Here is a 144,179-nt window from a genome sequence, read left to right as displayed (position 1 = left end):
TACAAGGAGATGCACTTGGGTAGATATGTCCTTTCTGGATTAATTCTTGTATCTACCTTTTTATCTCTTCATTTTCTACAACTGATCTCCTATATATTGGCTCATTAGGCAATGGGGTTCCTGGTACCAAATCAATAGAGTGTCTAACTTGGCAATGTGACGGTGCCCCTATTGGTAACTTAAACACATTATGATATTTTGTTAACATTTGATCCATTGATCTTTGTTGTTTTGCTATGATGGATGCCATGGAATGGGAATTACACACATTTTTCTTTTGTTCCTCTGGATGGATCATTAATAATACAAATGTACCAGTTTGGGCTATTAACCTTCTACATTGTTTTGCACTAATGAAAGATGCAGAGTGTGCAGGACTTACCTTTGGAATCTGGTACTTTTGTCCACCTAATTTGATTGTCACGCTTCGTGGTCTTGACTCATACACTCCACGACGTTGATACATGTATGGCTGCCCCAACAGAATATCACACACATCAAGAGCAGCTACATCACATATCACATCATGTTTGAATGGTTTTGTGGAATATGAAAGACAACATTGCTTGTTTACTTGAACGTCTCACCCTTAGCTCACCCACTCCATAGAATATGGTTGTGGGTGTGATGTTGTCTTTAGATTCAATCTCTTTATAGTCTCAAGAGATATCAAATTCTTTTGACTACCACGATCAAAATGCAAAGCTTTTCCTCCTACCCACATTTGTGAATGAAATAATCTCTCTTCATCATCGCAAGAAAACACCTTTGCAGTGGCCACGGTGGCATATGGGTCAGCCTCAATAATTTGTTCATCCTCTTGTTTTACAAATTTTGTCATCTCACTTCTTTATGGGTTTCTATCATCGAATTCTTTATAGTTCTACAATCTTTAGTGTTATGAGAGGGACTTTTATGGACTTCACATCACATACCTGATTCTTGCCCCATTTTCTTTACCCCCCATGTCTTCTTTGCTAGTGAATTTGGAGATGGTTCCTTGGCTATTTGTTTTCTCATTGACTTATTACCATCACCTTTCCATTTGTTGTTCATTGGACTTTCCCTCCTCCCTTTTTGTTTGAACTTCTCAACTTTTGATGCATATTTGAAAACACTAGACAATATTTCTATATTCAAGAAATCCATTTCAGTCTAAATGTATCTATGAAGACCACTCTTATACTTTAGAACTCGATGATTTTTGGAGTATTTGATGCCAAGCTTTGCAAAGAGAGCATGAAAAATGTTGGTGTACTCCTAAACTGATTGGTCTTTCTTATGTAGGAGTAATTGTCATTGCAAATATTTTTGTTCATAGGTAGCTTCAGGGTAATATTCTTGTTTTATATGCTCTATAAATTCTTCCCATGTGGGTTTTCCATCAAATAACATAGAGAATTCACGTCCATCCTAATATTCTTGGGTTTCTTCTGTTGTTAAGTGTACCTCTCATACCAACTTCCCATGATTCTCAGCTTTGAGGAGGGCAAAGGTTATCTTTTCAATATTTGAGAAATTATTAACACAAAACTACCTCTCCAATTTGGACAACCAATCATCAACAGCATTTGCATCTATTTTTCCTTGAAGAGTTGGAATGTCAAAATTTACCTGCACATTGAATGAGGTTTGCCCGCCAAATTTTAAATTACTTGGACTTGCATATTACTCTCATTTTTCAAGCATCTGTGAAAATTGTTGCATCATTTCTTCACATTGTTTATTTAATGCCTCTTCTAATAGTATTTTGAAGGATTCATTCATCCCTTCCAATGATTGTTTTGCCATCTGCAGCCATGGGCATCTCAAAGGAAGATAATTTGAGAGATCTCTCATGGCCAATCCCAACCTTAAGCTAACCATGTACGATGGGACATATAGGAGCGAACAAGCTCTGGTACCATTGATCTAAATTAAGAATTTAAATTACAATACTTGGTGTAAAACCTGTTGTATTGTGACTAAATTGAAAGCAATTAAAATGCAACAGTAGATGTTTTTGCAAGCCAAAAAGTGATCCATTCATTTCGAACCGTAAAGTTTATACAAGTTTGATGGATCCCAAGGGTCACCATTATCCTTTGGATATGAAAACAAAAAGTCCACAAGCTAATTAATTACAAAATGAACTCTAACAACTATAAAAACTACAAAAATCTATATTAAAATTTATGTCTACTTGTAGAAGTCATATCTTTCTACTCGTAGCTTGAAATCACGAACCATCAGAATTTCTAGAAAGATCTTCTAGAGTTCTTCATAAATTGTCCAAAGTCATAAGCGTAGCATTGTGACTTTTTGCCTCACTGAAGCCCAAAAATGCCCCAGAGGCCTCCGAAAATGCAAAATACTAAAACATAGAATATACCAAAAAAATGGATTTTGATATTTTCCCATTTTTGCTTGTGCCAACATCTTCTGCATCTTGTTGGACTGTGTTTTGATCAATCCTTGATAATTTGATAATTTAGGATAAAAATATCATTTTTTGTAGGGATATTATGCTCCTTTTAAAAATATAAATCATATGTATTCGTACTCTTTTAAATACCTTGTGGTAATCTTAAATTCAGTTATCTTTATATCTACAATAAATAATCTTATAATTGAACACAAAACACTATTTATGATTATAAAACTATTGTATTTTTATTTAAATTATAATGTATATCTAATTTTGAAGGTGATTGAGACTTTTTTAATAATATGTGACATATTTAGTTTTTTTTTACATTTATCAAGGACAAACATATGATATGAGTTCTTTTAGCATGTGTACATTAAAATCTAAGTCTCTATATAGATAAGAATAATATTAGTTCATACAAGAACAATACTTATTTGCATAAATAGAGACCTGCCCACATTTATTAGATATTTATGCTATTATATATTTAAAGTACTTATTGTGATTGTTATAAATGTATTTATGATTTTTTATATGGTATTAATAATTTTTCATGTGTTTATGTATGAAGTTTATCTAAGGATATGTCTTGATAAATATTTTACCACTTCTTATAGATTAATTATTAACAAGATATAGCAATGATATGTTCTAATATTATGTCTTATAAACTAAAGTCGTGCACAACATCTATTGACAATAGAGATATAAGTTCATCATTTTGAAATGATGTATCTATATTTAAAATACACATGAACCATATAAATGATATCAACAATACAAGAAGACCTAAATATATTTGTTTTTTAATTTGAAATTAGATTTTATATTTTCACAAGAATATAATTTTCGTTTAACTTAAAAGTATTTCTTTGTATTATTTTTCATATAATAAATAATTTTGGAAGCTTTTAAAAAAATAGTTTAAGTATTTCTACCTTCCATTTTCACAAGAATGTTGTTTTCCTTTTACTCCAAAAATATATCATTTTGTTCTTTTTCATATAATAAATATTTTTATAATATTTCTACAAAGAATTTTTATAATTAAAAAAATTTGGCTTGGTTACTAAGATGATGAATAATATGAATGTGATAGTTGGGCAAAATTAAATTATATATATAAAGTCATCACAATATTGTTAACAATCAAGATATTGTACCATGTTGACTAATACATAATATTTAATGTCGATTGTAGATTACATTAGAGACTAGAAAGTTGCACACATGATTATGGAAAATTAGATTAGGTTGGTTTGTGTTTCTAGATATAATAGTGATTATGATTCCAACACACTTCCATCATCTCATCTATTAGTAGTCATCTATCCTTCACGTTACAAATCTAATTCATTTTTGCTAGATATTCAAATAGAGAATGAACTTTTGAAGAATGCCCTTAAGAGTATGTTTTATATGGATTGAACTTTGATACTTTATTATATCTTATTTTAAAACTTGTTAATATTTGTATGAGTGAAGATGCAATGTTCCAACATGTATAGAATAATATATACCTAGAATAAACAAATCATTTTATGCTTAATTCCTCTTACATTGAGTACATTTTTCAATTATTCACTTACAAAACTAGTTTCTTTAGGCATGAATATAACTATGATAGCTTTATCTCAAATTGGAGAATTTGGTGCATGAGAGGAAAGTCCTTGTTGTATTTGATATGAAGTGACTAAAATAAGAAAGAGGTATATTTTGAATTTAAGAGGGTAGTTTGTCATAATGTCTAAAAGACAAAATTACACTAGCAATTGTACCTAGGACATGTAAATGAATAGAATACAACATGTATAAATGAGTGGATACTAAAGTAGATGATGAAAGGGTTGTTTCAAGATTATGTTACTTTTTCTTTCTAAATGATCTAAATTGAGTACTTAATTAACAAGCTTTAACGTGTGGCTTAAGTATGTATAGAACTATTAAGCAAAATTATAGTGTGTAAATTTCTATCTAAAGTTGTCCCACACTTTATCATCTATCTTTAATAATACTCCAAGGTAAAATCACATATTTGTGTCACACTTTTGTTCAACAAAATATTTTTGAGTGGGACCACTTTGCCTTAATAGATTCAAATAGAGTACTTTGAATGGCAACCACATAGCATCTACAAGGTATATCTCATTTCAAGTGAAAACCTTTCAACCAAAATCATTAAAATTTTAACTGAATATTAAAATGGTATTTTGTTTATACATTTTTTTTTACTGAAAACCTTTTGATCAAGGGAGTTTCATTTGGAATTGTCTATATGGTATCTTAGCTCCCCAATTCCTCTTTTGAAGAAAACTCAAAAAAAAAGAAAACAAAGAAAAAAAAACCTTTTCCTCTAGATTTCTCCAACTAAGAGTCCTTTCATGAAAATATAAAGTTGATGTTAGAACTTGTATTTAAGAATAACTATATTATTTTTTGATTTTTTTAAATACACATGTTAATTGGTTGCATCGAAGGATGGACATTTCTTTAGAAAAGTATATTTATTTATATCGTAAAAATATTTAGACAAAATAACATCCATGATAACAATACAATTTAGATTAAGTTTGATTTTAAATTATTTTAAAAAAAATACGTAAAAATATTTTATTTATGACCTCAACTTTTAGTTCACCTACATGAAGGGAAAAAAATGGACAAAATTATTGGTTCTTTTCATCGTAACATCCCATGTATGCCAGTTTTTTAAAATGATGATTTATCTCATTGGTCCTCGTATTCCTTGTCATTCCCTCAATAACTTCTTCTTCCCTCAAGCTTCTCCCAATCAATCATTAGGAAAGATAGTTGTTTATCAACTTATCAAGTGGTTTCTTAGATTCCTTGGCTTTTAACTTCATAAAAAGGTGTCTTGCCTTTGCCTTAGCTCCTCATTCCATCTTGCACATAGAATTTGTCATTGAAATTTGAGAATGTTGTGCATTTTCTTCCCACCCAAGTGGTTGAGGATATATGAGAAGATTGTGTAATGGTCCTCAAGTGTGTTAAATCTACTAGATGCCACATTCCTAAAAATGAGATTGCAACATTTAATGAGGTAAATAGAAATAATGATCTAATCATTTTGAAAGTTGACAAGGGACATGATAGAGTTATCTGAGACAAGTGAGACTATGTCTCAAAATGCTCTCTCTCCTCTTTGACACTAGAAGATACAAAGTCCTTGCTTGTAACAATTTTCTAAGATTTTTAAATCAGTATTTGCCAATTCTTTCTTCAATGATGCCACCAAAAAAAAATTCCTCTAAGGAGGCAACTCCTCACATTTATGGGGTTTGTAAAATCCACATATTTGGCACCGCACTAAGTCCCATTGTGGACACTATAAGCTTTCCTACCTATGAGATATCATATTTTCTTTCCAAGATCATCTTACCCTTATTAGCAACACTGACTCTTTCATTTAAGATGCCTCGCATTTTATTTAGTTCATTAAAGACTCGTATTTACATAGCAATGACATCCTTGTGAGTTTTCATGTAGTCTCTCTTAGCACCAAGGTCCCCATTTTTTATGTTATTGAGATTGTGAAATGAAAGGCAAACATTGAGATTGTGACCTTGGTTAAATTATGTCTAAGATCTACTATTTTCCCCTTCTTGTATACACCAAAAATAGACATGATTGTCAGCTAATTATTCATCTATTAATTGTTGGTTCTTTAATCATTCAATTTATCATCTTTATTCATCTATAACCTAATTTCTTCGTTACCTAATCACCTTCCTAAAGCTAATTAAACTATTATTATTTAATTAATCAACTTTAATTAATTGATCTTTGTTGGATAATTTAATTTAATTTCCATTATCCTATCATTTGATTAATTAAATTAAATTATTTAAAATATATTTTTATCTTCTAAATTAAATTGATTCTAAAATTAATTTAATTTCATATCAGTTTCCAATTTAGTTGATTGGCTATTTGTGGGATCTTAGCTCTCTAAAAAATAATTTTTTTGCCAAAAAAGTTGACAGTCTTTTATTGTCTTTTTTTCGGTAACTTAGATATGAAGAAAAATATATACTTAATTGATTTTTATTTTTTTATAACATTTTTTTTTATCAATGATGATTATGCTTCTGGATTTGATGGCATGTGTTTTGATGATAAAAAAAAAAAAAAAAGGCAATCAAATCCAGAAGCATAATCATCATTAGTAATGGATTGTGGAAATCTGATATTATTAATTTTTTTATCCGTAAAAGGTTGAAGCCCTATATTGATATTTAAAATAAATTACATGAGGTTCTTTGTTAAAATGGACATTGGTAGGAAATAACGAAGAAGAAAACTCCAGTCTTATCTGGAACCGAAGTCCTATTATTATTACATAAATGAAAGGGGCATACCCTAGTTTATATATTTCTTAATTTGACACAAATAAGTCTATTATATTTTGTAGTTTTGATTAGCTCCCTTACTAGAGTGTATTATTATAATATACATTTTCCATCACTACATGTGAAAGATGTTTAATAGAGGTCCTTCATTTGGGCGAGTGATGATTTGAAAGTATGATGGGCAGACTCTTAGATATCCTTGTTTCCCTATAAATTCACAAGCATACAATACTCGCAAAAAAGTGGTTAGTATTAAAATATGTAATAAAATTAGTTTGTCCTCCTTCTAATAAAGTTGTTATTGAGATGTTAAGACTTAAACTGAATAGGAATTTCATGTAATAGTACTATTGGAGTGTCTAAAATGGATGTTTTAGTTAAATGTAATTGTTAAAAGTGAGAATAATCGGGTGAAGGGAACTGTAGTTTATATACATTTACCCTTATAGACAAACTTGTTATAAGGTGTTTTCTCTATGATGATTCTTCTGTGTTTAATGGAACTATTGGGATTCTTAAAACTTGCTCTAATATTATAATATGTTATCCGATTTACAGCAGGGAAGATCTGTATGGCATGAGAGAGTTCAAAATCTAGGAAGCCAGATTTTAATCTTTCTTAAACTCCAATGTTTTATAATTTGACTAGTTAATTGGAGAAAAGAGAGATGAAGAGATGAGCATGACTAAATACATAAAGGAGCATTGACAGGGGATATGTTCAAAAGGGAGAGCAGATTTTATATGAAAATTCTTATTGTTCAATTTAGAAATGTTAAATAGATTAACCTGGTTAATTAATATATAATCCAAATCCTCATAGATGTTCAGGAAAGTCAAAAGAATAAAACTTGGTCCAATGAGTGCTAAGTGTTCCATTTATTCTCATGAGAGATGGATTCATGTTGAATCACTAGTCATGAAACATGGGTCAATGAGTTTGACTCAAAATCACATAGTTAAATCCTAATAGCAATATCACAATTTGACTTGTGGAAATTATCTCCTACTTATCAATTGATGAGCTTAAGGGGCTTTCTAATGAATGGTTCATAAGGCACAACACTTGGTGAAGGTTTTGCAAATTTTGGGTTTAACCATGGAGAAAACTTCGTAGTTAAGTGTGCTCAGGCTAGAGTAGTAATAGGATGGGTGACCTCCTGGGAAGTCTCAGTGCTTCACCCCTATGAGCATCACCTAGATCCAATGAGTGCTAAGTGTTCCATTTATTCTCATGAGAGAAGGAATCATGTTGAATCACTACTCATGAAACATGGGTCAATGAGTTTGACTCAAAATCACATAGTTAAATCCTGATAGTAATATCACAAAAGAACAACGTCAATGACAAATAAACTAGCATTTGATATAATATTAACATATATAGAAGAGTACAAAATGGGACGATTAATCCCACAAACATAATCTAAGAGACCTATCTACATAGATTGCTATGAACAAATACAATTTGCAAGAGCTAAGATAGACCTAGAAAAAAAGCTATCAGATAATGATGAGACATACAAAACAATACAGGAAAGGAGAAGTAGGAGGAAGCAAGGGAAAAACCAAGCAAACAAAAACCTGGAAGGGATCGCGAGCAAAGCAACAAAGCCATGACCAACCTATCTTCTAGGAAGCTGGATCTTTAGATTTTCCATGTACCATGATAAAGTCTTTGAGTTCCTCAATGTCGAGTTGTTGGATTTCAAGAAAGACTTCTCACAACTAGATTTGTTGAAATTTGGAAGAATGAAATACAATTTGTTCAAGTTTGCAAAATCAACCCTCGGTTCTATGAAGGAATCGAAGATATGCAGATAGTTAATGAGCCATTCTTTGTTTTGATCCTCGACAATACCTCTTCACTGTATCAGAAAGTTTGCATTGGCTTTCATCTTAGGCCACTCTTTGTTGAAAAGGTTGGTCTCTGACACAGAATATGGGGCGGGTAGTAACGACTACAAAGGTGAGACTAGTAGCGGGATAGGACATATAGTCCTCTGGAAAGGAGATTTTTGAATTCCTATCTATGTTCATGACCACTTTCTCTAAACCTTCAAGCCAGGTGGGGTCGAACAAATTGATGATATCCCAATGAGGAATTAGGGCGTAAGCCAAGCAGGAGATGAAAGTTCCTAAAATGGAGCTATTAGTGCACCAGGTATAATCATAATTGAAATACCAACACCAAGAATCCTTTGAATGGCCACCCTAAACATATCAGCAATAGGATTAAGAATCCTATTCCAGTGCTATGGCTTTACTAGATCTCTAAAAGCCATAGTATGCACCTCTGATGCATGAAACAAGACAGTGGTAGACTCCATTGTAACAAACCTATGTCTGTCTAAACTAGAAATTGTTCAAGAGGATGCATGAGGTGTAAAGAATAAAACCATCTATTTTATAAGGAAAATGGAAGCCCCCCTTGATGCCTCTAAAAGATATAAAGGTTCCTATGAGATCATATGAATTTATCATTGTTTTGAGTTATGTTAATTTGGGATGGATGGATTAATGATTGCATTGAGTACAACATAATTTAATTTAAGAAAAGGATCAATCTACTAGCCTCATACAGTCAAAATGAATGAGATAAGTTATGGGAAAATAAGTTGCAGAGAGAAGATGGAAATATAGGTCTCGAGGGTGATAAAAGGGAGGGAAAAAGGAAAAGCTTGAAAGAAAAGGTATATATAGATGATCTAAATGGATGTAAGCTAAAGTTTATAATTGTCAAACAAGATAAAGATTGTGAAGTGAAAGTGTTAAATTACTTGTATCGCGTCTATTTCATTTACTTCATCATTGGCCAGTTGATCCGCTTCTTTGTTTCCTTCTCGATAGATATATTGAAGTATAATTTCTTCGAATGAATCCAATATAGCAAGTAAAGTTTCTAGTTTAGAGTTGATGCACCAATTTGGGGTTGATCTTTTCCTAAGACCATTGATAATGATTTTTGAATCGCCTTCGATGATGAGTTTTCTTATATGTCATTCTCGACAAATCTTCAATCTTATTATAAGAGCTTCTAATTCGGCAATGTTGTTAGAAGCTATCCCAATAGGTTTAGATCTCTTTACTATCCATTCCCCTATATCAACGTGGATGATGCATCCAATTCCTGCTTTGCCTAGGTTTCCTTTAGAAGCTACATCGAAATTGAGTTTATCCACCCTTCTAGAGGGGGTATCCATTTGCATTCCTTATGTGATTGAAGGTTTTTCTTGACATAAACTAAGGGGGTATTGATCAGATTTGACCAAAACAAATTCATTTTCGCATCCCAATCCGAAAAAGAGCCTTCTTCCTATTTTGTTTTCCTTGGATAATTGTTCATAACTTCTTGGATACTCTCTTCCACTTTGTTAAGGAGTGTAGGAAGATCCATTTCTATATTGTTGAAGAGTTGTATGTTTCTTTCCTTCCATATTTCTCATAGTAGGATAGAAGGGGAGATATTTCATAATTTTGAAAAAAAAAATTATATTATGGTCAGGCCAACTTTTAAGGTGGTCTTCTAAATTTTGGTGAGAGGGAGCATACTAATTCAATTTTTTGTTTAAGCCAATCCCAGCATTACCTAGAGATTTCTAACATTTTACAGTTCTAGCAAATGGAGCTTGCAATGCTACTCTCAAATCAAGAGATTTCTATCCTCGAGAAAATTTTATAATTATTTTACAAATTTGTTAAGATTTTTATAGATTTTTGGAAATTATTTCAAAAGAATTTTAATAAATCCTTTTACACCTCTCAGGGTGTTTTTTTTAAATAGTTAACATATTAAGTTATAGAGCATCTATAATGTTTTGACTTTCCATACGATTTCATCACATGAGCTTTTTCCTAATCTTCTAATTAAAACTTTTGGTGTAACAATGATTGTTCTAATGAAATTTAGCTATGAAACATTATATATTTTATTTACTACCATCTTGTTCTAATTTTCTTCAATAAATTTGGTTTATAAATTTTTTGTATATTGTTTGGAGGACTCTAATGGTTTATAGTTGGAGCTTGCAATACTACTCTTGAATCAAGAGATTTCTATCAATAAATGTGAATCTAAGAAAATAATTATGTTTTCTTTCTCGTGCACTTATGTTTGGGGCTTATGTGTTATTCTGGTTCTTGTAAATTCCTCTCTTGTTTATTATTTTATTTTTATTTTATTTTGTTATTTCTTTATTATTTTATTTCCTTACTCTCTTATTTACTAATAAATACTTTTTTAATAATAGATGTTTGTGTGTCTTTTTCATAAGAAAATAATAGGAAGAGATTAAAAGGTGAAAAAAAGTAATTAGCATTTATGAAATCACGCTTCAATAATTCAAGGGGGAGTCTCTAGTACAACTTAGTTTACCTTAAAAGTTATGTTAATTTTTTTTTATAATGTTTATCTCATTGAAAGAAATAGATATATTTATGTAATATTTTGTACGATAAAAATATGACAGTTTATGTATATGTATATGGTGTATTGCTCATCTCAATGTCTATAAAAAAGATATATTTATATAATTTTTAAAAATATGGTATTATAAAAATGATAATTTATGTAATTAAACATATGATGAATCTATGTCATGGTAAGTATACAATTTTAGAAAAGTAATTTAGGCTTCTTAAGAGTAATGGCGTGCAAGAGAAGAAATTATGTATTCTAGTCAACTTTTTTTATTATATAATAAAGATAGATAGATATATGTATTTGTTGTTATGTGGAGCCTAATTAGACTCCAGTGTTAATTTTTTCTCATTTTGTTCGACACAAATTCCTCCCAAAGTTTCCTATGGGGTTTGTTCCCCCATGTTAGGGGGCAAGGGGTAGCGCCCCTTGCAGGGTCCAGGGGTAGCACCCAAGGCAAGGCCCTCAGGTCGCGTCTGAGGTGTGCTCCCTATTGCGATACAGGGTGGGGTCGAGGGGCAATGCCCCTGAGGTGAAAAATGAACCTACTACTGTAAAAGACATCAAAAGTTAGTTTTTATTAGATGACATATTTTACACCTAATTTTGGCAAGTCTTGTATAAAATGGCTTAGGGCTAGGGATTTCATGACGTATAATGATTTAGTAGCTTCTTATGACAATATTGAGTTGCACGAGATTGTAATCAGATTGAAATCACTAGACAATAATATTGGACTTGTTGAATGTCCCAATATTTAATTAGTTTAATTAATTAAATGGTCCTAAAAATTAATTAATTAACCTAATTAAAATATTTTATTAAAAATTAGGGACATTACACTCGTAGCCCAAGGATTGGGTGAACCATGTTAAGAAATTGTCTTTTGCTCGTTTATGTGTGCTTTATTACTTTTGTGATATTGCTTATATTTGCATGTGATTGTTATTTTTGTTTCTCTAATCCTAAAAATCTTATAGAAGAATTCTAGAGGTGATGAACTTTCATGTAAGAGAGGTCTAAGGTTTGAATCACACAAGTGTCTCAAGTCATATGATAGTTGTTAATGGAAAGCCAAATCATAGGGGATGGTCATATCTATCCAAGGGGTGATTTTGTATATTTTATAAGTTTATTAAGATTTTTTCAAATTAGAGGTAAATTATTTGAAAAATAAATTCAAAAAATATTGTTAGAGCCTCTTTAGATTTATTTTTTTTTCCCTGTAACTTTATTTTGAAGAGAATTGTAAATAGTTATTAGATCTTTTTAAGGATATTAAATTATAGAACATCTATAGTATTTTGATAACTATTCATTTGATTTGGTTGCATGAGCTTTTTTGTGACTTTCTAATTTAAAATTTTGGTGTGAAAATGATTGTTCCAATAAAATTTAGGTACAAAATAATATACTTGTAAATGTTCCATATTAATGCTCTACTAATGGCATTGTGAGGTTTCTTGTAATCAAAATAAAATTGTTAGTCCTTTGTTATAGGTGAAAATCAAATCTCCTTTAAACTCATTGTTCATCTTTCCAACTCAGTTATTTGGCCATTCTTTGTTGGGACTTAAGTCTTCCTACACAAAGAACAATTATTTCATAATACGTGTTTGATGAGGAATGTTCATAGTATTGACAAATAGATCATTGTTTTAGAGTGACTATGAATATCAGGCTAGTTTCAATTTGAGAAGACTGGGGATTGGTGCCTTTTGCCCATCTTAAAGGCTTCCAAATGTAGTAGGAATATTTAGTCGATAGTGGATCTAAATTTGTTTTTAAAGATGATTGGTATCAATCAGATGAAGAGATTGAAGGAGAAAATAGCAAACTAGACATGGCAGGCATGTCAAGTGTGATAACTATTTGTGCTTTGTAAGTAACATATTTTAAAAATATTGCTTCCATGATATCTGAATCTATATTTCTAGAAAATGGAGGTGGATAGATGATTGTAGTATTACTCTCCCATAGAAATAGTAAGGATATTGCACTAAATTATATCGACATAAAAAGGAGTTAAAAGCCACAGTGAAGGAAGGGGAAGAAGGCAAAGCTTTAATTTTAATACAGAGAATTTTTAATTGATTGTATGGAGAAAGTTGAAGGATTGAGTACTCTAATTTCTGTTGACTATCTTCTTTCAAAAACATTTTGTTGTTATTATGAAGTCAATAATTTCAAACTAATATGTCATGTATGTGTTCTCTTATTTATTCGATAAGAAAATAACTTTTCAATGTTTTCTAATTAGGTGTTCTTCCTTGGTCTTATTGAATATTAGTATGTCATCAAGTTACACAATCACAAATTTTCCCAAGAATTTATTCAATACCTTATTTATAAATCTCATGAAAGTGTTAGGTGCATAAGTTGACCAAAAGGCATTGCCAACCACTCATACAAACCTTCACTAGTCTTTAAAGAAATCTTCCATTCATCCCCTTCTCTAATTCTAATATGATGATTCAAATTTTTCAAATTAATTTTGGTAAAGTATTTTTCCCCACTCAAACAATCCATAATATCATCCATCCTAGGCAAAGGAAATCTATACTTTATTGGTATTATATTTATAGCTCTGGAATCAATGCACATTCTTCACTCTTCATTCTTATTAGGTGCTAATATTGTGGGTACTGCACAAGGAATTATTGTACTTGTCTATTCAATTCTTAAATTTTTGTAGGTTAACCTATGTAGTGTTTTTTTAGGCAAAGTAGCTCTAGGTATTAAGTTTGTATAATGACTAATGACGCTCACATGAGGTACACCATTAGGTACATAATATGAAATGATGTCTTGAAATTCTGTCAACAAAGATCTAATCCTAGGTGAATGCTCAAGTTCATCATGTTTCTCTACCTTGCTTGGGATCAAAGAAAAACAAACACTTTGTTCCTTCATGTCTCAGACAAACTGACTTTCTTCAACCAAGCAGACTCTAACTATTGTACAATGATTTTCCTCAAGTTTCTCTATTAAAGGTAATAAGACTTGCTTCTTTTTATTAGCCCAAATAGTATATAGATTCAATATGCCAACATGCAAAGAGTGTCTATCATATTGTTGAGGTCTTCCCAAAAGAACATGACAACAATCCATAGGCATAATATCACACAAAACTTCATCATAGTAATTTTCAATCTTGAATTTCACAAGTCATTGTTCACTTACCAATAATTTGTGCTCATCCTTGATCCGAGCAATGTGATAAGGGTTTGGATGTTTCAACCTCGACAATTGCAATATAGAAACCAATTTTTCTAATGTCAAATTATATGAACTACCATTGTCAATTATTACCTCACAACATTTCCCTAAAACCTTACATATGGTCTTAAAAAGACCTCAAAACTGGTTCTTCGTTCAGTTTTTTATTCTGTAAAGCTCTTATGATCATCAAGTTCTCTCCATTTTCAGGTTCATTAGGTGGATCATTAACTTCTTGAATTAAGGCATGTATGTTATCGCTTCATATCTTTTTGCTAGAAAACATACATTCAAAGGCTCTATGTCATTGTTTGCACTTAAAACAAGTGTCCTTAAACCAAGATCTATCTTCCCTTTTGCCATTACCATTACTTATAGACTAACCAGACAAATTTCCTCTTGTGTAGTTACCTCATCCTCTCCTAGCATTATCCTCTAATTTACCTTTGTCATGAGATGTACTATCAAATCTATTACTTTCTTCATAAAATGGTAACCTCTACTTTTTTGAAATCTTCCTTATCTTGCTCTTTGTCTATGTTCTTGTTTCTTTGCCAATATGCTTAAGCTCTTAAGGCATACAATTATGCTTCTTCCACGCTTTCCATCTTCACAAAATTGATTTCATCTTGAATTGAAGTTCTTAGTCCATTAAGATATCTAGCAACCTTTTCAACCTCATCATCAACATGTCCCAATCTGATGTCCAACTTGTAGAATTCTTTAGAATAATCCTTTACAATCATGTGTGTCTGTCTCAAATTTTGGATTATCCTCAACAAATTAACTTGATAATCAGTAGGAAAAAAATATTTTTCAACTTACCAACCATTTTCACCTAAGTCTTGATCTTTTCTTTTCCTCTTATTTGTCTATCAATTTGCAAGTATTCCCACCAAAGAGATCTATGTCCTCTCAATTTAGTGGTTGTTATCCTCACCTTCCTATCATCAGAGGTACTTTCATAATCAAAATATTTTTCCCTTCTCAGAGACCCAATCCAACAAAGCCTCTGTATCAAGCTTTCCACAAAAACTAGAAGGATCATAAAAAGGTCTGGAATTTGGTCTAGTCAAAAATCTCAAGAGTCACTCCTTCTCTTGTTACACCTTAGGTTCAAGATTAGCTGGAACTGCTTTTTCTTCATCACTACATCATCAGGATGTACTCCTCTTCTATGGGTTGTCTCAGTAGCTTCAAGCCTTATTACAATTTGCCTCAACATGTCCATAACAGTATAATCTCTATTTCCTTTACCTCAAACCATTTTGACAATCATTCCTGGAAGAATTATAACCCTGTGCAAGTTATAGGTTAGAAACCAAGTCTGCAACCCTACAACCAATCAAATTAGGGTTCTCCATGATCCCCAAAATGCCAAAAGGAAGGAAACCTTCGCTTGATACCACCTGGTGCAAGGGATGATGGGAGAATGATTCCAAGAAGACACTCACCAACCACCCTACTAGAGTTACACACGAAAGCACAACCAAAAAGATGGAAGAACAAATAATATATTTATTCCAATGTAGATATGTTGAGATAATTCATACAATGTTTCAGGCATAATGCCTACCTAGTTGCAACCATAAACAACATAATTACAATCAATGAGCTTAGAAGCTTGTGCTCATAGATCAAAAATACATATATATTTTTTCTTACTAACTACATCCCTTCTACTCTCATCTTAGACCTCAAATATATAGCCATCAAGACCAAAAATCAACCAAACAAATACAATTGTTTCAAAACATAGGTACTTCCCCAAAGAGGAAATTAGTGACCACACAATTAAGAAACTAACTTCCACAGACACAAAGATAGGTCCACATGTGATCCAAAAAGATGTCTCCAAGGCCATAAAAAGCCTTGAAACCACAAGAACCTCACAAAAGCCAGTTACCACATGTTACTCAATAGACTAGGAAGGAACATGCCTCGAGCAAGGAAGAAAGATAACTCTTCAGCGAGATGGAATTAAGTTATGTGAAAATAGTGAAAAGATCCATGATTGAACTACATCAAGTAACCAACTATACGAAAAGAAAGAACATGAATAGAAAGGGTTTTCCTTCAAACAATAGACTAGAATAGGAAAATAGGAAATAATTTTGGTTGACATGAAATTGCCCCAGTACGTAAGATGCTCCTACATCATATAGATGAGTTTGAAGAAGAGTCATCAAGTAGGTGTTGTTACATATATCATATCTCTACAAAAATTTCATGTGACGTAATAAGCTATAGAGTGTCAAGATTTAAACCTTCATTAAAATCATCAAAACTAGTTTCCAAAAGTTTTGGGAATTAAAATATGATCATTATATGTTTGTTATGTTTCACTGACAAAAACCACAAAAAATCTTAAGAAACCTAACCATAATGATTTTGGAGAATTATACTTAATAAATCTAGGTTTTTCCAATGTTCATGTAACTATTAATGAAACCCTATTAATTTCTCATTACATGTTTTTATTTATAGATATGTGTGTGCAAAGTATCCATTAGCTATAAAAAAAAAGTCAATTGCAACTAGCTAAGTCTTGACTATCCAGAAAATATAATTTCAAAGTGACTTTGGACCCAACAATAGTACAAAATTGAACTAGTATTGGCAAAATTGGCCCGCGGACATGGGATTTTTATGGTGTAAATGAATAGGTTGCCCCTTAAGAATTTAGGCAACTCTTCATTACAAACATACTATATCTGCATTCACCCACATTTTGGTGGATTTAGATATTTCCATACCACTTCTAGGGGATGTGGTGCTCGTGTTTGGGGATAGGCCATGAACTCTAGCACTAAACTATGAGGGTATTCCCTTCTATTGTCAACATTGTTTTTCTATTGAGCATATGGTTGCATATTGCTCTCTTTTGCACCAAAAAGGTGTTGCTACTTGGTCAAAGAATGCAAATGAGGTTTATTTGACTAGTATTGCTTTTGATTTGTCCTCTAAGGATTCCTCGCAAGTTTATGTTGAGGAATGTGATGATCCTTGGATAATTCTCTCCATTTTTGTATATATCTTGTATGTTACTCCTCTATATTCGCATAAATGTTTTTGATATCTTTTATATACTTGTCATGTCTGAATGGGTGTGACTCTACAATGTCCTTATTTTAATTATTATTTACTAATATATAAATATATCATTCCAATGTATTTTTATTTATTAAATTTGTATAATTATTTTATATTATATTTATAAATATATATTATATTATAATATAATATCATGTTGATATTTGGATCGTGTTATATTATATTGATATATAATGTTTTATCATACTTAATTAATTGATATATTATAATCATTTATCATTATATTAATAGTTAATGTTAATGTTCAATTTATGGTTAATTTAATAATAATAGCTTATATTTTATTTAATTATTATTTTATCAGTTATTTAATATTTATAGATTTATATTTTAATGTTTAATATTGTATTTATTAATTAACTATTATAATAAGGTATTTAAATAGTGTATGTACTTAAAAGTATGTTTTAATTGTAAACACTAGTTTGGGCTCATGACAAGGAAGAAACTCCTATTGTAAATCTAGGTGATGCCCCTACTATTGATATGGATATTGTTGGTGTTATTGTAGGTCATGCTCCTCCTATAACTATTGGTGATACCCTTGATACTACTAGGATATCTCCATCGAATCATGATAAACATGCATCACCTTCTACTCATGCCCATGTTTAACTCCATGCTTCTAAAATCACTTTACAAATTTCTTGGCACTTTGGTTTGTGGTTGCCTTATCAAAGATTCTTTCATTGGGGATCTTAATAGTATCATCGCATGAATAGGACAACAACAGATCAAATCTCTAATAAGACTAAGCCTAACAATTCTCAAGGAATATACACAATTTAAAGTATAACTTTATAATAGGAAGGAAATCATGTCATTGACTTTGATGCTAATGAGGGTCTTAAGATTCAAATTTGGAACCATTCGAGGAAGGAATCTATCCCATCAAGTCGAAATAAAATAATTTCAAATGAAGTGGGTCAACATTCTACAAGTCCACAAATTATTATTATTATGATCCTGATGAGGTGGATTATCTTGATGGGATAGATTAACAATTCCATTATGTGTATGGCGAGGTATATTGAGAATATTATTTGGCTTAAGTGGTCATGTTATAATCAAGATGAAGATGGTACTTGCATTTATGAGGACATGGCAATTGCTTTTGTCCCAATTATATAAAATTATGACGATCCTTATAATGGGCAACCCTTACCTCTTAATTATTAATTCTATTAATGGGTTCCCCATGAGAACTATATTACCAAGTTTGTTGATTATGTATTTGGCATGTGTATTGCCAATCCATCAGATTTTCATATACAAAGACATTTAATTTCCCTAGGAAAGTAATTATTGCTCTTAATAATGATGGCAACTCTTTCCTCCCTAGTTGTATCTTTTTCTAATTATGAGATTGATATTTTTAGCCTACATTGCATCACTTTTGTCAAATGTTTTTCTAAGAATTTGGTATAGCACTGATAACATATAAGAATTTGGGATAACTCTGATACCATGTAAGAATTTGCCTAAGGCAAGAATGAAATGCCAAGATCTAGGAGCACAAGAGACAACACAAGAGAGACAAGATATGATCAAATGAGAATGGATCAATACGATGATTGGATTAAGTAATTGGATTAATCAGATAATTGGATGATTACATCATAGAGGTGTCTTGTATATAAAGGCAATCGATATGTCTAGGAGTCATACAAGAGATAAGCATAACAACTAAGCACATATCCACCAAGAGTGGATTATCCTTCATTGTGCATGGATGTATGTGCAACAATGAGAGGATAAGAATACAAAGGTGTATCTCATAAAGAGATGTATTAAACAACATGTGCTCAATTGGAGTGCAAACTATAGTGTTGTTTACATGACAAATCATATGAATATGCAAACTCCTAGGTGTCTGCATGACAACTAATATGTAAATGCATTAAACTAAGTAAACATAAGTAAAGTGTAAATAGTAAATACTTATTTACACGAACACCCCCCCTTAAGTGCAACTTAGGGAAATGTACTTAAGCTCACAAAAGCTAGATAATAATGCAAGATGGGTCACAACTACTAGGTCATTTTAAGTACCCATGTACAATATGCAAGTGCAAAAGATATGCAATGCAATCTCTCATAAAGCGAAGAAAGAGGGAAAGCCACATGGGAAAAACCCTCCCCCAAAAGAGAGAAGAAAAATAAAGCAAGATGCATGTATGAATGAAGTAATCAAGACCCCTATTATGACATACATCATGCATATATAATAGAGAATCCCTCCATGAGAAGGAAATAAGGAGAAATGAAATGGAAGTATGGAAGTGTTTGAAGACAAAATATAATCCAATGTCTACAAATTAAATTTCTCGCCTTGGGAAGAAGACATGCCAAATACAAATGTAAGAAGGCTTCCCATTGTGGACAGGAAGATGGAAGGGGAATCCATATGACGTATGTTGTCTCTGAAGTCTAAAGATGTGTCACTATGTCCTTGAATAATGAAGATGACACGAGCCAATCATGATAAAGACCAACAGTAGAAGGTGAGAAGCAAGGAACCAATGGTAACTGAACCATGTAAGAATTTGGTTCAAACTCCAAAGAAAAGTAAGTCTCCTCAAATGCCCCCACCCCCTCAATGTCTAATGTACACCCATGAAAGATTCTCTTGGATCAAAGTAGAAGCTGCACCATGAAAATTGAAAGATGTTCCTCTCTTAAGGAAGAAATGGTGCCATAGGTGTACAAAAGAATCCTCTCCAATTAGTAGGAAGAACTCTCAAAATGTAAATTGTCTCAAGAAACTGCATAGGAATCTGCAACACGTGTATGATCTACCATGCAATCTAACATCTCAAGTGAAATTTGAGATTCATGTAAAGTAATCTCCAAAGACTCAAATGTCTTCTCTGAAGTGAAAGAGACCTCCTACAAATGATGTAAGAAAGTATCCACAATCATGTCAAACTTGAAAGAAGATCAAGTGGAGAATCATGAGGCTCAGAGTGTTCCCTTGCAACAACCAAAGAAGGATCATCTTCAATAAAGAGAAGATGTATATCATCAATAGTGCCTCCCATATCCTCAATGTGGGACTCCAGAAACAAACCTGCAATGTCTATCAAGAAGTCATCCCAAGGAGTTACAATTGGAAGACAAGGAATGTCTTGTTGTAAGGAATCACTTGAATACGTGAATGCGTGAATACAAGAATCATCATAAACAACAGTAATTGTAGTGATCTCTATTGGAGAGGAAGAGGCAACTTTAGGCTTTGGATCATCAAAACGCTCTATTCTGGCAAGATCTCTAATGAACTGAAATGTGTCATCATCATAGGGAATATTATCTACATCAGAAAGTGGAATTAGACAATCTACATAAGGATCAACTGGTAATGGAGGAATACCTGAATCTCAAAAATGTTCCCAAGTAAGATTCCAAGCTAGGAGAGGGGAACCATTATTCAAGGTTGTATGGTAGGCTATATGATATCTCCAAGAAGCATGACTCTTACAAATTTTACCTCTAATATGTTGATTTTTAGAATGCCATGCTTCTTGCTTACAATTTTTTTCTGGCATAGGTATAAGACCATAAAGATGAGGTAAGATATTAAGCCACCTACAATGTGCGAGGATGCCTTTGGCACATAATGCATAATTATCCCTATTTAATTGTATGTGTTGGTGTTTTAAAACTACCAGGCTACAAGAGACTTGACACCAAGGTTCAGAAGACAAATACAATCCTAAGGGTTAGCTACCTCCTAGTTTCAACTAAAAATTCTTCAGATCTGGACCAACTTCAACAGAATCTCATAGATTCTCTACTATTTTGCCTCTGCAAAACCAAGGTGGGTCCACCTCAGGGATGAAATGGCTTGATACTTGATATTTCCTTCACACTTCACTCACTCATTGATATTCTTTCTTCATATTTATCCCTTACAGAAGATAATGGTCATAATTCTTCTTGGTTTTACAAATAACTCTCGGTTATAGCAGCTAACTATAACTCACAAAGATTCATTGAAAACAAGTGCTAACCAACAATTAAATTCTTCATACAACAAAGCAAAGATTGATTTGATTTTCATTTTATGCTTCGTGCAAACACATGATTTCTTCAATATGCAACTAAATATATAATCAATGAATTATCCATTAGTATTTAGAGTCTACCCAGCAAAATTTTGACCTAATCAATTGCCTTACAACCAATTATATCAACAATTATCCCTAGATCCCATTTTTATGACTATACTTCTTATATGATTGGAAATCCTACCAATTCATTGAAGCATTTACTAACTTCCTTGAATTAAAAGCAACAACAAATTGATATACAACCTAACCTAGTTGCATTAAATTGCATAAACCTTGCTTACACAATCCCAACATAACCAACACATAAAAATGGAGACATGATTTAGAGAAAACAGTTATGGCAGAACTTTCATTCTGTATTAATTCTCATTGAAAATCATACAATACTGATGTAAACTCAGAAATACTTCAAGACCCAACAACTTATCATTCAATGTTCACTTGTATTCTTAGATTTGCAAATGAATACATCACAAAATTGACACAAAGGCTAACTAGACCGAATGCAACAATAGTATAACACTGAAAACTACATGAAATTCGGACCTCAACTCCACATCTTGGAAATCCTTTTATAGGAAGGATTGCAACAAGCTTCAAATGGGAGGACACTTGTCAGAAACTGACAGGAAAATAAATACAAACATATTTCATAATCAGTTATATTCAAACATTCTTTGTATTTGGAACAAAATTTCTTGATGCAGTTGCAAAATTGGCAAGTGGCACTTATCAGCAAATTCCCTTTAACAAATTGTATTTGCTTTCAGCTCCTATTTCTTTTACTGCCTTTCTCTTTATGATTTTGCTTCTAACTACATCCCTGATCAATCTAATCATTGTCAACCATTGGTGGAGCCTTTATATCAGCAATGCTTTCGACAATTTTACTTCTTTCTTGGTAGTTGTTTCATTGGAACTAATTTCTATCTAATTTTCCTTACATCTTTACTACACCATAAAAATCTGATCTCTATTAAAACTTTGTTGCTTGAGTCACCAACCCATTCATCTATTCGGTGCTCGCCTACACCATGCTCTTGTTTTTGTATTTCAATATTTCCACCACCCTAGGGTCAAAACCTAGTTGACTGTCTAGTGAGATCCACGTATTATTATTATGCAATATTTTAAATTTCACTTGAACCTTTTTTAACTCTCGATTTCATGATCTCACGATCACATCATCACTACTTACACCTTAGGTTAGCTCTAACTCCATGCAATCACATGATTGAGGAGACATTTTAACCCTGATCTCGCCATCACAACTTAAAATACGTAACTCAATGTAAACCCCGCAATCACGCGAACCAAGCCATCATGTCGTTGCAGCATTAACTTCATGTAACCATTAATCCATTGCAACCCTGTGAACACCACTAAAACCATCATGACTAAGCTCTCCACCCAGTCACAACAATAAAATATTTAATGCCAGAAGACCATGCGACTATGCGATCCATTGTAATCGCTTCTTCGCACCACAAACCGCGCACTGAGCCTCAACAACTGTGAAGCCGCGAAACCAGGAAATGTAACTATTTCGCATAGTCACACCTTTACAAACTATTAGCATAAGAAATGGGACGATGTTGTGACCAAAGCAGTCGCTGTAGACACCTAAAAATCCTTTAGAAAATAAAGTATTTTTATTTTCTGAAAAATTCCCGATGACATCATCATTTATTAATTAATTAATTATTTAATTAATTAATTAATTAATTTTTATGCCATTAAATCCTTTTATCTTAATTAAAAATATTTAATTAAGGAATCCCTCCCAAAAATGTTTAAATCTTATTTAAACATTATTTCCTTATTTATTAATTATTTAATTAATAAATTGACCAAAAATCCTAAAATAAATAAAAAATTTATTTTTTGCCCAAAACTTGGCCAATTTCCTTATGACCAATAACCTCTTCCAAAATCTTCTAATCCTTCTTTAATTTCGATTAAAGGCTAATCCCATCATTTCCTACCCCTAATCCCAACTCAAAATATTTAATTAAGATTAAATATTAATCCTCATGTTTATTAAAAAAGTTTTAATAAATATCTCCTCAACCCAAACCCTTGAAATAAATAAAACTTTATTTATTTCCTAAAAATCTAATTTATCCTCATCCTAAGAAGTTCTAGACTCTTCTAGAAAGTCTTCATCCTCATCCTAGGAAATTCTAGACTATTCTAGAAAGTCTTTATCCTCCTCCAAAATCTAGACTCTTCTAGAAGATGTCTTTAAACCTAATCCTAATCCCCTCCTAACCTTGTCACATTCCCTAAACATGGGTTAAGACTTACTAACCCAAGCCAAAGTTAACAAATATCTCCTCCTTCACCCACCCTCATTAAATGCCATCCACTTGCCTATCCCTAAGCTAATCCTAAACCATACTAATCCATCCTCTAATCATTTGCACAAGCCTAAGCAAGCTTAAAACCTTCCTAATCAAGTCCAAGTCGAATTTGCTCTCATCACCCTCAAAATATCTCAACCATAAAACTTTATGAAGTCCACTAGGTCATAAATGACTCTTACAAGCCCTTTTATTGCTCTTACAAGTCATTATGAGGGTCTTTATGAAAATTTTATCTCTTGAGCCTCCTTTGTTGACTCATCCTTGCCCTTTCCTCCATCCTCTCACCATGTGACATGTGTCACTCCTTGATTGGCTATAAGGAAGCACAATCCATGTGCTCTCCTCTCATGCAATCTAAGCCCTCCATGAGCTTTTTCCCATCCTTGCATCTTAGCCCTCAATCCCTCAAGCCTCTTGCCTATAAATTGGATCCTTCCCCTTTGCAAAATAACACAATCCATGAAGTAAAGTTATAATGTTATTTTGAGAGCCAAATCCATTCTAAAGCCATCTATCCACACCAAAAATCCACAATCATCCATTGAAGCCTTTGGAAGCATATTGAGCATACATCCTATCCATTTAGATAAAGCTACTCAACAAGAGAGCTTCTTATTGAGAGAGTCCATTAATGGCTCATATTCTTAATTAAGAGCTCATCTTAGTCTATCTTGAAGTTTATGAATTTTGTTTAGTTTGTCGAAGCTTTATTTAAATTTGGTTTCTATTAGCATACTAACATTGCTCATATACATTTTGGCACGCCCGGTGGGACCCCGCATGGGTCATCTTCATTAGCTTTTTTAGTCAAAGTTTTGTATGTTATTTGCTGATTTTGGCTAATTTTTCTTGTTTTTGTGATTGGTAGGATTGTATAAATTGGTTTTGTAGGTCCACATGAGCATGAAGAAGACAAAGGAACTCATAATCTATCTCATAGTGTTTGCAGATTTTTCAAGCTTATAGGTGGACAAAGAACTTGAAATTCTTCTTCTTCTTCTTGTCTATATTCTTCTTATTCCATCTACTTCTTCTTCTTCTTCTTGTGGGAGATCTTGGCCATTTTTTTTTTAAGAAAGCAAAATCATACACACTTCTTTTTAGTGCTTAAAATGAACCCCCAAATCATACTTAAATCCATTGAAAAATTAAAAATTTGCAAAAAAGAAAAAATCTTGTAACAAGCGAAACTAAACCAATCTAATCATTTGCATCCTTGCAACATCAAGGTTTTAGATACATTCATGCAAAATTAGGAACACTTCATTTTTGAGAATTTAAAAAGAACTTCAAGTTTCCATTTCAAAAGGTTCAAAATCAACACTAAGTGCACACTAAAGTTCTTTTAAAAAAAAAATCTCATAAAAACTAAGAGTCCTAAATGGTTGCCAAAAATTGTCCTAAAAGCTTTGTTATTTGCTCCAAACAAATGTCTTATTGCAAAATCTTGAATGTTTCTTAGGATTTTCATGCATCAAAACAATCTAGGAATATCATTTTTGGGCTTAAAATATGCAAACTAGAACACAAAATCTTGAATGAAAACCAAAGTTCAAAGAGTCATTTTCACTTTTGAGTCCAAAACAATCTTGAATGATCTAAGGTTAAAACAAAGCACTTCAAAGTTCTTAAAACAACACACAAAATCTCAATCTTGAATGCTCAAAAGAAAACACTTGAATGTTTAACCACTTTTCTTTGAATGCATGTTGCTAAAATCACTCTTGAATGCCATGGATTAAAATCAAATTTTTCTTGAATGCATGGTTAAAACAACAAATCCAATCTTGAATTCTAAGGATCAATTAACTATTGCAATATCAAACACTTCATTTGGAGCTTCTAAAAATTGAACAAAACAAATCTCTTTTCCACATGCAATCTAGGTAAAGTTTGATTTTTGGACATTTAAGAAACCTTGTTAAGTTAAAATACAAATTTGCAAAAATCAATTTGAGTAGTTCCTTGGACTCACCTCTTTTCTAATCACCCATCAAATATTAACCATTGATTGCAATCTCAGCGCCATTTATGGGGATGGGTCTACTTGAAAAAGGTGTTAAATGTTCCACAATCTAACTCACTCACTTGGTCTTTGAATTTTTGCTTTAACTTTATCAAAATTCTTAAATGATCAAAACTCTAGATTAAATCGATCACACTTCAAGTTTGGGCACTAAAATTGAACAACAACTGACGTGGAGAGCCTCCGGGCGCGCGCTTGAAATCGAATCTCACACACTTTTGTTTTGGGCTTAAAACAAACTCACACTCAATCTTGAATGCCTTAAAGAAAATTAATCGATACTTGACGTGGAGGGCCTCTGGGCGCGCGAGTTTGCTTTTGTTGACCCTAACTCTTCTTATTGTTTTCATTCTTCGATCGATTTACTTTTGTTAGCGCTTCAAGTTGGAATAAACATTGTATCTTAAACATGAGTGCTTGCAAAGTCTAGATCAGAAAACTTAAGCGTCAGTTGGTAAAAGAACAAATGTGTTTTTTAGCCCAAGGTTATCCAAGTATTCTCTCCCCTTGTCGTCTTTCGAGGCCATCTTGGGTGCATAAGATTAGGATCCAAAACCTTGTTTCTTTTTAGGAGGCCTGCTTGGGGATTTCATCACCCCTTGGACGACCTCAACTCCAGCGTTCTGGCGGAGTATAAGAATCGGAAGGTGAATCGAAAGACACCTCTCTTGGGATCAAGATTTTGTCACTCGGGCTAAGCCTCAAGGAACTTTATACCCTTGAGAAGTGAAAGAGGAGAAGTGGGTTACCGCTCCTCTCGGCTGTGTGACATCTTTTTGGTCTCATCTACGGATTTGGGCCTCACGTACCTTGGGTATATCGAGGACTCCTTAGCTAAACCAACTGTCAGCCTTGTAGACAACCATCTAGGATGTTAATGTGTTTGAGGTGACTGATCGAAACATTTGTAGAACATACACACTCCTTGGCGCAAGTATCACTTTCTGAGAATCAAAAACTTCTATCTGGTTGTTTCTATCTATTGCTTGATCTTTTATTTGTTGAATGAATGTTTGCCAAACTTGGTCAATCCTAGCTTAGGGCATACTTAGTGTAGTCACTGCCTATTCCAGAAGTTGAATGAGTTGAAGCAAAACAACCAAGATCTCTCAAAGCCAAGCAAATTCAGAAATTGATGTCAGAGCAACCCAAACCCAAACAGAAGTTCCACAAAGTTAAACTCAAACCATCTCTAGCATACCAAGAACTTTCAGCCAAGAGAAAAGAAATAACACCAAGCCCACGAATTGCCAAACTCCACAAAGTAGAGGCAAAAGCTACCGACGAAGCACTTCAAGAGGCCTGGTTAGAGCGCACCATCAAATTTAGCCAACATCCAGGAGTTAATCCTGCTTATGCCTTACCAACTAGGCATGATTTCTATGATTAGACACCCTTGTTTCTCCACATCTTCTTGGATAAGCTTCACTTTAGAGTCATTTTTGTAGAAAAGCCAGCCATCTTAGGTTATCCCCTTAAGCATTATTAGCTCATCCATCTCATTTAGAATCAAACCATCTAGCCAGCAACCAAAACCTCACATCCAAGCCTTCACAATTGTTGTCACTTTTGCCAAAAGTTTGCCACTCCTAAAATCTTCCAAATCCATCAATCTCACCAAGGTTATCCCTTTGACAGAGCTTTGTCTAGGGTGATCCAGCTTTGTCACTTGTTATCCCTCATCACCTTGAGCTAAAGGTTGGGATCCACAAGTGGTCAATCTCGTGTTCTTCCTAAAGGATCATCGGTCTATCCTTAAGTTGACACAATCACCACCAAGCTTACACATAGGAAAGCAGACCTTTCGTGCTTTGGCAACATATCTTTGAAGTTAGAATCTCCAACCCAATCCTCCTTAGGTTTTGTCGTATAGCTTTGCCTTAACCTAGGAAATCATTTGCATAGAGAAGCCTTCCCCCTTTTGCATCCATCAGCATTATTGCATCTCATCCCTAAGAGCATTTTTCATGCCACCCGTCACTCGCTTAGCCAAGAAGAAAGAAACAATGGAGCCCTATCATTTGGATCGAACAGCCTCACCCCCCTTGAGCACTCAGCCATCCTTCAGCGCAGAGAAAGCTATGCCATCACGTACTGACATTGAAGCTTTCATGAACCAACCAGGAAATGCAGTATTGGTAAATGCCATTATAGACAAGAACAAAGAGACAATCATGGCTAATTTTCGAAGGGAAAATGTAGGAACCTTTGACTTTGGAAGACCCCCTCCATTATCAGATCCATCTCACCCATTGTTTGGGCAGCTACCACCACCCATAGGCTCTTATGATCCAAATTATCCTCAATATATGCCAAAAGAAGAGCCTCCAGCCAATCCATATGATCCAACAGACCCAAACATACCATCATCCACCCAAGTTGAAATCTCCATGCCGCAAGCCAACCCAGCCACCACCACTCCATCCTTGGTTCATACCTCTCCGCTCCAAACCCCCTTTACCCAAAACAGCTCACCGTTCACCCCCTTCACTATTGCTGCTGCTGCTCCCCAACCCAGCCTTCCAAATCCACCCATCTCCCAAATCAGTGCTAGCATCTTTGGCCAACCTCAGCAATATACAACAGGGATGCCACCCATGGGGCCAAGTAATCAACCTTTCATCACTCCCAGCTTGTTCACTGCAGCCCAACACACAATCCCATCATTTCCATTAGGTCTTGGGAGCTCAATATCATTAGCCACAAATCTACAAGCTACTACCCTCACTCCACAAAGCTATCAAATCCCACAAGCTACTACCAATTTTCTACCAAGCTCCCAAGTGACCCCAACCCCTGCCACCACTCTACCAAGCTTCCAAATCCAACCACAAAGCTATCAAACCCCATCAGTTCCATTCCCAAGCTTTCAACTCCCACCACCTCCACCACCAACTAATCCATTACCTCCAATTACCAACTACTTTTCAATGCCACTTCTAGGAGGTAATCCACCACCCCAGCCAACCACCAATTATTTGCAGATACCATCCCAAATGGAGGCACAACCCACATATATTGGTCAAACCCCAAAAGCCCCCCGATCCTTTCCCCAAGCCTCTCAACCATCTTATACCTTACCTCCACAAAGCAATCCATTTATCCCACAGCCAACTTATGTTCCTCAATCCCAACCTCAAATCCCATATCAACAGCAAGCCTCGCAGCATATGCAGCAATATGCGCCACCTCCCCCTCAGCAACCTGTCATCCACCATGCAGCTGCCCAAACAATGTACAATCCCTATTAGCAAATCCCTCATAGCCATCCATATTCAGTGGCCCCATCCAGTACATACCTACCTCAAGGCACTCCTACATTGGGGGCACCCCAGCCATCACCTATCAATTCAGAATGGGAGCAAATGAAGATAGCTCTGAAAGCCATCCAAGAAGGGAATGATCCGAAGACATTCAGGTTTGAGAATGTGTGTCCTTATCCATTTGACAGAGCCATTACCATGACACCATTTCCCAAACACTTTGAGGTACCCAAATTTGACAAATTCAGAGGAAAAGGAGACCCTGTCACACATATCAAAGAATTTTACATGCACTGCCAGGATGTAGCATACAATGATGTCTTCCTCTTGCGCCTTTTTCCCAAAAGCTTAGCTGGACCAGCTCTTGAATGGTTTTATAGAATCCCCTATGGTACAATTAAAAACTTTGCTGAATTATCTGAGGCATTTGTAGCCCAATATGCCCATCTTGTTGAAACAGAGCTATCAATAGTTGATCTTGTCCATACCAAGCAAAAAGGTGGAGAAAGCCTTGCCGAATACCTGCAAAGATGGCAAACCCTTACCACCCGCATATCCTGCACCTTGCCAGAACGCCATGTTGTGAAAATGTTTATTGATAATGCCCATCCTAGCTTGGCTCACCACATGACCATGAACTGTTTGCAAACCTACAAAGATATCAAAGAGAAAGGAATGATCCTTGAGCAAGGACTCATTAAAGATGGTGTGGTCAAGCTTTACAAGGAAGCCAACCAAAATCAATCACATTCCAATGACAAGTCTAGGTATTGGAACAAAAACAAGCACGTTGCAACAGATGGCGTCACTGACACCAGATATGTGAATATTGTTGGTCCTTCTCACAACCAGTCCAACCCACCATATCAACCAAAAAATCAACAAGCTATCAACTACCAACAACAGAATAACCAAAGCTATCAAAACCACACTCCAAGACCCAACTTTCAAGGGTCTAGCAATCAAGCTAATGCCATCAATGTAGCTGCAAGACAAAAGCCTAGATTCCAACCTACACCTAGAAACTATACACCCCTTGGTGAGCCATTGGATGTCATTTTTGAGAAATTAGTCAAAGAAAACCTCATCAAATTTCCTCCTACCCAGCAAATTGACCCAAGCCAATCCAAAGCTGCATGGTACAAAGATAATGAGTACTGCAAATTTCATAGGGTAAAAGGTCACACTACCCTCAGATGCATGAAACTGAAAGACTATGTGCAAGACCTCATTGATCGGAAGGAAATCATTGTTGGTGCCCAAACCTCTCCCAATGCAGGCTTACAGATCTATCAAAATGCTTTTCCTCCACACCACAACCAAAATCCTGGAAAAGCACCTATCCAAACCAACAACAACAACACCAACAACCGTCAGCCAAACCAACAGCATGGGAAGAACAATGACCACACTTCATCCTATATAGACTATGGTAGCCTTATAGGTTGTATATCCGAGAAAGAGCCTTCCGTCAATGTTATCAATATCCAAGGACCAAACAATGAGTGTGCAGTCACCACTCGAAGAGCGCGATTTAACATCGCAGGCCCACCTGTTACACCAACACCATCAGCTCCATCAAAAAGCCAGTACAATATCTTGGAACACCTTGGGAACATGCCAGCCCAAATCTCCATTTTAGACCTTCTTCGCACTAGTCCTGTGTACAAGAACATCCTTGACAGTGCTCTCATAGAATCTCGTGTCCCTTCTGATATCAATGCTACTGATTTTCGTAATCTTGTTGGACACCTCTCATCCTCATGTGCCCTATCGTTCAAATCCACCGACATACCCGTGGTCGACCCAGATCACAACCTTCTGCTTCGCATAGCCATCATGGTATCCAACTTTGTTGTAAAAAGAGTAATGATAGATAATGGATCAGCCTTGAATATTTGCACCCTAAAATTCATAAAACAAGCTGGGTATACTGAGGCAGATATCATCAGTGAGGTTATCACCATCAAAGCTTATGACAACTTGGAAAGAACCACAGAAGGAACTATTTTGCTGCCAATCAAGGTTGGGCCAGTCATCCAAGAGACACTCTGCCATGTTATTGATCTAAACCTACCATTTAACATCCTCCTCGGTCGCCCATGGATTCATGCCATGAAAGCCGTTCCATCCACTTACCATCAGTGCATCAAATTTCCGCATCAAGGCACTGAGGTAACCATCCATGCCGATCCAGAACCCTTTGCTTACTGCAATGCGGTTGAAGCTTCATATACAAACCATTGCCCTGGAATTGATATCGGCACATCCATCGCCAGCTCATCCCACACTTATAATGACCCAAAAACCATCCTTGCCTCTACCCTGTCTACCGTGAAGATCAATAACAAAGGTTGTGGAGAGTATAGTCTGTCAGATGCATTTGCTGTCGGGGCACTCCCACTTGATCCACATGCCCATGGACGACCGACATATCACAAAGCTAAGGAAATTCCACCTCCTCGATACAAACAGTTTGGCCCAACAACCTTTGTATCCTCGAAAATCCCTCTTCATGAGGAGCTCACTCCAGATATCAACAAATGGTTACATAAGGATGCACCTCAAAGAAATCAAGCACGCCTTGATCACTTCAGCCAAAAGTATCCCCAAGAACATAAGCTCATCACTGACAAATGGAACTATCAAGGTGGTGGTCTAGGACCAGAAGAAAGAGGCATGCAGTGCCCCATCGACGCACACAAGTGGGAATCGAAGTCAAGTCTTGGCTTTGGCATACCCACAACTGGGGGCACCAATGAGAACGGTCACGCTTTTTCAAACATTCACCGCGACCTAGTTGAAATTGAAGACATTCCTGAGGAAGTTGAAAAGAGAGCCTACGACGATATCCTAGACCAAATCTCCCTCGGAGACTCTGTTCTCCAAGAACTATCCATCCACCTCATTGACCTACCACTCGCCCATCCACAACTCATAGATTGGGACCAACCAAGTGTCATACACATCGATGAGTTCACATCAGAGGAGGCACTTCTAAGATTCATGGGAGCTGAAACTCCTCACAAGAAAACAAAGCCAGATTCTGCCTATATCTACAAGCTAGATCCCAAGGGGTATTTTGGAGAAAATCCCCAACCTAGTTCCGATACACCCAAAACTGGAACTAAGGTGAATCTGAGACTAGCTAAGGCAACGAAGAGAACCCCTCAGCAAGAAAATCCAGAGCCACAAGAAGAACATGAGGATTTAGCATTGCCTCCTCAAGATAATCGACCAGAGGTGTCTTCTATTCTAATTGAGGATACTCGAGAAGTCAACATTGGTTCTTCAGAGATCCCCAGACTTGTTCACATTGCTGCATCCCTATCACAAGACCAAGCTGACCTCCTCTTTGAGGTCTTAAGAGAGAATACTGGCCGATTTGCATGGTCATATCAGGACATGCCAGGACTTGATCCAAAGCTTGTAGTTCATCATCTTGCAGTTGATCCAAAGATCAAGCCCGTCAAACAAAAGCTTAGAAAAATGCACCCCAAGGTGGCATTATTGGTCAAAGCTGAATTAGAAAGAATGTTAGCTGCTAAGGTTATCCGACCTATCGACTACTCAGAGTGGATCTCCAACATGGTCCCTGTCACTAAACCTTCCGGTGACATCAGAATCTGCACTAATTTTAGAGATCTTAACAAAGCTTGTCCAAAAGATGATTTTCCCTTGCCCAACATAGATATGATTGTAGATCTTACAGCTGGACATGAAATTTTGTCCCTCATGGATGGATTTTCTGGGTATAATCAAATCAAGATTGCAGAAGAGGATCAGCATAAGACAGCATTCACTACCCCTTGGGGAACCTTTTGCTACAACATGATGCCTTTTGGCCTAAAGAATGTTGGGGCTACCTATCAAAGAGCTATGACAGCCATTTTTCATGATCTCATCCATAGCATTTTGGAGGATTATGTGGATGATATCTTGGTCAAGTCTCATACCTTCATGGATCATCTTGCTGACTTGGAGAAAGTCTTTGATAGGTTAGCCAAATATCATCTCATGCTGAATCCCAAGAAATGTGTCTTTGGGGTCACATCTGGCAAGCTTCTAGGCTTCATAGTTTCTAAACGAGGTATAGAGATTGACCCCAAGAAGGTCAAGGCTATCTTAGACATGCCTCCTCCCCAGACACTGCGACAACTTCGCTCTCTTCAAGGAAAGCTCCAATCTGTTCGGCGCTTCATCTCCCAGCTTGCAGATAAGTGTACACCATTTTCACATTTACTAAAGAAGGATGAGAACTTCAAGTGGGATCCTTTATGTCAGCGCAGCTTCGACCATCTCAAGCAGTATCTCATCAATCCCCCTATCTTGGTTCCACCAATTCCTGGTCGTCCCCTAATTTTGTACATATCAGCAACACCTACTGCTCTAGGGGCACTTCTAGCACAGCTTGATGACTACAAAAGAGAAAGAGCCATCTACTACATCAGTAGAACCCTAGTTGGTTATGAACTCAATTACACTCCTATGGAAAAAGCTTGTTTGGCAGTTGTCTTCTCAACTCAAAAGCTTCGCCATTACATGCTAAGTCATACCATCCAACTAGTCTCCAAGATTGACCCTCTCAAGTATATGCTCTCTAGAACAGCACTTACAGGCCGTTTGGCCAAATGGGTTATGCTCCTTAGTGAATTTGACATCCAGTATGTGGATAGAAAGGCAATCAAAGGGCAAGCTATAGCAGATCACCTAGCTGATGCACCTCTAATAGATGCTTATCCGTTGATCACAGAATTTTCAGATGAGCATATCTGTCTAATTGAAGAACAACCCCCATGGAAACTTTATTTTGATGGCTCATACACATCTCATGGATCAGGGGCAGGAATATTGTTGGTCACACCTCAAGGAGATTACATTCCAAAAGCCTTCAAGCTACAATTCCCTAGCACCAACAATATAGCTGAATATGAGGCCCTCATAGCAGGATTAAAGATAGCTGTAGAATGGAACATTGTTGAGCTACAAATCTTTGGCAATTCTCAGCTCATCATCAAGCAAGCCCTAAATGAATATCAAACCAAAGATGAAAAGCTATTACCCTACAAAGAGCTAGTTGATCAGCTAACCCAACATTTTACAAAGCTTCAGTTTACACAAGTGCCTCGAATACAGAACAAAGCAGCAGATGCTATGGCTACTATAGGCTCGCTCTTGGAAATTCCCCAAGCAGCTACACAGTATGAGTTTTTAGTGGAGCAGCTCCTCACACCTGCCTATGTGAATGAGGATTCAAACCGTGTTTGTATCTTGGTTGGTTCCCAATCCCCTTGGTACCATGAGATTCATGCTTACCTTAACGATGGTATCATATCCCCTCACCTCACACATACCCAACGCCAGAACCTCATCCGAAAATCATCCCGCTATGTTATCATAGCCAATACCCTATATCGTCGGGGTTATCACGATACTCTCTCTCGATGTTTAGACCAAAATGAGGCCGCGATGGTGTTAAAGGAAGTACACTCTGGACTTTGCGGTGCCCACACGAGTGGTATTGTCCTAGCGCGACAAATCCTTAGAGCAGGCTACTATTGGCCTACCATTGAAGAAGACTCCTGTGACTTTGTCAGAAAGTGTCTCCCATGTCAGCAACATGCAAATCTTGTGCACGCTCCAGCACAGGATCTACAACCTATTGCACCACCTTGGCCTTTCGCTTGTTGGGGCCTTGATCTAGTTGGAACTATCACACCCCTCTCATCTGATGGACATAAATGGATAATAACACCTACAGACTATTTCACTAAATGGGTGGAAGCAGTCCCCCTAGTCTCAACTACAGGAGTTCAGGTCTCCAAGTTCATCTTGTACCACATTGTTTGCCGCTTCGGCATCCCATCCACCATCTTCACTGACCACGGAGGTAACTTTGAAAATCTCAACATGGAAGAATTATGCACTTCCCTCCGCATCCATCACCGCTTTTCTAGCCCATATTTCCCACAAAGTAACGGCCAGGCAGAGGCAACTAACAAAACCCTCCTCAAAATTCTAAAGAAAGTTGTCAATGATTCCGGCCGTGATTGGCACCTACAAATAAATCCAGCCCTATGGGCCTATCAAACTTCCTTCCGTACATCCACAGGAACAACTCCATACTCCCTAGTCTATGGTGCCGAAGCAGTACTACCTATAGAGGTTGAACTTCCCTCCTTGCGCATATCTTTGCAAGGGCAAATATCAGATGAAGAATATAGAGTAGCTCGGCTCACCCAGCTAGATCTCTTAGACGAGAAGCGACAACAAGCCTATGATCATCTCACAGTCTATCAAACTCGTCTCAAAAGGAATTTCAACAAGAAGGTGCTTCCACGAAACTTTCAGCCAGGTGACATGGTCCTTAAAGAAAACATGAAAGTCCAAGCAGATCGAGAAAAGAAAGGCAAGTTTGAACCTACATGGCTTGGTCCTTATGTTGTCACTGCTTCCTTTGGCTCTGGAGCTTATCAGCTATCTACGCCAGAAGGAGAACTCTTGAATGATCCTACTAACATCATTCATCTCAAGAAGTTCTATGCTTGACGATCCTTGGTATACCAGGCTTTTGAAAAATACAAAAGAAAAAAATAGTAAAGAGAAATAAGCGTCCAATGGTGAAAACTTGGCAATTCAAGCACCTTGGATAGGTACCTTGGTGAAAACCTGGTAATTCAGGCGCCTTGTGTACTAAAGACTAATCCATTATCTATCACTATCCTATCCCTCATCCATTTACCCACCATCCCATAAGACACACTTGCTTATTCCCTTGGTGTTCCAACCAAATATCCAAAATCTGATGAAGCTTGTAAATACCTCCTGTACAGCTTGTAAATCTTGTACCAAAGCTTGTATTATACCTTGTAAATCTTGTACCATACCTTGTCTATCTGAATCTTGTCCAAGGTTTGTACCATATTCCAGCCTATAAATAATCTTGTATCCTAGCTTGTATACTATCATGCGCACACACAAAACCCCATTTTCACTTAATCTTTTCGCAAACCATCTACCTATCCACCTATCACCTATTATAGACATCCCATCCTTCACAAACATTTCCATCTCACAAAAACCAAAACATGAAAAAACTTGTAGATTTGTAACATATCTTGGTCCATCAGCTTGTACATCCTCTTTAGCTTAGTACCATTGTATCTATCCAGCGTTCGTGTCAGTTCATCCTTGATCAGCATCTTGCACCCATCACACATCTTGGTTAGCTATTCCAACGCATCCTTTAGCTAGATTTCCTGTCACCAAAGTGTTATCTTTCTTAGTTCAGCTTGCCAGATGCATCACTCATCCAAATCCACCAGCTTCGGTGCTCTCCAATAGGTCCTTGCAGGATATAGCTTTCCTCATGTCTGATCTTGGTCCGTTAGTGCCTTGTCCTACCCATCTCGTTGGCAAACGGCTCTCTTTTGGATTTTCACTTTCTTTTGATTTGGGATCTTCCCTTTTGGGTCTTGAAGTATCTTTTCCAAGCAATCTCCTTGTTCCCTCCTCACGGTTGCCACGATCTTCCATATCATGGTATGCTGCGAATGGGGCAATTAGAGCGTAAGGTCTTGATCAGGTCTTTCGTTTGTTTTTCTTTTCTGCTTGTGGGTTCTCCAGTGTCGTTTCCACGCTGCTTCCTCTAGGATTCATGTGTGATGCTGGGGCAATCCTTGTGTGTTTGTTTTGAGTTAGTTTGTCAGTCCTTTGGACGGTTGGTGAAAAGGCCTTGATGTTCTTGGTAACCTTGGCAATTAACCAATAGTCCTATAGCAAATCTAGTGCTCAACTACATGGTGGTACTTCTCTTTGAAGTATCCCCCCGCTCAAAAAGCTTCAATGGTTTTCCTTCATCTCCATTATCCCCCATCCATATCCAGCATCCGTCTCTCCTACCCCAGCTGATGCATCAGTATCTCTTTGAATCACTCATCACTCTTAGCTTTATTGATCCACAATCCTAGTCTTAGGGATCCACCAATCCAAATCAACCCACCAAGCCTCATCTTTCGAGATCCACAATCCTAGTCCTAGGGATCTCCGAAACCCATCTTCTGCCAATCTAACTCTTTGAAATCCTGTTGCATCAGCTTTATAATCCCCTCATCCATCTCCCTATCCTGGATTCTTTTTTATAGCGCTCCGCTCCTTCATCCTCTACAATCCCTAAGATCTTAAGCTTGCTTCCTCTTGTGCCTCTGATTCTCCCTTTATCATTCTCTCATAGTAAGAGTTTGAGCTAACTAAACCTCTTCTCTTAATCCAATTTGAGTCTCCTTGCTCATCCCAGATTCTTGTATTTTTCAAGAAGCCACCAAGCCTCGCTTTCTCTCCCCGCTGCCTTCTTGAGGGGGCATCTCATAGTCCATTCTCTCCTCTTCTGCTCTAGCCTTGGGCATCTTATTTTCTTATCTTTGATGTCATGCCACTTGCGGCATCACATCAAAGAGGGGCAAAATGTAGACACCTAAAAATCCTTTAGAAAATAAAGTATTTTTATTTTCTGAAAAATTCCCGATGACATCATCATTTATTAATTAATTAATTATTTAATTAATTAATTAATTAATTTTTATGCCATTAAATCCTTTTATCTTAATTAAAAATATTTAATTAAGGAATCCCTCCCAAAAATGTTTAAATCTTATTTAAACATTATTTCCTTATTTATTAATTATTTAATTAATAAATTGACCAAAAATCCTAAAATAAATAAAAAATTTATTTTTTGCCCAAAACTTGGCCAATTTCCTTATGACCAATAACCTCTTCCAAAATCTTCTAATCCTTCTTTAATTTCGATTAAAGGCTAATCCCATCATTTCCTACCCCTAATCCCAACTCAAAATATTTAATTAAGATTAAATATTAATCCTCATGTTTATTAAAAAAGTTTTAATAAATATCTCCTCAACCCAAACCCTTGAAATAAATAAAACTTTATTTATTTCCTAAAAATCTAATTTATCCTCATCCTAAGAAGTTCTAGACTCTTCTAGAAAGTCTTCATCCTCATCCTAGGAAATTCTAGACTATTCTAGAAAGTCTTTATCCTCCTCCAAAATCTAGACTCTTCTAGAAAATGTCTTTAAACCTAATCCTAATCCCCTCCTAACCTTGTCACATTCCCTAAACATGGGTTAAGACTTACTAACCCAAGCCAAAGTTAACAAATATCTCCTCCTTCACCCACCCTCATTAAATGCCATCCACTTGCCTATCCCTAAGCTAATCCTAAACCATCCTAATCCATCCTCTAATCATTTGCACAAGCCTAAGCAAGCTTAAAACCTTCCTAATCAAGTCCAAGTCGAATTTGCTCTCATCACCCTCAAAATATCTCAACCATAAAACTTTATGAAGTCCACTAGGTCATAAATGACTCTTACAAGCCCTTTTATTGCTCTTACAAGTCATTATGAGGGTCTTTATGAAGATTTTATCTCTTGAGCCTCCTTTGTTGACTCATCCTTGCCCTTTCCTCCATCCTCTCACCATATGACATGTGTCACTCCTTGATTGGCTATAAGGAAGCACAATCCATGTGCTCTCCTCTCATGCAATCTAAGCCCTCCATGAGCTTTTTCCCATCCTTGCATCTTAGCCCTCAATCCCTCAAGCCTCTTGCCTATAAATTGGATCCTTCCCCTTTGCAAAATAACACAATCCATGAAGTAAAGTTATAATGCTATTTTGAGAGCCAAATCCATTCTAAAGCCATCTATCCACACCAAAAATCCACAATCATCCATTGAAGCCTTTGGAAGCATATTGAGCATACATCCTATCCATTTAGATAAAGCTACTCAACAAGAGAGCTTCTTATTGAGAGAGTCCATTAATGGCTCATATTCTCAATTAAGAGTTCATCTTAGTCTATCTTGAAGTTTATGAATTTTGTTTAGTTTGTAGAAGCTTTATTTAAATTTGGTTTCTATTAGCATACTAACATTGCTCATATACAGTCGCAACATCGCAACTTGAAATATATGTTAGAGGCAAGGCAAATAAAACAGATAAAGAGCCAAAAACTTAGGGATATGAAGCATGTGCATGGTTTTAAATGTATCCCATAACAAAAGGTTAAAACCCTAAACCCTAATGAAACAAAACAAAGCAAAGCCCTAGGATTTGAACATGAATGACATTTTTTTCTAAAACCCTAGGCAGTCTAGACATAGAATTTCTTGATTTTCTCAAGCATTTTGCAAAATTTAGGTAAACTGAAAATCAGGCCACCAATATGATAGTTGGATGTGATGTTGCCATGACTACATCAATAATTTACCTCCAAATGCAATGAATCAAAGAACCCCTGCTAAATAGATGATTTTGGCACTTTATATGTAGTGCGAATACAATTGCCACTTGCTCAATTTGGCAAAAAGTGGAATTTTGACTATGATTATTACAACAGAAAATGTAAAGCAATAATAGACTCAATAGAATTAGGACACAATATCTCTAAAAGATCTAATCAATTACAAGTGCCAAAATAAGCCAAAAAATGACCAAATGTTGAAAGTACTATGTTCACTCAATATTACTCCAAATTGATACTAGATCTGGAAAGTAGACAATAAATCATGCACTTTTGAAAAAAATAGCACCTGAAAATGTGTCCATATGAGCCCAAACAAAGCCTCCAAAGTTGTAAAAATTGGGATTTGAAATTTTCAGGAAAATTTAGAAACAAAGATCCCAAACAACCTTCACCAATGTTTAAATCACAAAATTCTAACCCAAAACAAAAAATATTACTTGAAAAAAAAGATTTCGTATGAGGGAGATATCATTGTTTGAAAATCACCTCTATAATTATTTTTTTGAATCGTTGTCGTTGCACCTCAAAAAATCAAATGACTCTTGATTTTGCCTCAAATGTCTCATTTGGATGAAATAAGAGTCGATTTAGGGCTTTTTGGACCTTCTCAATGTGATGCCAACATCTGATTTGCACCAACAAGCTCCAATCTTAACCTACCAAAAAAATCTCTCCAATCGTTATACAATGTACGCTCCTTTGGCTCTGATACCATGTAAGAATTTGGTATAGCTTTGATACCATGTAAGAATCTAGTAGAACTTTGATACCATGTAAGAATTTACCTAAGGCAAGAATGAAATGCCAAGATCTAGGAGCACAAGAGAGACAAGATATGATCAAATGAAAATGGATTGATCAAATAATTGGATTAAATAATTGGATGATTACATCATAGAGGTGCCTTGTATATAAAGGCCACCGATATGTCTAGGAGTCATACAAAAGATAAGCATAACAACTAAGCACATGTCCACCAAGAGTTGATTATCCTCCATTGTGCATGAATGTCTATGCAACAATGAAAGGATAAGAATACAAAGGTGTATCTCATTAAGAGATGTAGTAGACAACAAGTGCTCAATTGGAGTACAACCTACAGTGTTGTCTACATGACAACTAATGTGTAAATGCATTAAACTAAGTAAAGTTAAGCGAAGCATAAATAGTAAATACTTGTTTACACCAATAGTTTTATTTGTAAGAACAACAATTGTAGTTATGGGGGGTCCTAAAAAATGCTTGAAGTTGGTTAACTATGAGGCTTTGATGAGAATGTAGATTTTTTGGACTTTTTGTTGTCGTTGGCTTAACTCCTTTTAGGATGGCGATGTAAGGGTATAATTATACCATTTCTTCAAGATTTATTTACTCTTGTTTGGAGGTAGAATCAAGATTGGTAGTCTAGACATTATTGTTTGTCAAGAGTTAATAGCGAAGGGCACATGTTTGGAGAATTTTAAGACAAGTGGCCAAGAAAAGCTCAGGCAACTATCAAAGTTTCAGTAATAAATTATTGGAGAATTGTGAATAGCTAAACAGATTCCAAAATGGCTATGATAGGTTATACCTCCCTCCCTCGTGTCTTAATAAGCCTTCATATCATGTGTTATTTTACATTGAAGGGTAGATACGTGGTCTGTGCATGGTTATCACTTTACCCTACTATATCACGTTAGACACCAAGAGAAAATCAATCTCCTTTATGTTCTCATTCCTATGACAAAGTATTAAGGGTGGAGTTTATTTGTCGCACCACCAAGACCTCGTCATGGCTATGTATATTTTTGCACCAGACATAGATCCCCCATGATAACCCTATTCCCCCTAAGCACCAAATGTCCCCCCATAGCCTATTCTTGTATGTAAATCATGGCTCTAGTCATTCCCTACTTCCATCAACCTTATTTCACTCCAACACTTGAACAAAGAATGTTCACCTCTCTTTTATAATCACTTCCCAAAGCGTATATGATTTCTTGAACAAAATTCAATTATGTCAACCCATGATAATTAATCCCACTTTTTAGTCAAATTAGGGCAATGAATCAACATTTTGCGACAAATATTTAGTTTCTAACACTTATAGCAACTAATCCATTGAGAATTTGAAGCTTAAGAAAAATACTGATTAATAAGAAATTTTAAGTAGATTACAAGTATGCTTAAGAAATTTTTTTAAATTGATTAATCATATTGCATAAATTTTTACTTTTTCTTCATAGTAATCAACATTTTGTATAAGTAGCATCTATGTTATGATGCACAAGATTTTTTTATAATGATAAAAATTTAGTTTTTAGTATAAAATTTGTCATACCAGTATATGGCACATGGATATGATTTCATTATTTTATGTGACGTTTTCACTTAATTTTGTAAGTCAAAAGTAATTATAATTTGGCCAAAGGAAGTATATTGGCATGCATAACATTTTTATGTACATTTGAATTAACGCTTTTTTTGTTCAAAGAGGATATCAATACCTATGGAAATGATAGATTTTCTTTAAAAAATCTCTATTGTCATGTTTTTCCATGCATGTGAAACAAAGACCTTAATGTTCGACGAAAAACTTACATTCACAAAACCTGGAATTAAAAAAATACATGTCATATTGGCTAGCATAATATTTCACCCATAACATTGCTTCTTCCATAATTATTAATGGAGTAAATGAAAAATTAGCTCAAACGATAAACTTCATTAGAATGAAGCAAAAATATATTAGATAACACATTACTAATTTATCTTGTGGCGTGCAACCTCCATCAAGCCTATCAACTCTTCGATAATTTATCTCTTGGAGATAAAGCATTCAATTCTACTCCTCCCTTACTTTGCCCAATTCATTCCTATAAAGTGTTGAAAAAAAAATTCCTTATGTGTACAAAGCACTCTATATAGAACCCAAAGACACAAGGTCACTCAAATGATGCATATTTATATTCTTAGTAGCGAGAAATCATGTGTTTAAGACATCATGAAACCTTTTACATAAAAAAAAGGAAACACCCAAACAGCAAAAAGAATAGACAAAAAATACAAGCTATGAAGTTGTCACAACCAACACATAAATTTCAGCCCAATCTACTAACATTTGAAAGAAACAAGGATGGCAAACTATGCTACCCTTGCATGCTTCTTGATGCCCTAGCACCCAAAACCTAGTTGTGGGATTCCTTATGTGGGCATTCTTCCATGCAATATCATCCTTAAACGAATCAGATTGAAAAGAGACGAAAGAGCTATTCTTTGCTGCCCACAAAGACGATGAAATAGAAATTGTCAACTTTAATAATCCAAAAACATGATCCCTAATGCAACCCTTGGCATTGAAGAGTTTGAAGATGGAAAGGCCAAAGAGCTCGTGGAAGATTAATTTTAGGAGACTCAAAGATATTGGGGCCCCTAGGGCCAACTCCTCCAATGCCCTCAAAACCAAAAAAAGGCCGCCAATTGTCACAAGTTCATTTCTACTTGGACAAAGTTTGCCCCTTTATCAAGAGGTCTAAAAACCACAACTCACAATTGTGAAAGTGCCACTTTTGATCATTTTTACCCGTCATCTTCTACAAGCTATAATTTGTTCATATGGACTCATAATGGGGCATTATTTTTAATTTAAATCACATACCTTCTTCATAAGAACAAGAATATGTAAAAATACATGAAAGTATGATACATTTAAGTTAGATTTTTTGCCTTGCAACATGTTAAAGTGTCTTATGAGTTTTACATCTAATTCCAATATGAATCATAAGCCTTATAAAAAGTTTTAAAAGTTCACTCCACCTTTGAAACCTAAGTTCAAGTGAGTAGAGCAAGACTCCCTCACAACATTCAAGTGCCACAAGGTAGAGGAAAGTAAAGTGAATTGTGTGACTGGGGGCTCTTATAGTAGATTTGCTATAACAAAAAATACTCACATCTAGAAATTGATGCTCAGCACAAATATTGTTTAAACTAGATGTTAATGTTTCCTCTTTGATAGCAGAAAACTATCCAACATCCAAAATGGTATTCAACACAATTAGTGTCATTCAGTAGAAGGTAGCAATGGTATGTTCAAAGACCATATATGTGTCACTAACACAATGCACACTATGGTAGGCAACATTGCAACACAAATTACATGTACATATGCTATAATGATTATCAAGAACCATACCACAACATACCTTGCTGCCATAAATGTTGCTTCGTACCAATGGGTATTCTAAAATGATCATGGTAGCTATACAAAGTACTCCATATTGCATCTAAGAACAATGGACATAATACATTTCTAAATGAATTGATCCTTCGTCCTAAAATTATGCTAACTATTTCTTGGAGATCTATTAGTATGAGGCCATTGGCAACTCTATCACCACTTAAAGGTTGAGGATACCACTTCCTTCATGGCTCATTCTAGATTTTCATTCATTCTAATCATTATTGACATCTCCATTTACTGCTAGATTATGAGGGCACCCCCTTTTTAATTTTTTGAGATTTCTCAACACTCATCCATAAACTATGCTCTTGCATCATAAAGGTGTTGCTACTTGGTGGAAGTAAGCTAATGGTGATTGCTTGAGCGTCCAAGCTTTTGATTCTTCTTCAAACAACTCTTCTTATGATGATGGTGACTTCTACTAGGTTGTTAATGGGTGTGACCTCTTCGTGTCCTTTGATCCCTAGTGGTGATCAACATATCGCGTGCTTCCTACTCTACTTATTGCCCCTATTCAGCACCAACCTTTTGTGCAGAATACCCATCTTTCCCCACCTATTTCATGTGTTGACAAGTTGTCTATGGGAGTCTCCCCCGTTGCTTCCCCTTTCAATAGTGTTCCAAATGATAGATACGGCATGTTTGTAACCTGTTAGTGGTTTGTTCATGGCCCAGGCTGTGTACTAAGTGGCCTATTTTGGCTTGCAGTTACTTGTCTTTGGGGCTTTTGATTGTAAATAGTAAGCACACTAGTGTATTGCTTGTATTAATCAAAAACAAGAATTTGTACAAAATACACTAACAAAGACCTTCATTGTTATGGACTTGGTTATCATCGTGCTCGTTTATGATATTGCATTGCCCTCCCTTTCCCATGCGAATGGAATCTATTTCTTCTTGCCATATAAAACATGTGAAGCATGAACAAGTAGAATGTCTATATTACCATGGATGACAATATGCATGCTTGCAACAACCAAGCAAATGCCCATAGTGTTGATCATGCTTAATCAAAAAAGTTTGTATGACTAAAACTCCCAATTGTTTGTCATATTGTTGTCCATGATATGATATGAATTGAAATTTACATTCCTACGACACCTAAGTGCTTCATGTAGCTCATTGGGATCATGTCATATTATCTCATCGAATGTCATCAAGAAGCCCAATATAAGAATTTATAATCCAAAGCAGTTTTATGAGTTTATGGGAAGTAGCCTACTTTAATACTTTAGAAGGTTTGGGGATGGTAGGGGACATTTTGGAATCTTCGCGGGAAGATAAGCATTTCAAGTTTGGTTATACTCAGTGTTGGCCTCAATAGTAGTCTTGTATGGGTAAAATCAATATAAAGGTGGAATCAAAAGTTTAAAATGTTCAACTTCAAATAAGAATGGCACCTCGTTTCAAGCCCCTACACAAAAGATAAGCCTCCCAGGGGAAATAGGTCAGAAAGGGCTACTAAAGCAGCATGTATTTACTCCAATGACAATTGTGTCTTTGTCAATAGTGAATTCAACATGTCGAGTAGTAAGATCATGATAACAGAAAACCCTACATTTACCCAACCAATTTGAATGGTAAAGCAGAAAATGCATCTCTATCCAGGCAATGAGTTCACATCTAGAATATAAAGTGTTTCAAAACCAATTTGACGGTTAATCTTCCACCTTTTCACCCAAAGGAAGCCGTGGGCAGGTCGTTACTGCCTGCTCTATGCATGAGAGGTGATTAGACACTCATGATATTGAAAGATGAGCCATGCATATGCAAGTCTATTCTACCTGGGGAGTACTTGTTTGATTGATTTTTTACTCTTTAGACATTGTTTATTCCCGTATGGACCGAACTAGCTTTTGTAATTTGTACTTTCTTTTGCATACTGGAATAAGTAATTGCTCCTTGTGATGTGAATTTTTTCACCCAGATTAGGGGTTATCCAAGATTCCAAGGTAACATTTGAGTAAGTTTGACCTGTGTATGTTTATAGTGGTTAATTCCATATCAATGAATGTAGGGATTTCTTTCTATATGATTTCACACATGTTAAAGTTGAAACGACGTCCATTGCTGGTCAGATTAAGTGCAAGTATTTGTTTTTTTCAGGTCTTGTTATGAGTAGATCAATTTGCCATAAGCAAAATGTGGCATAGCCACATTATGAGCACAAGGACTTGTATCATCATTCATCTGGTTATCAGCTCTGCTTTCCTCTATTGCTTATGCTCAGCTCTGATTCTATGTTTGCTTCCTTGATAGGTATACTTACAATAGGTGTTGTAATTTGTGCTTTTAATTGGTGTCATCTCTTTTCTGGAATTCTATAAACCTCGAAGTCATACATAGTGATGATAGTACAGTGTCTGCAAACATGAACTTGGAAGATCACCAGATGCTCAAGATAGTGATGATACAGGACTCTCCTAAGAAAAACATATTAACATTTTCCAATAAAAATGAATTTGCAGAAAACAATTACAAGTAATGATAAATAAATATCAAAGATGCAAATAATAAATGCAGTGTATTCCCTATTCGAACAGACATTCAACTTCAACAGATCATTAAAAAAGGAGAGAGCCCAATTAGACTTTGATCAATCAAGAATGAAGCTCTGACTGTGGTGACTGAGAAAGCATTTTAAAATGGAAAAGTTTAACACAAATGCAGCAATAATGCCAAAATATAGCAGAAAATGCATACCATTGTCAATACACAAATTACACTACTACTTCCTTTGGATTTTAACTTTCAAGAAAAGTTTTGTGTTGTCATCAACCAATGAAACCACCTTTGGCAACCGCAACGGCAATTCATACTCTCCACACTTTGTTAGATCAGCTGGCATAATTAAATTCTCCTTTTCTAGACTCACTAGTAGTTGCCTCCTCACCTGTGCCATCCAGAAAGTAACTGAATCACAAACAATTGAATAAAACTACGAATCATACTCAAAATTAACTGCAACAAGCTTACAAGATTCTCAAGTTGTGTTCCTCCATGTACATATATAGGATGTGTCCTAGACATATTTATGCTTCCTATGAATCCTGCAACTTAACATTTCTGCACTTAAATAGAAGCACATGCCATGCTAAATTAATATGAGAAACTGTGATTGGGCTCTTGGTCACAATTGTATCATTAATTTGGAAAGTTGTTATGGTAAAGAAATCATTATCTCAAAGTCTAGAGCCCACAAGGGCATATGCATTCAGATTATAAGAATATATGGGTATGCATAATCTTTCATGAATGTGCACAAAACAACACTGCTCTGATGATGAGCTTGAGATTGGTAAGAGAAAAACGACTTTACATAAATGCTTACTGAAAGCCTTTCCTGAACTTACAAGTAATGTTTGAGATGATATATCAGTAATAACATGCATGACAATATAACATTGTTATCAAACAGCCTTGTCAAAGTTATGCATGTTAATTAAGCATATACTGGTTCACTTATATATTCCAGTTAACCTTACAGTAACTTACTAAGTTATCTAATATATTGGGGCACGCTTATTGTATATGTACCTGTGTATCCATACACATCCCAATACAAATATCTTAGAGATCAATGTTATGTATCAATACAGTTTGTGCAATATTTGGGTGTAGTGTTCAGGCAGTAGCAAGATAGGTACAGTCACATTTCGGCCATATCAAAATTGCATCTAATAACCGATCTGTCATTTCAAGGGAAGAAAATTAGTAATTATTTCAAATTTCTAGTAAACAGACCAGTTAGTTTTATTATAGTTGGATGAAGTATTGGCTAATTTGAAGCTTCAAACAAAACATTAATATCTTCCTAAGAATAATCATTTTGAGCATGCCTAACACCTGACATCCAGATAAAGGGAGTGTAAGACCTGTTCATGATTCCAAAGCATCCGGTGGTTCTTCTATGTATCCACTTGATCAAACCTAGGAAGGACTGGAGCAACATCATCTCCAAATTTATGAAGATTGTATAAGATCTAGTAAGATTTTGTTAAAATAAGATCCTTGTTGTTTAACATGAACAAATTTCTACAATCAGTCCTAGTAGAGAGATGTATATTCTGGATTCGATTGTGTGCCATATTTTTGCATCAACATTTCGAATCACACTCATTTTATCTCATCTAGCTCTTCACATCCTAATGATGGATCACTGAGTGTGATTTGAAATGTTGATTAAAAAATATGGCACACAATCCAATCCAGAATATGCATCTCTCAGCCTTGTTGTTTCTCATCCTTTCTTCAATTTTCTAGGCAATTCACAGTTGTATGGGTATCAACTAGATATTTCTAATGTCCACAATCTTAATAAAGTATTTTAATTAAATAAACTAATTAATTATTTTAATTATTAAATAAAGGAGGCCCAAATAATAAATAAACAAGTATTGTCAGCCCGTTCATATTGTAACTTTCTAGGCACTTGGAGACTTCTATAAGGAGATGGCAGGGCATTGCAAATCATCATGGATCGTATTTGACTCTTCTCTTCTTAGTATTTGTGTAGGTGGAAGGTTGACCGTAGCTCGTGCGTAGTTTCAAAGGTGGAAGATCCTCCCTAGTCTACATTTGTTGTTTCAATGGTTCGTAGCCACCCTAGTTGTTGTTGAAAATAGTGTTCCAACATTTCATTATATGCGTTAAATTTGTAAAAGTCTTCATTCGAAGACCAATCTGTATTTGACTCTTGGTCTGAAATTATCATAATGAAGATCTATTGGATATAATCCCTAGTGTTAGCATTATTTAATTCAACGTTCCTTCCTGAAGATCTATATGTTGTTAGTTATTCATATTTTACGAAAAAAAGTTATTTCCTATCCTTGGCAATTCAATTTCAAATTGCATGATTCCATGTTTGATCTTCAATAATCATTTGCATTGCATTCCGAAGTCGAGGGGTCGAGATCCAAATCTAGTGGTGGAGATTTTTCTTGTTGTCATACAGCAAAAACAATTCGAGAGAGGAAAGTGATCTTGAGATTGCCGTGCGTGTTGAGTGTTAAGTGGTGAAGGCGGTTGACAGTGTCGAGTGGCAATGTTGGTTGGCAATGTCGCGTAGTAGTGTCGGTTGACAGTGTTGGGTGGCCATGTCGAGTGGCCATATCGGGTGGTGATTCAGTTGGCAACGTCAGGTGGCATTGTTGGTTAGCAATGTCAAGTGGCGACACTGATTGGCAGTGTCAGGTGGCAATGTCGGGTGGTGATGGCGGGTGGCAATGTCCCAACTAGTACAATTGCACTGTGTTGACTAGTCCGATGGCAATGCTCATTGGTAGGGTGAATGTGCTACCGAGTAGGGTAGAAGGTCTATACCATTCAAGTGTGTCGTTCGGTACATCACAGCGGTATCAGAGTTGGTGATCTTGCCAGCCTGTGTGAGGAGATATGGCGTCGAGTGATGGATAGTGGTGGTTGAATGCACTATAGAAGATTGGTGATGAGCTTAGTGACAATGTTGATATTTTATAAGACATATTGGAAGCATGTTTGAGCAAGGTGAGCCAATCACCTTCAAGATTTAAATAGAGGACCCTTGCTCTGATTGTGGCCGCATTAAGACAACCCTATTTATTGAGACACCATGATAGAAATCAAGTTAGTAGTTGCAGCGAGACAAGGAGAGATTTTGAGAATCTCGACTCCTTGAGCACCTTATGATGATGACACCCTAATAGAGATATTGCAGTTGATTATGACATCTTTCATAGCCTTGAGGACATCAGTAGGGATCTGCTTGCTAGAAGGTTGAAAATACGCGGTCATTTGTGCAAATATCAAAGTACTCTCCTCTTTGATCTAGGATTGCAAGATTTGATCCATGATATGTTTCATCACTTTTTGGTCACCATAAAGGAGCACTATGGTAATAAGACTTTCTCTATCATGGAGAATATTATGGTTTCATGTATTGAGGAGATGAATATAATTTCCCAACTTGTCATAACAATGCTATGGGTTGTTTATAATCAAGAATGCATCCCTTCTATTGTGGCATGTAGATTGGTCAATAGTTTATTCAAGCACTACAAAGAAAATTTGACATCTCAGTTGCACAAGGCTAAGCAGGTTGGTGATGGCAATAAAATTGATGACGACAATGAAGTCACATGAGGATATGCAAGAATCTATTGCTGCATCTACAAGTGGAGAAAACCTAAGCCTACATGACAAAAGAAAGGTTGAAGAGGATACTTTCACGCAACTTTTTTGGAAGCCAACATTGATCAATCAGGAACATGAAGATGTGGACACTACCAGTAATCCTTTTCATGGGCAAAGCTCACAATTGGTCTGGTATAGATTTATCCTTCGATCGTGTTTTATGATTGGCTCTTTTCGGATCCTAGTGGTTTTCGGCATGGCAATGTTTATATCAAAGTGGCACAGTGGAAGCTTGATGGCGATACACTCGTCTTGACTACATCCAATTGTGTTTAGGATGGAGTTGTCAGTTGATACAACTACCATCATCCGCACTTGATTTGGGATTTTAGAGCTTCACTATGGGCAATCGATTTGAAAGCGGATTGCTTGAAGACAAGCAATCTCTGGTCGACAAGGATTTGTAATTATTTTATTTTATTATTCAATTTAATTATTTTATTTTATTATTAAATAAAGGGGGCTGAAATAATAAATTAATAAAGTATTGTTAACCCATTCATATTATCACTTTCCAGGCACTTGGAGACCTTTATTAGGAGATGGTGGGCATTGTGAATCATCATGGATTGTATTTGAGTCTTCTTTGTATTTTCATAAGCTGAAGGATGAAGGTAATTTGTGCGCAGTATCGGAGGTGGAAGATCCTCCCTAATCTGCATTTGTAGTTTCAGTGGTTCACAACTACCCTAGTCTATCATTGGAGATATCATTCTGATATTTCATTTTATGCATTGATTCTATAAAAGATTTCATTTGAAAGCCAATCTATATCTGACTCTTGGTCCAAAATTGTCATATTGAAGATCCATTGGATATAATTTAAAGTGCTATCCTTATTTAATATAAAGTTCCTTCCTAAAGATCTATCGTCTCTTAGTTATTTACATTTTAAGAATATGGATTCTATCTTGTCCTTGGCATTCGATCTCAACTTGCATGATTTTGTCTTTGATCTTCAATAACCATTGTATTGCATTCCGAAGTCACGGAGTCAAAATCTAAATCTAGTGGCAAAGGTTTGTCTTGCTATTGTATGGCAGAAACAATATGAGGGAAGTGATCTTTTGGGATTGGCCTACCTATTGAGTGTAGAGTGACGGTGTCAGTTGGCAATGTCAAGTGGCAGTATCAATTAGCAATGTTGAGAAACAGTTGGCAGTGTCAGGTGGTAATATTGGATGGCAGTGTCAGGTGGCGAAGTTGATTGGCAATTTCATGTGGCGGTGTCAATCGGTAGTGTCTGGTGGCAATGATGATGCCAGGTGGTAGTGTACTGACTGGTACAATGGCAATGTGCTGATTAGTACAGTGGCAGTGTTGACTAGTATGGTGGTAATGTGCTACGAGTAGGGTGGAAGGTCAATACGTTGAGGTGTAATGTTTAGTAAATCACAATAATTTCCTACCTTTTGAATGTTATTATGAATAGCATTTAAAATACTTCTTATCATCTTATGTACAAGTCATCTTTACACAGATCATCTTTATTTTCTTGCAAATGATCACAGAGCCTAGGAATATCATTTATATGTCTATAATCTAAGGAAGGTTCCCTTTTTCAGGTTTAGAGGGCTGGAAAGAAAACCCGAACATGGACACAAATCAATCTCCTAAATGTAAGATACTCATAAGGGACGATGTCTTCCATCCTTGTGCAAAGAAACTTCTCCTTCTTCATACCTCTGAAGTATGCCTTCTCTAGGAAGACTTTGTACCATACCACAAAAAGGATGTGTTTCTTCAATTATTCTTTTCCCCTTTTCTTTGTCCTTTATCTTTTCTGGAAGGATTTAAAACCTTGATTAATAGGTTCTTCTATTTCAACCACATTATAGCTTTTCTATGGTTGGAAGAACTAAAGGAGGATCTAACAAAATGGAAAGAATCTTCAAAAGGATTATAGTAAACTGCTACATTACTAGGTTCAGCAATGGGAATCTAGACGCATGCTTAAGGTCGAGCGGGGCCCCAATTTGAGTCAAGTCCATGTCCAAGTTTATTGTTCCAATCAATAGTCAAGCCAATAGCCTCAGCAATTTATAACATACCCATGATTGATCTCTGGAGTTTTGCTTAGCAATTGTCATACACATGGTCTAAAAACTATAGACCCCAATGTTTTAAAGATTATAATAATGTATTAATGTAAGCATAATCCTAAAGATTTTTTATAAATTCATTGATGCATATATAATATACTATAATAATATATATATACACATTATACATTATAATATATACTTATATATTCTAGACAATTTAGCTAAGTTGGCTCATGTTTGGGGTCTGGTTCACTGGTCAATCAGTGAAACTGACCCCAAACATGAGCCAACTTAACTAAATTGTCTAGAAAACAAACTCTTTCGTAAAATGCTTCCTTGGTTTCCATTTAATTCATGTAAAGGTTTAGTAGCTTCTAACAGTTTGAGAGCTAAAATTTTCATCCAACCATATCACCATCCTGGAGGAATATCAATAGTGTTGATATGGCTTTTTTGGAGTTGGAATCCTCCATTTAGAATTTTTGCATATAGCAGGTCTCTAATATCGTCATATGCTTGGTATTTGTCATAGCATATAAGGCTTGAGCCCAAGAAACAAAGGTCAACTCTATGCAAGGGAATTCAAAACTTAGTTGTTTTCTAGGGAAATAAGTAAAATCCACCCCTTGACTACTATAATTTTTTTATTTCTTCAACATCGATCAATAACCTAATCAACCAAGAATCTTCCATTTAATTAGAAAGGGATTCGAAAATTCCTGGTTCACCATGGTGGCAACATCATAATATACATTTTTACTTGATAGTCCTAAACTTCCATAATCCCTAGACCCAGACTTAAGCCTCAAGGGTTCACTCTTGATGATCATGCCTATGTATCCTCTTGTGGGAAGTCAAAGGCTTCATTGTTCACACAAAGAGAGTGTACTCTCCTTGGGATGAGATGTCCAATCTCTTTTTAAAACATGACTATTAATTAAGTATAATCTATTAACTTGGTCCCATAACAATTAATGGTACCCATTGTCATCATGCAATGTCCCTAATTTTGACAAGTCTATGCAATTGATGGAGTTAGCTCATCATAGCGACCCTTGTGAGCTAACGAGGTGTTTTGGGGGGTCTCAATTGTGGACTTGCCAGTTGCTACTTTTGGCAGTGCAGTGGGTGGCTTCAGCAATTGGTCGTGACCTACAGTTAATAAAGTAATAAATTGCATGAGCTCTTATTTATTTATTAATCATTGTGTTGCATTACTATAATAATGTTTATATTATTATAGTAATGACTTCAAGAGATATTTCTAAAAAGCAAGTTGGAAAGTTTCTAGTATTGAGTTCTTTTGGAAAACTTCCACAATTTCTGAAGTGGAGTTTTAAGGAAACTTTGGCCGACAAAAGCTTATAAATGAGAGCTCATTTCATTGGGAAACCAAGCTTGAAAATATATTTTCTTTTGTGCCTTTGTGGTTTTTCCCTGGGTTCTGAATTGTATGCCCTTGCTGATGTATAAGGGTTGGAAATTCTGAGAACTGCACTTGCAATTTAGCTGCTGAGGTATAGCTAAGATTGCCTAACTTCTCACCTGTTCATCACTGTAGCTGAGAAGTGTTTTCATTCCACTGCTGAAGTATAGTGGATTTGTTATTGGTTAGATATTTTCCTTACTGTGTCTACTTTGGCTTGGAGATATCTGGTGTGGAAGGTTGATGTTTTATGCTGAGATTCTACATTGGTTTTGCTGACTAAATTAATAAAGAAAGGTCTGTGTTCTTGGTTGGAAACATCTACAAAATTCTGCAATTCTGGGCAATACATTCCTAACGTCATTGGGGCTGCTGTTTTGGTAGGTGGAATTGCTCATATTATCAGCTGCTTGCATCCATTTTCAGTGGACGATTTTTGACTAATTCAGTCCCAATTCGAACTACTTGTTCAAACGCCCAGGTGGGGCGAATTTCCATCAGCAATCCATAGACGCCCATACTGGTTGATTCATCAGGGCTGCGATCACTCTTGACTGAACATCTGTTAATGCAGTTGGTTGTGCCTAGACTGGGAGAAATGGTTTTCAGCATGCATCCTTGGGCTGTGAAATCGAGCTACAGGTTCTGAAATATTTAATTGTAATTTGCCCTTACTATAACATATGAAAGTCTTTTCAATTTAATAAATTACAAGCACTGTTTTGAAAAGGTTAATTCTTTTGCAATTTATCGTCTAAATATTTAAAGAGCAGATATATGATCAAAAAATTAGAAAACTTTGAAACAATAATATGTTCATCAAGATTTGAATTGGGAGCCAACTAGGGGTTTTTACACATCAAGTGTCGGTTCTATATCTATCATCACCATCATTGGTTATGTCAATGTACACATGCACACAGAGGTCATCTCACAAATCACCAATTAATAACTCGAGCATACATCACATATATGCAAAAGACTAGCACATAAACATCATGTGTGCATAAGATGGTCAGCTTTAGCATCCATCACAAACATGGTGAGTAGTTCCCACATACAGCTTAAGATGATAGTAAGTGGCTCATAAAAGAATCATAAAGGCACAAGTGACAGGCTTATAGAAGCATCGCGAATAACATAAAGACTAATTCATAAATGAATCACAAAGACATTAGTTAATGGCTCATACAGACATAATGCATAAAATGGTCATAGGCTTTGTACAATGGCTAACCACCGCCCATCCATAGTGCATCCTAGAGAGAGGGAGTGATAGTTTGTGGACTACACCATGGGTTTCATTCATTTTCCTAGTGTTTTGCACAAGAAGATGCTTGGAAAGAGGACTCGGTGTATCTCAAACTACACCGGGGGTTTGTCCTCAACCCAATAAGGTCAGGCATACCATCAATCAACTTGAAAGAGGACTCAATGCATCCCATACTACACTGTGGGTCCATCCTCAATGCCACGGATATCCATGAGCAGTGGACCAACCTAGCCCAATGGACTCCAACTACAATTGCCTAAGGTCACTAGCGATAAGTCTATCCAACCAAGAAGAAGTAGATTTTGTCATATACCACCTAGTGACCTTAGTGATATTGTCATCTATCTTCTTCACAATCCCAAGTGAACCCTCTTGATGCCACAACTAGCTCCAATTACTACTTCACACATGGTAAGGAAAATATCCCTACAACCATCATCGTATCAAATCTGGATAGCCCCTAGAAACCATTCACCTCCATGAACTAAGTAAATGTTGTCTAATCCAAAAGATACATAGTAGCTCTAAGCATTATTAATTTGGATGAGGGCCTGGCTCAATTTGCCAGAGTTTCCTATTATGAAACACAAAGTCACCAAGTCTAGTCTCCCCCTATCTCATGTGGTTCCAAAGGACATGTCCTTCCAGAATCACTAGTCACATTAAAAAGTTTATCTAGGCAAACTGCAATTTAAAGGGGGTGCTCTACCCAATTCTTGCAACTTAAAAAATAAAAAATAAATAACCATCTGCTATCGGCACAATCCAATGAAAAATTGCTAAATGTTATCATATCATTCCTAGGTAGTCTTGGCAACTTCACGAATGTCAACTAATTCCTTGTAGTAGCCCAAACATCGATCATTGGCATGATCCAATGATTGCTTGTCACCGCATAAATATCACAATGGTTCATAATTGTGAGAGTGACAAGAAACATAGTGCTAAACAAATAAATAAGTAAAACTCAATTGATTGATTTAGGACTGTATACATAGATTCATGTAAGGCAAGGGTAAAGCTATACAAACACATAACAAACATAGAATCAATACAAGATGGTCTCCTTTAAATCCTACAAAAGAGAGAAGGTCAAATAAATTTATCCACATTAAAAAGTCTATCCAGGCACACTACAATTTAAAGGGGGTTCTATACCCAATTCCTACAACCTAAAAAATAAAAAATAAATAAGCATCCGCTATCAGTACGATCCAATGAAAAATTGCTAAATGTTATCATATCATATCTAGGTAGTCTTGGTAGCTTCACGAATGTCGACCAGTCCTTTGTAGTAGCCCAAACATCAATTATTGGCATTATCCAGTGATTGCTTGTCACTGCATAAAAATCCTAGTGGTTCACAATTGTAAGAGTTACAAATAACATAGAGCTAAACAAATAAATAAGTAAAACACAATCGACTAATTTAGGAGTGTATACATAGATTCATGTAAGGCAAGGGTAAAGCTTCACAAACACAGAATCAATACAAGACGGTCTCCTTTAAAGCCTACAAAAGAGGGAAGGTCAAATAAATTCGGAACAAACCCAATACCTAGAGTTATTCCCCCCTTGACCCTTCCCCTACAAACTTGAGGTCTCAAGGATATCCTTCCCCTAGGGACCACCTATGTTCCTGCTTCCAAAAAGGTCTTAAGTTACACATGCTTCTCCTCACAAGGCTTCTCAAAGGACACCTACATACTAGTTCTCAATGGGTTGGGTTGATTTCTCAACCCGAATTCACCTCGGTTCACACAAATCCCATGGGAAAGTATTTCCATTGGCAAGTCAAATGATAGGTTTAATTTAGGTTCTTATACTCAAGGGGTTGATAAAACAAATTTGTAGCCATAAAATCCTAATCCCAATGTTTAAATACCATTGTATACTTGTATCATATGTACATTAAGCTAAGAACGTAAAATGTCATTAAAGTTACTTATCACACCTATTGCCACTTCAATATAATGTCTAAATGCTCCATAGTTATGTGCATCCCAATATCTCCAAAAATAGAACATTCTACTAATATTTTCAATATCACAAGTATTTAGAATGTCATAGGTATGACAATCTAGGTGTATCCTTAGAAATGATTCTTACACAATTTTACCATCATTGTATATATTCCATGATGATTCTCTTATCAAAATTATTGTTCTTAAGAGGTCAATAAATATCATGTAGTCATAATGTTGATATAAAGCAAGACCAATGCAAAAATCCTCAAGGCTTTGGGTAGGGTCCCACTTCAATATGGTTCAATCATATTGAGTCCCATAAAATATATGACATCATCCTAATAAAGATATATAAATTCATTTTGATCCTCGAAAGACATGTCAATGTTTCCAAATGTGTTAAGAATTATTACTATTCGAGTCACATTCAATACAAGTGGCAACACTAGGATAGTGTCTTCATATTAGGTACACTCCATAATATTAGTGATAAAAATATTCTTATCATTCTACTTTCCTCTTCCTTATGGTGTAACTCATTCTTCTTATAATAGCTTGGTTTTTGGACTACATAAACTTTAGCACTTAAAATCTATAAGTAAATCGTTCTTTAATTGTGGATATCAATATGGTAGAATAGCCAACCCATTATAAGATTATTTAATATGATAATTGGATATAAAGAACTCATGTTCAAAACTCATCGACTAAACTTATACTTGGTTTTATTAAGTATAATTTCACATGATATAGCATTGTCTTGATCTTAAAAGTTATTGTCTTCAAGGTAAGTGTGCCATGTATATTATAGTGCATTATTCAACTATAAAGAGGCTCACCTTAGTAAAGGGTGAATTTGCTTTACATGGAAGTAATATGAACACCGTACTAAATATTAAAAATGATATCTGTTAAGTCGTCATATCAAGATGTGCTCATGATAATAATAATAATAGTACTCTTAAAGACAATCCATTATTAGAATATTATAATGTCTCTTTAATGGTCATCTTAGTTAGTATTTAGTTTATTAGGTAGTTTCTATTTCTATCTTTAGTTCACGATTGTTTCTTTTAGAAACATTGTCTTTGTAAATCTATATAAAGAGGTTTCATCTCCTTTGTTTAATACAACTACAGCAACATCAATTTACCATAACATGGTATCAGAACAGGTCGATGGAATTTCATAAAATTTGGCAATTTTTTTAAGAAAAATTCGAGTCTCTTTTGTTCTGGAATTTTTTCCAGAAATTTGCTTTTCGACTTTTAGAAATAAATATCGCTCGAGGTAATTTATGAAACTTTTGTGGTTGTCTTTGAGGACTTTTTACTAGAAATCGCAAGCCTGGTTAAGGGTTTTGATCCAGCGATTTTTTAGCTACACCAAGTCTTTGCTTTTTTAGGGTTGCATGTACTTGCACGTGCTTGCATGTTTGTTGCATGCGCTGGTTTACCATGTGAAGTCTTGTGTTTTGCTGCCCTTAAAAATATTTGATGGATTTTCATAAAAAAAAATGATGAGTTTTCATTTTTCCTTCAAAAAAATTATTATTATATAATTCACAAAGTTGTGTGGGATTCTTTTGTGGGTTTATAATTTTTTACTCCAAAATTATCTAGTGGGTTTTATCATTTTTCCTAAATAAAAAAAAAAGCTTTGTATTGTCTGGTTTTAATGATTTTTCACCTCAAAAATCATGTTGGGTTTTGATTAATTTTTCACCTCAAAAATCATGTTTGGTTTTTTCGCTTTTTCTCCTAAAAAGAATTGCTTTTTTTGGCAATCCGTTTTGGGGCATCATGCTCATTTGCAAAGTTTGGAGAGTTTGTCGATTTTTCCTCAAAATCCTACTAGTTGTTCTTAGTGTTTTTTTAGGGTTGCATGTACTTCCATATTTGTTGCATGTGCTTTCATGTTTGTTGCATGTGCTTGCATGCGCTAGTTTACCATGCAAAGTCTTGTGTTGTGTTTTGCCGCCCTATAAAAATATTTAATGGGTTTTCATAAATTTTTCCCTTCAAAAAAATTCTCATGGGCTTTCATAGTTTTTTCCCTCAAAAAATTTCTGATTCTGTAATTCACAAAGTTGAGTGGGATTCCTTGTGAGTTTATAATTTTTTCCTCCAAAATTATCTGGTGGGTTTTATCGTTTTTCCTAAATACAAAAACAAAGCTTTGAATTGTCTGGTTTTGATTGATTTTTCACCTCAAAAATAATGTTGGGTTTTGATCAATTATTCATCTCGAAAATCATGTTCGATTTTTCCGATTTTTTTGCTAAACAGAATCATGTCCATTTGCAATCCACTTTGGGGCATCATGCTCACCTGCAAAGTTTGGAGGGTTTGTCAATTTTTCTTCAAAATCGTGATAGTTTTTCTCAGTGTTTGGCTCTCTCTCTAGGGAAGAGAAGTTTTGTTATCCAACATCAGGTTGGATATTTTGTGATGATTTCTAGTCAAATGTTTTGTGTCAGACTCTTGTCTCTTGTTGCAAAGCATTCTAAAGAAGGGGACATCCTTCTCTGTTATTTTCTAGATGGATTTTGGCTTCTTGGTCATTAACATTTTTCAGATCCAAGGGGGCTCTTAGCAGTAATAAATTGTTTTAAAGAATTTGTGACCAAAAGACAGCAGTTAGACAATGACCAATGAGAAGGGTATTAGAATATTATAATGTTTCTTTAATGGTCATCTTAGTTAGTATTTAGTTTATTAGGTAGTTTCTATTTCCATCTTTAGTTCACGATTGTTTCTTTTACAAACATTGTCTTTGTAAATCTATTTAAGGAGCTTTCATCTCCTTTGTTTAATAAAACTACAGCAACATCGATTTACCATAACACCCATAAATTGTTATATACTAATATTTCCCTGTGAAGTACAAAATGTTCTATAGCTTTCATTGCATGCACAATGTTGTTTATGCTAACCTCAATTTGTACAAATATCTCAGTTCAATGAGGTATAACTATAAGGGATTTTATTTTCATAAAAGGAAAATACAATAAGAGAAATGTTGCAGTAGTATTATGCCATTGCAAAACATAGAAACATTTACCCATAAGAAATTGCCGGTTATACTGGCTCCACAAGTTCTTTCTCTAAATTATTTTTAGCCTGCTGGAAATGAATCATCGAATCTTCACATCTAAAATAGAGGTGGGTGAAATGATTATTCCTATGAAGTACAAAAAAGTTCTATAGCTTTCATTGCATGCTCAATGTTTCTTTATGCTAAGCTCAGTTTCTACAAATATCTCAGTCCAATAAGGCATAAGGGATTTTGTTTTTATAAAACGAAAATAAAAATAAAGGAAATGCTGCAGAGGTATTATGGCATTGCAAAACAGAGAAACGTCATTTACGCATGTAATTAAAACACTATATTTGTTAAGTCATCGTATCAAGATGTACAAGTGATAATAATAATAGTACTCTTAAAGGCGGCCCATTAATTATTATATGATAATATTTCCCTGTGAAGGACAAAAAGTTCTATAGCTTTCGTTGCATGCACAATGTTTGTTTATGCTAAGCTCAGTTTGTACAAATATCTCAGTTCAATGAGGCATAACTACAAGGGATTTCGTTTTTTATAATTAAAAAATTATATAAGAGAAATGTTGCAAAGGTATTATCGCATTGCAAAACATAGAAACATTTACCCATATGAAATTGCTGTTTATATGTACCAATGATTGTCTCCCCTACCATGCCATTCAGATCTATCTGGTCCTGTAAGGAAATTCAGGTGCGGAAACAGCTTCCTACACTAATCTCATAAGGAAAGTATGATGCAAATCCTATTAAAATCTTCTACACTTACAGATTCAATATCATGTAAACAACAATATTGCAGCCAAACATGCATACAGAAAATAGACAGAGAAAGGAACACATAACACAAGGATTTGCCGGTGGGGAAAAACCTTTCGGTAAAACAACCCCACCCCTTCAGAACCTGCACAATGTATTATCTTCAACACGAGGTTACAATACACTTGCAATGCAAGTTCAACATCAACAACAGAAGACTCCATTAGCTACTCGCAGTACCAACAATACACCTTTTTCGCATCACATCTCTTCGCAAACCCTAAAAACGCTTATAACATGCGCTTCACTTTAGGGCTACTCCCAAAAGGTAAACCGTATTAGGGTTTTACCATTCTCCGAGAAAATAGGAACCCCAAATATCTTAGTTGCCACATGTCTTCACCTGTCATTGAATCTTCCTAACATAGCTCTTACGTGTCATAGGAATCTGTCATAGCAAAACATAGAAACATTTACCCATATGAAATTGCTGTTTATATGTACCAATGATTGTCTCCTCTACCATGCCATTCAGATCTATCTGGTCCTGTAAGGAAATTCAGGTGCGGAAACAGCTTCCTACACTAATCTCATAAGGAAAGTATGATGCAAATCCTATTAAAATCTTCTGCACTTACAGATTCAATATCATGTAAACAACAATATTGCAGCCAAACATGCATACAGAAAATAGACAGAGAAAGGAACACATAACACAAGGATTTGCCGGTGGGGAAAAACCTTTCGGTAAAACAACCCCACCCCTTCAGAACCTGCACAATGTATTATCTTCAACACGAGGTTACAATACACTTGCAATGCAAGTTCAACATTAACAACAGAAGACTCCAGTAGCTACTCGCAGTACCAACAATACACCTTTTTCGCATCACATCTCTTCGCAAACCCTAAAAACGCTTATAACATGCGCTTCACTTTAGGGCTACTCCCAAAAGGTAAACCGTATTAGGGTTTTACCATTCTCCGAGAAAATAGGAACCCCAAATATCTTAGTTGCCACATGTCTTCACCTGTCATTGAATCTTCCTAACATAGCTCTTACGTGTCATAGGAATCTGTCATAACCGTTTTAGTCATGATCTCCTTACACACAATTCAAGATCTCGACACATCAACATTATTTGCAAGAAATACATTTTACAAAACAAATAATAAGAATAGGAATTATACAAGGTTGAGACACCTTATTCCTAACAGGTCCAACATCCTTCACTTTAACATGGCCTCTGGGTTATCTCATCCTCTCAAGCCATACACCACCTTTTATCTAGTGCCACCCCTCCAAGGCTACATAGAAGTTTCTTGAGCTTTCTTCCTGGAAGCCAACTGAAACGTTAGAACAAGCATTCCTGATCTCACCATTAGCAGCAAAGGCATCCCTGATCCTTATGCCACTCAAATGGTAGGTGCGTGGAATTTTTAAAAAAACATGCAGGGTAATCTTTACATCCTAGCAAACCCTTGTTTTGTGATGGCAATCTTTAAATCCTGGCATGAAGAGGGGAAAGAGTGAGGAAGGAGAAAATTTGTATGAGAAAATGAAGAAAAAGGGCTGAACTGTGTGTGGTAAGATGAGAGAGGTACAGACAGAGAGAAGATTGGTCCTTAACCTCCATAAAAGCCAATTTTTGGGCAGTTTAAGAGCAGTAAAATACCATAAAAATCAAACTATAACATGAGCTCAAGTACTAAATTTGAGCTCTCTCTTTTCTGCACCCACCAAAACAGGGTATGCTCTGGTAAATAAGTAAGCAAAATGTTGAAGCACAAGCAAGGCGAGAACTGTTTGATAGCTTGCTTGAAAGAGATGTCAACTTAGGGAGTGCAATGATCGCAAGATTTGCAGCAAAAATAGATTTGATGAAAAGGCTTTAGAAACTTTTAACAAATTGCAATTTGCATTGTTATGCACACAGTGCATACATTTATGTGCCACCGGCAGGCGTGCCATGATTGTCATATGCCTCACAGAGATATCGTCTAAAAGGATGCAGTGATTGCAAGATTTACAGATAATGGATCTGATCAAAAAAGCTTTAGAAACTTCTAAGCAAATTGCAACCAGCAAGATTAAGCCAGATTCAATAACCTTTACCTACGTCCGCCATGGCTGTGATAAAATGGGGGCCCAATATTAGGCATGAACACCCATCGAAGCCTAATGATGGTGTGGATGCTCAAGCAACGCATATAATCTGTTCAACTGGATACCTCACAAAGATGTCATCTCCCTTAAAACATACAATCCCATCTCCTTGATAACCAGTCTCTGTCAATTATGGATGCCAGTGCTGGTACCATACCAGCATTAATATTTGCACAGCATTGCCTATAACATAGCTTCCTACCACATTAAATTCATTCTGACTGTTATTTTATTTATTTGTTGGTTTTAATTTATTTCTCCAAAACATCCACTGTGGGGGTATTTGACAGGATGTTACTAAATGGGGATAATCAGTAAAGTGGGCCGACACTCTTCTGGAAGTTTGACTATCATTTGATCTGCCAAGATATAATTTCACCGGAGACTCCTTCCAACTGCTTCTGGATAGTTGGACAATAACTTGGTACTAATACTCATCTCAGTTTCGCCATGTTCAATTATCATGCCTCCCAAAAACCAACCAAAATAAGGATATATGTTGGAACAAAATCAAGTATTTCATGAAGCTTGGAGAAGGCAAAGTTGATTATGGCAGAGGATTTCCATATCAAAATTGATTCCTTTGAAAACCAAGGAAGCTCCCAAAACATGAGTAACAATGTTGGTTTCCTATTTTTAGGAGGACAGTGATCTTTGGGTTATCAGTCCCTGGAAGGGTGGGTACAGCTGGACCAATGCAAGAAAGGGTAGAGATCAAACCCTGGCTGGATTAATAGATTCGGCCTATACTTCATGGAAAGAGAATAAGATAGACTTCAAATCTGAGGTCCTCCCTGAACTTGGATTTGACGAGTGGCCCATATTTCTGATAATTTTGCTGAAAGTGTTCTGTTCAGATTTTAAAATATGTGACTGGAGAACCCTGATTTTACAGAGGAAGTTTCTACTTTTTGGAAAAATCGAGATGCTTATTTTGGTACTACGATGTATGTCTTTGGCAGGAAGCTAAAAGCTTTTAAACTAAACTTAAGGAATAGCATTGCAATGACTCCAAAAACTGTCCAACAAAATTACTGGGTTAGAGAGCAGAATGGTAGAAATCCAAGCTCTCCATGACAATATAGTCTTGATAAGAAGAAAAGAGGTAGACACCCAGTTGCATGATATTTAGAAATGTGGGGAGATGTTATGAAACAGAAATTCAAGATCAAATAGCTCAAGAAGGGGGATAGAAATACAAGATTCTTCCACATCGCCTATAAGTGTAAAATGAGGAGACAGATTAACTACATCTCAAGCATGAAGCAGTTGTGGCAATATCACCAAGGATCCTGAAATTCTCAAGGCCTCTTTGGTCTCCATCTAGGAAAACATGTTGACCAAGGAAAGTGAAGACAACTGAAAAACAAAAAAATCCTCTTTGGACCAGTACCCTTACTTGTTGGAACCACAAATGTGAAGCTCGTGCAGGATACTTCAAATTAAGAAGTCAGGATCGCTCTATTGATATTGCTAAAGGAACTGCAAAACATCAGGAATTGCAACCACATAGATGATCACTTTCTTTGTGTACTTGTGTTACTTTGTTGCTTAACATCTGTAGTTTGTACTTTATAGTGTACAATTGATTTTGAGGGTTTGAACTTTCAGATCCAAACTATGTAGTACTATACCATGAAGTATGCATTATAATCTTGTTTGTTCATTGTGCACAATCTTTCTTACTTTCATTGTTCCATTCTCTATGCAATTAGTATGGTTTAAAAAACATTAATTTCTCTCTTCTTCTTTTTTCCCTGTATTTTTGTGCTCCTGATATTTTTCTCTTATTTTATGATAACATCCTGCCAACTGGAATATATGTATCTTCTGGCTCACTGACTTATCGCCGAGAAAGACATTTGCTTCAACAGTTTAAAGTTTTAAACCCCATATTTTTTCTAGTGATCCTCTTTCTGTTTTACCTATAGAGGTGGACACTAACTTTTCAAAATTTGCCAAAAATATTTTCTATTTTAAGGACAGAAATTGGCAATTTCAAAGAACTGTTGTTTCAACTACACAAAACCAAATTAAGGCTGTCTGTTAAGGGCACTGACAACAAAGAGAATTTGGATCTTAAATTTCAGCCTCTGACTGCTGCTAATTCTGACAATTTCAAATTGGATGTGGCATAGTATGAGGAATAGCTGCAACATTGTGTCTGTTATGCCCCTGACATCAATCACAGATGAAAGCATTACTAGTGGAAGATGGCCTGAACAGAAATGCATATAAACAGTGATCATTGTTCAAATGTTAGCAGCAATAAAGACAAAAGCAGCGATTGTAAGCAGTTATATGATTTAAGGTAGCAATCTGACATAAATAAAACAATAATTAAAATATACAAATATGCTTGAAAAGACTCCACTCTTAAGAAACCCTCTAAGGGGTACAACCCTTCAGTGGGTTAAGGAAGTATAAGTTGAAGAAATGATCATTCCAAGTGGGCACTGAAGATTTAGACATCAACCATATCATAAGGTACAAACACAGCATAATGGAAAATTGCCTTGATGCAAGAGTTAGTGATTTTTCAATCAAAAGTCTTTACCAGTCATCAGCCCCAGCCAATCACATAGCAAAAGAATGAACACAGAAGACGTTGAATCAGCAGATCAAACAATAAGCATTCCAATAAAGGAAGCAAAGAAGCTTAAGAGTGAATGAAACTCCAAAAATCTATCAGCAAATGCGTCATAGTTGCATGGGTACTCATACCCATACCCCTAGGATACGTACCGGGTACTGGTACATGTACCCAAGTAACCGATAGTCAGTACTCAGTGGAGAGCATCACAGCTGAGGAACTTGATTAAAAAATTTGAAATTTGTTTCAGTTTTTGTTTTGCATATCAGCTTGCTGTTTATCAAGCTTAATTCAATATGTAATCAGTTTGAAACTTTGATACAATATTAATTTTCACTGACAGTAAACTTTATCACTGTTCAAGTCAGAAGTTTATCATTTGCAATATGTCATTGTTATATGATTTATAGTCTTCTTGTTCATATTTAAAGTTTTCCTTCTCTGTTATGCATCTAAAATTGAAAATAATACAAACATACTACTAATCTGAAATTGAAAATAATACATTATTACTACAATCTGTTATGCATATATTATTACAAACATATTACAAGTCTGAAATTGAAAATAATACATTAAGTCTGCAAACTTCATTACTGTTCTTGTTTTGAAAATTGATAGTCACGACTCGTTTTTAGATTTTCTATAAAATATATTTAAAATAAATTGGCGTAAGTACTCTGATCCCCTATTTCAAAAAATGGTCATACCCGTACCCAAAGCATCCAAGTACACCCGTCCCAGTGCAACCTTGAAATACATCAAGTATCGCCTGTTGTGATTAATATTCAGGCCTGGCTTGAAAGCAGCAGTCTGATACCCTCTTCATACCAGTTGTTCTCAGCATTCAATAATCTCACAACTAGCTTGTGGTATATACTGAATTTATGCATTTTTACAATAACTATCTCTTATGCATGTTCATTCATATAATGAAATGTTCAGTACATATGCCTGATAATGAAAATATCTAAAATCCATCTTGTACGAAGGATCAGTGGTCCAAGAGGGGAGCTCTAAGATGGTTATCTTAGCAGGCCACCCTAGGGATGACATCCTACTGGCTCCTAGGGCCAAGAGGGCTTTGATATCAATTCACTTTGGGCATAGATAGAACAACCAAGAAACTTTGTTTGCAATCTCCTCTCCGATTCTGCAATGCCTTGTCTTTGGGGGAACTAGGCATGGTTAGGGATAGAAGGTACAAGCACCCCACTCAGTAGGTCACCCTAGTGGATGTCCATGTTGTCTGCCACAGGCCAAGAGGGCTCCAGTTCCAATGCACTCTTAGGCTTTGTGTGGATATTGCTTTGGACACAACTATCGTGTTTCTTCCTCCCAATCTTAATGTGTTTTTATAATCTTAGAGATATTATATGAATGTGATGTGTTCTTGTCTAAGCCTAGTGGTTGGAACTATAAGTATGTATGTATCTATGTATGTGGTTCTTAGTTGATGATTGCGGAATTCAGATCCAATGTCACATGATTTAATGAGATATAAATACTGTATGTCTAATATAAGCATTCTTACTCCATATGCATACTCTTCACATGTATGCCCTTTTTTGCTTCATGATTGATGGACTTCAGCATGTTTAATCTGTGATAAAATTCCTCATGTATGCTTTGTGCCTTCGTGAATGCTCCATGCCTTAACATGTCTGACACATATTTAGCTTCGTAGCTTACATGTTTGACATGTGTTTACCTATTGCTTCATGCCTTAAATGTCTAACGTATATTTGTTGTATTGTTGCATACCTTACATGTTTGGCATGTATCTATGTACTGCTTCATGTGTGACATGTATTTAAGCGTATTGTGTCATGCCTTAAATGTTTGACAAGTATTTATTGCTTTGTGCCTAACATTTATACTTCATACCTTATGTGTATATCGCTTCATGCATTATGTATTAATCATGCTTTACATGTATTCATGTGTACACTTCATGCCTTAAGTGTTTTTCTGTAGATATATTTAGTGCATGTATTCACATGTATTATTCATACCATTTGTATATTTGTTGTGTATATTCATGTGTACCGTTCATGCTCTACATGCTACACGCATTTGCATATGCTTCATGACTTCAGTGAATTCATGTGTATAATTCAAGCTTTATGCAATACTGATGTTTTTTGTATGCTTCATGACTTGCATAAATTCATGCTTATGTACTACGTGTATTTATATATGCTTCACATCTTTAGTGTATTGATGTGTATATTTCACACTTTATGCATCAAGCGTATACAATCCATGCCTTACATGTAGTCATTAAACAATTATCATAATATCATGTTGATAACCTTATCACTGATTAGTCCTATGGAGAAGGAAATGTACACTAACCTAGAGACCAGTTAATGTCTCAAAGGATGAATCTTCCCTTGCACCACCTCACTTCAACTAGCACACAGAGCTAGGGAGGTCAAATATAGTCTTTCTTGTACAGAGTTTTACTTAATTTGAAGTGTTTAAAACGTAACTTGGATTAAACATGTACTGAACGAAGATAAATGCTAATAACTGAAGTAAAGTAATAGATAGTGATATTTGAATCACAGAAAGCGAAAGAGCTAAGTATGGCAAAGAAACACTGAGCTCTACACATTCACTGCCCTGGACGCTAGCACAAGTCACAGACAACAGTGCAGCATGCTAGTGTCCTGTACGGACAAAGTATGGAGACAGTTACAGAAATCGAATTAAACTAACAGAAACTAGAGAAATAGGCTAAAAGGAAAGCAATACATTAACATGATAACAAGTATTACTATTATATGATGAGAATATAGATAAATGAAAGAGAGGGGCAGTAACACAAGACTTGACAGTCAATGGAGTTAATGTTTTGAGCTCGTACTTCTATGAACCTGCACATATCGAAACAACAAAATGTGTTGGGGTGGTTGTTTGGAGACCTGACTCAGTCAAATCCCTACTTTGGTGTTTCCACCTCCACATTAGCCAATAGACACGAGAAACGGTGATAGATAATTGTAAATAAAAGACATACAATAGTAGGATGTCATGAAAATGATCAAGATAATATTGATATGCTCAAAATACACAAGTAAATGAAGCAAAGAGAATCCCTCGAAGAGATGGAAGACTAGTGACAAAGACAATGAGACTATTGTAATGTCAATATGATCAAGAACTCAAGAACACGGAAAAAATCGAGCCAAGAAATTGTAGATTGCCAAGAGAGAGTCCCTAGAATCATGGAACTATAATGACAAAATTCGAATTTTGGCATCGATGGGCAGTAGATTCAGATGTTATGTTCTGCAAGTTGGCAATTCGTAATGCTTCAAGGACATTGTACGTCTACAAATTTGCAGAGAAGAGTGTGTCACGCAAATGTCTCTGCAACGCATACGCATCTTATGCCTGATAGGCCATGTAGCCAAGATTCTGACATGACTGGTGAGAGGGCATACTAAGCAGATGCAAGTAGATAATGTGGATTTTGGGTCTTAGGCTAAGGTGAGGGCGATGCTAAATGGTAATTCACACAACAGGGCAAATTTAAGCCATTATATTTTGCCCCCACTTTAGCGAGCATATCATAGCACAGAAAGAGATGTAAACAAAAGTAAGAAACAACTTACCAAACTTACCTATGAGGATTTTGTTACATGGGGTTGCCCCTAGCTCGAAAACCCTGACAATTGTTGAGTTGCATCCAAAACACAAGTTGTAGATGAGTGTGCTAGATGATGATGAAAAAACCTATAGACACAAAACAATCAATGGTATGTCGATATGGGTGGCAAGTTGCGTTATGCCACATAGCCATACGATAAGGTGATTTTGATAGCGCTCTAACATGCATAACAAATGCTAGATAGACATGTAACAGGAAGGCTTCTAATAGTGCACCAATATGCATAACGAATGCTAGATAGCCATGTAATAGGGCAACTTAGACACATTCGTTGACACAGTGTAAGCTAGATAAGCATGTGGTATGGCGACTTAAGATCATGTCAGTGTGTGTGGCATTAAGCTAGATAGATGTACTATAGTGTAAGATCAAGACATAAGATAGTGAATTGGCACCCACAAAGGAAGACACTGAGATCGACTTTTGAAAATTTTGCAAGAACGTCTAGAGACATCACAATCGTTAGGTAAAACCCAAATCAGACACAGATGAAACAAACCCCCCTCGAATGGACTACATTGCTCAGTAGGAGGTAAAAGACATTCCAATGAGACAAGAAATTGTAGCATGTAACCATATGAGACGTTGCCATGAAATGTCACTTTTATATGGGTGACACAATTTCCACAACCTCTACACAAAACAAGGGATTCAATGGAATAACATCAAAACCCAAAAGAGCAAGGATACATGATTTTAGGGTATATTTCATCACTTCCAACCATGGTTTGGATCTAAAGAATAGCACATGAAGACAAAGGAAAGCAAAAATTTGGGTCAACATGGAAGGATTGCTAAATCCCCAACACTTTGTATCATCCCCAAATGTTGAAAAATCAAAGACATGACAAATAGAAGAATAAGATGACAAAAAATAAGTGCACACCAGAAAACTTCCTATTTCCAAAAATCAATGAAGTACAAGGGTCCTCTGAGAGGGAAAAACATGGAAAGATAGGCACTAGAGATCACAAGCAAATACACTCTAACCTAAAGATGAAGAAGCAAACACAGCCCTCAAAGACCATATATCAACAGATCGCCACCCTCCCAATATTGATCAATGGGGAAGGAGGTCCAAATTGCAATGACACATCGCAATAGTAGTCTCAAGCACCCCACCGCCAGCAAGAGCCATGTATGAAGCGGGCTCGACATTATCATCCAACAGCTCAACTATGGCAAGTGAGAGGGATCGTGTGAAGATTTTCGTCAACGTCAAAATATCCTCTGCGTAAAAAATGCAAGCCTTGTAGCTTGCAAAAGACCCATGAGGAGGTGCAAATGAAGAAGATTCCCCACCACCCTCTACGAAAGGGGTGGAGACAAACTAAGAGAAGCCAAAAATTACTCCACTACAAAGATGGACACATAAAGAGAATCTGACAGAGGAGATATATGATGCCCAAACTTCAAGATAGGGCCCTGCTCAAACTTCCTCTTAAAAATAAAGGAAAAGACCTCCAATCAACTGTAGTAGCTTTTAGAACATCAAGGAAGCTAGCACAGTCATCCTGAAATGGGGCAAGTGTAGGTTGGGTAGATATTATTGCATCAGATAACACTTGAGTGTGCAGCAAGGAATGGCAGGACATTTGCAGAGTTGTAATCAAAGGCAACTCTTACGAAGGAGAGATGAGCACTTGGACCTTTTTGGCATAAGTCTTGATGGTACTCCAATACAGGCTAAAGTGGCAAGAGACACAAGCCCTGAAGACAAACTCTCCACCCTTGTGGCAGCCTCCTGTGCCAAAGCCCTCTCCCATTGACGATGCTTCCGCTTATGCACAAGCTAGTTCTGATGCAAATGTGGACCCAACTAAGAAGCCTACGAGTGTACATTGCCATTCTACTTTGTGGGGGAGGTTTATACTCTTCTTTTGTATTTCATATTTATTTGTTCATTCCTTCTAAATATATGTATATATGTACAAATATGTGCATTTATAAATATCTATATATATACACATATACGTGTGTAAATATGTGTATAAGTACGTAAGCATGTATATGTGTACTATTAGAGTTTTTGGTAATTGCAGGAGCTATCATTCTTACGTTTGTGTCTGAGTGGTTGTATCCAAAGTTGGAAAACCTGGACTCAACAATATCTCGGTCGGCCTAAAATTTTGAAAATCTCGAAATCACCAAAAACTTGACAAAAAACTCAACAATAAATGGACATTTTTATCAAACATTTCAAAATATACAATTTATTAAACTACTATTAAAAAAACACACATACAAACCAAATTTGTAGAACATATACTGATTTTAGTAGGTGTTTGCTCCATTGGTGTGGCTGTTACGTTTAATCGTTCCTTGTATTTCTTTCTACTTTTATTATCTATACCTTTGAATGTGTTTGGAGAGGTTGTATCCAAAGTTGGAAAACTCGAAATCAGCAATATCTCGACTGGCCCAAAAAATTTGAAAATATTGGAATCACCAAAACTCCGCAAAAATTTCAACAACAAATCAACATTTTTATCGAATATTTGAAAATATGCAATTTCTTAAAATATTCTTAAAAACACACATATACACACCAAATTTGCAGAACATATATTGATTTGAGATATCCACCATATATTAATCAAAGCTCATGTTCCTCATGTGCTGCCACTTCTACAGCCCAGTCATCTACCTCCAACTCAAACTCAAATAGCTTCTCATCAATCAATAAAGGATCCACATCCGCATGCACATCTTCACCATAAAGAGGAGCAACCCAAGCTACTAAATAAGGATCAATCTCAACCAAGTCAAGTGTTTCATATGAAGCTTGACCTTACACCTTTTTGTGCAACCGAAGGTTGTACAACAAATTAATCAAGTCATTCAAGTGCTTTTGAGTCAACCTATTGTGCTTCTTTGTGTGTATGTTCTCACAAGTACTCCAATTTTGTTGCAACCAAAAGCACTACAAGGTCGTGATAATATTTGGATGGCAAGCTTTTGAAGGTTAGGTATTGTGGTTCCATAATCTTCCCACCACAAATCTGCAAAGATTAAAAAAAGCCATTTATAATGTGTTGAACATTCCAATAAACTTAATGAGTGAAATAAAATGGTATAATAAAACTAAACATGTGTTCTTTTTAATCTAGCTCCAGGGTGTATCTCCTATGTTTGCAATCTAGTAAAGAAAACAATGGCCTCTCTTCCCTCTTATAACTTTGTAACTCATCAACTACAAGGTCTCGAAAGTCCAAATCAGCAACCAGTCTCTGAATACATGTGTTCAGGCTGACTTGAACCTACGATGGTTGTGCCTATCAACATTGTGGTCCATTCTATGTTGTTGTTACTATTTGTCACAAGTCTATGGTTATAGAACTATTTTGCTGCCCCATCTTTCAATCTTCATATTTTGCGAAGATTATTGGGGCTGATTCTATTATTCTCTATTTCCTCCGTTGGTGTTGTTGGTTCCCAAAACCACAGGTTGGATATCCCAGCATCGAGTTGGCAAGACTCGTAGGATTCCAATCTGCAGTTTTGGGAACCAACAGACTATCATTCCTTGTATTTTTCAATCTCTATATTAGTTGTTAAGTTCGATCAAATGTGTAGATGCAACAATTATTGAGACTAATTCTATCATTCTATGCTTTCTCTGTTGGTGTGGCTATTTAGTTCTAACATTCCTCGTATTCTTCATTCTACCATTATTGCCTATGCCTTCATGTGTATCTAGAGTGTTTCTGTCCAAAGTTGAAAAAGAAATATCTCAGCCAACCTCAAAAATTTAAAAATCTCATAATCACCAAAAACTTCGAAAAAATTTGGCAATAAATCGGCACTTCTATCGAACATTTGAAAATATACATTTTCTTTAAAATATTCTTAAAAACACACACTGTAGAACATATACTCATTTGAAATATCTACCATATATTAATCAAAGTTTTGAGTTAAATAAATGGCTATTAAAACCTAGTAGATTAACATAGAATTGTATACCAAAAATATGAAACCACAACTTTGGAATACATAATAAGTTCAAGTTTCAGTATCAATAAAAACTGGAAATCATAAATTGCATCTAAGACTAAAGCTCAAAAGAGATTGGTGCTAATGTGTTGATGGTGATGAAGTAGTGGCAAGCTTGCAGCATCCTCAACAATTGCTTGAATATGTGCCTCAAGCTCAACAAAAGCCTCTGATGGATAACCAAGCTCATGTTTCTCCTCATGTGCTGCCACTTTTGCATCTCACTCATCTGCCTCCATCTCAAACTCAACTAGTTGTTTATCAATCAATAAAGGATCTACATGTGCATCTAGATCATCATCATCAAGAGGAGCAATCCAATCTGTTGAGTATCAATCAATCTCATCCAAATTAAGTGCTTCATATGAAGCTTTCACTTGCACCTTCTTTTTGTGCAATTGAAGGTTGTACCGCACATAAACAAAGTCAAGCAATTCGGAGTCAACCTATTGCACTTCTTTGTGTGTATGTTCTCAAAGGTACTCTAGTTTCATTCATAACCAGAAGCACTACTGTGGTGCGATAATATTCGGATGGTGAGCTTTTGAAGGTTAGGTATTGTGGCACCATAATCTTCCCACCACGGGTCTGCAAGGATAAAGAAAAGCCATTTATAATGTGGTGAAGGTTCCAACAAACTTAATAAGTGAAATAAATGGTATAAAAACTATACACCTGTTCTTTTAATCTCGGCTCCAAGGTGTATTTCCTAAATTTACAATCAATTGAAGAAAACAAGGGCCCTTCTTCCCTCTTGTAGCTCGAAAACTCATTAACTACAAGGTCTCGAAGGTCCAAATCAACAACCAATCTTCAAGTACATGTGTCCAAACCGACTTGAACTTGCAGTAGTTGTGCCTATCAACATTGTTATCTATTATATATTGATATAACTCTTGCTCATAAATCTATGGTTGTAGAGCTATTTTGTCAGCCCGTTATTCAATCCTATATTTTGCAATGATTATTGAGGTTGATTCTATCATTCTATGTTTCCTCTGTTGGTGTGACTATTCAGTTCAGTCAATCCTTGTATTCTTCACTCTACCTTTATGGCCTCTGCCTTCAACTGTATGTCCGAAGTGGTTGTATCCAAAGTTGAAAAACTCAGACTCAATAATGTCTTGGCCGGCCCTGTTGGTTCCCAAAACCACAGATTGGAAATCCAAGAGCCTGCCACTTCTCCGATAGGATCTCTCAATCAGTTCTAGCCAACGAACAAGAATACTTCTTGATTCCCCTACACTTCAGGCTCCGCTCTAGGCGGGTAGACTTTGTCCTCAAACCAAACCACATGGTTTAGAGCTTTTCTAAAGCGAATTTAAGCTTTAGAATTCTCTGACTGGCAAGGTCCTTGAACTTGATTAAAATGAAAGTGAATGTTGAGCATTTAAAATGATTGGGTGTTTTCTATAATGTTTGTCAATAATGAATTTGATGCTTGTAGGGAGGAAGATATAGATTCTTTTACTTCAATAATAAAAATACCAATGTCTTTGCTCGTTCGAGCAATAGAGTTCATTTCAATGAAGATTTTCACGTACAACTTTATAATGTTCTGTGCACTTATACTACCAACAATTAAATAATCAAGATGTGATAGATCAAATATATACGCAATCTTAAATTAGACTAAATTGAATTTTAACTCCTTTGATAGGGAGACAAACAGGACACAAACAAGGAAACAATTTGATATTTCACAATATCCGTGATGATCGAGTTTAAGATGCTAAATGACTGTGTCCACTTATCTAACATTTAAATTGTACACAGAATTCAAAAAAAAATTACATAGGATGAATCATCTGCAACTTAAATCTCCATGCCATTTTAAAATAAACAAAGGACATTTTATTTTATTATTAAAATAAAATAATTGAATTCATATTACAAAGTCATATTATTTCTCCTTATTCCTCCTTACAATATAATTATAAAATACTTCTTCCCCGATGTTTTTTTCGAATATGTCTTGTGCAAATAAAACATCTCTTATTTATATCTTAACCCCTAGAAGAATCTGACTTTTCAAACTAAAAAGTCATGTCTTCAAAAATAAATCGCACCTTATTATTATTAAATAGTCTTGATTGTTATTTAATATATCTCCCTTAATCTTAATCACATGGCTCATTTTAGCCATAAGTTTTAACTATAATCATTTAAGGCAATGAATTTATTAATACCATTGGTGTATTATCCCCGACATAGCTCTTTTGTATATATATTTTCTATTAACATTGACGTCCCGTGAGAGGATTGATCATCCATCCTGAAAGTCTTTATCTGGAGGACTAATTAATCATCAAAAGCTTTCGGGTTCTTGCCAAAAAACTAGAACTGGATCACGCACAAAGACTTCAAACATTGCATTTCAATATTATCAAATGCCAAATTGACTCTTCTTGTTTTGGATTCAGGTTAGAGTCTACAGATGGCACCATGTCATCCATTTTATATCATCACCAAAACATTCCTTTTACATATTTGACTTTCTCGTTGTTATTATCTCTACTAAGTGTTTTGACGACACATAAAAACTCCTGGCTGCATCTCATAGTATTAATTTTTTTGTTGAGATCTTCTACCTCTATGCTCGATGGCCCTGCACACGATGGCTTTTATTCTGTTGATTCCTATATGTTCCGCATATATACCATCAATGCACTTGGAAACGTACACACCCCTTTGTTGATTGTGGCTGACTTTATTAACTGCATCTATACGTTTGGACGACCATTTGCAAACTTTGACTTTTTACGGCATACACTCTTGTATCGGGCCTGTAGATGATGTTTGGGTCCTCTATGTGCATATACACATGATGGTGGTATAGAAGTTGTCAAATCTGGTACAACACTAGCCACTTGCATCTACTCAGAAAATTGTGAAGTCTTTTCATCAAAACTATTTTGTGCAAATCTTATTTGTTGTTGATTTCACATTTGATTCATTCTGGAATTGTTGCCGCAGATAGCTCATTTTAATAGTTTATCGTTTTTGGTTTTGGTGGGCTATCATATGTATGTTTTAATTTTGAATCTTCGCCACTAATCTTTGTGGACTATGAGTTGATAACTATAGCCTCACAAACTATTTGTCACTGTTTGAGACCAAACATATATATTGGAACCTTGTGATTACTATGTGAATTGTTGCTCAATGAATCTTGATTATAACAGATAAAAATTGTCCTTGTGATACCATACTATGTATCTCTTTTGCTCATGTTTGTAATTCTTGGCAATACACCATCAGCTCTCCAACATTATCAAACAAATGGAGGCCCTGAATTTTGCAAAAATTTGGGCTCCAATAGGACCAAAAAAATTGAAAATCTCAGAACCACAAAAAACTCAAAAAACAATTGGCAATAAATTGACACTTTAATCGAACATTTGAAAATATACAATTTCATAAAATATTCTTAACACACATACACACCAAATTTGTAGAACATAAACTCATTTGAGGTATCCACCATATATTAATCAAAGTTTTGAGTTAAATGCATAGCAATTAAAACATACTAGATTAACATAGAATCATATACCCAAAAACAAGCACAACATCTAAATAAAAATAACTTCAATACATATAGATGGCGAACTCAATATAACTACAACTTTTGAATACATATTAACTTAAAGTTTTAGTATCAATGAAAAGTAGATGTAGAAATCATAAATTGCATCTATGACTAAAGCTCAAAAGATATCGTTGCTATTGCGTGGGTGGTGTTGAAGTAGTTGCAAGATTGCAGCATCCTCAACAAGAGCCTAAATAGGTGCCTCAAGCTCAACAGAAACCTCTACTGGATGACCAAGCTCATGTTCCTTCTCGCATGCTACCACTTCTACATCCCAATCATTTGCCTCCATCTCAAATTCAGCTAGTTGCTCATCAACCAATATAGGATCCACATGCACATCTACACCATCATCATCAAGAGGAACAAATCCAATCTATTGAATATGGATCAATCTCATCCAAGTCAAGTTATTGAAGTGCTTCATCCAAGTTATTCAAGTGCTTCATATGAAGCTCGACATTGCACATTTTTATGCAACCGAAGGTTGTACCGCACATAAACCAAGTTATTCAAGCGCTTCTGAGTCAACCTATTGTGCTTATTTGTGTGTATGTTCTCAAACGCACTCCAATTTCGTTCACAACCAAAAGCACTATAGGCTGCAATAATATTCAGATGGCGAGCTTTTGAAGGTTAGGTTTTGTGGCACCATAATCTTTCCACCAGAGAGTTGCAAGGACTAAAGAAAGTCATTTATAATGTGGTGAGGACTCCTAAAAATGGTATAATGAAACTAAACACAGTCTTGTTAACCTAGCTCCTGGGTGTTTCTCCTACGTTTGCAATCAAGTGAAGAAAACATGACCCCTCTTCCCTCTTGTAGCTTTATAACTCATCAACTACAAGGTCTCAAAGGTCCAAATCAGCATCCAATCTCCAAATACATGTGTCCAAGCCGACATGAGCCTACGATGGTTGAGCCAATCAACATTGCTGTCTACTCTAAGTTGATGTTACTCTTGCTCATAAGTCTATGGTTGCAGAACTGTTTTGCTTACCAATTCTCTCAATCTTTGTATTTTGCAAAAATTATTGGGGTTGATTCGATCATTCTATGTTTCCTCTGTTGGTGTGGTTGTTCAATTCGATCGTTCCTTGTATTCTTCATTCTCTCTTTATTGATTATGCCTTCATATGTTTGTGTCTAGAGTGGTTGTATCCAAAATTGAAAAAATCGGACTCAGCAATATCTTGGTTGGACCAAAAATTTCGAAAATCTCAAAATCACCAAAAACTCAGTTAGAAATTTGGCAATAAATCGGCACTTTTATCAAACATTTAAAACTATACAATTTCTTAAAAACACCATACACACCAAGTTTGTAGACAATATACAAATTTAAGATATCCACCATATATTAATCAAAGTTTTGAGTTAAATATATAGCAATTACAACTTAGCAAATTAACATCAAATCATAGACCAAAAACAAGTACATGTAAATTAAAATAAGTTCAATACATATAGAAGTCAAACTCATGAAACCACAACTTATGAATACATTTTAATTTCAAATTTTATTTTATTTTTTATGGAGGATTCACACTTGCAAGGCAACTCAGCAAGTCCTACAAGCTACCAACCAGCGGAGGACACCACTGAAATGTGGTGAAGAATTCAATAAATTTAATGAGCGAAATAAATGGTATGATAAAACTAACCACTTGTTCCTTTTAACCTTTCTCTAGGATGTATCTCCTACATTTGGAATCAAGTGAAGAAAACAATGGCCCCTCTTCGCTCTTGTAACTTTGTAACTCATCAACTACAAGGTCTTGAAGGTCCAAATCAACAACCAATCTTTAAATACATCTGTCCAAGTCAACTTGAACCTCTACATCTGCTCTAAAAGTGTTTGAGAAATAGAACTTGGGGTTCAAGTAGTATGCAGTTGTATGAATATGTTGGAGGTGTTGTCAATTTCACCTACGATCAATTATGTTCCTATGGGCCTATATTTGGTCTCACTTGACCTATACAAGTGTTCAATGGTCACTTTGGCCCTAGCCATGTCCTCATATAGATACTCCATAGGGTTTTATACCAATTAACCATCTGTAGAACTCCACCAACAGTTCTGACACCTGGACATAAAAAGTTATGCAAAAATCAGCAAATTGTGATATTTGAACATTAAAAATTTTATTATCAATCAAAACTTGAAAACTTACATTGATGATCTCCTCCATTAGCTTGCCAAATATAACATCAAACACAGCCTTCACAGCCTTCTTTGCTTTGAACTTCTTGGCATAAGGACTCTCCAAACATTTCCAATTCACAAACATCCGTCTCAAGTTCGGCAATGTGGCTAATATGCTCTTCAAGGTGACAAAATTAGTACCAAAAAGTTTGACCTCAAATCACACAAGATCCATAGCATTAGTGTGCTCTCTCATAAGACTCGAGACCCATGTGTGGTTATAGATGCACATTGTGATACTCATTCCATCTTCAGTCACCTTCTCTATCCAACTCAGTTTCCCTAGGTCCGCAAGGAGCAAATCAAGACAATGGGCAGTACAAGGGCTCCAAAATAATGTGGGATGCTTATACATCAGAAGTCTATTGACTGCCACACATGTAGTTGCATTATTAGTCACAATCTGTATGACATTAGTCACTCCCACTCCCACCACCACCTCATCCAACATGTTGCATAAAGTCTCTACATTTTTTCACTTGACCACAGCCATTAATTGATTTTAGAAATACTAAATGTCCCCTTGACGCAACTAGAAAGTTGATGAGCATCCTATTCTTGCCATTTGTCCATCGGATATAATAGTATGGCTTCCTTGTTCGCAAACTCTTCTTTTCTCTTCCACAAGTTGATGAATGCTTTGGACCTCATCCTGTAACAACGGTCCACTCACCTCATAATGAGTTGGGGGCTTGAACCCCTTGCAACGCACGAAAATTGTAGTGACCAATTGATCCCAATCTGAATTACATAAAGAATTGAAAGGAATATTGTTGTAGTACCATATTGCACCTGCCACCCTTGTCTTTGTATGCATCTATGTGTTCCATGAAATGCCTAGCAATTTGGGTTAAGCACCGAGAGTGTTACGTCGAGCCCAAAAGTTTGATATACCTTCCTGCATTTCCCAATCCTCGTATCTATGGCCCAATTGAAGAAGAAGTCTCTACACCTGTTTGTGACCCCATAGAACTAAAACCCCCCATCAGGGCTGCCATGGCCTCTAATGTCCTCTTTTTTGCTGCCTTCTTTTGTGCATATGTTTCAAGGTTAGCAAAAGCCACCCTTGTAGCATCTTCTGGACATTTATCACAAGGTGTAATATCATTGCATCGAATCTTTGCAAGATGATATTTCAATCGGCTTATGCCCGCACTCATCTCCTTAAGGCAATAGGTAAATTTGACATCTCTTCAATTTGGTCCTGGGGTCCCATGTTTCCATAAAGGGTCCCTCTTTCTGCTACCAACCATTTTATATTGGCACTAACACTGGAAATCTACAAGGATAAGAACAATCAAATATAAGATAAGTTTGAGATCAAACATAATATGTAACAATTTTTTAAATAGTACGAATAAATATAATTTAATGATTTTAAAAAAATTAAAACAATATTCATTAATTAAATTATATTTCATACTGTATTTATTAATTTAAAATTTTAATAAATACAATTATATTATTTATTAAATAATTTTTTTGATCAGTTTCTGTTTATTAAATATTTAGTAATATAGATTGAATTCATTAATTTAATAAAATTCAATACTGTGTTTATTAATTTAATTAATAAACACAATTAATAAAAATTATATTGTTTATTAAATATTTAGTAATATACACTAGGATAAAGAATAAGAAATGTGAGACGAAAAAAATACAAATAAAGAGGACAACATGCAAATGAAAGTCTATGTAAAAACAGTGATTAAAAAAATTGAACAACATGCAAAAGAAACTAGCCAAGTCTATTAAATAACAATGATTAAAAAAATAAGAAATACAATGTAATATTTAGTATTTATATTTATATATATTTATTATTTACATCTGAAATTTGAAATACAAACATCAATGTATTTTAATTTTTATAAATATACAATTAAATAGTTATGAAACATAACTATTATTACATTATATTTTATATTTTATATTTTATAATTATTTTTAAAATGTATAACACATTTTAATATTATATTACAATTAACAATGCACTCTATAATGTATAATATTATATATTTAAATTTATTTATTTTGATAGGTAATCGATCAAACCCTAGATTATTTATTATTCATTTATTATTATTGTTAAGATTAATTATTATAATGTGTTATTCTTGAGTAGATTCAAACCCAAGACCTCCCCGATGAGAGGCTCACAATTTACCGATACACTGTAGGCTCTTGCCTATTTTATATATTTTAATTTTTAACCATATTAAAACATATGTTAAATATGAAATACAATCTAATTAAAAATTAAACTGCAAAAAAAGATTTAAATATACACAAACCTGGAAGATTGTAGATTTCAGTCCAAAAAATGCCAGTCTAGACGATGCAAGTCCAGTGACAATCAATGGCAGTACAATCGATGCCATCAGAGTCCAGTCGATGCTCAAGATCCCTGTCAATCTTCTAGATAGTCAATGTCAATCCAGTCTTCTCAGCCAAACTGGATTCTCAGTTGTTCTTCTTCAATTGATATTCGCTAGCCAAACATGATTCTCAGTCTTCCACTCATCTAGTTCACACCTTTAATGCTTCCTACCTAAGGAGACATCTAGTGACAGGTCAAACTTCAGAAGCAAGCCTGTACCAGAAAGGGAATGCAGAAAGATTTCCTTGGTCGTCTCAGCCAAAACAGACTCAACCTAAAAAACAACCCGAATAAAGTTGACTTTAGTCACCACAAATTGCAACCCTAAAATCTTGTATTGTTTTAACTGTTTTGGACTTTAGCAGCAATACAGAATAATATATATAACAATATTAGGCAATTTAAATGGGAAGAAATCAGAGCGATTTTTTGGATTATCTCTTTGCCGAGTATTCAGTGTTAATAACACAGGTTATTTTCCTTGGTGATATACCGCAATATTGATGATATCTAATGGAATTAAATTTATATCAGATTAGATAGATTTGATTTTTCAGAATAGTATAATTAATAATCTTCCTTAACAAGGAATAGCAAGTTCAGATCTGAGTATGAATGTTTGAATTAATCTCCAACTTATTATAGTATATTCAATATTTAGAAAGACTGAATATTAAATTCTGATTATAACTGTAGTGGTCAATCTGCTCTTAGAATAGAATATTAATAGATTTCGATATCTATTTGGCAGATTGGATAAGTTGGATCTATATCTCTATGAGCGGACTTCTCCATGAATGGACGTCTCCACATGGTGGAGACATGTCTATTCAGGATAAGTCTCTTAAATTGCACAGATTCAAAACTATTAAACAGACCTGATTACTAATCAAGGTTTAAATAACAACTTACCTTAACAATAATCATTCTTATGAGATCGCCCATCAGGAGAATATAAAGTCTTAATATGATTTGATCCCTGTATCTTATTAATACAAAGAACATAAAATGATTATTGTAGAGACTAGTAATCTGCCAGAACAGATTTAATAATATACTTGGGATTTTAATAGTATGCAAATGATTCAGACTATCATTCGAACATCTGACCATAGCTATCATACTTTAACAATTTGCAATTATGGTTGTAACTTGTATCATTGTTGCAAATTCATATCATTCTATGCATCTCATATTTGTGGCCAACTTCATATTTGTTAATTTCAGTCATTTGTTTTAGGTGAAATGACATTCATATGTAACCATCACTCCTAGATTAATGAAGATGAAGTGCGAGCATCATCAGATAATGAGGAAGTTTGGAAATCTATGCTTGCCGGAAATGCTCAACCTGGGTGCATCGTCCACTCTTATTGGGATTCATTGTGTATATGTCTTGTCATAGTATCATTGATCATTGTGACTGTGTGGTTATTCATAACGGCAACTGGTGTAACTGTTGTGGATTCTTCTTCGTGCTTCAATTTTTTCTTCTGAGTTATCTTTGACATAGACATATTTTATGGTGTCTATCAATGGCAGAGTTTTTAGTGTTGTGGTTATTCAAGTATAACACAGGAGATATCATTGCATCTGTAACAGCGATCTATGTGTCCATGAGACATCAGTGTATCTGCAAGAGCGATCATTGTATCTGTTGCAGACACTTTGTGAATGACCTGTATGTGATATTTTCAAGTGTAGATCATTTTGTATTAAGTGTCTGAGAGATAAAATAAGGCTTTTGATGTACAGTAGATGCCAAGCATGTTTTACTTGAATTGTTATGACATTCTACTATTGATTGTTAAGAGTTAACATTCCCTAATTAAATTTATCTTCTAATTAAGCTCTCGAAAGCATTGTACTCAGATTTTGAGCATCCAATAAAGGATTGATTTTTAGTGTGGCTGGGCTTTTCACCCTCAAGTGGAGTGTTTTCCTAGTATATATTATTGTATCATGTAATCTTGTGTGTTTTTGAGTTTCTGAATATTACATCTTTGTTTTATTGGTTCAGCATTTCACATGGGTGTGGGTGTTTATATATAGCATTTTGATTTACTCCTTATGCATTTTGGCAATACTATCCTTATGAAGATGTATTCTTGTGTGCATACATACTATCCTTATGAAGATGTATTCTTCTGTACATACATACATATGTATGTACACAAGAATACATCTTCATGAGGATAGTATTGCCAAAATGCATAAGAGGTAAATCAAAATGATATACACACACACACACACACCCATGTATGTATACACGTGAAATGTTGAACCAAAAAAACAAAGATGCAATATTCAGAAACTCAAAAACACATGTACGTATGTATACACACATATATATATTAATGGATAGTGCATATATATATATATATATGTATGACTTATTATGTTTATATATTGCATTCATATAGAATTAATCCTGATCAAATTGCAATCAAGATGCTATCCCCCACACGGTTGCTTACCAGCATTTGCAAGAATGAACTGTTGGCAATATGGTTAGTTAGATGTCTAGAGAGTTGTCATTTATGGCAACATAAATTCAGTATTTCATTTATGCATTTAGAGATAGAAAATTTTGTAAGTGTCAGACAATTTGCAACAGTACAGAGACAAATGTGATGTGTACGACAACTCACTTCGAGTTACCTCATGCACAGTTGAGGATAGCTTTATGACAGTGTCATGATAACATAGTCCAGTGCGCAGACTTGTACGGACAGCACGCCACAAATTACAATTAAAATACCAGTTTGGGTGTTTAACAGAGCATATCAGAGAATTGGATTGTATGGCTTAAGGAATTATTATGGTAACAAAATAATTACTTAGTCATGTTGGGCCGACATTGTAGATATTAATCCATAAGTTATTTTATATTATGACAAGCGTGTGAAGACATGAAGGCCGACTGAGTAGAGATTTATTAATATGCAAGGTACAAGTAAATATCTTACCTTGCGCAAATAAGTGTGTTGTGATGTGTGAGGTGTATGACATGCAAACTTTTGTGAAGATAGCTTAAAAAATATGCGAGCTTTATGTGATGCAAAATCCAATGTATGATCAAAGCAAGTGCGAGTTACAACAATGAGAAAGTCTTGTATGTATACCTATACTTGTGAACAACTTAATTGTATAATTGCATGTTAGGGCAGTGGGCTCTTCTTGCAAACATTGTATTTGATCTACCAACTCCTAACAGGGTTGAGGCCTCTAACAGGGCCTAGTCCTCTAACAAGGACTCGAGACACTATATGTATTTCATAGACTCCTAACAAGGTCAATATCCTTAACAGGATTCTTTTGTTTAGTGGATCATCTTGTGGGTATCATCCCCACCGGGGTTTTCTCTTGGCCAAGGTTTACCTAGTTAACAAATAATGGTGTTATGAGCTCTCTTTGTGCATGGTTATATTTACTGTTCAGCATTGTTAGTTTACTTTCATATGCAAGTAATAAAGTAATTAACAATATTCAGTTGTGGGCAGAAGTTTGTAGAATACTGATTCACCGCCCCCTTCTCCGCGCCCCCCTCCCTCCCTCTCTCAGTATTATCTACTTCTAATATGAACTCCCTCTTGCCACCTCAACAAGGAGATATCCTTGCCACTCCAAGCTAAGAGGCTTGGGGTCGGCTAAGGGGAGCTCGTTCTTGCAAATGTTGGTAAGCAACAATGTGGAGGATTTTAGTGTTGGGAATTAGTTTTTTGTTGTATTTTCCGCATCCTTGGTTTTGGCTCTAAGCTGGTTGTTTATCTACAACTTGATTTGCCTCTGGTCATGCATAACTAGGAAGGCATGTGATTTACTTTCTTGTCATTCTTATGTTTGAATGATGGAATTTATCATTAAAAGCTTGAAGTAGCACTGCATTCCATTTGAGATGAATATGGAATGTCATTGAGATGTTTTTGTGATGTTATTCTTTGAGATTATTTGAGATCTCTCTTTATATATAAATAGAACAAGTGTGTGCCTTGATTGATACATGTATGTGTTGAGACTGCATTTTTATAGTTTGTGAAGAGTTAATATCTCTGTCAGCATTGTCTATATCATTGTGTAACAACTTCTGAACTTTCACATTGATAGAAAAGCTCCCTCTGCACCACGACATTGATTATTTGCATAAGAGTTGGGTCTCATTTTTTAATAGATTAATTTGTGCCCTAAGCGTTTATTTGAGTTGTGATTCTCATGGGATTTTCTCATGCATGACATATTACAATATTTTAAATATCCTAGGCTCTTGTGATATTTAGCTCGTTATTCTAGAACCTTAGTTAATGGTCATTTAGATGTCTTAGTTATCTTAATTTAGCCTATTTTTAGATGTCTTTATTTAGACAACGTTGCTTTTTAATTATCTCTTTTTTATAGTGTCTGTAAAATCTATACATTCAGTGTATTACTTGATACAATCATTCTAGTTTTAAAAGATTCATGGTATCAAAGCAAGAGTCAGTGTGGGTATGAATCCCTTATAGAAAGGTTTTACTAATTTTTTCCTTAAAAACTTTCTATTGGGTTTAAATAACTTTCTTCTCAAAAAATTATCTAGTGGGTTTTAATATTTTTTTCCTCAAAAATTATCTTGTGGTTTTCATAATTTTTGCTTTCAAAAAAAATATGTTGGGTTTTAATCATTTTGCCAAAAAGAATATTCTCTAGGCTCTAATAATTTTTTCCATAAAAATCATTTTAAGTTTTGCATCAGTTGTTTTTTGGCAGAAAACCCTAAATCTGAAAATTGGTCTCAAGTTGTGGGTTTTTTGGGGTTAACATTTTTTCCCATTAAAAATTTATTTAATTATTTTTGGGTTTTCAATAAAAAAATTTCCTTAAAAACTTTAGTTGGGGAAAAATATTTTTTTTCTAAAAGTTACGGATTGCTCCTATATACCCTAGTCAAGGTTTCTACAATTTGAGAAGGCTCTAGTTGCTGTTGGGTTTTTCCATTTTTCCTTAAAAATAATGTTTTGTATGTTAATTCGTGTCTTGGGTTTTGTGCTAGTTATCTATTTGGTTTTGATCAATTTTCTACCTCAAAAACCATTTCTAATTACTCTAATACGCGAAGTTTGCATGGGATTTTCAGTCAGGGATTTCAAATTTAAGGTTTTTACCCTATTTTCTGAAATACGATGCTTTGAAATCTTCAAATCATGATATTTTGCAGTCGGTTTTGGGGCATCCTGCCCATCTGCAATGTTTTGGAAGGTTTGGCAAATGTTCTCAATGTGTCACTATCTACAAGGAATGAAAGCTTGATTACCCAACATGAAGTTGGATTTTTTGTGATAATTTATGGTTCAACGGTTTTGTAGATCCTAGGAGGGTTAATGGAAGAGTGTATGGTGAGCTCTACTCTCTTGTGGAAAACTATTTTGAAGGACAGCTTCAACTATTTTTTCTCAAGGCTACTCTTGGTTATCAACGTTACGTAGGTCTAGGGAGGGTCTCAACAACAGCAGAATATTCTGAAGAATTTGTAACTACAAGACACATACTGTCTTTTGTAAGGTAGTTCATAGAATGACCATTAAGGGAGGGTATTAGAATATTTATAGTATGCTAGGTTCTTGCTATATGTAGCTAATTATTCTAGAGTCTTAGTTAATGGTCATTTAGGCTTTATTTTTAGTTATCTTAATATGGTCTATTTTTAGACATTATCTTTATTTCGAAAAATTTTCTTTTAACACTTTGTATAGTGTCTATAAACTCTAAATATTCAATGTATTGGTTAATATAATCATTCCATTTTTTACAATTTCATGGCATAATACATTAGTTCAGATATTTCATGCCACTTGAAGGAGCAATAATCTTTCTCAAGCAAAGCAATTGATAACCTCAAAGAATGTAACATATCCATGTCTCTGTTATGAAAGAACCAGTATGGTTAGAACTTTTACAAACTGATTTTATTTGATATGTACCCATGTCGGGTTCCTTGATATGTTTAATTCTCTCTTGGGGTTTACAATCAAGTTTTGGGTATGACCCAAGTCCATGAGACTTAATGATAGAACCTTTTAAAACTCCTCAAACCAGTTATGATGCAGCTCTGGGTGAAGAGCACATGATTATACATCAGTATAATAACAATTTTGCCAATTTAAAACTTTGATCCAAACAATAGCTTCAAATGCTGAAATAAACAATTATCCACATGAACACAATGACACAATGATTTACGTGGAAACCCAATGTGGGAGAAAACCACAACAATAAATGCTTTTATATAAACTTGTTCTTTTACAATAAATTTGTAGGCTCCAACCTACTAGAGGCTACGACCTCTATGTTTATGAGCACCGGCTCACTGGAAGCTCCTACTCCCACACTTTGCAAGCTCTGACCTACAGGAAGCTCCAACTCCCTTTGCTTGTCTTCGTGAGCACCGACCCACTGCACACAAACTTCTTTTCCACCTTGATAATGTTGCTTGCCCAACTGATGATGGATAATTTATAAATCTCTTCACCGAATCTGCTATATTTCTTTCACCAATCTGGAAACACAATCTTCTAATGGTCCTCGCAGCTCTATAATATTCTTTCACAATATTCTTCTAGTTTGATTACAAAATTTCTCCACTAATACATCTAGATAATTCTTCTTTCTATCCTCTTTATTAGAGCAGCAATCTTTCTTACTGAATGTCTCTTGTATTATTCTCACATACTTGTAGTATACATCTGAATATTTTCTACTATCTCTTTTCTTTCACTGCTCTGCCCTTTTCTTCCTATATATTCTGTTTTATTTCTTCTCCTACACACACACTTTTTTTTGCCAATTGTGGATTCACTATATGTACGTATATTTTTATTCCAAGTAGTGGTTGTGTCTCTTGGCAAAAGAGACGTCTCTGAAGTTTACATCTCTTCATAACATTAATTTAATTGTATATCATTCTTAACCTTCTTAGTATTTATCACTCAAAATCCTCAATTTGTTGTTAACTAATATTATAATAATAAATGAATCTGTAGACAAACGATTTTGCAGTAATCATCTCTCCATACCGTCTTCCACACTGATGTGTACAAAGATGATCTCTGCTGACTTGTTTGCTTGATAAGGCTTGTCTCTTCAATATCCTTTTGACCTGTTCGCTTGATAAGGCTCGTCTCTTCAATATCCTTTTTGTGATGTGGAATATTGCTTGTTTGCATTTGTTTGTTTATATACATATCATGCTTGATTAAGTGTTGACTTTTACATATATTTTCCAGAATATCCATATCACTGGTATCGTTTATTGCCCTGTTTGAACACATGATCACCACTGTGTATGACAACAAACATTCATGACAACATCTGCACATCATATGGACTGTTTACTGGACAGCTTATTATTGTTAATGTTTTAGCATCAGCAGAAGTAAAACTTGGATTATTTAATATACTGATCTAAGCTTATGGATGAATTTAAATTGCTGCTGATTATATTAACTACATATAATTATGCATATATATATATATATATATATGCTTATGTACATGTAGTATTGTAGGTATTAAATTTGATTATCAGCAGCCATTTAATATACTATGATCGGGCTCCATACTGTTATCGGCAGATATATATTATCGTGCCTCATCTTATGATTATCGGGCTTCTGATTATTGGGTTTTGTTAAGCACTTAATATGGCTATTGTTATCAACAATCATGCCTCCGACTCTACGTGGTCTTTGGGCCACGTAGAGTCATGACTCTTCAGAGTCCTGATCCTTTGCCAATATAAATATGCTATCCTAATCATAGTTGAAGGACATCATTCTACAGCATCTCCAATACCTGCAATCAGACTGTAGTTATTATTTTAACAGTTTACTTTGCAGATCAATTCACATCAAATATATATTACTTCAATCTACAATCTAAGGTAAGCAGATTGTAATCACTGGCAAACCTGTAAAGGAGAACATACATTCAGCACTTGAACTATTCAAGTAAGGACATTCTCTGCAGTTATTATTATTGTAATTGTTTTGTCTATCAAAGATCCACAAACTTGACATGGTATCAGAGCTATACTAGAAGGAAAACTATTACAAAGTATCTATTCAATCTGAAATTTCAAAAGCTAAAAGAAAGAGTTTTAAAAACATATTATTAAAATGGTGAATCATGTAAGGATAGAGGATAGGCTAGATGGGGCATCAAATTTTTCATCCTGGAAAATCAGATTATTGATAATATTAAGCGAAATGGAATTAGAGAAATATATTGAATCAAATTTACCCATGCCTGAAAATGAATCAGAAAAGGTAACTTGGAAAAAGCATAATAATAAAGCAATGAAGATCATTATAGATTCAGTAAAAGATCATATTCTTCCATCTATAGCTAATCTTCAGACTGCATTTGAAATGTTCTCCTCTATTCAAAATACATTTGAAATCAATAACACTAGTAGATTATAATAACTTTAAAACAAGATCTACTATATGTAAAGATGAAAAATGGAGAATCTATAACTTCATATTTCTTAAGGATTACTGAATTAAAAGATCAACTCGCAACTATGAATGATCAAGTTGATGACAAGGAGCTAAGCATGATTGCTCTTAGAGGTCTTCCTCTTTCATGGGAAACCTTCATTCGAGGTTTAAGTTCACGACCTAAACTTCCGAAATTTGATCAGTTAAAGAATGAATATACTCAAGAAGAATCCAGACTAGCTTCAAGAGGACTAAGTACAAATCAAGAGGAAGACATCCAAGCACTGTATACTAAATCAAACAAGAAAAGAAAGTTTAAACATAACAAGAAGGAATTCAACAAAAATCACAAATCTCACAAACAACGTGACTGGTCCAAAGTTATATGTTTTAAATGTGACAAGATTGGTCACTCTTATTATGTATGTCCAGAGAAGCAAAAAATTCAAGCAGCATTAGTGGAAGTTAAAGATGAAAATGTTGAGAAAGTAAAAAAAGAAAATTATGCATTCTATTTAGCTCTCTCAAGTGAATTAAACACTAACCACAATACTTGGATCATAGACAGTGGAGCTTCTCGTCACATCACTGGATTTAAGGATAAATTTGAAACTTTCACTAATCATGCATCAGAAGAAGTAACCATTGGAGATAACTCCTCTTATCCTATTAAAGGAATTGGTACCTGTTCTATACAACTGAATTCTGGAATTACACTTCAACTCAAGAATGTTTTATATGTACCAGGAATCAAGAGAAACCTTGTCTCCATCTCCGGACTTGCTGATCAAGGATACAAAATTGCATTTCAAGAAGATAGAGTTCTATCTTGGCCCAAGAACTCAAATATTAAGAAAGCCATCTCCATTGGAGTCAGAGATGAGAGTCTTTATAAGCTTTGTAATAATCAAAATCCTAACCTAAACTTAACTCTTAGTTATGATCATTCAAATTCCCCTAAAATTTGGCATAGGAGACTAGGTCATCTTAACTATCGGGCGTTATCATCTATAGCGAAAATTGTAAAAGGTCTACTTAATCTAAAAGCTGATCATTTAAGTATTTGTAAGGGATGTGCATTAGGTAAAAATACTAAACATTCCTTTCCTGAAAAGTGATCATAAATCCAAATCCATTTTTGAACTTATTCACATAGATCTTTGTGGCCCTATGTCAGTCCCCTCTCTTAATGGGTGTCTTTTCTATATAATTTTTATTGATGATTACTCCAGGAGAACCTAAATCTATTTTCTAAAACAAAAGGAGTCATCTGAGGTCTTATCCAAATTCAAAGAATTCAAAGCCTTAGTTGAAAACCAATCAGGTCAAAAGATCAAAAACTTAAGGTCAGACAATGGGGGTGAATACATATTTGATATCTTTAAGAACTTTTGCATTTCTGTTGGGATTAAGAGGGAGTTTTTTGTACCTTATAATCCTCGACGGAATGGAATAGCTGAAAGAAAAAATAGATCTATAGTTGAATCAGCCAGAGCTATGTTGCATGATCAAAATCTTCATTATTTCATTTTGGGCTTAAGCATCTAATACAGCAGTCTACATTCAAAATCGATGCCCTCACTCTGTATTAGAGAATACCACCCCAGCAGACGTATTCACAAGCATTAAACCTGATCTAAGTCACCTGAGAATATTTGGATGTCCAGTTTATATTCACATACCAAAAGAGAAAAGAACAAAATTAGAGCCTTCCGGAAAGAATGGAATATTCATTGGATATAGTGAAACTACAAAAGGATATAGGATCTACATTCCTGGGCAAAGAACAATTGAAATTTGCAGAGATGTAATATTTGAAGAAGACACAGCTTTTAAAATTTCTAGTAATAGTGATGACTCCATTTCTGAAGAAGATCAACCTACAGAAATTGAGAGGGAGGATGATTATGATCCCTCTTCCATGTCTAATCATAGAGAGTCTGAAAACATCAATAATAATAAAAAGAGACCTCTTTGAGCTAAGAAAATCAAGTTGAACTAGAAAAAGTAATTCAGGAAAGCAAAAGGACCAGAAATCAATCATGTTATGTTGCATTGCTATCTGAACTCATAAAAACGAAACCTACTAATGTTGAAGAAGCACTCTCACATCAATCATGGAAGGAAGCAATGATATAACTCTATATTAAAGAATGTAACTCTATATTAAAGAATGATGTATGGGATGTTGTACCAAGACCTAACAAATCAATTGTCTCATCCAAATGGTTATTCAAAATTAAACATGCATCAAATGGCAGTATTGAAAAATACAAGACTAGATTTGTGGCTCAAGGGTTCTCTCAGAAAGAAGGCATTGACTATGAAGAAACATTTGCTCTAGTTGCCAAGTACACTTCAGTTAGAACCATCTTAGCAATTGCAACATCCAAAGGATGGAAAGTACATCAGATGGATGTTAAAACAGTATTTCTCAATGGCAAGATTGAAAAAGAAGTCTATATTCAACAACTAGAAGGGTTCAATACTTATGGACAGAAAACCCATGTTTGTAAATTAAAGAAAGCACTTTATGGACTTAAACAGGCTCCTAGAGCTTGGTATGAAAGAATAGATAACCACTTATTGAAGTTAAGATATTCCAAAATGAAGCTGACACAAATCTATATTTCAAAACTGATGGTGAAGATATGATTATCCTTGTATTTTATGTCGATGATTTGCTAATAATAGGTGACAAACATCTCATAAAGAAATGCAAACAAGAACTCACACCAAAATTTGAAATGAAAGACTTAGGGCTACTTCACTATTTTCTAAGATTAGAAGTCTTGCAACAAGACAACTATATTATTCTAAATCAGGGAAAATATACAATTGATATTTTAACCAAACTTGGGATGATTGAATGTAAACCAGCTGCTACTCCTATGGAAATAAATCTACACAAATTGAAAGATGATATGAACAAACCTTAACCTGCAAATCCTACTTACTATAGACAGATTATTGGATCCCATATATATTTGGTAAATAGTCGTCCTGGGATATGCTATGCTACTCATGCCTTGAGTCAGTTTATGTGTGCACCTAAGAAGATACATCTACATCCAACTAAATATATATTGAGATATCTAAAGGGCACTATTGGAATGGGAATCAAATATGATAAAGTCAACATTGAACTTCTTGGATATTCAGATTCTGATTGGGCTGGAAGCTCTGTTGAACGGAAGAGTACTTCAAGATATTGTTTCAGTCTTGGATGTGGTATGGTTTCTTGGTAAACAAACTTCAGTAGCATTAAGTTCCACCGAAGCTGAATACCTTGCATCTTCCTTGGGTGTTAGAGAAGCAGTATGGCTACAAAAGTTGTTATCAAATTTATTCAAAAGACATTTGAAGCCCACTGTGATTTATTGTGATAATCAAAGTTGCATTAAACTTTCCTCTAATCCAGTATTTCACAATCACTCCAAACATATCGAAATTTCGTTTCATTACATCAAAGACATGTTGAATCAAGGAGTTATTCAACTAGAATATATATGTACAAATGAGCAAACAGTTGTTATCTTTACCAAGCCTCTTGCTAAAATGAAGTTGAAATACTTCAGAGAAAAACTTGGTATGATTAATTGTAATAATGAAATTTGAAATAAAATAGTTCATTTGAGTTTACACTTCTATTTGATTACTTAGTAGCATTTGATATGTAATGAAAGGTGACAATCTTTCATGGACATATTCATTAGAAGGAAATTATTTACAAGGTGACGATCTTGTAAATAATAGACCTGAGTATATTATGGGCATCTCTAGACATTGCTTAAGTGCAAGTAGAGATCATGAGTATATTATGGGCATCTCTAAACATTGCTTAAGTGCAAGTAGAGATTATATGTGTATCATGGACATCTCTAGACATTGCTTAAGTGCAAGTAGAGATCATGAATGTGTCATGGACATCTCTAGACATTGCTTAAGTGCAAGTAGAGATCATGAAAATTTAATCACTATGGACATCTCTAGACATTGCTAAAGTGCAAGTAGAGATCATAGGATATATTTTATGTTGTTAAGAGATTTTAATATACATTGTGTTGATTACATAATGATTCTGATTCTAATCTCATGATGTTTTACTTCTCCCTTGCTAAAGAGGGAGTGTTAATGTTTTAGCGTCAGCAGAAGTAAAACTTGGATTATTTAATATACTGATCTAAGCTTATGGATGAATTTAAATTGCTGCTGATTATATTAACTACATATATGTAAGCATATATATATATATGCTTATGTATGTTAGTATTGTATGTACTAAATTTGATTATCGGCAGCCATTTAATATACTGTGCTCGGGCTCCATACTGTTATTGGCAGATATATATTATCGTGCCTCATATTATGATCATCGGGCTCATGATTATCGGGTTTTGTTAAGCACTTAATATGGCTATTGTTATCAACAGTCAAGTCATGACTCTTCGGAGTCATGATACTTTGCCAATATAAATATGCTATCCTGATCGCAGTTGAAGGACATCATTCTACGGCATCTCCAATACCTGCAATCAGAGTACAGTTACTATTTTAACAGTTTACTTTGCAGATCAATTCACATCAAATATATATTACTTCAATCTACAGTCGAAGGTAAGCAGATTGTAATCACTGGCAAAGCTGTAAAGAAGAACATACATTCAGCACTTGAACTATTCAAGTAAGGACATTCTCTGCACTCATTATTATTGTAATTGTTTTGTCTATCAGAGATCCACAAACTTAACAATTATACAACATGAAATTATCCCTAAATTCAGATGCATACTTACTTAGAGCAGCACCAAGAACAAATACATTATTTAATGAAGGCCCATTCAACTTATCACAGGTTATTGATTTTACTTTGTGGAGAAATCAACACGTGATCCATCCTTGAGAGTATTGTCGCTGTCTGATGTGTAACTGAAATTACTTCAGTATAAGATATAGATGACTTTTGACATCATGGACAAGTCAACCCATTCTATCTGTATTGCTGGTATGTGCTTCTTTGCTCAAATCAATCACGTTGTTTCCTCCTTTTACTTTATCGTAGCTTCCATCTGTTTCTTTTATAGATTCTATTCCTTTTGCAGTCATTATCCAATGGCCCATATGTGTATAAGTCTTTAAATATCTTCTCACATCTGTGATTACTTTTCTTCACGGTTTCTGCTCCATAGGATATATATATTTTTCTACTAACAATACTGAATCTGTATCTTAGTTGTTAACATTAATTAAACTAATGACTCGTGCATGCTGCTGTATATAACATTACTGCATTCCTTTTAACATGCACTCGGTCTATACTCTATACTTTCATGTTAATACAGATAGATAATCTATTTAGTACTAATAGCTTCCTTGATTATTGATATCTTTGCTTCTTAATTATTTCTTTGACATTGATAACAACTTCCATCCATCTCACGCATGCCTTTGACATCAATGACAATACTTCCATCACTGGGATGGGTAGAACTTAGACCTTTCTAGTATCTTTCAAGAGAAGGTCAATGCCATTAGGATTGAGATATCTAATGTATTGGACCAGGAGGTCCATGTTTCAAAACCTTGGCCAAGGTGGTACTATGCTATAGGTATTATATGTCAGTCAGTAAGACCAGTAGTGCAACATCTGGCTAGAAAGGTCACCTAGTAAGCAAGGATGTCTTTAGGATCACTGGCTATGATGATTGTGGGTTCTATACCAAGTCTCGGATAGCAAGACAATAGAAATTGTGTTCGTGTACTCCTGGGAAGGGCTGGGTTACGTCCATTGGAAGTTGCGCAGGTGACACCTAGTCATGATCAGAAGATTCATAGTTGGGTGGTAAAAACCTCTGACAATGTTCATTTCCCATGATGGATGAATTTCCAAGAAGGAACAATTGAAAGGATCAGCATGTACAGGTTATGATTTTGTTGGTTTATTTTGTAATAATCATATTTAATTTCTTAAATGATTTCATTTCCTGGAAAGTAGATTGAGAAAATTAATTTTCAGTTTCAAGTGAAAGGCAGTAGCAATTACATTGGAATGTTAACTGCAGTTCTTTTCATGCTCGTAGGAAAATGAAAGTTGTTTTTCAGTTTTCCTATTCGTCAATAAAAGTTTTATTTTTATTTTTATTAAATTAGTAGGGTTTGGTTGTTACATCTTTGAACTCCCTGATTTTGTGAAGGAAATGAAGGACATATTCCTAATCTTGGTGTTTGTTTGTATTTCCTTTTGATTTTCATTTTCCATTGTGTTTTACCATCAGTCCTTTATGTTAATCACCTGTTACATCAGACTGTGGATACGTTCATCCTATGACCTTTGAGTTATAGTTTGTTCATATCATCTAAAAGAGATTGACTTCAAATATTATTTAATTAATTCATCCTTTGTGGCATTGAATTTATCCAAATGGCATTAGTTTTAACAAATGGGAAATTGAAATAAATGGAAAATAAATCATAAATGGCAATATATTAAATATTTTATAATCAACTTGAAGTTGTGAAGGGTCGTACATTGAATGATTATTCCAAGCCCCATGCAATTTCCACAGTCGATTAAGTTAGATAATCATCTTTTTGAATTAAAGTGTGTGATTTTTCATCATCAACATTTTGGATCATACCATATGATCCACCATTAGGATGATATTCTCTCTATCTATTACTTCGTCCTAATGATGAACCATGTAGTACAATCTGAAACGGTAATGATCAAGATTTATACATAGTTCAATCCAGAAAGACAATTATCTATTCCAAGGCCCTAGACTTTGCAAAATTATATATTTTATTGATCTATTCAAGGAGTCTTTCAATTTAAATTAGTAGCATCGATGCAGGAAAATCTCATCATACTGTATCGACATTTATTGAATCTTCCAAGTGCAAAAAGATAAAAGGAATAACATTTCAAAGATAACTTGGTGTAAATACAATTAGTCTCATCTTATTGGTTCATTAAATGGTTGTTTTGTCTACAAGTTTTCTTCTTCTACAAGCTTCTACTAACCTCTCTTCTCATTTGGCCCACAAAATATTGTTATTTTTTCATTGCCCCATTTGTTTTTCATTGGTCTTATCTATTATGGTAAAATAATGAATGTTTTATTAAACAAAGATCATGAATGATCTATATATACAAGATACAAGAGAATGTTTCTAAAACAAACAAGAGAGGAAATAAAAACATTCTTGTAGAGTGAAAAAGAATGTTTCCATAACGAACAGAAGGAGTTTCTGGAAACATTACAAAAAGAGTGACCATTAGAGAAAGACAAAAGAGAGAGTAAATAGAAACTATCTAATATTGTAATACCCTCTCTTAATGGTCAACCTATCTTCAGAAAATAGAAATTTGTATGTCCTCAAAAAGCGTAAAAGGCAGCCTCATGTTGATAAGAGAGGTTTGCATGTTCTGCAATGTTGGTCTGTGGCAGCATTGACTGGGGTAGGGCAAGTTTGGGTACAAAAAACATGCACCTTAAGGTGACGGTACTCATAGATCGTCATCATTCTCTGCTTCCAGGTGTTGTAGTTCTTTATGCTGAAACATTGACTGCCTTCCAGCATGAGACTGGTGAGAGATGCCATTGCACGTTTTTCAATTAGAAAGCATGAAAAATCTAAGATGGCACAAACTTCAAGATAGATTGACGGAAGACCCAAAAAATTTGAAGACACTTGGATAAAAGCTCGAAAAACCCACAAAGAATTGGAACTTAGATTTTGAATCCACTGGCTCAAAATTCAAGGCACAAAAAATAATGCACCCAAGAAAAATATAGATCAACCCAGTTAATATCTGCAAAAACACACCAAAAATCTGCAAAAAGTTTTTAAAATTGGCATGGAAAAAGAGAGTTTCGAAATAAACCCTAGCCATTTTATTTTGAATGGTAGATATGACTGTAAAAAAAATGGTGGAAAACAAAACTACAAGACGAAAATTAGAGACAAGAGGGTTTAAAATAGTGTTTTGGGACTCTGCGAGTCCGAGGCAGAGGCAGCCTTTCTGAGGCAAATGGCCTTTGGACTTTGACTCGGCCGAGTCCTGGCCAAGTCCTGAGCCCAGAACTCTCCCAATTTTTATTTTTTTAATTTTTTTTTATAAATTTTGTTTAAAATTTAAAAAGAAAGATTTCTAGGTGTTTTTTCAGTGTATATTAATTCTGAAAATGACGTTGTGGTATGTCACAAATTTATTAACGATTGAATCTTAAATCTTAAATCTTCAACTTTATATTATCTTATTCAGTTTTTTTCCTTTAGAAATTTGCTTTTATACTTATGTGATCTATGCAAAATTGTGTATGAGTGTTAAGTAGCTTCTATTTAGCTCAATTATTGTGTATTCGATGTTAATTGACTAAATGATGCATGAAAAAATTATTAAATCCTTAAAAATCTTTGAATTTCATGGGTTTTTCTATTTTTCAAGTCCTAGCCGAGTCCTGTTGCCGAGTCTGAGTCCGAGTCCGAGTCGGCTTTTGGCTTTCCGAATCAAAGATGAGTCCAAGTCTTGAAACTATGGTTTAAAACACCCTAGACATTGCCCTTTGCAGAAGATGTACAGAAAAAGTCAGCTCAAAAATGCCCAAAAAGAAGGCCAAGAAATTGCAGAAAAAATTGAACACTAATTCCCTAGTCTAGTTTGGAGGAAAAAAATATGCAAATTTTGAGCACTTTGGCAAATATTTTGAAAATTTGAAATAATAATTTCAAAAAAAAATTAATTTTTTTTGAAGAGGCTAAGAATTTGCTCTAATACCATATTATGGTAAAATAATGAATGAGTTATTAAACAAAGATCATAAATGATCTATATATACAATATACAAAAGAATGTTTCTATAACGAACAAAAGCGAGGAAATAGAAACATTCTTGTAGAGTGAAAAAGAAAGTTTCCATAACGAATAGGAGTTTATGGAAACATTACAAAAAGAGTGACCATTAGAAAAAGACAAAAGAGAGAGTAGATAGAAACTATCTACTATTGTAATATTATCAAGTGGTTATGCTTATTTTATTTTCTTATTGGCCCATGAAATCAATGTAATTTTTCTATTGGCCCACATTCTGGTGCTTAATTGTAATTGGGTGGGCATTTAATAATTGTAGCAGGTGGTTATGGAAACCCTAATTAAGGCTTATGTGAATTAATCTCAGCCCTTGATTTCAAATCAATCTTGATCACTCATTATAATTGAGCTCCCTATATAAAGGCTTGTTCATTTGTAAAGACATTTATGTTGAATCGTTGCTAGCGTACAACCAAAATTGTTCTCTTTGTTGGTCTTCATGATGGATATATGATCATTTTGGAGTATAACATGTTTCTTTGCATCTCTCACTTAGATTAGGATTTCATTTCATGTTGTTTCAAAGTGGTTTAGTTAGATGAAAGAAATTGATGATGTTTACTTGCTTGACTCAAACAAACCTGGGCCACTAGCCTGTGCCTTGTGTGGTAAGCCGATGATTGAAAACACTTGACTTTAACTGATATTCGATCTTTTGTTTGCATCCATTTGATGGGTTTAAAGAGGAGATATTGATTTGAAAATCATCCAAGCATTCCTTAGAAGCTTGCACTAGATGGAGGAGTCAGTGATTAAGTTGCATCTAGTAGTGTCCAAGTTCATCCATACTTCCTTGCATTCATAGTAGAAGTAGAAGTAGAAGTAGAAATAGAGGTTAGAATTTTAAGTTGGAGTTGAAGTGGAAAAGTTGGAAAATCAAACTACATTTTCTTGGCACATTGTGAAGCTAAATCTTCAGGAGAGCAAGTAGTTGATATTCATTGAATGAATAACATTAGTCCCTTTGTGATCCTAGCAAATCACATTATTTCACTAAGAAAGTGTTCACAATTGAAGGAGCCTTAAAATCATTTCATGGTCTTACATTGTAAACTTAGCATGAGAGATGACCTTATATCAAGAGAGGATATAGTATGTAGTGATTCACTTGAAACATTGAGTGTTTGATTCTGCATGTTGTATTGGAATAGAACTCACACCAACAATAAGGAGGGTTATTTAAGGAGGCCAACAATAGATATACTTTCGTGCCCCTTAGAAGGCTGACACACGGAAATACTCTCATTCTCAGTTGAGCCCAATATGACTGATGTATTTTGTGCCCCTTAGGAGGCTTAATGACAGATCTATTTCCATGCCCCTAAACTTGAAGGATAAATATCAAGGCACCTCATAGGAAAGAAAAGGAAAGGAATGGTCCTTTCATTGTCCATGATACCATCTATATGCTTTTGGGTCTACAAATGGTGACAGCATATAGGACTACCCAAGCTCCTTGAAAGAGGCACCTAACTGTGCTACAAACAAGACATACATACCCTACCCCCAAGAGGGATTTGAACTCGTGAACATATGATCTCCTGTAGGCCTCATAGCCGGATGAGTCATTGGATAAGGCCTCAAAGGATCGCCACATATAATATAAGACTATAATAATTTGCAACTTGATTATATGTATAATTATTTTCTGATATCCAATCCGATTGCAGGTTCAAAATCAAGAGACCAAGCTAGATTTCCATTTCCAACCAGTCCAAACCCTAGTTGGGCATTTTATAAGATACATCAAGTACTCTAGTGGCATTACACATAGCTAGGGGAAGAGGCTACATGGACTTGCACCCCACTAAGTAGGCCAGACTGGTGGATGTCAATGTTGACTGCCCATCAAGGCCAAGAGGGCTCCGGTTCCAATCTGCCCTTGGGCTTAGTGCGAATATTGCTTTGAGCAGACCTATCATGTATCTTCCTCCCAACCCTAATGTGTTTGTCTAATCTTATAGATATTATATGAATCAGATGTGTTCTTGTCTAACTAATAATTGAAAGTATATACATATAATTATGTATGTATATGTTTTTTGGGTTATGATTGCAGGATACAATTCCAGGATCACATGGTTTAAAAACACATTTTACTTGGTAAAGATGTAACCTAACACTAATTGGTTGCAATTGTGATTCTACGGAAAATTTTAGAAAAAAATTGGATGGGGACATTATAATATCTATGTGATATGCAGCCAAGGTCTAACTGTGGTGGAAAAATTTCACAATCCTCATAATTCAAACACTTACAATTCGATACATCAAGGACAAGGACCAGGTTCATAATTAAAGCCAATGGCTAGTTAAGGATGTTGGTTTAGATATACTGGTGGAGATAAGTATACAGAATAATTATGCCATTGTCCTTTAACCACTAAATTTGCTCCTTATTAAATGTATGTTTTATGTTTTGGAATCGGTTTCCTTTTGCAAGGAGGCGCCAGACAATGACACGTTTAGTATGAATTCATGGACAGTTTGACTAGCAGTTTCCTTAACCTGAATAGTTCTACTATGATGTTTATTTGACCTGAGTAGTTTTATTAGGCAATGTAATTTCCTTTGTGGTGTAGGAGCACCTAAGGAACAATAACACATGGAGGATAAGAGATCTTATATGAGATATTTATTTCATTTGAGTCGTTTGTAATGTATTTGAGTCCATTTTGTCAAGATGTAAAGGCTAGACAAGCTGTAATAAGTTATCAAAATTCTGCAAGGAGGTCCTAATGTAGTCACTAAGGTCAAATGTGTTTGTAAACTCAAGGAAGGGTAAAAATATTGTGAATGGTGGTAAATATTCCATTATGACATGTTTGTAAGGTCGGCATAAAATTGTGAGATCAAAATGTACAAAATGTAAAAGTTGCAGTTGGTTCAAAAGTTGGTTGGGAAGTTGTAAAATACCAAAAAGTCTATAAAAGCATTGTAATGGTCGTTCCAAATCAAGAAGGAGAAGGAAACATTTTGAATCTATTTTGCAGATTTTCTATATTGGTGTTTTGATTGGTTTTTTTGTTTATGTGTTGTTTCCAAGCATTGCACGGCCTAGAAACCATGTATAATCTGTATATTTTGATAGGAGGATGAATAAGCTTCCTTCTCTTTTCGGTTTGGAGTAATTCCATGAAGTTTTGAAGAAGTTATGAGCATTTTAGTGAAAGTGGTTGTTTGCAAATTTGAGAATCCTTGGAAATAGTCATATTGCAGGGTTTGCTATAGACTAATTTGAAATAATCAGAACCTCTAAATGGATTCATTGGCAAGATATGTGAATCCACTTTCATTTCCTTTTGGTTTGCGTCATTTTTATGCAGATTTATGGAAGTTATTGATCTTTTAGTGGAAACTAGTTTTTAAATACCTTCAATGGAGTCGCAAGCAATGATTTGTGCTCACATAATGATTTATGCATTGAAATAATTAATGACTAACATATGCAAAAACTAGATTCATAGAGGGTTACTATGAAATCAGTTTGGAATCATTTGGATTTGTTGTGAGAAAGATATTGGATGCCCTAGGCAGGGTTATAAGTTTTGTTTCTGGTTTATGACAGTGAAAATGGGTCTCGGTACAGAGACCATAACTTGTAATAGATTTATTGGATTGGACTGAGATTTGGAAATGTTTTAATAGGCCTAGTTTTTAAAAATTCCTCCAAAGGGTTTTGCAAGAAAATATCAGAAACGAATGTTATGAATAATATACTCTGGAATAGAAGTCAAACCATGTGAATGGTGAAGTATTGGTTAACTTGGGTTGAAATATATTTAGTTTTACCTCATGAGATGCCTCTAACAATAGAATTTATTTAATAGATTTTGAAGGCATCAGCATGTATCCCACTTAATGGTTGATTTGTAAGATGCTTTGCATCAGATTGGTATCAGAGCTTGAAGATCTTGAGTGTGTGGGTAAAGCGCCGAAGGAGGCAATCCACACCACGACCTTGAAGATTTGGTTTTGATTTGTTGATGATTTTTTTGTTGTAGGTGCTCATCCATCTTGTTGCATAAAGAAGGTGTTTTGTTGTTATGTTGACAGAAAATGAAATTCTGTCAAGGGCCATGGGAAGGTCCAAGTGGATGCCAAAAGACTAGGGAAAAGAGGAAGGATGGAACTCCTAGTTGAGGCACATGGAGATTTGTTTTGGTGAGTTTGAAGCAGCATTGTAAAGGTGGATCTCTGACTAATAAGGCACCATGGAGTTGCAGCTGTTAATGCTCCACTGACAAGAGTATTTGAGAAGAAGATTTTGAGGATAGTCCTGTGTCCTTAAAGGAAAAGATGATGGTGATAAAGGCATTAAGAGGAAAAGGGAAATGAACGTAAAGATGAAGATTTTTGATCTAATTGTTTTCTTGCAGGTTATTGGTTCTGTGTTTCCAAGGGATTTGGAAACTTTTCAAGGTTGGGAGAGAGGAAAAGGGAAATGAACGTAAAGATGAAGATTTTTGATCTAATTGTTTTCTTGCAGGTTATTGGTTCTGTGTTTCCAAGGGATTTGGAAACTTTTCAAAGTTGGGAGAATGGTGCAAGAGCACCTAAGGAACAAGAACACAAGGATGATTAAAGATCTTATATGAGATATTTAAATTCATTTGAGTCATTTGTAATGTATTTGAGTCCATTTTGTCAAGATGTAAAGGCTAGACAAGCCATTTGTAATAAGTTATCAAAATTGTGCAAGGAGGTCTTAATGTAGTCGATAAGGTCAAAATGTGTTTGTAAACTCAAAGAAAAGTAAAGATATTGTAAATGGTCGTAAATATTCCATTATGACATGTTTGTAAGGTCGGCACAAAATTGTGAGATCAAAATGTACAAAATGTAAAAGCTGCAACTTTAAAACTTTGCAAAAGGGTGAAAAAAAGGGTTAAAAGCATGTAATAGGTTGGTTCAAAGGTTGGTTGGGAAGTTGTAAACTACCAAAAAGTCTATAAAAGCATTGTAATGGTCGTTCCAAATCAAGGAGAAGAAGGAAATATTTTGGATTTATTTTGCAGATTTTCTATATCGGTGTTTTGATTGGTTTTTTAGTGTTTGTGTTGTTTCTAGGCCTTGTATGGCCTTGTACAGCCTGGAAACCATGTATAATCTGTATATTTGGATAGCAAGATGAATAATCTTCCTTCTCTTTTTGGTTTGGAGTAATTCCATGAAGTTTTGAAGAAGTTATGAGCATTTTGGTGAAAGTGGTTGTTTGCAGATTTGAGAATCCTTGGCAATAGTCATATTGCAGGGTTTGGTACGGACTCATTTGGAATAATCAGAACCTCTAAATGGATTCATTGGCAAGATATGTGAATCCACTTTCATTTCCTTTTGGTTTGGGTCGTTTTTATGTAGATTTATGGAAGTTATGGATCTTTTAGTGGAAACTGGTTTCTAAATACCTTCAATGGAGTTGCAAGCAATGATTTGTGCTCTAACAATGATTTATGCGTTAAAACAATTAATGACTTACATATGCAGAAACTAGATTCGTAGAGGGTTATTATGAAATTGGTTTGGAATCATTTGGATTTGTCTTGAGAAGGATATTGGATGCCTTAGGCAGGGTTACAAGTTTTTTTTCTGGTTTATGCAGTGCAAATGGGTTTCAATACAGAGACCATAACTTGTAATAGGTTTATTGGATTCGACTGAGATTTGGATATGTTTTAACAGGCCTAGTTTTTAAAAATTCCTCCAAAGGGTTTTGCAAGAAAATATCAGAAACGAAAGTTACGAATAATATACTCTGTAATAGAAGTCAAACCATGTGAACGGTGAAGTATAGGTTAACTTGGGTTGAAATATATTTAGTTTTACCTCATGAGATGCCTCTAACAATGGAATTTGTTTAATAGATTTTGAAGGGACCAACATGTCTCCCACTTATTGTTTGATTTGTAAGATACGCTGCATCACTTTGGCAGCTGTATATTCCCCAAATACCCGTGTTTTACCATGAGCTCTCTACTCTATCAGTATAAGGCAATTTCTTTGATCTGTATACTCCTTCAACAGTTTCTTCGACAGATTAAGTAGCTACTATCAATTAAATTTTATACAGGTTCTAGGAAAAGTAGAATCCTGTTGCAGCTGCTTGGTTTCAACTAAGAACCCAAATCCATGCCCTGCTGCCCTTGGAACGCATCATGACTGTTACTATGTTAAATTTTGATGATTTTTTTACAAATGAAAAGATTCTATTTTTTGCTTTTTTTCAAAAATAAAACAAGTAATGATACTACTAGGTCATTCAAGAGAAATCAAAGCCTAAACAATCTGAAACACAAGCTGCAATCAACATTTAAATAAACAATAATGTGCATGATATAATGAAAAATGAAAACATTTAGCAGCTTCCCAAAAAGAATTGGTTAAGCTTAGGAATGTTAATCTTACCTCGTCCAAAATTTCTTCCTTTGTCACAGGATAACGTAACTCTTTTCCATAATTTAGAACAAGTCTCCGTAGCCCCTGCCAAGAAGCACCTATAAGGATACTTACATTCAAACAAAACTAACAAATATGTAGGACAAGAAGTCGTCAATGTACGAAAATATAGGGAAACATTGAAAAATGCTATTATATTCAAAACAAGAGTTAACAAATTGCAATCTCTTTGTATTCTGACTATTTTTAGCCAAAAACTCACACAGAACATATCTTTCTTTTAAATAGGCAAAATGATTGGAAAATTAATCACTGCGATATTTACTACATTGCATCGATGGGAATATAGGACAAGCTTCCATTGGAATATTTTATTAGTGACTGATTCTTAGGAGTTCACATGTACATGCCACTGAAGGTTTGTGCCTAGATGGGACTGGAGTATTGACATTAATTTATACTCTTATAGGTAATATACTACACAATTCTAAGAAATGGTTTCAAGCACATGAGAACAACAATTGTAGTGCAATTTCGCAATCCTCAATTCAGGTTCTGGAAGTCATAATACCAAAACCATTAGTCTAAGGTCATCCTCATAGAAAGCATCTTGAATTACCAATCGGTAATTGGAACTAGGACCTTTGATATCGTAGGAAATAAGCAGAAGGGATCTCCTAAGAACAATAGCATAATATTTACATGACACAGAAAAAGCATGTGTTATTCAATTACCTTGATTTAATAACAAAAAATTAAAGAAGGATCTCATATTCATAAAATTGCACACAAATTGCAGTCTCTGTCTCATAAATGTCAAACTGTCCCCAAAAACTTAGAATAAACTTTTATTTTATTTTTATATTGAAATCATTTACAAATCTTGTATACATTCGAGGAACAACATGAGAATTATAAGCCTATTCGAGCTCCTTATGAGCAACCACACTAGAAACAACAAGAAGACCAAGAGTCACAACTTAGAATCCACCTTTTTACAATGAGACAAATACAACCAATGGAAGACCAAGAGTCACAACTTAGAATTCCACAAAGATGTCCCTCTTGGGATTTGAACCAAGGTCTCCAAAATGAGAACTTGTCGCTTCAACCAAGCAAACCCTTTGGACAGAATAAGCTTTTATTTGAAAAAAGAAGGCAGAGTAATTGAAAATTTGCAATCATCCATGTGTGTGTTTAAACTTTTGGTGGATGGAAGTAATTTCAACTGAAACATATAATAAGTGATTAATTCCAAGGAGATCACTAACGTAAGCCATGAAAGGCCTAATCCTAATGGGCTTGGAGTGAGTAACATGATAGTACAAGTCCTGGTGTGCAAATAATACACAATAGATTATTACAAAATTGTTGCATAGGCAAATAACACCAAATAGTATGTTATCAGTTATTCTATCTTGAAGTTTATCTAAGATGATCATACACATTAAATTTTACCTTACATTGGCTTATAAAGCCTTTGATTTCCTAAGAAAAGTTCTACTGATGGGTGTTTAATGACCACACCAACCCAGTATAAAATATCGAGGAATCTTATCGTCTCTCAAGGAAAAACAAAAAGCATGTGCATGCTAAGGAATGAAACCAAGCAAACATAGAAACACTTCAAGAAACTATACACATGAAGTGAGCCTTTTATAGCTTGTCACCCCAAAAATAACCAAGAATTCTTCTCATTGAATGTAGTGAATTTGGCCATGTTGACTAGAATTTTCGATTGGCCAATTAAGTTGACTAGGCACCATATAAGCATTTTAAGGGCCATATAAATTTGGTAAATCATCATAAGCAATATTTACTTGCTGCGTCATTTTGCAACCAAGGCCTCAACTTTGATTGACTCTTCTAAAGCTATCTCTCCTTGAACATTTTCAGCCTTCCATACACTTTCTTGAGAATGCACCTTCTTGAAATAGACTGGACTCCCTTATCAATGATTCTATCATTCTAGAAATTCTTCACACAAAACTGCCTAACTTTGGTCTTGGATTTTTAGAGGAAATTAAATATGTTACATCCTTCTAAATTTGCACTTGAGCTTTAGATCTTTGAGGTCTTGAATCTTGAATGCCTTGAAATGGATTGCTTGAAACTTGGACGTTTTCGACATTGGAACTGGAAATTTGGGACTTGTATGTCTTCCTTTAACATTTGGAATTGGAATTCTTCCTCTATAAACTTTCTTCTCTCTAGAAAGAAATTGTCTCTCCAAAATATTTCTCATACTTCTTTCTTGAATTCTTCCAATTTGCTTTAGAATTACTTCTCTTTAAGATTTCACGATTTTCTCTCTCCAAAAATTCTGACACCTCTTTCTTTCTCTAAAATTCTAACACTCTAGACTTGTTTCTTCAACTTGCAATGTGAGAATCGACATTTGGTTTGATCTTGACTCTAGTGCATTTTTAGTATAGCCAAGGATTCTATAAGAGACCGATTTCAAATCAACTTCTCGTAATTCCTTCCATGGTGTTAATTGGGCATGCAAATATCTTCTTCCTTCGCCACATTTTTAGGATTTCTCTCCTTCCTTCCAACTTGGGTGCATATGAGCCTTGCTGAAGGAATTTGAGACCCTTGAGACATTCCTTGGCAACCCTTGACTTGAGCTCTTGGGCGCAAATGAGACCTGTATTTTGGGTGAATTTCCTTGCCATCTTGACATTTTCACTCCTAAGCACATTTTGGCCTTGGTTTTCATGTTTTGGAGGAATTGCTTAACCACCATGGATTTGTTTTTAGAGTGCATTTGAGTGCTTTTGAAGGATTTTTTTAAATATTTTGATAACCATTTTTGATGAATTCCATGAGTTCAATGATATTGTGCTCATGAGTGTTGCAATTTAATATATCAACAAGATAGATCTTCTCTTACCTCAGCTCTGCATTTTTGGATTCTTCAGTTTCAGCTATTTCTAAGTTCTCTGTTATAAGTTCTCTTCATGCAAACTCCCCTGGTTGCTGCTTGAGAGCAGTCTTGTATTCACTTATATTTCTTATTTCTGGCTGGATATGTCTTATGTGAGCCCCACTCTCTCCTCTTGCATACATTACTTGTTTGTTTCCATGTGGCACATGATATTCTTCATCACCAACAGACTTACCTCTTGTGCAGTCTACAATGACTTGTCTTCCACGTCATCCGCTCATTTTATTTGCGTATGTGAAATTCAGTTGAAGCCGTATTCTTGTTTTCTTTGCATCCTCATATTTTGCAAGCGGTGTCTCTATTATTATTGTTTCTATTTCTGTCGGTTAAAGGCTCATGTATCATATATTTGGTGAAATATATTATCAGGTTACCATTCTTGTTTAAGATTTTTGGTTAAAAGAAATGGCATTGGTTTTGTCTCCTTACCTTCCTCTGGAACCACTATGCCTTCTCAACCTTTAAAGAGGTCTTGATGGAGTTGTGTTCGTCTTTGTGATCGATATTCATACAGGTTGAAAAGTCTTTCTCAGGCAAGGTGTCTTAAGATGTCGTCTTATATTTTTCTGCAATATAATCTCCTAAATAGTTCGGATTGGATTTATTAGTCTGATTAATATCAGACATTGGCTGTGTTATATCTTCAAATGTTATCAGCAATGACTGGGGCTCTTCAGAATTAATGTGTTATTAGTTCTACATCATGTTTTGAGATTGTAGTGCATTACAGTCAGTAGCATTTCTGTGTACCGTGAGCTTGAGCGGTAGAATTTTGTGTAGTCTTTGTTCTTAATATATTTCAATATCAGTTTGTGTGAAGAACATTTATTAGAAGCTTGCACTAGTTGGGTGGAGTCGATGATTAAGCTATATCTAGTAGAGTCCAAGTCATCCATGATTCCTTGCATTCACAGCTATGACTAGAAAATAGAAAGTTTAAGTTTGAGTTGAAGTGGAGAATCAGGAAATCAAACTACAATTTTAATGCACAGTATGAAGCTAATCTTTAGAATTGCAAGTAGTTGCTATCCATTGAATGAATAGCATAATTTCCCTAAGTGATTACCAGCAAATCAAATTATTTCACTGGGCGAGTATCCCCAATAGAAGGAACCTTGAAGTCATTTCATGATCTTACTTTGCAAGCTTAGCATGAGTGATAACCTAATATCAAGAGAGGATTGAGTACTTAATATTTCATCTTGAAACATTGGGTATTTGATTTTGCATGTTGTATTGGAACAAAACTCACATCAATAGAAATTGGCAATAGGAGGGTCAACAAAGTTCATTCATGGGGTTGTCAACAAAAGTGAGCCTTCAAGTTTTATTCAAGATGAAAAGATCTCCTTAAAGTAAAATGCCCAAAAAAGTGAAAACAGAAAATCCAAAAAAATAAAGGCTTCTTAATGGATAGACAGGAGGATGTTCTTCCCATTTGGTTTGATTTGAACGAGGCTACATACACTTGGATTATCTCAACTTGCAAAATCAAGATTGTGTAGGATACATGGTATCACACAACATGAAGAAATATATTGTTTGATATTCCTTTTGAGGGTGGACTTGGAATTACAAGGGACAATTTCCTTTTCAGAAATGTATGAGCCCATGGTACTTGTCACTCCAAAATCAGAGTTCCTTAGGAAACCAAGAAGTGGATAAATATGAAATCCTTGGTGCAATGTGCATAATCTTTCACATTAGGAATCTACTTGCCCATCTTGTCAAGACACTATTAACTTAATCAAGTTTCAAATAAATTGGTATGAGGAAGTATCAGCTGGAGGTGGCAATCATTTCTTCCAGATTTCAAGCTGGGAAACAATGGAGGAGAAGGAGATGAGTTGCATCAAGGAAGTTTGATTGAGATTAAGGATCAAGATAACCAAGTGAAGGATTAGCTTTCACACATTACATCACAAGGAGAGGAAGTTGATAAGAAAATCAAGGAAGCAATAGATATCATCCAAGGAAGAGGAAACACACAAGACAAAGGCAAGCATCATGACGAGCTAGATAAGATAAGATAATAATATTTTAGTCCAACAAGAGACCAACTAGGTCTAAGGGACTGGAAGATACAACAGCACAAGAAAAGATCAACACAGTTGGCACACCAAATAGTGTCTGGGAAAGCGCAAAACAAGAAACCAACCAAAGAAAACAAAAGATGAGAAGGACTAGAGATCCTTGCTCGGTGAAAAGAAGTCAATCACTGAAGGATAAGGCTCAATACAAATAGGGGTCCGAGAGTTTGAAAAAGTAATTCTCTGAGAACTTTCAACCATGTTGCAGGAAGAGACTCTTGAGGCTGAATTGCAAGCAATTTCAAACACCCCTGAGGAAGGAAGCAATCAAATCAACGGGTTGAACAAAGAACTCCAAGTAATCATAGATAGATCCAAATATAAAGAACAATTTGACAAGGCACTACAAGGTGTCATCACCACCATTTTCTTTGGAGAGGTGCTCAAGAATGCCATGAAGGAAGTTGATCCATTGCCAAAGGCATTTCAAGATAATCAAGCTGTTGCAAGTGGCACAGTTCATCATCAGCTTCGACCCGCAGAAACATTGTCACTTGAAGTTCCATTTGATGGTCAATTCATGAGAATGTTTGATGATACTCCTATCAGTTTTGAGGATACCATGTTTAATGAGTATACACATGAAGAATTGCAAGATTTGCCTAATGAGAAAGCAATTTGTGAGTTCATGTTAGATGATTCAAATGTATTTGGTGAAGATATATGAGACATGTTGAGTGATGAATAAGTTGCTCCTATGGAGGAAGAGGAAGAAGAGCATTTCAGAGGGGTGCTACTTTTGGACTTTACATTTGAAGAAAGATTTGAAGAACTATATGAGGGTCATCTCATCAAGTAATCCTTAATTTTTGAGGATGCACTTAAGGAGACTCACAAGGGCGTGTGGTTCACGTTGTTCAAGGATAAGCCTCCTAAAGCAATATTCTAAGGGCTTGATTTCAAAATTAATCATGCCTTGACCACTTGTGAGCTCGATCCTGATGCCAGATGGAGAATCCACCAACTACAACCTCCTAAAGTTGTGGGTGACAAACAAGGATTCAAGCATGAATTGCCACACAAGGCACACCAGGTTGTTTCTTTCCTTGTTTCGAATGTTGATAATTTTGAAAGTTCTTATTTTGATCATGGTGGGTAAGGAAGGACAACTTGCATCTGGATTGACCATGAACCAAATGAATCACCTTAGTTGTTGATTTTACATGGTATATTTCCAGAATTTGAAAAGGGGGTAGCAAAAAAATTCTCAGAGTACAAGGATGAGTTTGCGAAATTGAGAAATGTCACCCAAGCCTTATTGCTCTAAACATCCTAAGCAACCATGTTAAATCAAGTGTATATATCAATATAGTTAGTGTCATCCCTTTAGGATTCTTGTACATAGTTAGAGTAGGTTTGTCTTGGACCATTTGACTCAAGAGGTTTCCTTGTAGTTGTTTTAGTTTAGCTTTTAGGAGTCGGTGTCTAGGTTTGCCTTGAGTCATTTGACCCAAGTAGTTTAGTGATAGTTGCTAAGTTTTCTTTTGGCTTAGATGTTTGCTTTGGTTAGTTTAGAGGAGTTCCAATTTGTAAGAAAGGCGATGTGTCATACAACACACTTTTGTGTTCTCCTAGTGGATTTGTTCAGTTTATTTCTTGAATACTCTTGCAAGGATACCTTGAAGTAGAAATTGTTCCTAATAGTCGATCCTTCGAAATGGTTTTATAGTAAATTTGGATTGAATTCATTCGTTGTGTCTAGGATACCTAAGTCTTTGAGTTACAACATTTTCTCACAATTGATTGCTTTGAGTTCTTTGGAAGTTTTCAAGGTAAAGTTTGAACTACTGGAAATCTTAAACCTACTTCAGCGCCAATTTGGTTTTCCAAACCCTCTACAAGCTTCACTTCTTGTGAACCAAAAATAAAAGAGTGAGAAGAAGAGAAAAACAACATCAAAAGAAAAGAAAAGGAAAAGAAAGAAAGAAAAATGTGAAAGAAAAGAATGAAAAATGGAAAAGCTATTTGGCTTTAGGTGTGTGAATATCTCACCAATGCTACTCAATAAAAATCACTAATGGTAGGGCAATGTCAAGACTATGAATGCCTAACTACCATTGAGGCTCTATCCAAGATGCTTTCGAAATAAGGATATCAAAATAGCTAAATTCAACGGATCTAAGAAGCCTTCTAGGTTAGTGTTGAGTGGGTAATAAATCCCTCACACACATTTGAGTAACTGGAGATTAAGGTTCTTAGCTCAATTCGTGGTTCCTCTTATCTTGAGTACAATTCCTAGTCATTGGATCGGTGAAAAAGGGATTAATCAAAGGTTCTTGATTCTAAGTGAATTTTAATCTTGAAATGCTCTGGAACATTTCTTTAAGTGGGTGTTAGATGTTGTGAGTTTTTCACACCATCGCCCTATTGAAAATGGGGACCCCCTCTTTTAGTTGGTAGGTCTAAGTAGTAGAGTGGGTTTGGCAACAATTCAGGATGTAGGAAGCCTCCTTAGAGTGTCAAAATGGGAAAATTGAGCAAAATTGCAATATTTGACTATATCAAATTTGGGGAAATCTAAGAAAAGTTGGTTGTGTCAAAATGGAGAAAAGTAGCAAAATTTGGCTAAGTCCACGAGATGGAAAAAAGTAGAAGTTGGGTTAGGAAGAGCTAAAATTTCGCTAAGTATAAAATTTGGAATCGAGACTTGTCTTTATTCCCATCTTGTCCCATCTTTAAGTTGAGCCTACCCTTCCTTCCCATCTTGTTTCATCTTCAAGTTGAGCCTATACTTCATTCCAATCTTGCCTCGTCTTTAAACTGAGCCTCTTCTTCATTCCCATAAAATTTTGTCTCATCTCAAGCCAAGCGTAGGAAGTGTCATCCCATCTCAAGCCTTGGAGTTGCAACTCAATCTTAGAACAATGATCTTTGAACTTTGAAATGGAAAGTTGAGCCTAGAATTTTGTTGCAAACGTTTGTTGCTTTTTTTAAATGACGTTGGGCCTGAAATTCTAGGCAAAACAACCTTGGAAAATAATGTATGGGTTGGGGATTCAATCAGACCTAATTTGAGCCCCTTATAAAGAAGTGTATGGCCATGTGTGGCCTCATAGGCCTTTAAATCAAGGCACTCAAGCCCAAATCTGGCCCAAGAAACTACATATTGGTCACTAAACTCGAGGTGTGATTTCTAATTAGAATTTGAATATTAAATGTTGGGCACTAAACTCGAGGTGAGATCTCTAATTGAAATTTAAATGCTAAATGTTGGGTGCTAAACTTGAGGTTAAATCTCTAATTGAAATTTTAAAACTAAAGTTAGGCACAAAATTGATGCAGTTAAGGATATAAATGGATAAATTAAATGTAGATCCAATGACACAAAATTCAATTAAACCCTATGACATTTGGATTTGCCTCAAACTTAACACATGATGGTGTTATATTTAATGTCAGTTAACAATTACAAGGGGAGCTAATTCAAATTAATTTATTCAAGGAGTATTTTAATTTATATAATTAGCATCAATTTTAAAGAAGGAAAATACCAAGTTTTAAAAATAATGCTGATTATTATTGGTTGCAAATGATTTTAGAGAGGAGAGATGAGATGAGATTTGCATTACCCAAATAAATTTTGTTACTTGAAATTAGATGTTATAGGTTTGTGGTAATTTTCCAGAGTCTTATTGAAATTATCATTTAAAATTTCACAATTATTTACAAGTGGTGGATTGCATTGCAGGTTAAGGAATGATGAGGTGGCAGCCATATCCTCAATCAATAAAAATATGCCAAGTGTCACATGGAGGCAATTTGATGAGATTATGCCTAGATTCACTAGATGTGAAAGAGGATGAGAAAAAGGAACACATTTCCCAAAGTGATATGATGGCATTGTCTACAAAGTGCTCTCTTCTCATTGATCCACGTGTCATTGATCATTATCTAGTTGTTATGGATTTGAATTTTCTTATCGACCCATGAAGGCAATGTAATTTTTCTATTGGCCCACATGCTGGTGCTTGATTGTAATTGGGTGGACATTTAACATTTGTAGCAAGTAGTTATAGAAACCCTAATTAGGGCTTATGTGGATTAACCTTGGCCCTTGATTTCAAAGCAATCTTGGCTACAAATTGTACTAGGGACTAATATTAAAGGAGAAGGCCTCCTCATTTGTTACTAAATAGTTCTAGAGTGGAGTGGGGAGAGTTATGTTTACTTTATTAACTCAAACGAATTCGGGCCACTAGCCTCTTGTTGATTGTACGTGTTCCTTGTGTGGTAAGTCGATGATTAAAAGCACTTAACTTCAATTGATATTCAATCTTTCATTTGCATCCACTTGATGAAATTGAAGAGGAGATATTGATTTGAAAATTATTCGAGTGTTCCTTAGAAGCTTGCACTAGGTTGGTGGAGTCACTAATTAAGCTACATCTAGTAGAGTCCAAGCCATCCATGATTTGATATACACAATTATAAGTAGAAGTTAGTAAGTTTAAGTTTGATTTGAAGTAAGGAATCGGAAAACGAAACTACATTTTCATTGCACATTATGAAGCTAAATCTTTAGAAATGCAAGCAGTTGATGTTGATTGAATGAATAGCATAAGTCTGCTACATGATTACAACACATCATATTATTTCAATGAGCGAGTATCCACATTTGAAGGAACCTTGAAGTTATTTCATGATTTACTTTGCAAGCTTAGTATGAGAGATGGCCTCATATCGAGAGAGAATTGAGCAGTTAAACATTGGGTATTTGATTATGCATGTTGTAGTGGAACAAAACTCACATCAACAGTAGTGTTAAAACGCCAACCAATTCAAGGAGATTTCACTTTATGGCACATTATGATTGCAAGAGACATGCAGATTGAATTTATTAAACAGACATTTCTTTTCTATTAATTTGGCCAGGTAAAGTTTCATTCCACAAAACCCAATGACAGCAATTTTCTTCTGTGAAGATGAAAACTTTGGAAAGGTTTTGGACATCCATCAAAGTGCAAAGGATTAAAGAGTTTCACAAATGTAATAGTAGTAGTAACTCATTAATAGACATGCCTGGGAAATGTGAAGTGTAGACAAGTTGCATGATGATTGTTGGATATGCACAAAATAGATTTGTTAAAAAGGCTCTAGAAACTTTCCAGCAGATGCAATCGGCGAGTTTAAACCCAAATTTCACAACCTTCACCAGCATCCTCCTTGCCTATGCCAAAACAGGAGCTCAGGAACAATGTATGACCACTCATCCAAGCATAGACAAGGCACATGAATTTTTGACAAATTACCTCAGGAGATGTCATCTCATGGGATACAATGATAGCAAGCTAAGAAAACCAACCAATGAAGACTTTAGTTTCTCTAGTCTTAGTTGTAAACTACCGATAGCTCACCATCATAGCTATTCCAGATGCTATACTTTCATGTCAAAGCCTGTTCATCCAATTATATATAGAGAGACCTAAGATGGTGATATTTACCCAAATACAAAAGAATGGTAACAGCAATTTAATACATAACAAAAAGGCTTTTTCTAGATAATGGTTTAACTTCTCAAAGATCACAAATCAGATGGACTAGCACAAGCAATCTTGATTTTAGATGGCCTAATAAAGCAAGAAACATTGACAGAAACAATACAAAATTATCAAGCTTCTAATGAAATCCAAAGATGTGTGTTATGTGAAAGACGGTCGCTCCAACTTACAAAAGTCACCATGAGTTCCTACAAGATGGTCCAGAGTACCGATATGCCTGTTGTGGGGGTGTTGTCCTATAGCCACGTTTATCATGCAGATTGCCTAGAACAAACCACTCCTTGTCATCTGTGTATTTAAGGTTTCAAGTTTTCTTCAAACTCTAACTCAAATGACTATTTTTCAGTCAATCAATAACAACCCATATCAACTCAAACTAATGAATTTCCAATGATTTGGATAACTATTGATAATGGCAACTCCTAGGAATATCAAAATAAATGTCAATAAGAACACATCATAGATGGAAAAGGTAAGAAGTGGACGAAGAAATGCTTCAGTATAGTAGTCAATCCTTTTGAAGCAAGAACCACTTGAGGAAATTTAAGGCAAATGGTTTAATAATGGTCAGTCATTGAACATGGTCTAAAGGGTGCCAATCATCTTATACAAGTTTATCATGACAAGGTTCTAATTAGGAGGCCAGTACTTGAGCAATCACAAAGACACTTCAACTCTACAATACCATCACTGGTATGTTGGTGTCATTGATGTCAAGTACATTAATGATACATAACTATAATTGTCAAGATAATACCAGGTATCAATATGATTGCAGATGATAATGCACAGTCAGTTTGAACTGATAATACGATTGCAGAACTGAAGGTGATCTCAACATAATAGCATTTAATTGCAGAACTGATGAATCCCAGCATAACAGTGTTTGATTGCAGGACTGATGAATCCAGCGAGTTTGTTGGATTCTTGTGTGTTGTGTGCAGTGCAATTGCTTTAAATAATGTATGAACGATGGAGTTGTGGGGACTGCATCTAGAAAATTTATCGGGCAAACACCCAGGCAAGTTTTGGTTACAGACATGAAAAATCTACTCCAGCGTATATTTGCTAATTCATGACTTTGTTTTATAGGGCACACACCCAGGCAGGTCCCAATTACAAGCACTCGCCAAAGCAGGTCCCAATGATTCTCAATTTTGGAGTTATATTTGAAAGACAATCTTAATAATCGATTTTTTCAAGGCTACCGAGTTGTGTTTGAGTAAATGAGTAAAGTAGTATTTCAACAACAAAAATGAAACAATGCGATTGACGTGTCATTCCCCACGTCAACAGCCCACGTCAAAAGATTGCCATGGCCTTAAACAGCTATATATACATAATGTGATTGTTTATTTTACTTAATAGTTTATTAAGTATCATATGGTGGAAGTTTTAACCAACTTCAACTGATCAACACATTATAAAAGACGCAAACCCATGTTTGAAAGAGACATAAGTATCATAAATCAAATAATGTAAACGAAAATGCTGAGAACTGTGGCTACATCAGATTTATAAAAATACAGAGTTGTTAAAATTGCTTTGTGGGAGAAAGGAGATAAGATATAACCTGAAAATTTCTATCTACTAAGGCTGTATGCATTCAACCAATGGATTGAAACAGGTATATAACTTTCAGAAGTATTATTTGTCTTTAATTCAGAACTTAAATTATTCTATGCGACTTCAGATTGAACTCAGAGAATTAATACAGAGTACCAAAGTGATAAGTGGCATTGAGACATACTCAGATTGAAATTCTTTTAAAACAGTTTACTCATTGTGTCTGCCTGAATTCCATTTTGAAAGGAAAGATACTGATTATGGATTGGATCTATTTGTGAACAAGAATTGGCAATTTTATCTTGATATATCAGAATATCGGAAGTTTAACTCATCTGTGTTTATGTAAAAGAAAAAATAAAGATTACAGTTCATATTAATATGGTTGACTCTCAAACTGTGAAGAGTTTCTTATGCATTGAAATGATACTCATAGAAAACAGCTGAATTTAGATTGTATTAAGTTGCTGCTTCTATTGTCGAAGAGTTAATGCTCTTGAAAAGAGAGGAGTTTGTTGACTCCTAAGGGTTGAAGCCCTTAAATTTGCAACTAAGCAGGAGTTGTAAGACTGGATTAGGGCAGTAGCTCCTAGCAGCCTTGTGTTGGTGGTTTTTCCCGCGTTGGGTTTCCACGTTACATCTTGTGCACTATTTTTTTGCATTGTCTTAATTTACTTTTGTTGCTGATCTTTATTAAGATGAAATAATCAGAAAAACAGACCAATGAACAAAGTTGAATTGGAAATTTAAATTGGCTTGAAGGTTTTAATTCACTACTAATTCCCCCGCCACTTAGTAGAGTAACTGTGTTCTATATGGTCATGTATTCAACCCTTCAAAATCAGCCAATGTTTCCATAGTTATAGCTCTTATTAGGAAGATGGAAATTCTTATGAATAATTTGAGCCTGGATTAGGGTTTGCAGTTTCCTTTATAGATGATATGCTAAAAGAAATCAGAATTGTGTTTTGTGTCTGATAGAGGCCAACTTTGTCTTTTCAAAGATAGATGTTTGTGCTCATTGCAACCATCGGTTGGTAGTCTTGACCATCGCAATTATCAGAAGTATAATTTATCAGAGTATGCTTATGGTGTTAAATGTTTTAGACCAGGACTGGAAAATAGGCAGCTAACTATCAGAAAAGAAATAATAAGATACAGTATCTATTCTGAGAAAACCCTCCAACTTGAGAAGGAAAACCCAACCACACCAAATAAACCCTCTTTTATTAAATATTAGAGGTCTAAGTACAATGCTTCCAACTGAATACTTTAAACTCTTCAACTTATCGCATTTATCATAATTGATTCCATAGACTATTTATAGTTGCAGTAAAGAATAACCCAACCCCAAGCATATTCTTACACAAAGCAATGATATATAATATATATAATGTCGAGGCTCCCGAAAAACATAACTTTTCCAGACTTCAACCAAGAGACACTTCATATTATATCTAGAAGTCTCTTCAATTTCCGAATGTGTGTCTCTTCATATTTCCAAACGCATGTCTCTTCATAATTCCAAACGCACCTCCTCATATTTCCAAACACGAGTATATGAAAGAGCACCATCGCAGGTAATCAGGATATCTCCTGCAGCTATAAACATCAGGACTCCCTATTATCAAATGAGATATCTTTTCAAGTATTCATGTCATGGAATCTCTCAACATGACACTCACAATGGCTACACTTATTTGTGAGGAAACAAAAGTTTATCACGGAGTCTCTCAACGTGATAGCATCAATACAAACTCTCATCACAGATTCACTCAATGTGATGTCATTATGGAATCTCTCAACATGACATCCACTATGGCTACTCCCATGAGTGGAAAGAGTAAAGAGGACTTTCACCTTAAATGTCTCCCTCTCAGAGAAAAATGCATTACAAGGGCTTTCACCTCAATTTCTCCCACTCCAAGAAAAATGAATTACAAGGGCTTTCACCTCTAATTCTCCCTCTCACAAAAAATGCATTAAGCCATAAGAAGAACAATTGAATGTTGAGACTCCTCATCTAAGAAACCCTCTCAAAAAGGGCAGCATTCTCACGGCTTTCATTCTCACAATAAATTACAATTGGCTCCAATAGTTGACCAAACAATGCACGTTTGAGGCCACACTGCTTCTCAAGCTTGTTGATCCTCTACAAAGAACTTGGCACTCTTCCTCCGCCACACAAGCTCCCTCTCAATTTTATTGAACCTAAAGAAGTCCTCCCTCTTTAGCTCATAAAGCTTTTCCTTTATGTAATAAATATTCTCCAATCTCGACTTCATCTCCAGCACATTAACCCTTTGATAGATCGCCTTGAATCCTCGGAATTGAACTCCCTCTGAATGTCATTTCTTCCTCTTCAAAGAAATTGAATGCAAAGACAATTTGTATAGGTTCTTCCCCTTCAATAAATTTATGTACCATCAACTCAGCCCCATAGCTGCAAACAATGTCCTCATGTTTGTTTATTTCTACAGCCTATGTGAATTTCATACAAGATGCACAAAGCTCTTACTTCCTTGAATTCCTTATGTAATCTCTTATCATCCTATAGCTTCTGGAGTCCTGGAAGCATTTTAGACAGATTGGTAATAGACTCAATCTATGTCTCAAAGAGAAATATACAAACTAATGCTAGAAGCATACATAATTCACTATTCCCTATGTTACTGCATGAATTAACTACATAAAATTCATGATAAGTATTCAAATGTATATTCATAAAATACTTATCTCTTTATTGTTGATCAATTTAGCAATGCCCTTTTAGATTTTGATTTTCATATCCATTACAGTTCAACAGACCGAACTGCTACAGCAATGGGCGTCCATATCTTATTATGGGAGTTGTAGAACATACACTGTATAAAAATGCAGAATATAAATCACGGTAAATCGCAAACCAAGATCCACTGGTATACACCCACAGATCACGTGCAACCAGCAACTATCACTCAGACTGCCTACTCGAGCATACCCACAAACTCATATTTTATGACAACAATAATGAAGTCATATGCAATCACCACCAGTGAGCATTGTTTTCCCATGAAAAACATCTCTCAAAGAATCTTCCAAGCACCAATGCATGACAGCAGATTCCTTCTTAGAAGGCACAAAAGAGAGGTAAATTCCCTCATTCCAATCCCCACCTTGCACAACAGTTACACCTCCTTTTACCAGTTCATTGAGATTACCAAAAATAGGAATGGCTCTCTGACATTTCCAAGTCATTTTCAAAACTTGATGTCTAATACCGCTTAATACCATTGCTCAACCTAGCTCTGATACCATGTTAATGTTTCAAACCAGGAACGAAAAATAAGCAGCAAAACATCAGAAAAGAAGCAATAAAACACAGTATTTATCCTGGGAAAACTCTACAACTTGAGGGGACAAATCCAACCACACCATAAAATCTCTTCTATTAAAAAAAAGAGGTCTAAGTATAATGCTTCCAACAGAATACTGCAAACTCTTCAACTTATTACATTTATCAGCATTGACTCCATAGACTTTCTATAGTTGTTGAATGGAATATCCCAATTCAGCAAGCATAATCTCACACAAAGCAATGACATGTAATATATACAATGTTGAGGCTCTTCAGAAACGTAACTTCATCAGACTTGAACCAAGAGATTCTTTGTACTACCACAGGAAGTCTCTTCATTTTCCAAATGTTGTCTCTTCATAATTACAAACACGAGTCTCTTTCATATTCCAAGCGCATGTCTCTTCATATTTCCAAATGCGAGTATATGAAAGAGCACCATTGCAGGTAATCAGGATATCTCCTGCAGCTACAAAGATCAACATATGGCTTGTCCACTACAATCTTAAGATTTGTTACTTTGTAGGATCTCTAAAAGGTCCCAAAGGTATACACTAATCAATGGATTCCCCATGCCAAATAGGATGATTTTAGGGTAACACCTTAGGAAATACTTCATTCAAAAAATGATATTATAGTTGAATGAATGCAAAGGTACTTTGGAGGATGCTTTCTAAATGTTGCAATTGCACTTCAGAAATACAGAGGAGAATATTTGTAGAGGGCAACTCCTAGTTAAGGGGAATGGAAAAGGGAAAAGGGAAAATCCTCTTATGATGCGTAATAAAACAATTGCCGAACCTCTCAAAGTGGCTTTAAATATGGCACCACAATGGTTTCTATTTCCTCATCCTAATTCTTTGTTACTTTCTGAAAGGTGATATAAATCACTCATTATCGGTTAGGTTAGAAATTAGACCTTATTTAGAGAAAAGCAAAGCAAAAACATAATAGTGATCGCATAGAATTTACTTTTTATCATCATATTTCAAGAGTTATTAACTTATTAGTTATTTATGGACTGGAAAAGATAAAAGTAAAATAATTATCAATTTAAAAGAGGATTTTTCACAGAGATATATTCTCTCATATTGTATATGAGCAAAGGAGTCTTTGAGCTCTTGCTTTTGGATTAAAAAAAGATTGATATGGACAATCTATAAACCAGAATGTTGTCTCCTTACACTGTAGATTACTCATACATCTAGTTTGCGGCCTTTCTTTGAATATCTTTTGTTATGTGGAGAACACAAGTGTTTTCTTTGTATATATGTGCTTACCTTACGCAACTTGGATGGCAAAATAGGTGGTTATTTGATCTATGATTCATGAAACCTTCTGACGATGTACCTTTCTTATGTTAACCTAATGCCAGTTTCAAAATCCTAGTTGTGTTTACTTTCCTTCAATGTTCCTACCAAAGGAATAAATCTTTGTTTGTTGCTCTCTTTTTCTAAACCCTTTTCTTCCTTATTGGAAAACCCAAAAGTTATGGCATCATATAAGAAAACCTACGGTTTTCTCTCTTTTTTATTTAGTTTCAGTTTATCAGTGTTTAGTGCTTTTTGGCTAAAAGCCTACCCTTGGAAAATCCAAAATCATATCATACGTGGGAGCTTCCCTTATCTAACACGTGAAAATCACTAATCTGATAGCAATTCCTCTAGTCATGGCATACTTCATCGTGGCCCTGAGCGAGTCAAGGCTCAATTTTACGAGAATTCTGTTTACTGGTGTTAATGTTATACTTCTGTCAAATAAATTTTATTATATATATGAGATATATAATATATGACAAATATTATATATGGAATAATTAACTTATATTAAGAGTGAGTAAGTGAGATATATATATATATATATATATATATATATATATATATATATGTCATCATTATAATATATTGAGGGTATATTAATTGTGTTATAACTATAACTAATGTAAATTAATATATTAAAGAGACATGTCTCTTCAAGAGGCATGCCTCTTTATATCACATATATATTCATTTGTATAGTAACTTGGAAAACACATAAAATATCCAGAAGTGCTATTACAAGTTACAGAACAGATTAATCGATCCTATTTCACTAACGTGGTATCAGAGCAAACCTGGGAACACATTTAGAAAGTGATAATGATACAATATCATGAGTTTCACCTTACAAGTAAAATTTGAATTCAATAACAAGCCATCTATGTCTGGTTTGGTGACAGCAAGTCATCTGAGTTTGGGTTGATGATTACAATAAATAATATCAAGCTCTGTCAGGGAACAGAGGCCTGCCAAAATAGAATCAGACCTTCCAGTATTGGTGGATACTGCGACAGTTGAATCCGGATGGTTATATGGCCACACGCTCTCTAGGGATGTGACAAAAATCTATTTAATATGTACAAATATGAATGCCGATATTAATAATGTAGAACCTCTATAAGTAACTATACCCAGAAAACTATCAAATTGAAGTTGTAATGCTATGTGGATCGTCCTGAATGTTGTGACTCCATTTGGACGATTCCGTTTGATATTGGATTACTACACAGTAATAAATATCGATGTGGTAATGAAGGTTTTTTTTTTCCCTATGTTTGATACGCAGCTCCTTGAGCTTATGGAAATTGATTTTTAACTCCTATGGTTTTAAGAGATGCAAATACCTGAAATGAATGTACCAAGTTAACATTTCTTGTGAAGGCATTTGGGAGGATATCTTGAAGCTGGTAAAATTATTCTTATTCAAATAAGGGCCCAAGTCAGCAATGTCAAAAGCATGACCAAATATGCCTTGCTAGGAAATATTTAGGGTTTACAGTATAACAGTGACTGTGGGATGTCTTTATGATATTTTTCTATGTGACTTAATATCTATTTAAAGAGATGACATATATATCAAGCAGATTTTAAAACTTGATTATCAATGGAGCCATATGCAAGTGAAACTCGAATTAGAGACTATCCCATTGCTGAAAACATTTTATAAACATCAATTACAATATTGTTTCAGACAAAGAAATGTTGCATGAGCTGGGAGCTTACGAAAATGAAGGGAGGAATCAAGTCAGATCAGAAAGGCCCACATTCAATGGTAAGATTGTAGTGGAAGAAAAATTGCTAACAATACATTGCAATGAAGTTGCACGATCATGTGTCACCAATTCAAATATTATGAATCACGGTTGGAATGAGAAGATCATCGAAATGGATGCTATCACGTGATCCCTAGCCATAAATAAGATCTCTCAGTTTTACAATGAGGAAACACATTGAAACAAACTTGTGTGTGTGAGATTGAGTTCCACATTGACAGAAAATTAATGATTGAATTGGTAAAAGCTAGAGATAGCTTAAATTCCTTGAGTGGTTCTCACTGTTCGTGTATTTCTTGAGAGGGAGAGGGAACTCATGTTGTGGGAGAGGAAATTTTGATGATTGATGGGATTCTAAAAGCGTTGTACAACGATCCTAAGCAGTGTCTGATTATTTCATGAGTCCATGTTCCTTGTTTTCACCGAGCTGGAAATAGTTAGAGTGTCAGTTACAGCAAGTGTATATCCGAAACAACAAGAATTGGGAGCAATATTATTAAAAGGTGTTATAGCAACTTGTGAACTCCTTGTGCTTGGTTGTTGTCTTCTTGAATAGAAAGAAGGGATGGATTGTCCTCGAACAATAACATCCTTAACTCAGGCAATCTGGCTTTGATCATCATCAGAAGTTTTTGTAGTTGTGACCCATAGTGATTTGGGCAAAGAAAATGATTTATCATCCCAGGGATTGATGAGGGAAGATTCTTTGGTATTGCAAACCTTGCTTTCGGAAGAAAGTCAAGCGTGGGGATTATTAAAATCATCTGGCATATGCTGTTTGATTGTGTAGTCCTTTCAAACAGGATGTATGAATCATATATCTTGCGGATACCTGAAAATATCTGTAGAAAGGATTTTGGATCCTTAAGTTTCAGAAAATTTAAAAACATGTGTTGCTGCTGACAAACTTTGTGAGGTAGCATCAAGTTGTATTTTTGGTAACATCAGAGGATATACATTGAAAAGGAGGAGAGAGAGGAAACTCGCAATGAGGAGATAGTGAGATTCCTGGTCAAAGCCATTCAAGTATCATCTGAGGATATACATTGAAAAGGAGGAGAGAGAGGAAACTCGCAATGAGGAGATAGTGAGATTCCTAGTCAAAGCCATTCAAGTATCATCTGGAGTTTATTAATCTTTGACCACAAGAGATAAGTATTTCATGATTATACTTTTGATTACTGGTCATGAATTTTATGCAGTTAATTCATGTTATAATAATGCGATAATAAAATATTGTATGCTTCCATCATTGATATTTTCCTTCCAAATAGTTTATTTCTTTGAACTATTTGTAATCTCTTCAAATGAAATACTTTCAGGATGGATTAAGAAGTATAAGAAATTGTACTCAAGTGAGAAAGATCTTGATGTTTGCAGTCATAAGATTGATGGATGAAGACAATTCTTCACAGAGGAGAATTTCACATTTAGAGGGAGTTTCACAAATCCATCGAGGGCAACCTTGAATGAAGGAGCTAAGGAGGTTGATGTGCACTTTCATGAATAACGTTATGAGAGATAACCTTTGACAATGAGAGGGAGTAGATAGAAGATATGCTTCAGTCAAACTTTTGATGATCTTGGTTCAGAAGAAGTAGACCTTGTTGATGGATTCAACACTAGTCAGAAACTATAACAGCTAAAGGACTTTGATTCATGGGATAAAGTCTTATGTATGTAGGATGGAAGGCCTTATGCTATCAGGATACCCATTGAACTAGGGAAGCATGACATGACTTGCTGCCCAGAGGTTAGAAGGATGATAACAGATTCAAAGGAAGTCTGACACTTCATCAAAGAGAAGCTTGTGCTAAGAGGTCAGAAAAGTTGATATCAAACTAAGAGGGAGAAACCTTATTCTCTGATATGTTTTATGGTGAATGTTGTGACAACACCACATGACAGTATTCATAGAGACTTCATGCGAACTTTTGATGTTATACATGTATGAGCCTGTCCCTTGTGTACGTCATGAAGAAGTGACAACTTCTAAATGATTACACCTGTATTAGGAGAAGTTATTGAAAGGTGACAACCTTACAATAACTTGTATCATGATATACATTTTGTGTAAATGTTGAAATAAATCATGGGAGGCTTTATCTTATAAATCAACAACTAGGTGTTAGATGTTATTAATTTAACTATCTACAAGTTGCTTGTATAGCTATATTTTAGGTACTTGGTGAATATCTTGCCTTGATATTTTAATAGGCCATTACCACATTGAGTAATTGGTGAATATCATTTAGTTGATGTTCTGATAGGTTGATGTTCTGATAGGCCAATGCTCATGTTACCCAATATGATATCAAATAGTAATTGGTGAATATCATGTGTTGATATTCTGATAGGTCAATACTTATATGATATCATATTCTAGAAATCTTCTAATCTAAGATTTCCTATATGTATTATTCTCAAAATATTACCTATGGTGTAATAACTATGTGTTTTATCCTTCTTCATTAAGAGGGAGTGTTAATGTTATAATTCTATCGGATAAATTATATTATATATATGAGATATATAATATATGACAATTATAATATATGGAATAATTAACTTATATTAAGAGTGATATAATATATATATATATATAATCATTATAATATATTGAGGGTATATTAATTGTGTTATAACTATAACTAAAGTTAATATATTAAAGAGATATGTCTCTTCAAGCGGCATGCCTCTTTATATCACATATATATTCATTCATATAGTAACTTGGAAAACACGTTAAATATCCAGGAGTGCTATTACAAGATACAGAAAAGATTAATCGATCCTATTTCGCTAACAACTGGCATAAGTCAAAAAATGACCATGTACTTACAGAAGGAGAAAATATATAAATGTTTACAGAGAGAGTTTTAAACAATGGAAAGCATGAAAAACTATCAAATGTTCTTGACGGGATGTCATATAATGATACACTAATATATTCTTTAGAGCTTGACCCAGCTTAAACCCCCTCATCGCAATAAAGTAGCCCATAATTCAGAGGACATATGATGTCAGGTATAACTGGAAGAAGAGATGTCAGGTATAACTGGAAGAAGATATCATGGGGCTATGAAGTATTTAAATATGTGTATGTGAGACTCTGGGGCTTTATGAATAAAGATACATCGTTGCCTAGGCGTACTAAGACCAAAAAAACATACCAAACGTCCTTTGCTCAAACGCCTAACTGCAGTTTTATAGTCATCCATCTGTTGTTCTTCTGATTTCTGAACTACCTCCACTTTCCTCTCTTCTTTCGGGCGCTGATAAATCTGACAATATGAAAGAGCTCTCCAATTTATGAGCAAATAATGCACCCAGCTAAACCGAAATATAATTCATGTTTAAATATGCTTATAATTTGTCCGTATAGGGACCAAATAATGTACTGACTTACCTTGCTATGACCTGTAATGAGATGGGTATACTAACTTACCTTGTTTTGTTCTGTAATAAGTTGGGCATACTTATTAAGGTTTGGTAAAGCAAGTGATTTGGGCATCAAATGATTTCGAAAATAACCAGGAGCAACTTTCACGACCTCCCCTGCCTTTCCAACTTTATCAATGTCCTGCGTGGTATAATGAGAAACAACTGTAAATTAAATATGATGGCTATATTAATCATCTCATCTTAGTCAAATGTGTGTGTTTACTTTCATCCGACAAAAAGAAATATCTGCAATGTCTCTTCGGAGACATCCGATAAAAAAGAAATATGTGCAATCATTTTCCACCATAATGGAATGCGTGTATTCTTTTTCATTCACTTACAGAAGTAAGAATGCATTGCAGCGTCTTCTTGCCCTTCATATACCATCTAACTGTAAAATCGTATGGAAGTTGAAGAAGTTCTGTCTGTGTTTGCCCTAAAGAAACACATATGCCTCTGTTTCTGCTGCTGCTAGCATACTTGGTAAGATGTTGAAGCAAAAAGCTGCGCCCCATAGTCTACTGTTCACGCCAAAGGTGTTCCTTGTGTGAGGTATCGAACTAAGCCGCGCTATCAACAGTCAATATCCTCTGCGTAGAGCGCGGGACGATAGAAAGAATGTACCTGCACTAGAATAATCTGTCCAAAATTCCTCGTCTTTTGATTATATATATCATGGCTGTTAATGAAATGTATACATTTCAAAACGTTCGTTCAAGGTGCAGATTCAATCGGGAGAGCCAGAAGACCATTCTGTGGAGCTCGAATTGCACATTACTCCTTCCGCACAATAGTTTCCCGACAAAATTTGGGTAATTTTAGAAAACTCTTGAATTATTGGAGGTTTTTGTGAATTTCTTTCATGATTTTGAAGCTTGAGTTTAGTTTAGTTTATAAATTAGTTTATTTAGGAGATATAAATTTAGTTTTTGTAAAAAAAAATTGTATAAACTATTTTAGTGTTCGTATTTTTTAAGTTTTCTTAATGTTTAATTTTTTTAAGAGATGATGTAAATTTGTTAAAAATTAAAAATTAAATTTAATGTGTAATTATTTTTTATTGGAGTTACGGACTAAACAGGTTGCATTTGGGGAACCCCATCCTTGTAGTGAGTACATTGTTAATGTTGAAGCACTATTGCCTCCTTGTTGCCATCTCCTTAAGTCTCCTCTCCTAATCACTTTGTAGTCTTCTTACGCCTCCCCTCCTTATATCTCCCTTGATGTTGTCGTCCTTTATCACTTTGTTTGTCTCATTATGCCTCCCTCTACACCCCTTGTCTCTCCATCAATTCGTCCTTATGTATCATTGCAATTGTCATTCTTATGCCTCCACATTTTTTATTCCTCATATATCCATCCATACATGTCACCCCTACCACTTCATACTTGTCATTATTCCTCCAACATCTATGAATATAAGGTGTGTCCCAGTCAACATCGTTTTCCTTGTCCTCGCCTCAGATCATGTACACATATCTCCTCAATTGTCTTATCTTTGATCATGTGTAGCTTGCATTCACCATGAATAGTGGTGCTAAATGCAATGAATATGAATGCACAAGTAGTAGGAGTCAATTGCATGAACTTGCAATTAGGAGGCTTGTGACTTTATCATCATGTTGTGAGGTCATCCCCACCACCTATAAATTCTAATTTAAGTGTATATTATGTGGAAGAGTTATTTTGTTGATTTTGTGGGTGTTTCGGGGGCATACACATTCTTTGGTCAGATGCAATAGTTGATGTAAGGGTTAAGAATAAAAGTGGTTGTGGGTGGAAATAGCTTCAAAACAGTTTTTGTATGTATGCCAAGTGGTTAACATTTATGGATCTTATAATCCAACTTTGAAAAAATTGTTGTGGCAAGACATTTCAAACATTTTGTAGCATATTCCCGATGATATTTTCATGTTAGAGGGGGTTTCAGTGCCATTTTGAGTCAATTAGAAATGATGTGGAGGAAAGGTTGGATGGGGAGAAGTCAACATGATTTTGATCAATTCATAACTAAGAATAGGTTGATTGAAGTGGAGTTGAGAAATGGACAGTTTACTTGGAACAATAGGAGAAGTGGTTTTGTAAATATTGCACTGAAGTTGGATCATTTTCTCTTAGCTGGGAATTGGGTGGAGACGGGTTGGATGTGCTTGATCAAGATCCTTTCAATCACAAATTAATACCATTGTCTTGTTTATTTGAGGATCTAGAAGGATGCAGCCCTAAAGAGAGCTCCTTTCAAGTTTGAGTTCATATGGCTTAGAGATCTTAAGTTGGAAGATAGTGTCTGTGTGTGGTACCATCAAGAAAAGGTAATAAAGCTTTCATTTTATTCAAGAATCTACAATTCATTAAGGAACAATTAAAGATTTTGAACAAATTAAACTTTTGTTAAAAAAAATGGGGAGAACCTAAAAATTTGAAGATGAATTGTTTACCCTTCACTTGGTAGTTATTGTAAAGGAAATGGGTGAAATAGGTATTCATTTGGAGCAAGATTTGAATAAATAGTATGATGAAATTCTTACTAGGGAGGTCTTCTAGAGATAAAAATCACACAAAACATGGCTCAAGGAAAGGGATAGAAATAATTATTTTTCCCATAACTCTGTCAAAGTAAAGAGGTAAGTGAACAAAAAAATTAAAATCACATATATAAATAGGGATGTGTTGCAAACTCCGAGTGAGATTAATGGAGAGACAATAAGATGTTTTCTTCTAATGAGACACTAGTTTTCTTCTAATGAGTATAAAGATTCCAAGGAAAGTGATCAAAATAGTAGAACGTAAAATGCAAAAAAAAATAAAAATGGAATGGAACTCGTGAAGAAGATAAGTGGCTTCTTTTAGCTGGAGGAGAATTGTAAGGCAAAGAATGGGGTGGTGTTGGGATTCAATATTAGGTTATGATGAACTTATCCATTGGTGCTAAGTTAGTTTAGACCATATATTCTAATCCAAATCTATTATGGATCAAAAATTTTAAAATAAAGTATCTTTGATAGCATGGCCAATGACAAAATCTTAACTATTAAGGACCCACCTAAAGGCTTGGAAATTTGGAATTTGATGTTGGATTGTAGATTTATCATCACTAGCCATATCTCAAGGTAGATAGGGAATGGTTTTGGGGCTAAATTTTAGGATGACTCGTGGTGTGGACTACTAGCACTAAAAGATAATGCAAATTTGCATGATTTAAGAAACATTTGTTCACATGTTTGGGGAGAAAGGGTGTGTGATTATATTGAGCAAAAATAGGGGATATGAGGTCTTGAGTAGGGATGAAAGTTTGTTGAGGGTCTAGACCTTGGTGTTTAGCAAAATGATGTGATGTAGTCAAAATTTAAGTCAATACAATTTATATTTACAAAAATATGATAAATTGATTTGGTGTGCTACTAAAAGTGGGAGATATTTGATTAAAGCAAGATACTGACTCTTGGATAGAAGAGAAGAATTGGGAGATTTTCCATTCAAAAAAATTTAGGGAAAGGATTTCCTTCCAAAAGGGAGATACTTTTCTTGGTTGGTTTCTAGATGCGAGATCTTCATCAAAGGACGAAGGAAACACTTTGGATTTCAAGGACCAACTAGATGTATTTTTTGTGAAGAGGCGAGGGAAAATGTTGATCACCTTCTATTCAATTGTAAGTGGCTTGGGAGTATTGGTAGAGGGTGTTGTGGAAAGCTATGGTGGCATAGACACTTGGAAAAATCTTTAAGGTAGGTATTTATAAGTTGGTCCCACAAACAAAGAAAGCTAGTACTATTGAGCTTATGGATTAATGGTCCTTCTATTGTGGTGTGGGAGTGGTGGAAAGAACAAAACCAAATAATTTGAATTGGTAAATCGAAATCACTAGAGAGTCAAGCACCAAAATAATACATTGATTAAGGAAGTAACTAGTGTAGTGACAACATATTATCAAAAAGGAGTGTCTATACAATGTGTAATCAAAATATTAACTCGAGGTGGCTAGGAATTAGAATTAAAGAGGATGCTTAATGCATGGAATGGATCTTCTTCTAGTAGAGGAGCAGTGGTTAAATGGAAAAAGCCAAACGAAGCTTAGGTTAATGTCAATTTTGATGGGGTGGTAATCTATAGCATTGTAACTTCAGTTGTGGGAGTATTTGTTAGGGATTGTAGGGGTGAGACTTTGGCTTGTGGGGCTTATAAGTTGGATGATGGAACTAACAATTTAGTTGAAGTAAAGGTGACATTGTTGGCCATTAACATTGGAAAACAAAAGGGTTTTACTCGCATTCATCTTGAGGGATATTCAGTATTAGTGGTCCAAGTAATCATCAATGGGCACTCAAAGGCATGACATCTTCAACATTATATCAATGTTATTAAGGAAACATTGGAGGTAATGGAGGATTTTTAAGTTAGTTACATTCTGAGATAAGGTAATGTGGATGAAGAAAACTTTCAAAATAGGAACTATCTTTCAATGAGGAGCATGAATTCAAATTGGAGTATTTAAGAGGCCTTAATCCCTTGTGATTAATGCTTTTGGGTTTTGCATTCCATCAAGCTAGTGGAAGTTGCATAATGATCGGGTGTGTGCATTAAATGTTGACATATGTTTTGGCTCATGTAGTGTGGTGACCTAAGTTTTAATAGGAAAAAAATTCAGCTTGCGTGAACAAACAACTTTTTAAGATTTGAGGTGATAGTGCAGTCATGATTGTGTTGGCAAAGGATGATGGGAGGTGTGTGATACAAATTTATAGTTTTGATATGATGGTGATTTGATTTGAAGTGAAGGGAATGTCATATTGATATTTATTATATTCAATGGGGAGAAACAATAGGTTATCTATAAAAAGGTGTGTGTCTTGGTGAGAATGACACATTAATTGATTCTATTGTAAGGTGTAAGTGTCCACCATAAAGCATATCTCATCGACATACTTGAGCTCAATATCAATTAGGATTCTCCATCTAGCATGCATTTTTTAAAGTTTTTCAGGTATCTGTAGAGGTACTTGTAAAGTTGTTAAAAAACCACAATGTGCATGGTTGTGTTAGTTGTAGAGGAGTTTGAAATTGAGAGAGATGGAGGCAAATTTATAGTCACTGATAAGAAGCAATAGAAATAATTAATGAACTTTTAAAGATTAGGACAGATAAAATGGCGAGTTAGTGTTGGGAGTGTTGGATCTGATGTTTAAGGAGAACACATGTAGATGGAGACTAATTTTAGGATTATCTCCATCGTGACTGGATGGGGACTATAATTGGGAGAGGACACATAAACAATGAAGTAGGTCACATAGTCCTTGTTTAAAGAGGTTTTTTTTGTTGAAATTGGAACCCATTTTGGAGTTCATGCCATTCCAAGGTTGGGAATAGATATCCTAAAATGTTATGCAAATGAAGAGGGGGAGTAGGATTTTGGGATTATCCCTTTTGTAAGGTTGGTGGGGAAAGTGAACAAGGAAGATTATAAGCGACAAATATTAATTAAGAAGTTGGAGACCAAAGCTAAAATTAGAAAACATGAGTTTGAGGTTAATGTTATTGTAAGTGCCTTTCTTGTAGAGATTCCAAAATGCTCACAAAATAGAGACACAACTAGAGCTCATGATGCCAAGAAACCATGGGGCGATGAAAAGTGTGTTAGTTTTGCCAATGATTCATACACTATTTGGATTTTTCTAAGAAGATTTTAATTTTAAGTGTTGTTTATGTTGAAGGAAATGTATAGATGAAGTTTGTTCTTATCTAGTGTTACGACTATAGGAAAGCTTTGTAATAATATCTAGCAGAGTCCTTACCAGACCTTAGATTTTGGCTAGAAGGGTAGGGTTTAATGGTGGTTTTAGAGGATGAAATTAATTGATGAGAGTTGGTAATTCTCATCTGGTGTCTTTTGTAATGACCTATAAGGGAGTTATGGTGTTGTATCCAATTGATATTTGATACTAAATAGTTCTTGTAGACTTTTAATATAATCTGATAATTAATAAATTACCTATTACTAAGAAAAAAAAAAAATCCTTAAATTATTTGTATACGTATTAAAATTAAAATTTGATTTAAATATTTTCAGTTAAAATTATAATGAATTGAATGCAAGAACCTACAACACAAAGGTAAATTGTAAGCCTCTCATCTAGGAGGTATTGGTTTTGAGTCTACTAGAATTTAACAAATAAAAATAATAATTAATATTGGCTTCAACCTATTACCCATAAAAAATATATATAATGAATTTAAATTTTATCAAATAATAATAATTATATTATATTTAATATTTAATCTTTGGATAGATTATTCTCAAACTGGCTACTTAGGACATTGTCTCAATGGAACTAACCATTAAGATATTTTATGATTGATAATTCTCATCTTCCTCACATACATGAGGTGACATTATTATGTACTTTGTATGCATTTTATGACAATGCTCCAATATCCAAAAGTATCTTCACAATTTGTGTTTTTTTAAATCATGAAAACTAATCTGTAAGTATGCTTAGATTTTATGTTTACTTTGATTTCTTTCTTCTCAAGATGATATATACAATTTCAAGTTCATTATTTCCAATAATTTATTATTTAGTTAAAAAATAACTACACAAATAACCTCTAATTTGTGACAATGACATCACTACGAAGAGTCAAGAGGAGGAAGGGTGTACATAATTAGCCAAGCAATTTACTTACTATACTTTTAGAAGACGATTCTTTCCTTAAATTACTTAATCATAAAATACAAATGCATGAATATAAATTTTAAGCTATTAGTAAAATGTTTTTATTTGTACAAAGAGTGTGTAGGCGGGCCCTTTTAATATAGGGGGTAGGGGGTGATTGTTGATTGTTTCATTCTTCCCTCTGTTCCCACCCAAAGTAGAGTGATTCCAGCCCTGCATGCGGGGTGGGGGGGGGGAATCGCCCTACTATTCTATGGGGGTGGGAGGCCCCCTACTATTCTATGGGCGAGAGCAGCCCTTCCGGCTCACTTTTTCCTAGACTAGTGTCCTTCCAATGGGTTACACAAATACAATTCTCAAGAAGATAAAAATGGTGAGTAGAAGTAATGAGAAGTTGATCTAAGCATAAAACAGATTAGGAGCATGTATCACAATAAAATATAATGATCTAAAGTTATTACAAAAAGTCACGTGAGACATTATCATTATAAGGCTTATAATATTTTTAAAAAAATTGTTACGATTGTTTGCTTTGCATTACATTTATCAACAAATGTGATAAAAGGATATTTCAACAAAGGGTATAGATCTATTTGTAAGAATACAAATACTAAATACTTGAGAGTAAACTCCAAATGTTTCAAAAAATAAATTAAAAAATTCTTAGAATTGCATGTATGATGCCTTAAACCCTAAACTTACATAAAATCACATAAATATGTTACACACACACACACACACACACAAAATGTGTGTGTGTGTGTGTGTGTGTGTGTGTGTGTGTGTGTGTGTGTGTGTGTGTGTGTGTGTGTGTGTGTGTGTGTGTGTAAAGATCATCTAAAACTTGCTTGAATATCCATTGAACAAATGGAAGGGTACTAAACCATTGAGGTGATGAATGCAATCAAATTTGAAAATTTAATTCTCACAAATGAGAAAGAATCTCACCTAAAATGAGTGGTTAGCTCACAATGAGATGTTCTCAAAGATGGGGACATACTAATCACATGCATGGTACAAATAGGAGAAATCTCCATTCTTTCAAAACTACCTTTAGAACCATGTGTTTTGAGTGATAAAGCCTTCTCTTTAGAAGTTGTGACATAAAATCTAGTCATAAATGGAACTATAGGCCAATAAAGAAGATGGGTGAGTTTGAATAGATTAAAAAAATGGAAGCCTCAAAGTTGACAATGATAGAGAAATTGTAATCAAGGAAGGAAAATTCAATAGCTAAAGACACTTAGGTATTTGAATAAAAAACACTGAAGACTTAAAACTTTTGTTGACAATAGACAACCACAATGCACAAAAGAGCTAAAGAGGAAAATCATAGGGCATAATTATGAAAACTTGACAAGGACTTAGTTCAATTTTATAACTAGGTTCCAATAGTGGATCTATAATAACACTTCATTATGAAAAAATGGGCCATGATTTCTCGAGTGAAAAATATGAGTAAATTATAAAAATATACAATATATACTCATTAGTCAAAATTCTTCATTAATCATAAAACAAAAAGATTTAAATGCCAACCATACAAATTTGTCTCAATGAGTTCTTCAACCAAGTTCTTGATGATAAAACATTATATCATAAGTCTCAGAAATATCATATGCTCCAAGCCAGTATGATCAAATTTTATGTGTTTTACCTCATCTTCTAGTTTGATATTTCACTATAAAACTATATCACCAACACCAAAGTTTCTCTATAATGTCTTCTCTCAAAGATATGTTTCATTGTTTATATTTGTAGAAAAAATAATTAAAGTGTAATTGTCCTACTTTAATCCAACTTTATTAATTATAAGGTTATTTAAGAGAAAATATCATCTTGTTCCTCAACATATAATGAAATAAATGATACGTAGGTATTTTTGGGTTGATCGACATTCTAACTTCTAACACATAAACTAACTCAAATGGGCTCCTACCAATAACTTACTAGAAACTTATTCTATAAGCATAAAGTTTATATTTCCTTATCATCCGACCTTTTTTTATTCATGTTTGAAGTCCATATTATGACCTTCATGAGGATTTTATTAATATAATCAAGTTTTCAAGGATGATAAGAGGAAGGGGATGTTAGGTTAATCCAAAAATTAGAACAAATATTCAACATATGTCAATATAGAATATTTTTAGTGTTAGTGGAAATGTTCCTTGGAAGGACATTACCCTTGGTTGTTATATTTTTCATTAAGAAACATAGCACCATCTTAGATCTAAAATTATGCATTAGAACTACCTCAATGCTTTGAAGTATTTATTGGTTATAAAGATGCCTTTATATCCATCATTAGACTTATGTTGAATTTATCCTATAAAATATATCCCCCACTACTAAGAAGTATTTCCAATTATGACTATTATATGGGGAGGCACATCTAGAACTTCAACTCACTATAAAAAAAATTGTTGCAAGACATGTGCCTTAGTACATGACATGGATTAACTATCTCTAGTACCTTCTATTAGTCTAGTGGTTGTATTTGGCATTAACAGGTCGATCTTTCAATGAAACAACAACCAAAAATTAGTATCAGAGTCAAGGTCAAGGTCACAAGATCTAATCTCTATAGAACTTCTTCTATTGTTTCCTCCATTCATAAAATTCACTCTTCCCCTAGCCCTTATTCAAGATTAATGGGCCTTTTTTAATCGATTTCATTGTGTATCTTTCTAAATTTATCCTTGCACCTTAAGTTTGTATTACTTCTTGTACTAGGACCTTGAAATTGGCCCCCTTAGAGAATGGGTCAACTAGGGATACATACACTCTAGAGGGCCCCTTTCATGGGTTTTAACCTGTTTGAGTGCTTATTTATTTATTTCCCTCTTCATGAAGTAGACTTCCCAAAATCCAAAATTGAAACCACTATGAAGGGAAGTGTTCTACCTTTATTTTGAGATACACCTTTGGAAATCAATGAAATAAAACAACCTATTGGACATCTAGATTTTCTCAAGCCACCAAGACATTGTGCATTCAAGGAGTTCAAGCGAGCAAGCATTTTCATCCATCAAGCATTAAATCATTTCCTTCCATATACCTATTTACTTTCTCTATAAGAAGAAAAGGAGTTGGCCATCAAGGGAGGAGATCTACACCATTCATTTGTTCTTAATTCTTATACAATCTATGATCCATGATTCATGAAATGATTTGATATATTGCATAAGTGAAGACATCCAAGGATAACTTTAAGAAACCCCCTCTCCAGAAAATTTATAAAATGTTGGCACATCCATCATTTTTTTTAGAGGAATTTTTTTTTTTTCCCTTGGCGAATTTTTTTTCAACATACAAAAACTTAATTTTATTAGCTATTTTTTTTTCCAACGTAGAAGAATTTCATAAAATGGGATCGATTAATTTTATTTTTCTTTTGGTGAAATACATAATTTAGGAAGTGATTTTTCCTCTCAAATTGAAAGAATATATAAATTATGAGGCAACGATTTCCCATTTGATGGAAAAAATACATAATGTACGAGGTGATTTTTCCCCTTAGCTGGAAAGGATGCATAATTGATTAGGCAATTTGGTTGCTTTTAATGCAAATAAATGTAACACATTGGTGAATGTTGTACAACTTGTTTTCAAAGCATGTGAAACATGACAATTAATTTATTTTTGGCATTAAATGCATGCCTTATAAAACCAAGTTGCTGACGAAAATTACAATGCAAGGTTTTCTCTAGATTAACAAGTGCAATTGGGAAAGTTGATGAGCATGGAACTTCCTATTCAAGAGCATCCAACAAGAAAGACACCAAACCTTGTAGTGCACCTAGGGTAGATTGGATCTGAAGAAGATCAATATGATATTATTAGTAGCATGATGAACACTACATGGAATCTCCAAATAAATTATCCCGTGTATATTAGTGATCAACATGAACTAGAGTAGGAGGCAAAAAGGGAGGAGTTGGACTAGGCAGTTCATGATTTGTGATGACAAAAGAAGTTCAATCCACATGTTGCAAACATAGAACATATTAACAATTTTATTGGCAATGTTTCGAGCTATGCGGTGGACACTTCATTAGTTTTTTTGTTTTCCAAATCATTTCTAAAATTTTGGGGAAAATTCTGCAAATTAGTTATTAGTCAACAAAGAGTCTGAAGCTTGTATGCACCCCTTCATTTTCTATAAGAAGGGGTACCAAGATCTTTGGGAGGTATTTAAAGGATATACAACATATCATAGGTATACTTATAAGTTATTGTACCTTGTTGAATGTTCATAGAACATAATTTTGTATAGGCTCTTATAAGGTTATGCAACTATTTCAATTTTCCAGCTTGATTGTACTCAAAATTTTCAAATTAATATAAATTCAAACTATTTTATGCCTCACTACATGATTGTTGATCAATGTATTTTTTGCCTATCTAAATTTGTCTTGAAAGGCCCTCCTTTTTTGGAAAAAGTAAATATTAAAATGTATTTACGTAAATATTGCTAAATAGAAATTGGTAATAAATACAACACAGTGGAGTTGTACCGAACAATAGTGTATCATTTGATGATCATATATCAATGATGGAAGTTTTATTTCTAGTCGAATGCTTGGAAGGAAACCTTGATCTAATTTTAATTTTTGTATTGGTGACAAGTGTCCACTGTCCTTACCACCACCTCCACTTGGCACTTGTAGTGTTAGTTGACATTAATTAGATGTCTCATCATTGTCAATTACATTCCCTCTATCATCCGCTTCACATGCTTCACTTTTTCTTTGATACTGAAGAGAAATTATAAACTATAATCTTGCATATGTGGGAAAGATTTCCAAAGATTTTCTACTAATAGAATTTAACTTTAAGGACTAAGGGATATAGAAGGTTCAATGAATTCCATGGAAATCAATCTTATCAAGTTATTAGTAGGCTCTTTTCTTCATCATCTATCAAATTATTTTTCAAAGTGACTATGGTAGTGTTTAGTAGTGATAACTTTCATCTAGTTTAGGAAAAATCTGTCTAGTTTAGGTGAATTCTCCCTACCTCTAGTGTTGGTGGTGCAAATTATTCGATTTACATAAATTGTCTACAATGGATGCTCTAATAAGATTGAGGTAAAATTTGGAAGAACCACAAAGTGCATTTCTAGGCCCTTCTCTTGGTGAAAACCTAAATGAAATTTTCAATGATGTCGTTCCTTTTGTCTTTGAGGCCATGAAAATGATGCTCAACTGCAAGTTTCTAGAGAATGAAAATAGATATTGTGTCAACACAAACATTACTTCCTGATTTCTAGCATCTCTCCTCAATCTTGGAGAACAAAAGGTGGACATGCTTATGTTGTTGAGGCAAACATTCAAAGAAGTGTATCTGGGTGATGACATTGATGTCATCACATATGCAAAATTAAGGATGGGCATCTCTTGGGCTCATCAATTTACAAGCTTTTACAACTTGTCTAGAATGTAGCAATGTAACCTTTTATGTTGGACCTCACTGTCAGGTAGTTAAGGCACCATAGAAAATGGACGTAGCATGTAAGAGACATTTTAAGAAAATAGTTTTATTTGGATGTTGAGATTGTGGGTGGCCCTGCATGAAACATGTATCTTGATGAATTTACAAATTTAATCCTTACGCTAAAATTATACACTAATGATGGGCACCACCACTAGGGTTTCCTAGGGTTGATGACCTATAACTATCATATTATGGGTTTTATTTTGTTTTAACAAATTACAAGCAAATATGCATCATTCCTCGTGAACATTATAATTACCATTTGAATATTAATTAAAATATGTAGTTTCATTTTAAATTTTGTTTAATGGTTTATGGACTTGTAGACTCCTTAAAAGATTTGTAAATGTATTTTTAAAATTAAATATGATTAAGCTTTCATATTTAAAAGTTTTGTTGTTGTTCCCCATAAAGAAGACACGTGTCCATTTTACTCAAATAGAAAATTACATTATTATTATTACTACGAATACAAACATCAATAAATATTTTCACTTATCAAGTTTAATGCCATAAACAGTGAACATTGCCATCCATTCAATTTAAAAAAACCAAAGGTTCAAATTGTATTTCAGACAAAAGTTCAGAGTCAGGATTCATTTTTTCAGTTGTCCCCTGCAAGGAAGACATGTGTCCATGTTTTTTTGAGATAGTTTGACATCATGTATCTCTTCTTAAGGTTTTTCATCTTTTCAATGACTCACATTTACTCTTCCTTGTCACATCTATCACTAGATGGCCTCTCTACCAAGAATATCATCGTATAATATATGCCTTCTTTATTTCTTTTGTGTTAAGGGAAATACTTTTCAGAAGATTTTCTCAGTGATTAGATTGTATGCCTTTATGGCATTTATAGTGATAGGTTGGAAAGATTCCCTTCACTTATTTATCTCAAGGGTTGGCTTTCTAGGCTCCACTCTTCTTCAATGGATACTTCAATCAAGCTTTCTTGCCCCTCTCCACTCATGGCTTTCGAAAGATTGATCAAAATATAGCACATTATGCAAATTGTCAAAGTTAAGAACATGGTCATTTGGTGGGATGTCCTATGATGCTTAGGAACCCAATTTGTTAATAGTACTAATAGATTCTAGTCCAACCCAAATATTGCATCCATGTTCATTATAGTTGCTCACTATTTTTATGTGGACCATGATCTCATAGCAACCTTATGCAGAGAATTATTTGAAGATGTTCTACTTGGTGACTTGGACATTGTCCTCCAAAATATTAGGGATGACCTTACCATCCCATTAGTATAAAATTATAACATGCTTTATGTTCGCGGGGAACTGTTTATAACCTACCCAATCATCTTCACAGAGAACTTGACTGGCTTCTATGCAAAAAGTGATTCCTGAAAGAGGAACTTGTGTTTCCTCATCTATTTCTACTCAATCATTGATCCCTTAGAAGAAGGTTGGCTAGAGCGGTACTTCATTAAGGAGGATATCATGCAAGACAAAACCCTTAGGGCTTCTATTGAGGACCTTCGAGAGGCCTTTAGAGTGGACTAGTGGCAATCTTGTGCTTTTTGTTTTAACTTAATCTATAGAGCTCACTAAAACTCAAGCTTCTAAAATCTTGTTACATTTTGTTTGATTTTACTTTACTCCTACTGCATAGAAAATTTTAAATTACTATGTTGACTATGGAATCATGGATTATTGGAAGTTTTTTTGAGTCAGTGCCAATTATAATGATGAACAATGTTCTTTGTTATGATTTTCCTGGAACATTTGATTATTTAAGGGCTTTTATATTTTTCAAATTTAGGTGAAATCCCTAAATGGTGTTTACTCCTACGAAAATTATAGATAGTGTTTAGGTTTATTAAACTCTAACACTATTCAATGTTATTTTGGCATGGTAGTTGCTCTTTGTTGTGGCAGGTGGATTGAAGGCAGATAGAGGGTTACCATCAAGGTATCACTTCAACATTGCATTGGGTCTCTTTTAAAAGTAAATATCATTTGTAAATAACCTTTAACAGACCATTCCCATTCTCATGAAATTCACTGTAATAGTGGGGTAATGGCCCCTAATATTTCTTGTAAAAGAGGGGATGCCCTCTTCAAGTCCCCTTTAGGACAAATTTATGTATATAGGACTTCAGTCTCTGGCTATACCAGGGGTTTTCTTTACCTTGTTCTTTTTTCCTTGGTGCTTGTACTTTGAATGGGGTTGTATGGAAATATTTTGATATTAATAAAATGGGCATTTTTCAGGTAAGATATTGAGGACTAAATGGTTTACAAATCACTGTACTGTAATTGTAGATTGTAGAATTTAGGGTTTAATTTTGAATCATGCATGTAACTCTATAATCCTAAATTGTTAGTATTGAGCAATTACTCGTTAAATTCTAGAATTCTAGCTAATTTGAAAACTAAATTATAAAATTACTTAATTTATTTTAAATTTCTAAAGGCCAATCTCTCAAGATCTATGAAATAAATATCAAACTATCACCACTAACCCAACAATAGAACTTAATCTTTATAGTGGCCCACTTTTGTATCAAGTAGTTTTTAGGTAGGAAGGGGAAATAGAGCCAACAAATTTACCAAAGGCTCCCGCGATGATGACACATGGACTATTAGATGTGTCACTGCAAGGCAATAGGGATTAACATCATCACAACCTTACATCGACTGTTAGATCACAAAAGATCAACGATGTGAGGTATATTTCAGGCAGGTAGGGGAAACAAGGCAAAAAATTTACCAAAGGCTCCCGCAATGGTGACATGTGGACTGTTAGACGTATCACTACAAGCCAATAGGGATTAACATCATCGTGGCCTTACATCAACTCTTAGATCACAAAAGATCAATGACGTGAGGTGTATTTTGGGTACGAAGGGGAAACAAGGCCAAAATTTTACCAAAGCCTCTCGCAATGATGACACATGGATTATTAGATGTGTCACCACAAGGCAATAGGGATTAGCATAATCACGACCTTACATCAACTGTTAGATCACAAAAGATCAATGATGTGAGGTGTATTTTGGGTTGAAAGGGAAACAAACAATGTATTTGTACAACAACATCCCCATCATGATGATATGTGTCTACTCTATCATATCACTATGTGTTGTATTTCAATCAACAACTATGAGTACAAGGTTCAACTCTTAGCTGTAGTATATACAATGAAGAATGTATGTACTAACAGAAATAAATAACCAATACATGTCACGTACCAAAAATTATGTTTTTGTGTAAAGTTTTTTCCATTTGTGTTTTCATTGATCGATAATAGTTTTGTGGTTCTATACTTGTAGTAATAGAAATTCAACAGAAAAGCTTTTTGCTTGAGGAATACAACACAATTTGTCGGCTCTTTCACCACTTTTAGTCTTTTCGTTCTCTTTTCAAATTTAGTTTCCATGTAAGATCTATTGGAAATATAGATGGAGTAACTAAGAGGGGGGTGAATTAGTTACTACAAAAACAAATCCACAGATCCCTTAGATGTCTTGTAAAACTAGTTGCTGCTGTCACTTGGTAAACATACAGAAAAATGTTGTAACTCAGTAGATGTAGTGTATGTTATCTTTAATAGAACTTAAACATTCACAGTGATTAACATGCATGCATAAAAGAAATAACATGAACACATGAGACACCAAATTTAACGTGGAAACCCAATATGGGAAAAACCACCAAGTAACTAGCTACTAATTTTCACTCTTCTGAAGTGAGCCCTATTAGGAGCCAACCCGATTAAAGGTTACAAAAACACATTGTTAGGTGTGACCTTGTTAGAAGATTTAATCAGCCTATTAGGAGTGGCCTTGCAAAAGGACTTTAGAACAATTCAATAGAACTATCACCTTGTTAGAGGATTTACAAATGGCTGTTAAACCAACTCTGTTAAGAGATTTTAAGAATCATTGCTACAATGGTGAGAAAGTAACAATAAATTGATCTGAATGAGATGCAACTAAATTGTTGATACAGATCTTTGTTCTACTTCACTAGATCCTTCCTGATCAAATAAAACTTTGCTGCTCCTCAAGGATATCTAACCATCCTTCAAAGTTCGCTCACACTTTCTTCTTCAATTAATCATACACTTGCATGCTTGCTCATTACTCTTTAGAATTCTCAACTTCACCTTTTATTTATACCTTACAAATTATCAAGTTAGCTCATTAACAAGTTATAATTACCAATAATCATTACCTCAGTCGGCTACAATCATTACTTGAAACAATTAAACTTTATTTCCCAAAATAACGAAATCCTTCATTGGCCGACCCTCCTCGATAAATGCTATTCCAGAACTAATTTCCAGCGTTAACCAACTGAAGCTTGGTTAACATAGCGAACCTTGCAAAATCCTTTGGAGACCGAGTGAACTCAGTAAATACTGACTTTCCTTTGTTAGCCTTGTGATCTCGGTTAACATTGACTTCTACCACAAAATTCTTCAACGCACGAGTGAGCTCGGTAGACACTATTTCCATAGAGTACTTTCTAGGAATGCTCGGTAGACTCTAAAATTTGCTTTGCTGACCAACTAAGCTCGGTAAGCATTGTCTGCCAGCTGATATGACATTTGTGTAACATCAAAGACAACACACAATTAAACAATTGTATCCAACAAGATCTTGAGGACTAAATGGTTTACAAATCACCATACTGTAACTATAGGTTGTAGAATTTAGGGTTTAGTTTTGAATTATGGATGTAACTTGGTAAGCCTAAATCATTAGTAGTGAGTAGTTATTCGTAAAATTTTAGAATTATAGCTAATTTGCAAAGCAAATAATAGAATTACTTAATTTACTTTAAATTTGTAAAGGCCAAAAGGAGTTAGGGTTTAATTTTAATTACCACTATAAATTGTATATTGTGACTATGAATAGTTATTCAAATTTTGCAACCGGTTCATAATGACAAAAAGAAACACAAAGAGTGCAATGCAAAAAGAGGGGAAAATAATTTATTTGACAAAATTCTTCAAACTTCATAAAACAAAAGGTTTTACTGATGAGTTTCATGATATTTATGATCCTGTTATATATGGAAAAAATATCATGGAAATTAGGTTTTCACTTGAAAATAATTGGATAGATTCAAAAAAGGATGAAAAGTATTCTAAGTATAATGCCAGTGTAGGGATCAAAACATATAAACTAGC

At 34.9% G+C, this 144,179-nt stretch overlaps 1 protein-coding gene across 1 annotated transcript; it reads right to left on the bottom strand.

Annotated features, from left to right (window-relative positions):
* Positions 1 to 46,268: 46,268 nt before the first annotated feature.
* On the bottom strand, positions 46,269 to 127,665 carry LOC149551881 (Ribosomal protein L9/RNase H1). Its single transcript, XM_089787382.1, has 5 exons — positions 127,193 to 127,665; positions 126,856 to 126,990; positions 126,581 to 126,691; positions 104,885 to 104,959; positions 46,269 to 46,700 (listed from the first exon to the last, which is right to left on the bottom strand). The coding sequence occupies exons 1-5, from the start codon at positions 127,364 to 127,366 to the stop codon at positions 46,536 to 46,538; spliced, it is 660 nt and encodes a 219-aa protein (XP_089643508.1). The 5' UTR covers positions 127,367 to 127,665; the 3' UTR covers positions 46,269 to 46,535.
* Positions 127,666 to 144,179: the final 16,514 nt, after the last annotated feature.

The sequence above is a fragment of the Cupressus sempervirens genome, chromosome 6 (genome assembly GCF_028749045.1).
Source record: "Cupressus sempervirens isolate cs-2001-9-10 chromosome 6, ASM2874904v1, whole genome shotgun sequence".
NCBI lineage: Eukaryota > Viridiplantae > Streptophyta > Pinopsida > Cupressales > Cupressaceae > Cupressus > Cupressus sempervirens.
This window is presented reverse-complemented; position numbering and strand designations above follow the sequence as displayed.

Bases quoted from the DNA above. Each gene is read 5' to 3' on its own strand.
- LOC149551881 (XM_089787382.1), bottom strand. From the start codon at position 127,366: ATGGGGCGCAGCTTTTTGCTTCAACATCTTACCAAGTATGCTAGCAGC. The intron at 126,692-126,855 runs GTAAGTTAGTAT...TCATATTGTCAG, and splicing joins TTATTACAGAACAAAACAAG to ATTTATCAGCGCCCGAAAGA. The intron at 46,701-104,884 runs GTAAGATTAACA...TGGATGGCACAG, and splicing joins AGGAAGAAATTTTGGACGAG to GTGAGGAGGCAACTACTAGT.